Source organism: Passer domesticus, chromosome Z, assembly GCF_036417665.1.
Source record: "Passer domesticus isolate bPasDom1 chromosome Z, bPasDom1.hap1, whole genome shotgun sequence".
In the NCBI taxonomy this organism is placed as follows: Eukaryota; Metazoa; Chordata; class Aves; order Passeriformes; family Passeridae; genus Passer; species Passer domesticus.
The window spans coordinates 67,814,286-67,936,181 of NC_087512.1; the positions used below are offsets into that span (position 1 = coordinate 67,814,286).

The 121,896-nt window shown below is 38.2% G+C and overlaps 1 protein-coding gene and 1 long non-coding RNA gene across 5 annotated transcripts; one reads left to right on the forward strand and one right to left on the reverse strand.

The window, feature by feature from the left end:
* Window positions 1–37,222: 37,222 nt before the first annotated feature.
* LOC135290749 (uncharacterized) lies at window positions 37,223–68,244 on the reverse strand. The gene is made up of 3 exons (XR_010353532.1): window positions 68,009–68,244; window positions 66,276–66,362; window positions 37,223–37,308 (listed from the first exon to the last, which is right to left on the reverse strand). It is a non-coding gene; the product is annotated as an uncharacterized LOC135290749 (long non-coding RNA).
* An 11,509-nt stretch (window positions 68,245–79,753) lies between these two features.
* On the forward strand, window positions 79,754–121,401 carry GRAMD2B (GRAM domain containing 2B). Of its 4 annotated transcripts, none has more exons than XM_064405761.1 (14): window positions 79,754–79,978; window positions 104,053–104,175; window positions 106,151–106,232; window positions 106,547–106,613; window positions 107,540–107,643; window positions 111,050–111,145; window positions 111,853–111,924; window positions 112,042–112,122; window positions 112,751–112,862; window positions 114,536–114,658; window positions 114,848–114,935; window positions 115,411–115,512; window positions 117,024–117,117; window positions 120,133–121,401. In XM_064405761.1, the coding sequence occupies exons 1-14, from the start codon at window positions 79,854–79,856 to the stop codon at window positions 120,172–120,174; spliced, it is 1,311 nt and encodes a 436-aa protein (XP_064261831.1). In that variant the 5' UTR covers window positions 79,754–79,853; the 3' UTR covers window positions 120,175–121,401. The 4 variants fall into 4 exon arrangements, with proteins under 4 accessions (XP_064261831.1, XP_064261832.1, XP_064261834.1 ...); XM_064405762.1 differs by having other exon boundaries at window positions 120,139–121,401; XM_064405763.1 differs by lacking the exon at window positions 79,754–79,978 and adding an exon at window positions 91,482–91,637.
* Window positions 121,402–121,896: the final 495 nt, after the last annotated feature.

The window sequence follows — 121,896 nt, forward strand, 5'->3', positions numbered from 1 at the left end:
CAAACACAAAATCCACACAGTCCTCAACCCTTCTAGACTGACAGTGGATTAACACATTTCCCATAATGTAGCTTTGCTTTAAGAGGCAGAATGACCTGTTTCTGAAGTGGGTGGCGGGGGAAGAACCATTTAAGGTCTATCTGATTAATCAGATACTTTACAATGAATATTTTTCTCCAGCTGCAGAGATGGAGCGAAATTCAAAATTCCTTGCGGTACATTTTTTCTTCTGGAACTTCTCTGATTTCATCTCCAAACAGGTATACTTTAACTCTGCAAGGTGAATGTAAATTATTTTGATAATGTCACAGTAAAATAAAAGCTACATGCTTCAAAATCAGCTTGGTGAAAATAAAAAGAAGAGCCACATACAGCAGTGCCTGACATGTTGTGCTCATCACTCTATTAGTCCCAGGGAGACTCTCTTTAAATAGGACCTGTTTCAGTTTCAGTGCTTTGTCTGGTTCCTGTCTCCTTCCACATTCCTTATGTCAGCTCTGTAACTATTACTTGAACTAATCTAAAAGAAATAACCTACCTATTCAGGAGAAGTCTGAACATTTCATGTAAGATTACATTTCTTCCTTTCCATGTCAGGAGCGATAAGCAAAACTGAATACCCTGAGCAAAGAAATGATAATTCAAAGAGAAAGAAAATACCCTTGACATTTTAACAATAACAAGTTATTAATATAATTCACTTCAGTTGAAAGAAAGTAGAATACATTTACAATGCAACTGAATAAAGGTTAAGTGTATTTTGTGTTTTCCTCTGCATTAAATATAAATATCTGTCATATCAAATCCTAGACTAGTTGTAAGCACCCTCTTAAAATCCATGTTTCTAGAAGTAAAGAAAGCAATTTAAAACACCATTTTTACAAATGACAAAATCCAAATCAGGCAAACTCCATATGGCTCAAGAAATCTAACATAGCTATTCTGAGCAGAGTTCTCCACACACTGGGAACATCACAATCTCTAAGACAATTAGTGCTATTGAGATACAGTGCAGCATCTCACTTAGGACCAGTTTCCCAAAAAAAAGGAATATAAAGCAGACTTGTGTCTTCATTTTCCTTGTTTGTTTCCTGTTATCCCTTCCATACTCCCCTCTATGAAAATCATATATTTTTATATAAAATATTTAACCAAAAAAAAAACCACTGGAGATTTTTTCATAAGAATTGTTGAACGTACCTGGTATATTATAAAAGTACAAGACAAAATCCAAACATTACTAGTAACAAATCTAATGTCATTCTCTCTCTCTTGTTAATTTATAAGAGCAGTCAGACTATAGAAAAAATTGATTTCTGAACATAGCCTTGGCTTCTCTACATTTGGGATCAAAGACTGAAGCTGCCAGAATTGTCCGTTTTCACCAGTGGCATCTTTGTTCTTTCCTGGGACACTTTCAAGTCTGCATTTGAAATACCTTTTCTTTCCTGTAAAATTTAGGTCAAACACGCTCCCCCAAAGGTACAAATCTTTGAAATGTAAGGAAAGCTATGGGCTTTAGTCTGGCTTCCCACTACAGGTTTTTTGTTTTTTTTTTTTAATGGACCACTAGTGGTAGAATAGCTCTGTTCTAAAACTAGGAGATATGGCCTGTCATCACTAGGAAGAGTCTCACTCTTTTCAAACAAAACCCAAATGATGAAAAACAAATGCTCTAACTTTTGGAGATTTTATTCCATACAGCATTTGGGGATACAGTACCCACCCCACCTCCCTCCCCTCCTCCCCTTGGGATGCATACTACAGCCAGTAAAGTTCTTCACAGACAAGAACCAAATTCCACTTTTTAGTATTTGCTTTACAATGCCTAGAAATATATATAAGGTTGCCTACATAGATACCAGCTACTGAATTGACCTCTGTTCCATGTACCCTAATCAGCCACTGACAAATGAGCAGGTGTAACAGAATAAAGGATATTTGTCAGGAGCATTTCTGTTTTTCTAAGATATTTTCCTTCAAAGAAGGTAAAGCACTTGGCAGATGAGGTGTGCAAAAAATGCTTTACAGAAGGTGGGAACTCTCAGAGTCAGAAGAAGAAAGGACATATGAAAGATATTCATGTGCAGAAGTGGTCTCCATTTGAAGGGAATAAAACGGAGAAAGCTGAGAAAGGAAATAGACAACAAGGAGTAACACAAAAGGATGCAGAGGGTAAAGAAGAATTAAAAATTAAAAACAACCAGTTAATGAGAAGTTCAGCTGCAAATCAATGCAATATAAAATTATACAAAGGTAATTAGAAAAGCATGATTAGTTTGTGAATGGAGCACACAGCTTATCTGAAACTATGGATTTTGCATTAGAAAGACGATTCTAGCATCAATAACAGATACACATTTACTCTACTGCTGTGAGAAACCATATATTTACAATGAGGTGAAGGTTCTATTTAAGGCAAGGAGTGCAGCCAGATCTTGCAAAGGACATGTATATGAAGTGATGCAGCCCTAAGCAAAGTAGAAAATTGTAACACTGATGATATTTGCAAGGTTTCTAGCTCTGTTAAGAAAACACCTGCAGAAACCAGCTGCACAAGGACAATGCCAAAGAGTAAAGAGAAAACAAACCAGTAAAATTTTCCTTTTAAATCTGTGATGGCAAGCTCAAAGGCTGCTGAACAACCACTTTTTTCTGGGAAAAATACACATAAAACTTCTACAATGAGAGTAAAAATGGATAGTGGAAGGAATACAGAAGTCTAATGACATGAAAGAATACATATAAGAAAAGCAAGTTCAGTGAGGAATTCAACAAGTCAATTAAAATAGACACCAATTTAGAGGAATGATCTTGAGCTCCATGTCTGTCTCTACTGCTTCCTCTGAAGAAAAAAAACAAAGACTGAGAACAAATCCAGCTCACTTCTCTATCACAGAAGGAGGACAGGCTCCCTGTGAGTAGAGCAGCTTTACTGCATGGATGGCACAGGTGTAGTAGAGCAGCAGGAAGTTTGCAAGAGAAGGGAACGTGAAAAGCTCTGCTTAGATATTCCTCACTCTTCAGGACTCTTCCATAGGGAACGACCTCTGTACCTCAAAGCGGGCATTGAACTCGGCATTTGTTAAAAGTCCTATGACTAAACATAATGATCAAACACTAACACATGTTAAGCATATTTTCTTTCAGAAAATGAAGAGCATATTTTCTTTCAGAATTGCCTACAAAGAGAATTTAAATAATATACAGCAACGCGGCAGTTTAACTCTTGCCATGGAGATTAAGGGGATGACCTCAATTTCCCTCCCACTCATCTGAGACTGTGGTCTTTGGGCTAGTTAGTTCTGTCCCAGTCATGCTGTGAAGTTGCTTTCAACTCCATTGAGAGATTTTTGTTGAAAGAAAATATCTTGAGGAATAAAATAGTTCTTTTAAATTAGTAAATAAAAGGCTTTAAATAAAAATGCACATCTTTAGTTATTGCAAATCAATAGATAGAGCTTGACCATGACTTCACAAGGAACTTTGAGATCTAAGAAATTACTTATAAAACTGTCCTAAAATACTTTTTTCTTTAAAGAACCATCTACAAAAGAATTCCAAAAATCATATTAGTTATATTTACTATCACATAATCTCGCAGTGTATGTTCTTAATATACTCAAGAAAGACTTTCCTTCAAGTGTCTCACACTCAATACAAGAAAAATTTCATTTTTAGCAAAGCACAAGGGCACTCAAGCCCGAAATCTATTAAAGCTTGTGTTTTGTTGAGTGGGAGAAATGAAACGGCAGTCAGTGTGCACAACTGGTGACAGGAAAGACACTCAAGAAATATGTTTCTGACTTTGAAAATAGTTAAAAGTGCTACTGCTTCTTCATCAACTAAAGAGGTTAAATGTTGTGAAGTAAACTTAATGTACCAAAGCAGGTTCATAAGTACTTTGGAAGATACAACTAAAAGTGACAGTAGCAAAAAACCCCACCCCAATAACTAGAAAAAGAGCTACTACTACATAATTCTATGAGAATTATAAAGAAAAAAATTGGTTTCATCACAGTTTGGCCATTTTTCTTATACAGAAATAATGGGGGTAAGAGAACACAAAAAACCAATCAATATTAACATTTTCATAAACTACGATTATATTTAAAATTGTGTTTTCCTGTTTAGAACCTCTGTATATTTTGTTTAAGGCATAGAAAGAGATCCAGATGATGAAAACACATCTGAAGCTTGCAATGTCAAAACAAGGTATTTTCTTGAAAACATATTTATATGAAAATTGTAAAGCTAACATTCAAACTCAGATATATCAAAGTTATATAAAAGAGGACAGCATTTTTGCTACAAGTATTTCAATTGATCATTTGGTCTTTGTCAGCTCACAAATGCTGAACCATGTTAATGATGTTCTTCTAAGGTCACAAGAGAAATCCACCCAGCTGGCTGTGTTCTACATAAGGGTTGAATCAGTGTTACCAGATTATAGTGAAGAGAGTGGCCCAGACCTGAGCACAGAACAGGAATAGAATCTGTTTCTTATCGTAGTTCTTTGTAAACCGTTTGCTGACTTTTGTTTGACGAGTTACCTCTAAGGCATGAAAGAGCTAAACCATTAATACTACCAGCTTGTAATTTTTTTCTTGACTCTTCAAAAGCATAAACAATTATATTGAAAGCTTTTCATAATGCAGTAAAGATGTTCTACAAGAGTCACTATTATCAAAGACAACCCACTGCCATTCATGACTTTAACACTTGATGCTGCATGTAATTCTGTACCTGCATGCAAAAAGACTAAGCTACAAGGAGAAAAACAGATGATCATGGGTACACAATATCTGCGTAAGGGATTACTAGAAAAACAAGGTCTCTTTAGTCTGGGGAAGAGTGGAGAAGGGTTTGCTATAAGGGACCTACAAGGTCCTTCATGCCACTTGGAGAAATGGAAGAACTAACCTTTGAGATCCCAAGGACTGGCAAAGCAAATGACACGACCAACGTGGTGCATGTGTCCCCTGCTTACCCTCTCAAGTGGCCATTCATCACATCAGTCAAGCTTTGGAAATCCTTGCCATGGGGCACTGTGACTTACTGGCATCCCCGAAGCAACTGCACTACTTGACAGGAGAGTAAAAACCCACCAGGCTAATAAACAAAAAGGCAGGCATCCCTGAGACACAGGTTGCTGAAAACTGAGACCTTGTTTGGAGGAGTTGTACTTACTGTGCTGCAACACCATGGTGCCCTCCATGTCCTGCAGCACTTCCAGGCTTCTGCTCCCAAATCCTGGACTGACAGACTTTTGCCTTGCCTACGTAAACAATTCACATAATTTTACATAATGAACCAGTCATCTGCTGCATACCTTGAGGTGTTGATGCTGTTTATCGGGTATGATACAATTCTATTTACCCAACAGCTACAGTAACACTAATGGAGAGTACCAATGAACCAGGACAGGAGGTGTGATCAAAAATTTAATGCATTTCAATATATTTAATTAATTTAAGGGATTCCTTTAACATTTTTAAATGTACTGCATGAAAGAAAGTTGCAGTTGTAAGAGGACCACTGAAATGTCAAGATCCATAAGAAAGGAGAAAAGGAGAGAAAGGGACAAAAGGAGGAAGCAAAGTGGAGGAGGAAGGGGGTGTGAAGAGAGAGAATGATAGCTAGGTTAACTGAAAACCAAGCAAAAATCCAGAACATTTTATGAAATACATAGACCACCTGCAAGGTCTTCTGTTCAAGAGCACCAAATTTTTGATCCCTACCCAAACTCTTATTTTCTTGATATTTGATGAGTTGAACACCACAATTTATCAAAATTCTGAAGGATGTACTCCCCTAAATGCAAAGACTTAGTCTACAAGAATGAAAATAACTAGAACAGCCTCCACACTTATAAAAGAAAACTCTCTCTTATTCACAATTTATTAACTAGAAATAAAGTGTTCAAACCCTGGAAAAATCAGAAAATAACTGTTTTCCTGCTTTCCAAAACCAGCCCCAGTATTACAGAACTTCATATGTTCAAGTCACCAGTCAAAACAACTTTCTTAGCCAATTTTAGTCAAATTCCCGAGACATCTCATTTTTCTTTCTTTCTTTCTCCAAGACAGTCATTTTGGAATCTGTCAATGACAGATGTTGTAACTATCCTTCAGACCTAGTTAAGCACTGTTAGTTATATGGATTTAATATATAACCTATTCAAAAGCAATGTGTTGAAAACTTTCTTCCAAATCATTGGCTGCTAATGAAATATCAGCTCATCCACATTAAATTATATTATATTATGGTGCTGCTTCACCTCGTCACAATGTAATTCTCTGCTGAGAGATCAAGGATGTTGCCAATTCCGTGCCCTTTAATCAAATCCGAATGGTCAGATGTTTTATCTGGCTTCTACTTGTTAGTCTGGCCTTGCACACAGTCTTATTTAACTCCTGTGTGGTTTCTATAAAGTCTGACAGGATGTCTTGACATGATTACTATTCCTATATGTGCTGAAATTATTACTCTGTTATTAGAAAATGTGTTGTCAACCAGGAATTAACAAACCAGCTAAAATAAAATAACTGTAATCCTGCACCTTCGTTAAAACTGGATTCAAACTGTGATTATCAAAGAGAAGGAAATAGAGGTTTGTAGCTGATGCCACAGCTATATGCTGAAGGCTTCAATTCCTGGTACTCTGAAAGATTTTTCTCTTGATCTGGGGCTGTGCCTCTTGGAGCCATGAGACTGTAAGCATTTGTTAAAGCATCTAGTTATGTTTGCAGATCCTTCAAAAGGTCCTTGCATATCACTGACTTTCAATATTGTACAAGCCTGAAAGCTAGCATTTTTTAAAACTTCAACACATAGATATCTGCACCTCCAGAAGACTTAGAAACATTGAAAGCTGTATGTCTTCACCACTTTTCAGCTGTAAATTTGGGATATCTTTGATAAATACGTTTCACTGCAGTGCTAGAAATTAATTTTGTCTAATGATCAGAATCACTCTTTAAGTTCCTAAGATATGACTGCTCCACACACTCATCTTATAGCAAAAGTAATTTCCTTTGTTTAGCAAAAGAAAGGCTTCAAAAAAAGCGGAGTATAAAACAGTTAGCCGTGGAGGTAGATTTTAAAGAGTAATGAATGAAACAGGGAAAAATAATGATAGTATCACCTCTTAAAATGTCTGAAAGACACATCAAAGGCACCTTAACTGATGATGTGGATTGACTGAAAACCAGAATGGCCAACAGAGCTCCAAAGGCACTTTCAGTTTGGACCTATCCCTAGAGCTGTAAAAGAATTGAAGAAATAATAACAATAAGGAAAAAATAAGGAAAGAATGGATATTGAATGAAAGCAAAACGAGAAATAACTTTACTGAATTTGGTTTTCAAATTATTAAAGTGAAAACCTCATCAAGTTTTTTTTTGTGTTGGGCAAGTAGACACAACTACATTGTGTAACCAAATTCTACTGCATTCTTAGTAAAAACAATAGGTCTCAGTTTTCAGCAACCTGTGTCTCAGGGATGCCTGCCTTTTTTTTTATTAGCCTGGTGGGTTTTTACTCTCCTGTCAAGTAGTGCAGTTGCTTCGGGGATGCCAGTAAGTCACAGTGCCCCATGGCAAGGATTTCCAAAGCTTGACTGATGTGATGAATGGCCACTTGAGAGGGTAAGCAGGGGACACATGCACCACGTTGGTCGTGTCATTTGCTTTGCCAGTCCTTGGGATCTCAAAGGTTAGTTCTTCCATTTCTCCAAGTGGCATGAAGGACCTTGTAGGTCCCTTATAGCAAACCCTTCTCCACTCTTCCCCAGACTAAAGAGACCTTGTTTTTCCAGTAATCCCTTATGCAGATATTGTGTACCCATGATCATCTGTTTTTCTCCTTGTAGCTTAGTCTTTTTGCATGCAGGTACAGAATTACATGCAGCATCAAAACATTTCTGTCCTGTGGATTTGCACTGAGGCATATCATTCCTCCCTAGTTTTGGTCACCATCCTTTTTTCTTAAGCAACACAGTTTTATGAACTTAAGGCTTCTCGCCACCCTATAAATTATTGACCTGAGGTAAACGCAATAGGAACCCTGCTCTTTGTAACATCACATCTATCATACTGTCTTCCCACAGGCTGAGTATTAAATTGTTCTATGTTGCTACTTGTCATTATGTTGAGTCACGTAAATTGTCTAAAAATTAGTGAAGCTTCAGACATTGTACCTGTTTCTAACAGATATTGCAAAATTCTTCCTTAACATTTGTAAAAATAAGTGGCATTAGAATTACTAGTCTGATGAATGTTACCTAGCTACTTGAACATAAGTTGGGAAACTCTTTTGAAAAAATAAAAAAATATTAGTTATAATTTTATTACATAAATTCATTACTTCTATTACATGAAACACTAAAATTCTTAAAAAAACTGAGAAGAGTGTCAAAAAAGCATTTTTCCAAGAGAAAACTGCATTTCTGTAGTAAAACAACTCAATCAGTTCTCCTGTTTTATTTTGTACCCAGCGCACAGAGTTCAAGATTAAATTCAGCTTTTATTTCCACACCAGAAGTATAATGTACTGGATTCAGCTGGGGTAGAGTTAATTTTCTTCACAGTGGCCTGTATAGGGCTGTGGTACAGATTTGTGCTGAACACAAGGTTGATAATACAGAGATGTTTTTGTTATTGCTCAGCAGGGCTTACACAGAGCCAAGGCCTTTTCTGCTGTTTGTACTTCCACACTGCTGAGGAAGCTGGGGGTGCATGAGAGGTTGGGAGGAGACACAGCTGGGACAGGTGACCCAAAGTGACCAAAGGGATTTCCACACCATGTGACATTGTGCTCAGTACATAAAGGTGGGGAGAAGAAATAGAAAGGGGGAGTGTTTGGAGTCATGGCATTCGTCCATCCAAGTAAGCACTACACATGATGGGCCCTGCTCTCCTGGAGATGACTGAACACCTGCTTACACATGGGAAGTGGTGAAATAACTTCTTGTTGTGCTTTGGTAATGCACGTGGATACTGTCTTCCCTATTAAACTGTCTATATCTCAACTCAGGAGTTTTCCAGCTTTTTCCCCTCCCATTCTCTCCCAGCCACACTGGCAAGAGAGTGAGCAGGGGTCTTCCTGGGGCTTGGCTGCTGGCCGGGGTGAAACCACGACATGTGGTTTCCACTGGAAGTTCTCTCATCTCAGTAGTCAGAATCCAGTGAGCAGAAAGTAGAAACCTTGTAGACATTAGTTTGGAACAATTCTGGACTCCATTATAAAACCACATCCAGGAAAGATCCTAAATTCCAGCTCTTTTTGGATGATCATTCTCATAAGGAGGAAGATCCATTGCTTTCAGACGCAAAACCTTCCTGGTGTACTGAATAATATCTGAAGAGATTACAGAAGGCACCAAAGTGCTAACTGAAAATTGTTGAATGAGAGGTGAGCTGGATAACTTTTCTACAACATAAAAAAATGGCTGTTTTTGCCAGAGCTGAGTCCCTTAGGTTCAGAGCAGATTTTCCTAATGAAACAAAAAGCAAACACCACTCTGAATTTTCCTACTTAAAAGGCCTGTGAGATGAGTGCCTGCACACTGAGGGTGGGAGAGCACTGGAACTGCCCAGGGTGGTTATGGAGGCTCCCTCTGTGAAGACATTCAAAACTCAGCTGGATTCATTCACCTGCTGCAGGTGACCCTGTCTTGTTAGGGGGGTTGGACTGGATGATCTCCAGAAATTGCTTCTATACCTATGTACTGTTTTGGCAGGGCCCAGGTTGGGGTAGCAGGGGTGCTACAAAGATGACTCCTGTAAGAAGCTGCTGGAAGCTTCTACTATGTCCAGCAGAGCAAAACCCTGATGGCTCTAAAGATGGACATGCTGCTGGCCAAAACCGGGCCAATGAGAGAGGCTGATAATGCCTCTGTGATGACATATTTAAGAAGAGAATCAAAACAAAGTCACAGGTTTTTGCTTCTAGTCAGAGAAGAGGAGAAGGTGAGAACATGTGAGGGAAACAACATGGAGACAACAAGGTCACTGGAGAAGGAGAGGGAGGATGTGCCAAGAGTCCTCTGCAGGCCATGGAGAGACCTTAGTGAAGCAGTTGTGCCCCTGCAGGCCGTGGGGATCCACGGGGGATACAGAGATCCACCCACAGCCCGTGGGGATCCATGGGGGATGCAGAGATCCACCCACAGCCCGTGGGGATCCATGGGGGATGCAGAGATCCACCCACAGCCCGTGGGGATCCATGGGGGATGCAGAGATCCACCCACAGCCCGTGGGGGAGGTGCCCATGACCAGAGCAGGTGGAAGCCTGGAGGAGGCTGTGATCCGGCGGGAGAAAAGGGTCCCTGTTCCAGGCTGGAGCAGCCTGTCCTTGGAGGACTGCACCCCGTGGAAAAAGTGACCCATGTTGCAGCAGTTTTGGGAGGACTGCCTGCCCATGGGGGGAGCTCACATTGCAGCAGGTGTGGTATGGCTGCTGCTCGTGAGAGTGGACCCATGGTGGAGAAGTTCATGGAGAACTGTCTCCCATGGGAGGGACCCCACAGTCTCACAAGGGATGGACTCCTCTCCCAGAGAAGTGGAAGAAAATCTCAGTGATGAACTGCCCAAACCCCCATGCCCTGTCTCCCTGCACTGTCAGTGGGAAAGAGTGAGGGGCTGGGGGGAAAAAGGTGTTTTAAGGGCTTTTTTTACTTCTCATTATCATCCTCTGATTCTGTTAGTCTTAAATTCACTTTGCAACTCCAAGCTGAGCCAGTTGAGCCTGAAAATGCTTTTTCCTGGTCTTTATCTCAACTCAGGAATTCTTCGTTAACTTTTTTTTCCTTTTTCGTCCTCTGCCCAGCTGTGGCAGGGGAGCATGAGCAAGCAACTCCCATGGGTGCCTGGCACTGGGCCAGTGTCAAACCACGACACCCTGAAGATTCTGTGATTCTGCAATAACGTAAGAGTAAGTCTGATCCACATTTACAAACACTAAAAAATTGATATATAAATATTCAAAGAAAGTGTAGCAGATGGTTTTATCCACTGACAACCCATTTCTAAATTTTGCACTGAAAATCTGAGCTCCATATTACTTTAATGACTGCTTTGCTAGTATGTAATATTAAATTTTCATACTTTTAAAAAATCTTTCTGTCCATAATCAAGCACAAGCCTGTATTTGCTTTTTATTTAAAGAGGTAAGATCATATCTCTTGGTAAACTTATTATACTGTTTTAATTTTGTTAACTGTATATGAGTGTCTGTCCTACACAGTACCTTACAGGCTATGAATATTCAAGAGGTCTTCTGCCAAGCAATTTCAATTAATCTGTCATGTCACAATCAGAGAAACAGTTTGCATTTTTTACAGGAAATGGACAGAGTCCCAGATATACATTGCCTGCCAGAATTTATACTTCTCACCATTCAGAGAAGAAATTGTGCAGGATTTACTACCAATGTTACAATCAGGTTGCAATAAATGTTACTTTGAATGAGATGAGCTTTAATTTACCATGACTTTTGCATCTCTAAGCACCCTGTTGGAGTGCTGCTGTTAATATTAACCGAAGCACGTGGTTCTTTTGTTACTCATTAATGGCCCTATTCAACAGAAATTGAATTTCCACCATTTGCACTGCAAGCTAAGGCTGGGTACCCAAAGTGCCTAATCCTGGTGCAACTGATAGATTGTCCTTTGTAGAAGGTTACAGCTTTCTTCAGGGCTGCCATGCCGTCTCAAATGGCTTTCCACAGCCTTCTCATCTAGACCCAAGGAGAAGAACCATATCCAGGCAATGGATGGAACTGTTTCTGGAAGTGGTGACACACCTGTCCATTTTAAAAGGCATTCTCTGGACATTACAGGGCTTTCCAAGTATTTCAGGTCATAAGTGTGATACCAGCCTGGAATGAAAATATTGAACTCTATGAAACTTAATGAAAGCACACTTTTTATTGAGTGGCTGACAGGTAACAGGAAAGCACCACAAATTAAATGCTTTCACTCTTCCACTATGTCAAAGGCTATCAAAATTGATTCTTACTGTTTCCACAATATGTTTCTTAAGGTACAAGGTTCCTACTTAACTGAAAATTCTCCAAAATTCAGAAAAAGCTGAAGACCTTCTTACAGATACTTAATTTCCATAGCCATTTTACCACTTCATGTTTCATAGTTAATCTGGGGACATGGTACTTGTTTCTTCATGCTAATATTTCTAATAATTCAGGACATTTCTGCTAAATATAGGAGGTTAAGACAAATTAATTTGTGGTATTTGTTTCTCATGTAACCTGTCTTGACTAAAATTATCAGAACCTCAAAGAAAGTGCTTTGATATAGCACTTGTCAAAGCATATCTGTAGATATAGCTCTTCATATCTTTTACTTTGTCAATCAAGCAGCTTATGTTGGGGTTAGAGAAAGACATTGAATATCAGCTGATCATCATAATTTATGGAGATGGAATACTATGATAAAAGCAGCACCACCAAAAAAGGCTTTCCAGCCTCCCCAACCTGTTTTCTGTCTGTAAATATGTCTTGAGCTATCATAAAATCATTAAATCACAGAATGGTTTGGATTGGAAGAGACTTTAAACATCATCCTTCTTCAACCTCCCTGCCATGTGCAAGAACACCTTCCACTAGACCACACTTCCTAAAGGCCCATCCAACCTGGCCTTAAACACTTACAGGGATAGGACATCCACAGCTTTTCTGAGCCTATTCCAGTGCCTCACTACACTCCCAGATGAGGAATACATCTGAAGCATACAGCTTGTTCTGCAAGCTGCAAATTGAGATGAAGTTTGAGATGCAGATTGAGCTCTGGGTAGGAGCCTGAACAAGAGGCCAGGAACTGCCAACCCTTTGGTTAAAAGGGGAAATGAAGACTAGTGGTGCCAGCCACTGAATAGACATTGAGAGACACAGCAGGAGCCAAGAGGAAGAGCAAGACTTGGCTGTGGTAGACTGGGAAAGTATAAAAACCTGGGGGTTGCTCTGGGCATTCATCCTCAGAGACAACAGCTCAAGCTATTTCTGTGTCACTGTGTTGTGAACAAACTTCTCTGTGGAATGAGACATGTGAGACTTGGCTGTGAGGAAATGTGGCAAGCAAAGTAGGGGCTTGCCACTGGAGCCACTCACTGTGAAGAGGCTTTGGTCCCATTGATGAAAGTTGCTGGCCTTGGGAGTGTGACTGACAAGAGAGGCTCATGAATGGTCAGACTGGGAAGTTTTCTTAACATTGACGTTATAATATCTAAACTAATCCTGCTGTATTTTAGTTACCCCCTTGTTCTGTCACTACATGCTCTTGTAAAAAGCCCCTCTCCAGCTCTTCTGTTTGTTCCTTTCAGGTACAGGGAGGCTGCAACTAAGTACCTCAAAGCCTTCTCTTTTCCAGGCTGACCAGTCTCAGCTCAGCCTTTCCTATTGGAGACATGCTCCATGCCTCTTCTGAACTTGGAATCTTTCCTCTGGACTTGTTTCAACAGGTCGATGCCCTCCCTGTGCTGCTCCTTACCCACTCATATCCCTCAGAACTGTGAAATCCACCAGAGCAGGATCACTGCAGCCCAGAATACCTCAGTTTTTGATAGCCACAATTAACTCACCTGTGTTGGTGACCAACAGATGAGTAACACAACATCACCACTGGGCTTTGTATTAGCCGTTCCTGTGGGTCAAGAAGTTATTTTCCATGCATTCCAGTAGTTTCCTGGACTGCCTACAGTTTGCTATGGTATTTTTCCTTCAGATACTGGGGTGTCTGAAGTCTCCCAGCAGGACAAGAGCCTGTGAGTGTGATCCTTCCCGTAGCTGGAGCAAGAAGGTCTCATCAATAGGCTACTCTTGATCAGGGACCTGTAGTGTCACCAACCACAAGATTCCCCTTGTTACTTTAGTCTCTGCTTCTTATTCACAGGCTTTTACCTGCTCATTGTTGTTCTTCAGTTCACAGGCTGTTCTTCAGAGATAGCTCATCACACTCAATGCACTTCTTGATACCGAGGACACCCCCTCCATCCCTCCTTTCTCCCCTGTGCCTCCTGAACAGCCTCTAGCCTTTGAAAGCTGCACTCCAGTCAGGGGATTCATCCCAACCAGGCTTCAGTAAATGCAGCTAGGAGGTAGCTTTCCAGCAGCCTGGTGTCTTCCAGCTCCTCCTGTTTGTTGCCAACACTACAGGCACTGCTGTACGTGCACTTCAGTTGGGCAGCTGGCCATGTCGTCTTCCTGCAGGTACACCATGTATTGCTTCCTGTCAGATCATTCTCTGGTGTTTCTCTGCTGGCTCCTGTTACCTCAGAAGTCCCTGGCTTGTCTCGATAAGACTGGAAGTGTGTCTCAGTGTGGTCAGTGCTCTGTGACTTCAGAGTCAGCAGCAGAGAGACTCGCTAGCACCGTGTCCCTCTAACCTTTGCCTCTCATCCTGCAGCTGGCCAGGGATAAGTCTGATATTGCCCCTCTATCCCGACACATCTAGCTCTGCAACTGAGACACGAGTTTTACCAAGCAAAAAGACTCCTCCTTCACTGAGAAACATGAGATGCCAGCATGCCTGGTGGTGCATAAAGCCTTTCTGTTGTCAAAGAATCCAAACTATTTGCAGTGGAGCCATATATTAATGGACTCAATTCTGTCTGTTTCTTCCAATGTTGCTGTCTTCTGCTGGAAGAACAGAGGAGAATATAACTTGTGCCCCAGATTCCCTTACCCACTGCCCCAAGGCCCCTGAAGGCATTTTTGGTCACCCTTGCACCACATGCTGTCACTTTATCACCCCCACCGTGGAAGATCAGTAACAGTGGTCCAACACCCAGCAATTTTCAGCCTGTTGTCTGCAGGTGAGTTACAGACCCTGCCTACCTTAAGGAGAGAGAATCTGCAGCACAGAAATGTTTTATTTCCATACTAATAATTAGCAGAGAATAGTCCCTCCCCCCTTTATTTTTTCTCAGAATAGTAAGCTCTCAATATCTTCAGGATTGCATGCAGGGTTCCTATTTATCTCTGAGATAGAAATTGACTGGAATTACACAATTTTTGTCTGCTGCAACTTTGATTTTTCTCTTTTTTCCAGATATATACAGCATTCCAACAGTTTTGTAAATTCATGCCAAGAATGTATGTCCAGATAATTGCAGCATTATAATTTGTAGCTATAGATTAAAATCTTAAAGTTATAAAATGTAATAAAATAAACTAAATACATGCTAAATACAGCAGGGACTGTGATTCTTAGCCTGCATGAAAACTCATTATATTTAGTGTGACTGCTCATAAGCTCCAGGACTGATCTACAATATTTCCAGAATCTACACCAGTGTTAGTCTGCAGACCACAAAAAGCATTAATTACAGTCTTTGTAATTAATGGTTAGCAGCACTGGATATACACTTTTTTTTTTAAATTCAAATATAGCAAAAATCAATATAATTTAACAATATAATTTCATATTAATTCAATATGTAGGTGGTTTTTTTCCAAGTTTTGTTTTGATTTCCTTGGGTAATCCCTACATGTCATACTTATAGACTTTCACATTAAAAAGAGAACTTTAATTAAGACTAAATTCAGCTGTAAGAAAAAAAAGGCCCAATGTAGTCTCAATTGCATATGTACAGAAAGACATTAATATTGTTATTGGTAATATTTGTTAGTGCTTTTTTTTTCCACTCTCAGAAGGGTTTATACAACATACTGGATTATAGAATCACAAAATATCTCAAATTGGAAGAGACTCATAAGGGCCAGCAAGTCCAACTCCCTGCTCTTTACAGGGCTGCTTAAAATTAAACGATGAGACGACCATCCAGATGCTCCTTCAACTCAGTCAGACCTCTGACCACCCCCCTGGGTAGACTGATCTAGAGACTGACCACCCTTTGTGTTCAGAACCCTTCTGTCTACAAGATCTATCATCAAGGAAGTCCACATCTCCTCCTAATTCAGAATCAAAATCAAACTAACTTAAAGTACATTTGATTCCTGCATCCAGATAATTTATAAAATAATGAGCACTGGCCCTAAAATTGAGCCCTGTGGAATTACGATCACTTATTTTTTGATTTTTCCATGCATTTGAAGTTTTGCATGCTTCTCTAAGTAACCTCTATTTAGGTTACTGTCTTTCCAAATTAAAAACAAACTGACTGAAACATTTCCAAATTAAAGACAAACTCACATAGGATAATTTTAGTTCCACAGGATTTTTTTTTTTAGGATAAAATTTCAAGAAGAATAATTTAAATGCTCAGGTGGCCACTTCATCCCAAAATCCAGTTGAAATTAGTAGTCACTTGCTCTGCATGACAAGTATACAGACAAACTGTTCTGCAGAAAAATTTTAAAAACCAGAATAAAGAAGTTTTTATTCATTCTGCTGTGGATCAAACATACCAGAAAATGCATCTATCAAAATGAACCAGAAATGCAAAATCCATAATATCACCCAAGCCATGTACTCCAGTGTTTCAGTGGCATTACCACTGGAAATGTTTTTTGCTGATTTCTACCTTGACCTTTTTTCCATCTTGCAATCTGAGCTCATTAGAACTCTCCACAGAAGGGAGAATAAGCCATTCTCTTCCTTCTAGCAAGCACCCTTCTAATTATATCAGTAATTGGCTCTCAGTGCTTTCCTAACCTTTTCTTGAAGATAAACATTTACAGAACTCTCAGTTCTTTCTCACAGATTATACTTCCTCACACACTGTCCTTTTCTGGAATCACCTCAATTTATTTATGATCACATGCCCAAATCCAGAAGTTCCTTTGGTACAAGACCACACATGTTACTCAGGAAGCAATATTGTCACTCATCCATGTTTCTCTTCCATGAGATAATAATCAAATTTTCCTTAACAGCACCTACCTTGTACTTGTGGAGTTACTCTGTCAACATGTTAGCTTGTCTTCTCTTGAGTTTCACTTAATTTTTCCCCAGATCATTTTATAGTATTTTTCTCCTACAGTTAGTAATCTCTAAACATAAATAAGAGTTTTTAATTTCCATTAAAATCTGAAGAGCCTCAGACCCTTTAAGGAATCACAAAAGTTACATATACCTATTTCAACAGATTCTCTTAATCTTGCTATTAACCTCTGCAATATTTTCAATTAAGACAGTGTTTCATTTTTTAGCCCTTTTTTGCTACTATATTAACCAATGTCAAAAACTGGTGGTATGTACTGTATCTCCCCTATTCACATGTCTTTTCACCTCACTATAACTTGTTTAGTCTTACTTTGTTCTCAATAAATTCAGCCTAGTTATTACACTGTTCCTTGTTATTTCTGAAAATCTCAAAGTCTTGGAACTGAACTAGCTCATTAATTCACGTTTCCTGGGTCTCCCTTTTCTACATAAAAGTTAGTACCAGGCACTACACTTGCCATTTTTCTAGTGCTCCTGTTGCACAGTAGTCCTCCACCATTTCCCAAAGGCAAATTCCAACCATTTTGAAATTGCTTAGGCAACATCACTAAGCATACTATTATGAAGCTTATTGGACCAGACAATTTTAAAACATGTAATTTATCTAAGTGATCTCTTATCTGTCTTTTTCAGAGTTCAGCTTGAAACCTTTGTCATCAGTATTGTGTTAGCCATCTGTTCCTGACTGATCTTTTTGTGAAGACTAAATGTAACAAGGCTTATATATATCATGTGATGCTTGGAAAGGGTTTTCTTTTTCCTTCAATTTCCTTTTGCCAGTAATAGTTGTGTGGAACTTACAATTAACTAATTTTAAAATGCTATCATTTTACCCTCTACATTTTCTGCTACTTAACCTCATTTCATTCCTTGACTTTCAACTTTGTTACTACATATTCACATTATACTTTTCCATCAGACTGTCAACTAAATAACCAAGTTTGCATTTTGTGTTTAGTCACCCCTTGAAGTCAGTAAAGCTGCCATGACCTCAGCTTATTTAGTCTACCTAGCTGTGCTATTCTATCTAACTTTCTTCCTGTGCAGCCCTAAGTAACAATTCTGAGAACTAATTGAAGTCTGTTTTCTGGAAGTCCATAATGTTGTGGGGTTTTGTTTTCTTCTTCTTCTCTTCCTAAAGATCACAAAATCTCATTTTAGTTTCAGTTCAAAATCTCAGACAGTGTCATCCTTGATTTCCCTCTCCATTTGTTCTTTAGCAAAAGAAAGTTTCACCTGTCAGTTCTTGTATTCTGTTGGACAGTCTGGGTCTTGACTTGGATTTGTTACAATCTTCCACCAAGCACTGGTTTTTACATAACCAGTGAAATCTTTTTGACATAAATTGTCAAAATATTTCTACCATATACGTCTGCATTTTGTACCATAGACTTTGAACAAGTCTAACACCACATGTACTCAAAATCTCACGGCAAGCATGTTGTCTTCCTCCGTTCAAGATCACACTTTTTTATCTGCCTGAGCAAAATATACACAGGAATACTAGCATTCCAGTAATGAGTAATGCCACAAAACCTATTATATAACAGAAAATATGTTTCTGATTGTGTATTAAGATTTTCAGCTTCTTCTATTTGTAACCCACATTGTTTCACTTATGTGCTGACATGCAAGATTTTTTTTTTACTTTTATTAGCTTTCTTGAATGAATGTACTTAATTTTGCTGTCTTATCTGAAATCCATTTATGATCATCCACTGTTTCTTCTTACATCTTGCTTCTTGATCTTCACTTAATTAGTAGGTCAAAGTGCAGACTAAGTTTCTCCCTATGTTTAGGTAAATCCATTCTTGTCCCATAACCCATATGCATCACTGCAAGAAGTTTTATACCTATTTTGAAAAATTCCAGCATAATCAATGTTACTCAAACATCTGAGTTCAAATTATATTGGGTGTAAGGGGGAGGGGATTGTGCTTCATTTTTTAAATAAAGCCAGGAGAATGTAAAGGAATATCTCTGTTTACATTTCAAGTAAGCATAAGTGAACATTGAAACTTATTTCTGTATTCAGTTATAAGAAGGTGATCTAGAAGCTCTTTTTCTTTTTTTTTTATTAAATTCAGTGAAACCTGAGAGTAATCCTCTTCTTTGATTTGATTGATTCATAGTTGCCTATTTCACAATTTTCTAACCCTTCTTTTGTTTCTGAGATCTTTGGATACAGTGTGCTAGAGCAGCCAGAACCCTGATGCAGTAATTTGAAAAATTCTTTTCTGATCCTCTTTAGCATTTTTTGTCCATTTTTTCACTAGGGTCCCAGCTGTTACTCTTAAGGCTAGATACCAAGCAATTAATTATTATACATTTGTAATTTTTTAGACAGAATGCTGAAGAACTCAAGTAGTGAGCAGATGAGTATCTAGGCACTGTTCTTCTTCAGATGTGCAGACTGGAAGGAAGCTCCGCTGCACCAAAGATTGGCAGCCATGCCCCAGCAGAGCTGACAGCACTGCCCAGACCTGACAGGTACCCAAGCCCCTGTGACAGGAGGGGTAAGTGACAGGCGCTCCACAAACCAGCAGTGGAAAAGAAAGCAACACACTCACATGAAAAGCAGTTGAGACTGCAGGAAACACGGGTGAAAACATCAAGTACTGGATATGATTACCATTAATCACGTGAAAGTCTCATACCAAATGAAACAATATCTCAAGGCATTTCAGAGTCCCTAAAGCACAGGAAAAATGTCAACATCCACACTGCTAAAGTGATCAAAGTATTTGGTTAAGATGGCGGGGATGACAATAAAGAATAAGAACAAGAAGGAAACTGCTTCAGAGAACAACAAATCTCCACATGCTAACTGAAATTATGAAATCTCCACTTCTTTGACAGTTCTAGGGGAGCATATAAGAATTGTTTACCATGAATGTTATTATACTGCACATTAAACTAAAACCCAAACATAGAAATGCTTCCTGAAAATATTGAACATAAGTAACTTCTTAGTGTATACCTTTCTACCTTATCTTAAAAAAAATCTACAGTTCGAAATTTGTACCTATGACTCCTGCAATAAGTCTATTTGTTCTGAATTCCTCCTTTAACCTCATTTTCACATTGTGTTGGGCAAAACAGCACCTGAACAATAGAGGGTCAGTAGCTGAAAAATTTTAAAAACAAAAAGTTTGCTTTTCCTCATAAAATTCTGAAAGCCGGTACACTTCCAAGAACAAGCAGTAACAGATGTTACAGATGACGGGAAAAGAAGCCTTTTTCCAAGGAAGCACAGGAATAGTTCTGTGACAAAATCCAGCTCATATGTGTACCATCAAAACTAGACAATTAAGTTTTAAGAGAGTGTTTTCAGAAGTCTTTTATGCTGTTTTATGTATTGCTCCTCATGCTTTATGCCTTCCCCCCAGCCCAAGATTTTACCCCTAGATTGTCTGTGAGGGGAAAGAAAAGAAAACTTTTTTTTTTTTAAACACTGAATACCTTATCTATATTTATGTGCTATTATTTGTACTGCTAACTGGTTTCTCTGTTAAAAGAAACAAGGTGGTTCTAACTTAGAGCAGTAGCAGTGGCCAGTTTGCATGGGAAAAAATGTGGTGGAGTTGGCAAAGTGTAAATGAGGGAAGGAGGCATCTCCAGTAAAGGACCTAGTGGCAATTAATATCAGGTGTACCTGCCTGTGCTGAGGAGTGGACATGTGAGCTTCATCTGGACCTTACACAATTAACATAGCCAGTAAAATTGGTCTTATCTATGTTTTCAACAAATACAGAACATCAGGCTTCCCAGCATAAGCTGACTGAATAAGTATTACACTTTATGAACAGCAATTATCACATTAATTAAAAGATGTAATGGGCAGTGGCACATACCCTAGAGAATTCTAGGGAGAGAAAAGATTAGGGACTGGTGTTTTTCAGACACTGAAATTGAGTAAGAGACATTGTTTAACATCTAAGGAACTTGTATGTTCTTTGAATGGGACAAAGTTGTAACTTTCTAGACATGTAACTCAAAATTCTCAAATGAGCTGTACACATAAATTCTCGAAAGCTGGGGTTCTTAAACTCTTTATCTTAAAGGAATTATATCAGTAGCTGCAGCACATTTCATAAAATGTCTCCGGTAAATAAAACTCTTTTTTATTCTAAAAACAGGTTTTAGAGTATGCAGACACTCCTACCACAGCCCATAATTTGCATTACATGTCTTCTCATGTTGATGAGAAACAAATCAAGCCTGCAAGTTTCTCTTTCACTGCCAGTTATTGCTGAGAGACAAATTTTGTTCTACTTTTCTTAAACCAAAATTGTCCTTTAGTCTCCCAGTTTCTTAATTGCATCAGAGTTCAATGCAAATCACAGAATGAAAAAGAGAGACCAACAGGTAAGCCCTGTGTTGCAACTCAAAATAGAGAATGTCCACTGACCTCTTTGTGACCTGTATGAAATTCCTAGCTTGTGTTGATTATAAAATTGAGGGAGGAAAATAATAAAAAATGTAGGATTTTAGATGCTCATTTCTATAGGTGCAGCTTGACTGAGTCACACCTGAGCCATAGGAGGAAGTACAAATTGAGGCCAAATGTTCATTGGACTCCTAGGTGACCTTGAGGAAGAAGAGTTGTGGAATAGGTCTTTGAGTTTTTCATGATCTCTGTGTGGATTGCAATCATCATGCTTATTCTCTGTTAGTAACAGCTCCTACAGGCATCACTCAAGAAATGGCAATCATGACTTTTCCATCAGCTTTGTGATGCTAAATTAAATTAGTTCACATCATTGTTCAGAGCTTAAAATGCTGCCTTGTGACATTATTAACTCTTTTTTTTTAAACAATTAATTATATTTTTTAATCATTTTATGTCCCAGAGAAGCTGGGATCTATATTTATGAGAACTCTTTTATTAATTATAGCCAAACACACTTCAAAACTTGTTCAACTTTAAAAAAACCCCCAAACCAATACAGATGGTTGAACTCCATGGAGTTCAAACTGAGCAAGGTAAATCTTGATAAAATATCATTAGGAATTAATTTATCAGTGGGGAAAAATACATAATATGGTAGAGCCTAGGGGATTAGGAAGAAGAATGTTTCTCGCACTAGAGAATTTAAATCTAGAACATTGACACTTCAGAAAAGAGAAATTATTTCTTTGTTCTTACTATCTTACTTTGTATTTTCCTTCCAGGGGAAAAAAAAAATACAAGGTTTGCAATTTCCTTAGGTAAAAAAAAAAAAGTAGGAAGAAAAGAAAAGAAAAAACTTTTTAAAAGAGTGCATTGTGATAATAATCCTACTGAGAATTGCTGATTAAGAGGTTTTTTTGAAAGAGATTTTAATTTAGATATCTAGAGGAGATTTTGTGAAATCCACTTGAAGTCTGATATCCATACCTCAAAAAAGAAGCAACTTTGCTGAAGCCTGAAATTGCAAAGATTTTTGGTTCTTCCCATTAGACAATAATGCTATAATTTATCCTGTCATTCCAAATCTGTTTTTAGAGGCCTAATCTTCACATGTAGTCCTTCTTGTTCTGTCAAAATTACCAGTGTGAAATTAGAAGGAAAACTGTTGTCATGATCACAATAGTTTGACATCTTATTGTACAATGGTCTGGATAAGTGAGTCAGCCTGAGTGAGCAACACGATCCTAATGGAATATCTTGCCATGTTTGCACACATACGTTGCCTATCCAGCTCCAACACATAAACAAACCACTTTACAACAACGTGTCAAATAACACTTGCAATGACATGTTTCTTTCTAAAGAACTACCTCACCAAGAGCATAATAGAGAGGGAATAACACTCAAGCCCCAACTCTCCTGGTGATGTGTAATCAAAGCGGTCCATACACGCTTGAGCCCTCATTCCAGGCACAGTTGTAAGTTGTGTTCTCCCAAGCATCTCATCTGACATCAGTTTTCCCAGTATCTCAATCCTCCTTTTCTAGGCTGAATGATATCATGTGCTGCCAATGGACCCTTGAAATGTACCAATAGACATGGCAGTGAGGAGATTTCCTTTCTGAAAGAAACAAACCTTGCAAAGGATGCTGTGGCTCCAGCTGAACAGAAACCAGCAGAGATTTGGCTAAGCTCACTGGCACCTCACAGAGTATGCAAAACCAAGACAATCCCACCAGCACCCATCAGAAAAGTCCTGCTTGGGAAGAGCAAAGCAAGGGAACCACTGCAGTGTGTCTGACAATTTGCTTACCAACCTTACCTTATGGTTTTCACCCTGGGTGATAAATGTGAAGTTCAAGGTACAGACACATCCATCACCCCAAACTACCAGTGAGGGACCACTGGAAATATGGCTGATAACCAGCCTTTGCTCTCTTCCTGCTTTCCACAGATGGAGAAGGAAGAAAACAGTGTAGAACAAGAATGCTCAACTCTATAGGGTGGCTTTAGACCCAGATTCATTCTCTCTGTCTAAGTGCTTAATGAAGCCACTAAATCATCCTAGCTCCCCTCTGGAGTCAATATAGGAAAACAATGGGCAGAATTACCTGTTATATTAAAGGTGTACCCAAGGGCAACAAGACACCTATTGTCAGTGTCTTGGGGAAGCACAAATGATTGGGCCAAACCCCCCTACTATTTACTTCCAGAACATAATACTCTCTCTTCAGTTTATTGTTTAGTGATCTACACAATCTTCAAATTAAGCATACTCCTCAGGCTTTCTTCAACTCAGAAATAGCTAAAAAAACATGAAACTATTGACTAATACTATGAGTACTTCAGCTATATCTATGGGATGGACATAGATTAAAGTTACTGTAAAGACAAAGGAATGTTTTGTGCATTTGCAGGTATAGTTCAATTAAGTGTGCCTCTATGAAATTGTGTTTCTTACTATGAAAACCTTAGATTTTATCTTTGTGTTTCCAATTAGACTTCATCTAATATCTGTTCTCCTCTTTCAATAAATTAGATTTTCACTTTCACTATTACAATTTTAGAAGTAGGCTACTTGACCATAATCTTAACAGTAGATTCATTATGATTCATACATTAAGCAATCTGTGTTTGTTATGTGTAATACAAATAAACAGAACAGCTGTGAACTCAATGGAACATTCAATGCAAAATATGTTCTGACACTAGCATTTCCATTCAAATATTTTTTGGGGGGAAAATCCTCTGTAAGCAGAATTTCACTATAAATTAATTTCAGGAGAAAAAAATGAAAGCTTACTAAAACTATGCAATGCCACAACACATACGGTCACCTGGCACCTTAAAATAGGGAAAAAATGTAATTTTACACCCTCAGTAACCATTAACATGAAAAACAAAATCTCACTGTTACTTTCTGGGAACTGTGATTGGTAATATTCTTGTGTAAAGTTAGTGTAACCTTGGAAATGTCTCTGGGTGTTAATTATTATAAAGAGCAATCGCAAAAAAATAGGACAAAGAAGTGTAAGCACATATTTATTTAAGAAAGGTGTCCTTGATCTTTTTACTCAAGATGAATTTCATATGAACTTCCTTCCAGATTTTCTCTGTACTTGAAAAAGTGGGAAATTATCCTTTTTGACCTTCATTGTAGGTACTTTTAAAGGAGATGAAAGAGTTTTGACAATATGGCTGCTCATTCTCCCAAACAAATTGTACCACTTCCTCCCACCACTCCTGCTACACCCCTGTGAGGAGCTGGAGGGGTTAGGCTCATGCAACATTGCCATCTGGTGATGAAGCGCTTTCATTACTCTGTGAGCATCTTAGACATGCTTCACCAAAGGAAAACAAGACAAGATGGCTGCTTCACTCACCCATGACTGACCACCTTTGAATACTCAGTAGGGAAGATAAGGGATTACAGAAAAATGGGCAATGTCCCTTTAGAAAGTGTTTTCTTGTGTGTAGTTCTTATCATCCACTACAAAAAATTGCCCTATGGTCTCACTCTGTGAGAAGCTCCAGCCACATCTGTTGCATTGTGCATACAAGTGAAAAAAGTTCTGCTGGTTTTAAACTAATAAATTTATTTTGCATTAGTGTTTTAGCTACGTAGAGGAGAATGGAAAAGAGAAACCACTATCTCTAGAATCAGAATTGCAGTTAAAAGAAAAAGGAAGTAATTGTTGTTATTCCACTAAAACTATTGCAAGTGACCTGAAAAGCAAGAAATTGCTTTTGGGGATTTTTCCCCTAATCCTAAATGAATCAATGTTGGTATATTTCATAGCTTGACATTATTAGGCCATTGTACAGGGAAAAAAAACCAGCATGACATTAATTTTTCGGCCTCTACATAAGTCACTAGAAATGAGTGTCAATAATCCATATCAACAGCTTGTCAAGCCTTCAGCATCACTTGTTACAGCCACGGAACAGTAGACAAAAGTGATAACAACTATGAAGATGTATGCATGCAGTACAAAACACCCTTTTCAAAATAAGTGACAAAAATGTGTAAAGTCATGTAAAAAAGCATTTTATGTTGTAGTTCCCAAGGTAAGATTAAGGTTTAGGTTCATGTCTGCCAGTGTCACAGTAAGACTGGAGCAATTCCAACTAATTTTGATGGATGCCAGAATTCAGAAATAATCAAACTCATGCAAATTAAAATCTTCTGAAGGAAAGACATGGCTCTTTTACCAATTATATGTTGTTTTTTTCTGGAAAGACAACTAGCTAGGACACCAGCAGGGATCAGTTGTCTTTACCCTACACATTGAAAAGAGCAGGGGTGAATGTGGTGGAGGAAAGAAGAACAATTGTGGTCAGGATGAGCTTAGGAGAGAAATTCTCAGGTTGCTTCCAGCTGATCACAGCTGCAGAATACAGGAAAGAAATAACAAATTTGTTTACCAAATTCTATCTAAGGAACAAGAGTCATGCCTGAAGAAATGAATCAGTTGAAGCTACAGAACCTTCTAATTAGGGAAATGGAAAGCTTCTTTTATGGTCTGGTACAAAAAATCTATTTACACAAGACCATGTAAAAAAGCTTCCCTGGTGTAATTGCAAAGACTACCCTTATTCATTGTATATATTTAAAATCATATGAAAATGAATTTACTGAAAAACAAGGGGAGCCTTCTATGCACCCTCGTGATTCAAAGATATCACAAGCAGTTCTTAGAAGTTTGATATCTTATGTCAGAACTGTGGGGAATTTAAGTCAAGCCACTGCAGGAACACAAGTTGCTCTTGTTGCATTGCCATTTTACTGATTTTAGAATTATAACAGTATATTAAAAAAGTAACTCAAAATAATTAATTAGCATCCAGAGGCCACAGAACTGACACTGAGAACAAGCACTCTGCTGCTACATACTGGATTTGCCTGGACCACGTAACACTACAGACAGTTGATGCAGCACAACAAGGGGATAAAAAAACTGTCAGAGGGAAGTTCCTCAAAAGATTTCTAGTCTCCATTCTGCAGGATGCAATATGGGCCACACGTGGGTAACACAGCAGCTTTCTTATGAGCTGTAGGGCAATTTTGGGTACCACCAAACCTAAAGGGAAAGTATCCATTTGCTACTTCTTTGCCTATGACATCTATGGCAATACTTAGATGTTTTTCACCTCATTTTAGGGCCCAGGAAAAAGTGAGGAGATTTATGTTTGCTCTTTTCACTGCAACTGTAGATCTTTGCTAATCTGGCCACATTTTGACCCTCTATCTACAGTAGATTTTGTGTATGTCCAGGCATTGCTGTTTCTCCTGAAACAGAATCACTTATTGCCAGTTACTTAGTAAATTAACTTTAGATGGACACATTTCTGCTTTCTGATGAGCAGGGCTAAATAGTAAGTCACCATGGATATAATTCTCAATTCATTTGTATATACAGTTATTCCATTTGTTCAGGCATGTTCTGAATCAGCAATTTGTGGACTAAATCAAAAATCCAATTATGGTAAGAGCAAACTTTTTTGTTTGTGATGTTTGGAAGCAGTGATAACACTGGGGGATTAACATGGGCACGTGCCGAGCACAATACTTCTCATTTTTCTTCTCAGCTTTATTCTCCCAGCTTAAACCCCAAAAAAAGAGGAGGAATACAATGAAAAAAATCTCAAGCAGTGTGCTACATGAAAAAGTAGGGAAAAGAAATTGAGTATTGTTTTTTTGTTTTGGTTTTGGGGTTTTTTTGTGTTTTTTTTTTTTTTTTTTAAATATTATGACATTAAGATTCTCAGGGAATTCTCTGACTAAAGATTTCCTTTAAAAGTTAACACATTTCAGGTACACATCCCAGAAGAAGCGACATTTTTTCTCATGTTCAAGGTCACAAAAATCTTCTGAAAATAAATTATGAATGGGAGAGAGACTGATCACATAGCAAAGCGTAGAGCAAAATTAAACAAAAGTCTTGGTTGCTTGAACATGTTTTTATTCTCTTAAAGTAACACAAAGGCATTACACGGGGGCACCAGCAGGGCTCTGTAAGTGCCAATGCTCCTTGTGTTAGTAGAGGCCTTCCTGGAAGGAATGAAGAGGTCTATTATGTCATTGTTACCCTTGAATTCTTAATCATAGTTGTAATTTCCATAATTCCTAGATCCATGAAACATAATGGAAGGTGCTATGCACTGTCCTGCCACTCTCAGACAGGATAATGTCAGAAGGCAGCAACACAACCGTTTAAATTATTCTAGAACGAGCTTTCTATTTCTTAATTCTGTTCATGACTTTACAGCTTACTGATACAGTGTTTAAGCATTTTGAGATTTTAGAAAAAGAGGAAACCATTTAAAAACAAACTTTAAAACAGACAATAATGCAAAAATGAGCCTTTAAAATGGCAGATCCACCTTAAGGGGTGCAAGATCCCACTTCAAATGACACTGTAAGGAGTGCAACCAAGCATTTAAAAGGAACCTAATTAATAAAACTGACTGGCACTTGGTCTCATTGCTGGTCTTTTGGTGTAGGGAGAAATCAATCTAGCACAGAAGAGTTGACAGCTGTATTACATAAAGGGCAAACTACAAAGTGGTGACTAGGTCCAGACTAAAATCCATATTATGCTTTCAGAGAGGGCTCTGCCAGCATTAAAACAGAGAAACAGTCTGGGACTGTTACAGGGACTTTGACCCCACAGAGTAGTTGACTTTTGCAGACCCTAGACACAGCAGTTTGCCTTGTGTTTCACCTGCAAAAGAGAAGCAAGCTGTTGCTTTTTGCACAGTGCAAAACAAAGTATATTCTTCTCCAAAGCACAGGATTTTTCATGGGAAAACTGTGAGGGAGCAGTGAATTTTATTTCTCCAGCAGAGGCATCCATGTGTACAGTAGTATGGAGATATCTTAATTCCTCTCCCTTCCCTATCTATATGTGTCCATTTGAAAATCCAAGAGATTATTTACTGAAGATGAAGTAAAAAGGCATAGTCACATATGCAAATACAGAACAAATGCAAAAGCAACATAAAAACAAAGATGACTGGGTTCTCATCAAATAACCTGCAAGACAGTCACATCATAGGAGATGGAGTGGCAACACAGACACTTAAAAGAAATAAATATTCAGGATGAGGAAAAGCAGGGTTTTTAAAGAAAGAATTTTAAAAAATTTAACTTATGCCAAAGAAAAAACAGAGAAAGACACCTACTATATGTTTCTTCTATAGTGTCTTCCACCATCTCTTTAGAATACAGTTTTAGAAACCTTTGCAATATCTGGACCAGAATGTCATCTTCACATGACTGTAAGCAAGGGTCAGTGGTACAGAACATCACAGCTTCTAAAAAATCCTAAATGAGGTGTCATTCACATGCTTAGAAATTTATTTTTTCTAACCCAACAATACACCAAGCTGATACAACGATAAGTAGGGCCCCTGATACTAATGTCAACGAAAACTATTACAAAACATACATGACAATGTTCACTGGAGATATAGTAAAGGTCATGCAGCAAGTTAACTAAAACGGAAAAAAAAAAGACTCATGAGTATTTCATTACAGTTTTTTTGATCTGAAAAATATTAAATTCTGTCATTTTATGTCTTTACATTGCTACAAACAGATGGTGAAAAGTGCAGAGGAGAAGTCAGCAACTCTTTTTGTCCCACAGACTAAACCTGCAGTTGCTAGGGCTTTGTAGGAGGGCATATGCATATGACATTTAAATACAAATCATGTCTATATCAGCCTCTTTCCTAAAGAGTCATATTTTAAAAAAATAAAATTAACTCTCATATTTTAAAAAAATAAAATTAACTCATGCTCTGATGTATAACACACTTAAAGATCCACGTGAGAACTTTATTGTACCAGCGCTGTACAAATATAGTGAACAGATGCTTTCCTAAGAGCTTCTGTCACAAATTAACAGGAAATAAGTAAAAATCTAAATAATGCCTTTTTTATAGTCAGCAATTGAACTTACTAGCTATTGACACCTCAAAAACACGCAAGCCATTGAACTTCAATGTGCATTACCATCCCCAAGTATTTTGGGTCATCTTTGTTTGAAGATGACACTCAGTCTCTGAATGGTGGGAGTAGGAATTATTTAACATAGTCTTAAGGAAATAGTTGCAGCACTTAGTCCTAACTAAGAGACATGTAAACATGTCTTCTTTATTTTTGGCTACAACTTTATTGCTAGATGGTTTTTGTGCTTTTGTTTCCTTTAGCTATCCAGATTGCACTAAATTTACCTCTCAAGGACTGCTTTGTCAATCCAAGTCACATGGTGGCCTGAAGACTGCCCTACACAGTGTCCTGTGGCACAGACAAATGCCAGTGAGCAGCCCTGCACTGGCCAATGGCACAGTACATTTTGGCAAATATGAGTTAGCTAGGGGACAAAAGAAATGCAGCTACAGCCACACACTCTTTTAAACTGCCCATGGATGTGTACAAACACTGCACCTAGCTCTGGGAATGGCTCAGACACTGCCAGCTTCAGCAGAGGTGTGCATGTGGAAAGGGGGTCTGTGCCCATCACACTGTGTGCGACAGTCACACCATTTAAGAGATTCCCTTCCTCTGACAAGGTGACAAAAGCTGTTCATCATACAGCAGAACAACACAAATCCTTGGTCCAAAAAATTTAGTCCACCACGATTTCACATTGATTTCAGAACTCACCCACACACATACACCAAGCAAAGTCATATCTGCATGCTTAATTTTGTAGCGTTGGAAGGAGGTGGCAGAAGAAGAGATATTTTGAAGCCCTTCTATTCTCTTGACTCTCAAGCACACCACTTTGCTATTAGTTACAGTAAAAATTACCTTTCATTTTGACCTCTGACAAATAGACAAGTCTCCTGCTTCAAACAGACATCTTACCACTCAGTCTCCCCTTTAAGGATGCGTTGCAGAAACACTAACCAGCACCTACTCCAAAAGATCAGAAGCCTTGATGAATTGTGCAATGTCTTTTTAATCAAACAGACTCTCACAAAGGGACAGGGAGGAATCAGACAATGTGAAAAGCATTTCAAACGTCTTCTGACAGAAAAATTTGCAGATCAATGACAGTGGACAAAAGCTGAACTTAAAAAGACTTTTGATCATAATCCTTGACAGTTTCTATTAGAAATTAACTTGATATAATAAATTTAAATTTAGACAGCCTGAAGAACAGAAGCATATAAATTTGGGGGTGTGGTTTCACTCATTAAGATGGCAAAAGTTCATCTGAAAAAATTAAAAAATATACTTGGATTTTATGTTCACAGGTGGTCAAAGCTTGCATGTTTTAGTTCTGAGCAAAACAAGCTTGAGAGGCCCAAAAGAGGCAAAGGAGTGCAGAGGCAGTGACACCTCTATGTCATCATCTTCCTGTTCACCAAATTCTAACAGTTCAGGAGGCCAAAGCTACCACTTCCACCAGTCTCTTCCACCAGGACCAGTTTTCGTAATTTACTTTCCAGGAGCAATGCTATCACACAAGAACTGTGAATTACCACCTGAACATTGTGGGTAGGCAGCTATTCCAGGCAGATGCTGTCCTTGTACTGGGCACCAGTGCTATCCCTGTTCTTTTAAACAGCTTTTAACATTGTGTTTAATTAATGTCTAGGGCCCAACATATATAATCTTCTTGATTTTCTGCTAATTAAAATTCCTTGGTTCTTACTTCAAAATTCAAGAATATTCAACACAAACTATAATACTACAACTAAATTTCACATTATTCTAGAACAAGGAAGAGGTCTCTTTCAACACGTCTGTGACAGCTCTGTCCTGTTGACAATTTTAAGACCAGCAGCTTGGTATTTAATAGTGAACTGAGCTTTTCTATGAGCTCAAAATAATCCACTTAAGTTATCGGACCACTGCCCTTTGGGTAAAAACATTCAAAACTTTAAAATTAAAAATATTCAAAATTTAAAATTTTTACAGCTCTACTCATCATCTATGTTGCATACATTTTTGGTTTTCCTATATTTTTGGTTTTCAGCTCAATTGGATGTTCAGATACATATAAAAAAAAGTTTAAAAATTATGACCTTCCAGACTTACAAACACAAAAATTTGCTATGGAGCTTTGAATATGCTCCCCATACCAGCATCAAAATAGAAAGGTGGATGATAGTAGCCGTAAGTATCTCAAAAGGGATTTCTTTTAATTACTTAACTGTTTCTCTTGACCTGTATTAACACTATTTCTCTTCTCTCTGTGGCATCTAATAGAGGAATCTGCAGCTAATTTGTTGGAAATGAACAAGAGCAAGGAGTGCTGCATCCTTCTCCATATGGGGAGTTCTGAAGCAAACCAAGGTTGGATTGCACAGGCCCACCAACCTTGCCAAGCACATGTGGCCACCAGTAGTGAGGACTGAATCTTGCTGGTAGCAATATTTATATGGCTCAAGAGCCAAAGCTTTCCTAGCATGGCTTTGGAAACAGATAGGTGAGAGTTTGCCAGACAGCAATCTTCCTTCACTACCAAGTGATAAAATGCATTTGTCGCTGGCAGGCTGACACAGACGCAGCACAGCCTTCCGTCAGATCAGGGCCAGGATTGCTTCTGCTTGCAGAGACCATGCTACAGCATCAGCTGGAATCTGCTCTTACTTGGTTTTTAGTCAGGTGCATCTACTGTTAACCTGTCAGGGAGCACTAAAAAACACCCCAGACTTAACAAACCCTGTGGGTACCCACAAAACCATATAGTTACCATTGCATAAGGAATCTGATCTCTGAATATGCTCCCTAAGTCTTCACTCAGCAGTCAACCCACAGGAATACCCAGGAATGCTGTTATAGTTACAGTACTGACTATGGTGATGAATTTCAGGTGCAGGATTCCGTGTGGACTGCAGTAGAGGCATACCTGAAGGAGATCCTCCATCTCCAGTGCTGGCCCTTATGAATTTCTCATGTGCCTTTATTCTGAACAAATAGTACAGTGTCTTTCTTGGTGACCATTACTAAGTCAAAAAATAATTTATTTTCATACTTCTAGCCCATTTTCATAGTACTTTGTCATCTTTACAAAATTTTGGGCTCTTTTCCACAGAAATGACATTTTTTCACTTGACTTGTATGTTTTCCTACTGTGAGCAGCTGTAACAAAATGAAAAAAAGAGAGAAGCCTCCATCCCCCAAATTACTAAAAACCATGAACTAAAAGAAATAGAAAAGTGGTTAATTATTCTAGAGTGAAGTCAAGGCTGTATCTTCCTGAGGGCAACATCCTAGAACACTCTAAATTACACTCTGAAAATTTCTCTGGCTGCTTCTTTTCTGCTTCACAATTAATTATGTAATTACTCACTACAGAGAAAGAGACAAGCTGATCATCCAGATGAAAGTTCTCACCACTCAGCGAAGTATCACATGCTTTTCAATGGCTGTTTAAAAATTTTATACACAACAGAAAACCTTCACTGTATCTTTACCCCAAAATACACCATAGTAGACTTTCTGGATGGCAAAAAGTACATGAGTTACACTGGAAATATCTTGATACTGTTAAGCAAGATGAGAGAGGATCAACAGCTAGAGGAGAGAGCTCATCCCAGGCAACATCAACAGCCTACTAGAGGTGCTAAGTTAGATAACCCTCACTATTCTTTCTGGCAGAGAGGATCAAATTTCACATCCTTGGTCAGAAGACTGCCTCCCTCAAAGAACATAGCAGAGAGAAAATCATTGTAATGAATTTATCCCCAAAGTTACCCAAAGGTTCTGAGCACCATAAAAACTACACCTCTGGCTGGAGGTTGCTGCCTTCCTCAAGGGAGGCCAATTGTGGAAACTATGTAAACATTTATACTTCAATACAATGAAGTTTTACTGTTTACTTTTCATTTTAGGGGCCACTCTACTGGCCCCTAAAAACTTGCTGCCAGAATTCAGATCTCAACATAAAGTATAAACTTCACATCACTTTCCATATCTGATACTGCAATATCATTTCAAATAGGCAGACTTGGGAAAAGAACAAAAAACCAAACAGTAAAAAACTTTTCCATCCCACACCACCTTAATTCTTTTTTATCTTTCCTGTAAAAAATTATGAGTAAGAATCTAGAGCTGACTCAACAGCTGCAAATCTCTGTTCTATTCATTTAAATACAAGCTATTTCCAGAAATGTCCTGGTCAATGAGCAGAATTTTTTATGGACAAGATATCTGGTTCAAATTTGAAAAAATTCTTTTTAACTGCTGATGGAACCTACAATAGAAACTTACTAAATTATAGCTAGAATTCATGAAAACATTATTTTAAAGATTTTTCTACAATCATATTCCTCTAAATCTATGAAACAAACATAAAAAAAAAATCTCATAACAGTGACATTACATTAAGCACTTCATTATTGAAGGGAAAAATTAATGAAGTAGAGGAATGTTGTATATTTAATTTTAAGGCAGACATATTGCCCTCATTAAACAAAAAAATTTGCCAAACTTCAAGTACAAAGCTGCACAATGCTGGCAAGCTGCATCTCAGACTATGTTTCAGTCACATGGTTAACATCACTCAGAATTTCTTGATGCTTATAGTTAGCATTAAAGTTCAGAGTAAAGACCTTTCTTAAGGAGGACAAACACATTGTTTGTTTCTTGTTGGCATTGTTCAGAACTTCATTACAAAAAACCCCACCACACTAAAATGCATAATTACCATTGAACTTGCTCTTAGATACTCCCTAAAATGCAATTTCTCCAAAGTCAGTACATTCCATCACACACTTGTTCTCAAACACCCTGAAGGACTTTACAAAATAGCAGTGTATGATGGGTTTTGAATAGATGTTTTGAAAAAAATATGGCTTTCAGTTTAGCGTTCTTATCAGACAGACTTTCATGAATGCTGCTTGTAAATATCTGAGAATGAGCACTTAGGAGTGTTTAAAAACATACCACAGTAGGCTCTGCACAGATGATACGACAAAATAAGCTGGTCTGGCTGAAAATTAGTCTATACAACATAAATTAACTTTTAACCCTCTTTGGTTTTGGTTCTGAAGCTTGTCACCAAGGCACAGCCTTCTGTTTTAAATGAATATCAAAGAAATTATTTGAAAGAAACTCTAGTGTGGCAATCATTAGCACTACCTGCATTATATGAAAATACATATTATTCCAGCCAATGTCAGTAGCACACACATTCTAGAAAGGAAAGAACTAGTTAGAGAAAGATTGCAGGGAAAAGCTCCTGACAGACAGCTCTCTCACACACATACACCTCCCCTCATTTAAAATTTATGAAGATGAAGTGCTGCTTTTGTTTCCTATCTCCAAGATGAACTCTAATACTCTTGCCAAAAGCAAGCTAACACAGTGTAATTGTTTTACATATAAATTGCATGTCCAATCTGCTTAGTTTTCAAAGAACATTGATGAGGCTACTTTGATATCCCACTGTCAGATGACAAAGTGCAGGGCACAGAGGCAGATGGGCATGATGCGAATTTTTAATCATGTTTCTCAGTCATTTTACGGAGTGTGGAACAGCAGGGGAGGGACATAGGAGAGAAGAAAAATTAATTGTAAGAGCAAGATGGTTTTTATTTTCATTAAGAATAATTTAGAAAAAATAAATAAGAAAAGAAACAATTCAGCACAAAGATCCTCTGAGGCATTTTGAATCTGTTATACTCCATACAGCTAAAAGGGTTTTTTAAAAGGCAACCAAATGGACAGAGAGAACGGACAGAAAGAACAAAGGCAACTTCCTTTTGTTAATAAAGACACTAGTCTTCATTCTGAGAGAAAAGTAGTTTCCGAGTTTGATATTTACAGCAGACACTTGTAAATTGCTGACACCATAAATTAAAATATAAAGTTATTATCCTTTAGCTTTCTCAAGTTCATAGACATACCTTAACTGTTGGCACTCATCTCCTATTTTTCCTCTCCATCTTGTCATCTGTTTTCAGAAAGCAGAACCGCATGAAAATATATAAGGAAAGCCATGAGCAGTCAAATTCTCAAAATATATCCTCAATGATGGTCAGCCAGTGCAGAAAGATGTGCAGCTTTTACCTTTGATCCATACACTTCATTCTATTATCTGGAGACAGAACAAAAAATTTGATTCTGTTTATCATGCTTGTCTGGGTTAATTTAGTACCTTCCCAGGTTAAACTATTGTTCTCTAATTGTATTCTCTAAGCTTTACATTGCAGAGGTCAGGAAGTGCTTTGCTTTTCTTGTTGTGCATGTAAAGCACATGGCTTCAGCAGCTGCCTCAATCCTGCGGGCTTTCTGTAACCTTATCTTTATCACATCCAGCCACTGATGCTTCAAGGAGAAGCAGGGCATCCTGTAACACCTTTTTACATGTGAGTGAACACATGTGAAGAACAATACTGTATGTGGAAAAGAATGCAAGGAAAAGTCTGGCAGCACAAGATCATCACAATGTCAATCTATACCTCACTGTGAATTAAGGAAGGAAAGCAGAGGCGAGGTTCTTTTGCCAAGATTTTTTTTTCCTTTTTTTGGTTATTGCAGCTACTGCCATTCTTCTATTAAATGGAAGCACAAATATCAATTTCATATTTAATATATATCCTCTTCTACTCTCAAAACTAGTCAAGCGACATTAGCACTTTTGTTTCTTTCTTTTCACAGATGCTTTCCGTCCTCTTATGCACATATGTATACTCCTGGCTTAAAAGAGACAGACATTGAGAAAATAAGACCACTGACATTTCATGAAAACTATTGAAAGAGAAACTGGCTCAGGGCATACATGCTCAATTCTAAACTTACCATCATTTTGCCATCTGAATACCAGTTATGATTTCTGCTTGTGACACGTTTGTTACATCTGTGAAATAGGAACTATCACACATAATTTTTTTATGCAACACCAAAGCACATTGTGTTTTAATGTTATTTTGTCCAAGTGCTTAACATTTAACTGCCCAGATATTTTCACTCCCACTAAGGCATAGCTTTCCAGGTTGCTAGTGCACCAATTCTGAACCATTTAACCAAATGTTTAAACACATGCTTAACTTAGTCACATGTTTCTCTTTATATATTGCTCTTTCAGCTCTGACATCAGGATTAGCAAGGGCTATTGAGCAATGACTTAAAAATTACCAACTATGAAATTTTACTTGTATAAATAGCTGTTAACAAGGGCTTGCAGAAAGCCTGAGAAGAAAGCACAAAAAATGTCTTTATAATTTGATTTTTTTTTCTCTTGTGAAAGGAGAAATAGTAGCGTGATTAAAAAAAAAAATCAGTATGAAGTGTAAAATATTCTGCTTCAGAGTAACTGGTGTGCACAGAATGCATCCATCAAGAGAAGTCCCAAAGCCTATTAGCAGGAACATAGATTTTGCATTTACTAAAACCTGTCTGACCCTGTGAGACGAGAGCAAGGAGAAAGGGAGAGCAAACCAGCAGCAGCCATAGCCTGAACTTCACGTGAGTACTATTGATCTTATTGACTGGGGCACTGAAGTGCTGCTGTACATTTAGTAGGGAGAACAACAGAAGATTACATTAATTCAAACTGTTAAATCAATATGTAACAGTATAGTTAGTGGCAGTTGACCTTCAACGCACCTTTAATAAAACAATAGTGAACTAGAACTGCAAGAGTCATAGGCAAAATAGCAATCTGAATTAGTGCGAAATATGTGATTTAAGGGCCTGTAAAATGTAGACATTTCCACGTAAGTGTAGATATTCCTTGTAGCTGTTTTGTTTCTTGTTGCAAGTAAAAGGTTCCTGTCACCATGTTGTGTTACACTTTGTGTTAAATGGTCACTCAGATAACCACAGAAAAATCCTAATATTTCACTGCCTCACGTTTTTTCTGATGTATTTGTGGACCTTGAGAAGAAGGATAAAAACCAAAGAGTAACAATATTAAGGCAGGAGTGGGCCACTAACCAGCTTGTTTTAATATACAGGGCCTTCCTCTCCTAGATAAGTGATCTGCATCCTGATCTGAGCCTCAGGGGTTCCTTCTGTGGGATGATTCTGGTGAGAGAAAAAAATAAGTTGTAATAAGAACTTTTTGTCAAGCTAGCACTACAAAAACACACAGCTGCAAAACAAACAAAAATCAGATTTAGGTCACTGCACTTGAATCTCCTGATAACAGGTTCCCAGGATATATTTAAGCTGCTGTTGACTTGTCAAGTGCAATTCTTAAGGCAACCAGGATACCAGATCATAGTGTATGACAGATGATTCCAAGAAATGTGGTGTCATTAAAAGATTAATAGCATTGGACTAATTATCAAATTCATTAGACACACATTAATTCATGCAATGTAAAATCATTAGTAAAGCAAATCCTTTTCCCTGCCTAATAACTTAGATCCCTAAGATAACCAGAGATCTAAGTTTAAATCCTTCCTTTTTCATAGGCATCTTTCACTCCTAGCAAAGTACATCAGCTGTCTTGACTTATACTCGATTCTGCTTATCTAGCAAAATGTTAACAATACTAAAACAGTGACCAGATATTTCATAGGCATAAACACAATTTAGCCTATTCAAAGGGAGACTAAAAAACTTGTTAAGCTTAAAAGCCTTCATTATTCTGGGAACTTTGAGTAAAACTTGGGAGAAAAATTTCTTCCAGACTGAAAAATTCCCACAGACTGAAACCTGAACAGCTTTGTAACACTTCATGCGATATTATCCACTACACTTATTTAAGACAATTATCTTCACCATTTCCTTTTTTTTTTTTTGGTTTTTTTTTTGACTGGAGAGAGGAGGAGCTGAGGCCTTCTGGATGAGCTATGAAAGGCCACGACCACCTGCCTTTCTACTGCCTAATTATTCAGTACCACAAGGTTCCTGTGCAATCTTTTACAAGCAGCCTTCCTCCTTACCATGTTCAATGCAATTCAAACAAAAGGTAATACACTTTAAAAAAGCATATAGAGTGATAGTTATGAAGCTGACCGTTTCATGTTGTAAAAGATTATGTGATTAAATTAGATGGGTTTATGAAAATATCAGTCCAAAACCCAGTTCTGTGTCATGAACTAGGTGGATTTCACTCCAGGTGAAAGTATGCCAGAGGATACTTCCCATGCTGGAAGTCTACAATTAAAAAAAAAAAAAAAAAGTGGGGAAAAAACCCAAAAACTAACCCAAATAAACACAAGGAGAAAAAAAAAAAAAAAATATATATATATATATATATATATAAAGCCTGTAATATCCGCCCATCAGGAAATCATCAGGAAATATTTAAATTTAGATATACATTTCTTCTAGTTCACATAATTCTAGAATTATAAGTGTTAATGAATGCAGATTTTCTTAACACAGTTAACTTTAACTTAAGTCACACTACTACTAATAAAATTTTAGAAGTGACTGGTTAACTAAATATTATTTTTGCAAAACCTGGCACACAACTTAATGAGGATTTTTCTTTTACACTGGCATAGCTGCTAATATTTTGAAAGTATCCACTGTGGTCTAATTATTTGAATTCTAAATGCTTCCTAAGTCTTTCTTATTCATTATTTTTATCTGCACAGTTTGGGAAAATTTTACATCTCCTTTGAAGATTTAAGTCAAAAATTTAGCAAGTAATGGAGGCATCATGTTTTCATAATGCCTGGGTCCAGAAGACCCTTGATAGATGGAGTAACTGTGAATTAAGGAATAATAAGCTCCTCTGAAGTGAATTTTTAATTACTGCACTGCCTTAATGGAGTTCACTGGTGCCATGAATGTCATCCAGGATATATTTTCTAATAGTGCTTTTCCTTTAATGCACCTTTCTGTTAAAAACAGATGACATTTTGTCGTTACTAAAGCTGGGGTCGTGCAGGCATATCCATAGTGACTATAGTTAAATTATTATTTACTGTAAAACACCAGTAGGAGATTTAGACTTGGTGTATGTATTACTTAGGTGAATTTGTTCAGGTGTTACTTCTCTTCTGATAAATGGATTTTAGACACCAAATATTTATTTTCCTTTCATTTCGTCAATTAATAAACTTTGCTGCCAAAATAACATATTCTAGTCAATGAATATGTTTAAATAGCACTATGAAAATAGGCTACTCTTTTCCAAAAGGACATAGATCAACTAAATGCAATAGTAGAAAAAAGTAACATGATAGCTAGAAGTGTAATGCAGTGGTTTTGTTGGGTACAATGTACACCTTTGCTGGTTTACATTGATAAGAGAACTGCATTTGGAATTAAGTGTTATTTGGAGGGGAATGAGCTCTTTTCTTTTCAATTGTCATTAGAGTGCTGCACCAGGGCTTTGATTTGCATAAAACCTGGTTATATTTAGTATCTGCTCATGTATCCATGCTAAATCAGCATTGCTTCATCAGCACACAAAGATTATCTGTCTGCCTGTATTTCGTCTAAGATCTTCCTTAGACTTCTTATTATTGGATGTCTTATTATACTTTGGTTTAGAAATATGAATGAAATCATACCTACAATACTTGTGGGTCTCCAGACGTCTCCTATATATTCCATCTTTCTGTAGAATTTGTTCTTCAACCTGCAATAAATGTCTGAAACTGATATTCCATTTCTAAAGGACTCCTCACTGGAAGTTGTAATGACTTCTGAGGTGCACAGGATCATGGTAAATGTATGAAATTATGATCAAAACTATAGAATCACAGTTTGTCAAGTGATTGGAATGAACCTTAAAGACCATATAGTTTGGGATTGCTTGTGCATGTTGTCCCTCCAACAGACATTCCAGGTGATCGAAAACCTCCATGATGATCAGGGCCTGCAAATATGAAGCTGTTCCTGTCTGCCTGTAGAGCACTTCATCCACACCACCCCCAGATCAGGTGGTCTGCAGCAAATCCACATCATAATATCCCCTGTCCCTTCCTTCTCCTTAATCTTGACCCACAAGATCACCTCATGTTTCCTCAGGAAGACTTCCATACTCTCCAGCTAGTCATCCACCCCTCTCATTCCCCTAGCATGTCTTCCTAAAAAGCCTAAAACATTCCATTCCAATGCTCTAGTCATAGGAGCCTTCCAACCACATCTCCATGATGCCAATGATAAACCTCCACATCTCTAGCTCCTCCTGTGTGTTCCCCATAATATGTGTGCTCATACAAAGGTGTCTGAGCCAGGCCCTAGGCTCTGGTTATAGCCAGCTTGCTAGCTGGAGTATCTGGAATGCCTTTGTGCTTCTCTGGACATACATTACAGGTGTCAGCCCCTGACTGGCAGGATTGGGATGGACAGGTGCCCTCCCCTTATAAATCTAGTTTAAAGCCCCCTTCACTCATCAGATGACCAATCTGGTGGATGCAAGGAAAGCTGTGGATGTGTCTGCCTGGACTTCAGCAAGGCCTTTGACACCATCTCCCACAGCACACTCCTGGAGAAGCTGCAGCCCATGGCTTGGACAGGAGCACTCTTTGCTGGGTTAGGAACTGGCTGCATGGCCGGGCCCAGGGAGTGAATGGTGCTGCACCCAGGAGGTGGCTGCTCACCAGGGATGTTCCCCAGGGGTCTCTGCTGGGCCCAGTTTTGTTTATCATCGTCACTGATGATCTGGGTGAGAGGATGGAGTCCACCATCAGCAAATTTGCAGATGCCACCAAGCTGGGAGCATGTGTTGGTCTGATGGAGGGTAGGAGGGCTCTGCAGAGGGACCTGGACAGGCTGGAGAGATGGGCTGAGTCCAGCAATATGAAGTTCAAATGCCAAGTTCTACATTTTGGCCACAACAACCCCCTGCAGGTTACAGGCTGGGGACAGTGTGGCTGGACAGTGCCCAGGCCGAAAAGGACCTGCGGGTACTGGTTGACGGCTGGCTGAACATGAGCCAGCAGTGTGCCCAGGGGGCCAAGAAGGCCAAGGGCATCCTGGCCTGGATCAGGAATAGTGTGGCCAGCAGGAGCAGGGAGGTCATCCTTCCCCTGTGCTCGGCACTGGTGAGGCTGCACCTTGAGTGCTGTGTCCAGTTCTGGGCCCCTCAGTTTGGGAAGGACCTTGAGACACTCGAGGGCATCCGGAGAAGAGCAGCAAGGCTGGTGAGGGGCTTGGAATACAAGCCCTGTGAGGAACAACTGAGGGAGCTGAGGTTGTTTAGCCTGGAGAAAAGGAGACTCAGTGGAGACCTTATCACTCTCTACAACTCCCTGAAAGGTGGTTGTAGCCAGGTGTGGGTCAGTATCTTTGCCCAGGCAACAACAGACAGAACCAGAGGACACTGACTTGAGCTGTGCCGAAGGAAGTTTAGGTTAGACATTAGAAAAAAATTGTTCCCTGAAAGAGTAATTGCACCCTGAAACCATGTGCCCAGGGAGGTGATAGGTTCACCACATCTGGATGCGTTTAAAAAAAGACTAGATGTGGCACTCAGTGCCATGGTTTAGTTGATAAGGAACTGTAAGGTCTAGTGCTGGACTGGAATATCTTAGAGGTCTTTTCCAGCCTTGTTAATTCTGTGATTCTGTGATTCTGTAACCACCAAAGCACTGTTGGTCATTGAAATCTTGGCAGCATCAGCCTATGTATGTACTTGGGTTGCTTTCGTGTTTATACTCTGGACATCTGGGATCCTGCACTCAAGTATCACTCTGCACAAAAACCCATATCACCAAGTTCCTAATGTGTCTACCAAGCCCAGCTAGAAGGCAAATATCAGAAAGGCCCTTAGTAATAAAAAAACCCTAAACATTTAAACAGGTATTTACAGGGAAAAAATGTTTTATTTCTACTGAACACTTTTGCCAGAAACTCATTATACTTTCTGAGCATGCAAAACACATATCTCTGAGCTTACACTGTGTTCAATTGTCCTATCTTTTACACACAGCTGAGTTCTGCTTAAGTAGAACTGAGTTACACAAAATATTTAGGCACAAATTCTCCAAGTATAAGCACACATAACCCTGTTTGGTTCCAGTATGGCTGAGTATAAGCACAACTGTTTCCAAGATCTTTGTCATATCTAAATTACTAACACATACAACACATACAACCGCCTTAGTGTACATGTGGGGTGGTAAAATACACACACATATATATATATGCAGAGCAACTATTATTCTTGCTTCGTATGCAAGTGCCAGCCAGCAAGGAAGTAAAGATGGATTCATTTTATTAGACTTCAGGAGAAGAAATTGTCCAGCTCTGATGAAAATACAGGTTTTAGGTTTTAATTATTATTCAAATGGAGTCACTTTCATTAGCAATTATGCATTTCATTTTGCAATTTAATAAATCATCACAGTGGGAGATAAATCATCAGACATTCATGCTTCAGCCTGAAATTTCTAGTGTCATTTGCATAAAAGACAACATCTCAGAGAAAACACACTCCTGGTTACATTTTCATATCGTGGAAATGACTGCAAAAGCTAAAGAGATGCTGCAGGGACAGATTTATTTAAAAGAAAAGTTGCACTGTCAATATTTAATTATGGAAACTTCATGATAATAGTGTGATCTTATATAGCTCAGAAGGAGAATACCTTCTTATTGAAATTAATATTAAATGTTTTCTGTGATACATATCAACACAGCACTCTTTTTTCTTAAAAAAATCCCACACTCATTGAAGTCATCATTTTACTAACACTAATGCTAGGCACTCAGAAGAAAAATAACAGAAAAATTACAAGCTTAACTAACCAGAGTTATAATCACGCATAATAAGTGGGCCAAATGAACGAGCCACATTTTGTCAATGACCTAGAGAAAAGACATGTTTTTGTACATCTTCACTCTTATGAAAATAATTACTTACACAATTTCTATATTTTTGCTTCAAGATTTGATAATAGAGACACAGAAATAAAAATAACCTTGATGGCAGTGATACTCCTTCCAACTTTTAACTCTGGGCTGGAATCAAGCAATTAGTTGATGATATAATGTAACATACTATTAAAGGTTTATTGAGCTCCAGACAAAAATATGTTGACACTGTTTGACTTTACACTTCTTCCTGATCTTCATATACTTCCTCATCTTTATCTTAATTATACGTTAGAAAGCTTTGAAGTAAACTGTTTTTAAAAATGAATACATGCAAATAAATTCTCAGGAAAATGCATACTATTACTGGAACAGTCCTCTCGTTTCAGGAATTTAATACAGGAATTGAAACCTCTATCAGCTTCTTTCTCCATAATACTTGTTTTTCTACCTAAAAATAGCCCCCAAGAGCATCATTAAGCTGTATTGTTTCTTTGCTAGACATGCAAGTAAACCAGAAATGTTTCCAGTTTGGAGGAAGTTCGTGACATCTGAGGTCTCTAGCTTGACCCACAAAAACAATCCTAAGAATAATTTTAGTGCCTGTGATAGGAAAGGAAAAAACACCCAGTACTGCAATTTGCTGGTAGCATAAGTTCCACGTGTTAAAATTAGGAGCTTTGCAATTGGAAGAAAGAAGATGAGATTTTACAGGGGGAAACAAAAAGAGAGAGAAAAGTAATACGGTCTCAATTGTTACAATACCTTTGATGGTTTTTCATTTACATTTGAAGACTGAGCAAGATTTCACAAATTAGAGATGATCCTGCATATTTTTAAAACTAGGAGAGTATTGAGACAGGAAGCAAGAGGAGAACACAGCGGGGATGCAGAATCTTTTCACCAAGAAAACAAATTCAAAGGTCCTATGGATTAAACAGTTTGAAATCTGCAGATTAAAACAATGTGACTATTTCATTGAACCGGGGGGGAAAAATGAAAGCAAACTAAAAGATATTCATAAGTACAAGATCCGCTTCAGACATGGGATAAATACATAGACTATTAGACTACCAAGAACACTTTTTGTTCCAAAACAAGCTGAAAGCTATTTTTTTATAGCATGAAACACATCAGCAGAGGATATTCATTAATCATAGAGAAAAAGCAAAAATAAAGTAGAAACTATGTAAAAAACCCACACACAAATGCAAAATTAGAGAGATGAACAAAATTAATGTCTTGAGCTGGTGTAAAGAACATGAAAAATGCCCTGCCTACTGGACCACGTGGTAGCTGTGTCAGTGTGCTAAAGCTTGCAGTAAAAGAAAAAAAATCACATACTCTGAAGACAAAACAACATCTGATAGAAAAGTTTCTGCACTTTATGACTGTAATGCAATGTAAAATACCACAAAGAAATAGTTTTCAGAATCCAGACTAGTATCAGATGCAAAGACAAGGCATCAATAGGCAGAGTTAGCTGAATGCCAAGCAGTCAGTGGGGCATGAGTAAAACCAAGAAGCTAAAAAAATAGCTACAAAAGAGGAGAGAAAATATAAAATTACTCAGTATTACATATGCAGCATTAGCATAATGCAAATCCTTTGCAAAATTCTGGTGAGGATGCTAAAATTTTAGGCAGGACAAGGACACAAACCATAGGATACATGAACAGACATTCAGGCAAAGCCACCAGCACTCAGCTCATTCTGCCAGGTGGTACAGATTATTATGGCAGATTTACAGGACCAGAGCATCCTGCCAATAAGCACACTAAACCAGATAAAAACACTAAGCAATACAGCATCCAGACCACTGATTCCTTTCCTGATATGAGAGTAATGGAAAAAACCAAACGGAAAAAAGAAAGAATATGGGTAATTTCTGTTAAGTCATTTGTGTCAAAGAAATATTCAAAAAAGGAAAATGAGAGCCATGGACACACTAGACAGTGTTTGAAAGGTTAAGAACACACATTTTTAAGACAGATCCTAGTCACAAAAGAGTGCTCCAAAGAAACTTTCTGGTAATGGTCTGAAAATGTAATGTTCTCACTTCCCAAGGTTTGCGCAGTAAACAGTGCCAGAGATGAACATTACACTTTTTACATAAAACTATCATTTTAGATCTAAAATGGTTCTACAGCAGGCCAAGAGGATCAGCACCCCTGGGAAAACAGAAAATAAAGATAAAGCAAATGAACTGAACTAGTTCCATGACTTCAGAGAGAAAAAAACAAAGCAAAACCAAAATAAAGATGATTAAACACAAACTTATTTTCTATGACTATTTGCATCAAATATTCTAAGAAGGATCAGCTATTGAATGTTCTGAAGTATCTATCATCAAGTGCAAAATCTGTCACTACACATTAAAGCATTGAAGTCCTTGAGATACAGAATCCTTTGTGAAATTATTTTAAGCTGATTTGGGATAGCCAACCAGCTCTGGCTGGATTTGACTTTTAACTCAAGCCTACTACAGATATTTGCCAAACATAACCAAAGATATGCAGCATACAGTTGTGACACATTCCAGGAAACACAGCAAAAGCAGCAAAAGCCAAATATTTCTTGGAAATTGAGAGCATTCTCAGTTTCAGTGAGAGGGAAATGGAGTACTTCATTGACTGACAGACTTGTCAAGGCTCTGCATGCCAGAGTAGCGCAGCAAATGAGTAAAACAGAAATACAAATCTGCTTCTCAGCCATTAAACACATAACCCCTTTTTAACTTGCAACCTATTAAGTCAAAATATGAAGTCAGTAGGGATCTACCCAGCATGCTATGATAAAATACTGCTGATCTGACTTCAATAAGATTTGAAAGAGTGTAGGCACCCAGAGCATTCAGAAACTAATTCATGTTTACTCACTCTTGGGGCAGGAGCAGGGCAACACCAAGTGATGTGGCCCAGCCTTTGAGAAAACAAATTATATTAACCACATGCCACTACGTTAGCAGCAAAAGCTTAACTGAGATGAACATGTGTGCTCCCTGTTTTGTTTCTGCTGTGAGCGTAACACACACTCTCTGCCTGAGAGCAAGGCTGATCATGACCACCCTCACCACCACCACAGCAAAAGTATTCCAAACACTACAACAGAGGCTTCATTCAGATTTTGAGGAAGATGGTGACCTGCAGATGTTCTGCATAAACCCAAGACAAGTGTTTGCAATACTTTAGAAAGCAAGTGGTTTTGACAACAGATGGCTGCTTGCTAGCAGCATGTTTACACCCCATAGACAGGAATTCAGTCATTCACTCTATCACAGCACCACAGCCAGACAAAATCGAAAACTTTTGAGTCAGCAGCTAGAATTTTAACCTTTTAACACCTGCATGAAGCAAATAAATGTGTCAAGCCAGCCTTGAAAAAAATAACTACGCATGAAGTCTGATTTATGAAGTCTGATTTCAAGTCTCAATAAAACATTCAGTGCCAAGACACAAGCCTGGATAAGTGCAGAAGTACACAAAATCCAAGTTAGACACACCGCCCAGAGAGATTGTGGACTCCCTCTCACCAGAGAAATATAAGAACTGTCTGGACACAGTCCTGTGCCGCATGCCGTGGGGTGGTCCTGCTTGAGGAGGAGGTTGGACCACGTGACTCACTGTGGTCTCACACCCTGACCCATTCTGGGCTTCTGTAATACAGTGTAGACTGAAAAGGTGACAAAAAACCTTCCAGGGATCTCAGGAGGGGAAAAAAAATCGGAAGATAAATTATGTTCTGGAAAAGAGCTGCATATATGAAACAAAAAACTTTGTGGAGTTGGATTAGTTGAGGTTTCAGGTTAAGTGAATGGGTGCATATTATTTCTAAACCATAAATATATCCACTCATATGAACATATGCAGCCATGAAAAATACCAGCAACCCACATAAAACATCTGCACTAGTAAGTAGCCGACATCAATTCAGACATCCTCAAAAACACTAAATATCCACCTAAAAAACCCAAACAAACAAACCCAACTAAACAAATTCTTAAAAAACTATAAGGAAAAAAAGCTATCAAAAAAAGTCTAACTTCAAATAACCCACAAACCTCATTCAATGATAAGATAAAAGGAAAAGATTTATGTTACGATAAAAGGAAAAGATTTCAGATGCAGAGAAGAAAAGTTTAGTTGTTAAATAGAGGGGTGAGGTTTATCGCTGAGTTTAAAAGAATGAGGATGGCGATATCAACACAAATTGTACTATAATACAATACAAAGCTTTTAATACAATAAATGTAAGCAAGGTACAGTAGCTTCATCTAGCTGTGTTCCGTTGTGTTAAGAGAATAAAAGAGATAGTACAGTTATCAACAACCAGAAAATAAGGGCATGCAGTGTGCACATACAAAGGACCTTAAAATATTAGCACTTGAAGGATATATCAGAGCTGCTCAGTTAGGTTTTTGAACTTCAGAAGTGATTACATTTGCCTTAGGAGCTCTGCTGCTGAATCAGAGAATTAAAGAATCATAGAATAACATGAGGTGAAGGGACTCCTAAGGATCACCAGATCCAGCTCCTCCTTGAAGGCAAACATGTTTTGGCTTTCAACACAGCTGCTAAAAATAATTACATTATACCTTCTAAAACAGTCTACTTATAACCAGTCCAAAGCAAGGAGGGACGTTAAAATAAGTGAACTTTAAAAATGGTGGATATTACTGAAACAAAGGATCCAATGCTTTCAGCAGGATTTCAAAGCACTGAATAAGCACAGAGGCTTGCGCTGTTCTATGCACAGCATATGAAGACTCTGTTCTGTGGAGAAGATCATCCAGCAGCAGTTTTGCTCCTGTTTTAATACTTAAGTCCATGTTTTTTGTTTTATCTGAAGTATATAGTTAATACTATAAAAATGATGGCCCTGACTTGTGAAATACCAAATTAATTTTAGACATTTTGCTGGTGGAGCTTTTTATTTTACAAGTAAAAATGAATTAAGGCTTGGGTTCTTTAATAAATGCTTTGTCTCACTGAAAAAATGTTTTCCTTACATAGTCTGAACCTGAAACTCTATCAGTTTAAAACCATTACCCCTTGTCTTAATGCTACAGGCCCTATTAAAAAGTCTGTCCCCATCTTTATTATAAGTCCCCTTTACAGAAAGGTGGATGCCTTTGACCAAAAACCCACTTCCCTTCTTTCAAGAAATCATTTCAGTCATCTTTTCATGGTTTTCCCTAAATATTGACAACTAAAAATATTTTTAGATGACAGGTAAAAGCTACATGCAACCATGAATGCAGGAACATAAGCTGCCAGTCAAAGCAGTATTATGAAACTTCCATATTTGAGATCTGAGAAGGACAGGCAGATGTGTTACATTATTTGATTGTAATCTACATCCATGACACAATACTGGCATCACAGGGAGGATTTAATCTGCCTCAGGGTTGTTCAGTTTTTCCTGTCTGTTTGACATGCATGCACCATGTATTAAACCTACTCATTAGGCATCATCACATCATTACATTTTCAATTTCTTATGTAATCCAGTTGATTTTAAAAAATGAATTTTTATGTATGTTTATTTGAACTTTTGTTGTTAATCTCTGAGAAGATATGAGGGAATATATCTAGTACATATAGCTTTAGATAGTCTTGGTATTTTTTAAAACAAAATAAAATATCCCCACAATTTCTACCAATATACTTCTTTCCCTAGGAAGGGCATATGAATAAAAAAAAAAATTAAAAAAAACCAAAAACCACACATAAAAACCAAGGCCTTTGATTACACAAGAAAACACAGAATAAATATAATCAAATGTTACTGGATCTAAAATATTAAACAAACTATAAAATATTTCCGGGGATCAATAACCTAGAATACAGAAAGTTTGACAGTTCTGGTGCATGAGTCTAGGCATACAGAATACAGCACTGGTGTCTAAACAATTTATTTGAGCTTAATATGAAATGAGAGTAATTTGCTCCACATTCAATTAGTAGAAGCATTAAAAAAAAAAAAAAAAAAAAAAAACCACAAAAAAAACCACCAGAGTTCACAGTTTCATGTAATTTATTCCTCATTTACAATTCTAAGATTTCTAGTATACCTAGTATTCCTAGTAATAAAAATTTGAAGTGGATAAGATGGTAATTAGGTTTTGTATGGATTTTCTTTACCTAACAGTATCAGGAAGTTACACTGCCAGCGCATGGAATACTACAGATTACATCTAAGGTGCACAATGGGAATAAAGTGATCACTGTGGAAAGTGACCACATTTATTTGCTTCATGCCTGATTTAAACAAAAGATCCTTCTCATACTTTTCTAGAACACAATAGACTGCAGTACAGCAGGGCAGACTTTAGTCTGGCAGAGGAAGCAATCAATGAATCCAGGGGTTTTTTGTGTTAATAATTACTGGTTTCTAGCAACAGATTCCCTCAGACACCTCACTGCCAGTAATACTAAACTGTGCATTTAGTCCTTGTTTAGGTTTATGGCAGAATTTTAGCTTTAAAGCAATGTAAAAGAAAGAATATGCCTCATCACCTTAGTCTGTCTTGCTGTTTAACATCATCTGTAACAATCTTTTGAGAATCTGACTGAAAGCCTGGAGTTTCTCTACATGATGTCCCTTGGAAAACATCACAGAATTCCTGCCGTGTAAAATTAGGCCTAATCTTAATTATCTTGCTGTCTTTTTCCTGAGCTTAATTAACTTTTATGAGTGCTTTTCTACTGTGCAATGAGTACTAAACCCATTTCATCTTATTCAGCATTTCATAATTTCTTTTCCCTCAGTTCTAGGACAACAAAAAGCTCCTCACAGTCCTAATTGTTATGGCAGAAGCTAAGGTATGAAATCTGAAAGAGAGCTGTAGCAAAAAATTTAAGAACATTCAGCCATGCATACAAATAGAAGGGCAGAAATCTGCAAATGTTGAGAGATAATCCATCCTATCCTCTATTTAACTGACTTCAAATATTTAATTATCTTGTTAAGTAAATCCAGATTATAATATTCAAATTCTAGTCTTTGCAGGTCATGAGGCTGCTTTAGGTGAAGAACAAATTGTCTACAGTCCACACAGCTCAAATAATTTTAGAATAATATAGCAGCTAATTTGCATGGCCAAGCCTTGTCCCTTAGTGTTTATTCAAATTTTTGTATGATCTGAACCCTTTTATCATAAGAGAAAACAACACTGAGAAGACTGAACATGTATTGTAGCATGTCATGTTCTTACTGCTTGAATTTCACTTTATTTCTCTCAAATTATAAAAACAATCTATATTCTTCGGGGAAATAAAACACAAAGGCTGTTTACTTTTTTTTTTTTTTTTTGCTCATTCATGAGACAAAAGAGCAATTTTATTTAAACTGGTTGCCTAAAAATCCAATAGATTTATCTTAATTAAAAGAATACTTACTTCCAAGATCAGACAATGTCCATTAGCCCTTACAGGGCATTTACTACAGATTACTCACTTCACCTCTACCATGCCAGCAAGAAGCAGAGTGGCTTTGTCTGTTGGTACACTCAAATGAGGTACTCTGTGAATTACTGGCTGATATGCAGGTGTTCAAGTAAGCTGCTTTTTAATAATACCAAAGGCAGAACAGACAAGTGAAAATCTAGTAAGGGGACACCAGGCACCCTCTATTAAAGGTCAAAGGGCTACCAGATTTTACAGAATATTTGTTTGACTTTTCAGGATTTAATCCTGTCACTAGCTGACTCTCAGCATCAAAGACAGATTCAGATACTTGAAACAACAAATGCCAGAGAAAAAATATTGTCTATCCAGAAAACAGGGAAAATCTAAACTATGTTTTCCATTTCCCATGAAAGGCAGAAACAACAACAAAAAAGCTCAGCAATAACTTCATCAAAGTGAGGAAAAAAGCTTGATTATCATAAGTAACTAACTTAAAGTTACCTCATGATGGGGCAATCACTCTACACACTTGGTCATCTCTGCTGTTACCCTGGATACCAACAAAGTAACCTTTATATTAAACACTAATGCACTGCATGAAGAATGAAGAGGGCCAAAGTTCAGGACATTTCAGTTCACGAATTTGTTTCCATTTCTATTTCAGTCTCTTTCATAAATCAAAGCCTCCTGCTTTTCAGTATCTATGGAGCACTTGTAAGCACTGCTGTCCCAAGCTGTCCATGTTTTCCAAGTTTTTTAGTGGCAGGTTTCAGAAGGAAGACACAATAAGGGTATCTCAATGTTCTGAACAACTTGTACTCTCTCATTCGTCATCTGGGAGAGAAATTAAGCACAGACATTGTAACTTCACGCTGTAACACAGGATGCACACTAGATCATCAGTACAGCCCACAAGTGTGCAATTGCACAGCTGCAACATCTCACCTACTCCTTGAACTTCACGCTAATGCCTATCCTACACAGTAGCAGGTATTCTATCTTTCTTGATAAGAAAGTAGTAAACTGAGTTACCGACCAGAATGGTTGCAAAAGCAGGTTAAAAAAAGAGTCTTAATACAACCCATTATAATAAATGACAAAATAAAGAAAAAAAACACCTAGACCTCTACTAGAGTAGGTTTTACTTATATTTTCCACATCATTTTCTACTAACATCAATACTTAAACAATGGGTAACTTCAGTCTATATCATCACTAATTTCCCCATTTTACTCTCCCTCCTCCAAAACATGTCAAGATGAAAAGATGTCAGGAAGGCAAGGGCTACTCAGCAGTACCAAAGGGCAATCCCAGCTGGGCAAACACCCTCAGAAGCAAGAAAACTAGGTTCCCAGAACTAACACCCACCAGCACACACAACTCTGACACCTAGGCAGTATATGCAAGAGGAAGGCCCACCAGGAAAGGAAGCAACAATTGCTGTCTCACTCTTGTGAGGTGGCCCCAGAGCTGAAGCTAAAAACAGCTTTGAGCAACCTTTATGGCTGTGTCACTAGTCCATGGCAAATGGGCAGTTTTGACAAATGGCCTATAAATTTAGGAAGGTTGGCCATTTTACTTTTCAAGCTTCAAGCACAGTCTAAACTGGAACAGTTTAATCTGACTTCTTTGGAAATGGAAGTGCCTTTTTCTTCAAGGCAAACCCCTCTTAGGAACCAGAGCCCAGAGTGACTCACTGGTCACCAGTTCTAAAAGGTTCTGGGCTGCTCACACTGCTGTGACCTCTTTTGTGTCAATACAGAAACATCAAAACTTCAAAATTTAGGCAGCAGAAAGAATTTATTTCTATTTAAGTGACAAGCTGGAGCTGAAAGGTTGACCACATGAGGAAAAGCAACAATCTTCTCCTCAAGTGGTTTAAAATTTGACTCACAGTTTCATCAGCTTGTGGACTTGTAAATTTTTTTCAGCTCACAGAACAATTGTATTAATTTCCACTAAACCAGACAGCATTTTTATTAAAAGATCAAGCAATTTCTCATTTCCTAGCTTTCTAGCACTGGTGTAATGGTGTAAGAAACCACTGCCTTGGCAAAAGGTCCATAAACTGGACCTTAGTGTATCTATTGTCTTTTGAAGTGAGCAACCTGCTCTGTAATTCAGTTCTCATTGACAGATACAGACAAACACATCTATGGTGGTGTTCGAGAGTGCCAGGACAAGTGAAGAGATGAGAATCTTGACTCCATGTTTCAGAAGGCTGATTTATTATATTATGATATATATTATCTTAAATGCTATACTAAAACTATACTAAAGGAATAGAGAGATAAGATCCATCAGAAGGCTAGAAAAAAAAGGAGAGGGATGGAATGAGTAAGAAAAGCTCGTGACTCTCAAAGTCCAACGCAGATGTATCTTTGATTGGTTATTAAGTAAAAACAACTCACATGAACCAATCCAAGATGCATCTGTTGGTAAACAATGTCCAGTCCACATTCCACAGCCATCAGATAGTTAATTGTTCACATTTCTTTTCTGAGGCTTCTCAGCTAGAATAGGAGAAAAATCATAGCAAAAGACTTTTCATAAAATATCATGTGACCCACATCCCCATGCAAACAGTCTCAATGTCTATTTTAAAAATATGAGGGAGAGAAATTTGTATATACTTAGATATTTTGAAACAAAGGGTCTAAACAACCAGAAAAACTTGATGCGCATATTCATATCCTCCTTCAATTATGGAGAGCAATTGGCAAATAAATGAAGAGGAAGAAAGAATCATAGATGTTCAACAGGTTGCCTTTGCTCATAGACAAAAAGTGGCTGCATGTTAGAAGTGAGAATGTGGGTTTCACACCCATGCATGCTCATGTACAAAGCAGTATGTAATTTTCTGTTTCTCTGTATGAAGCAGGTGATTAAGAGTGAACAGATTGAGAGACAACTGTCATGTAGGCTAAGTGTTGAAAGAAAGCAAGCTCATGTTATCCCAGCTGCACCACCATAACACTTTCAACTACTACTTGCTTGCTAAAAAGAAGCAAAATGAACAACTAGAGAAACAAACAAGAACTGAAATAAACTCTCATAGGTAACCCTTGGTAACAGCAACTCAAAGATCTTTTAACTAAAAAACGTTCCTACTAAGTTAGAAAAAAATCTGCTTATGTCTCAAAATGCAGTGAGTTTCCAGGCATGCTTCATGATGACTAGAAAATATATTAGTTTTATTTGATCTGGATGAATGGGAAAAAAATAATCCCTACATCTGCTGAAGCCACTAACAGCTTATTGATAGGTTCAACTGAGCAACTTCCATATTTTCCTTACTTTGCTTAATATATATCTTGGCAGCCAGCAGACATGAAAAAAACACAGTATTAGAGAAGGCAGGGGAAAAGCCAATACACTGCTTAAGAAAAACACACATCAGCACTTCAGTCAACCTTTTTCCTGTGTTTTTGTTTCTTCCTCAGTGTGTGTCCTCACATTTTTTCTAGTTATGTCTTTACCAAAAGCCACCATTCAAATTAATATGAATTAAACATATCAACATATGTACACACTTCATTGCTCTAGAAATTCACAGATTTCTTCCTGTATTTTATGGGGGTTTGAGATTACAGTTCCCAGAAGCCACAGAAGCACTCCTTGACACAAACATGAATATAATGTACAAACACATCCATGCATAAAACACATAATACTCTAATGTCCATCCCTTGATTCTCCCTTCCCCCCTTGCCTTCATTGCTGCACAAGTGAATAACATTACAGATTTCAATATGGTTTTGCTTATAGCATTTTCATGTAAAGATATTCCTAAGGTTTCACAAGAAATTAAAAAATATTCAAACCAGGAAAGTTATTAGAAGTACATGTTTCTATAAAATAAGCATTCTCTCTGAATTGTAGCACCTGTGGGTTTTTTTAAGATGGCTTTGTATCCAGATCCTGTGCATAAAGAGCAAGTCACTGATACAAATCAAATGCAGGACCATTTTTTCATGTAGTCAAGATAAATACATATATATTTATATATGCATAAATATATTTATATATGTATATATCCTGATTGTATTAAAAGAGATAGTGTTGTCTTTAATTTATGTAGTAGATAGCAAGGTCAGAGGGGCTTCTGTGATTCATGTTTTAATCCTTTTTTTCTAGCCACTGTGACTTCCATGGCCATAGGGACAGGTTTACCATATCTTGGTCTGGCAGAGCACTAGGCTTTCCAAACTCTGCAAATTGCACTCTTGCACTTGATACCAGTAGCTGAATTCAAAATCACAAAGTGAAGAGCTGAATATTCCTTTATTTCTTTCTCATTGCTTGTGTGGAATTTGCAGGAAACAAGAATACCTGTTTTTCTGCCCTTCTTACTGCACAGTAATAACAAGATAAACACCCTTTAAACACTTTTTACAAAAACAAGGAAATAATTCAGTCATATATTTCTCCTTTTCCAATTCAATATTCTTTAGTACTCTGTTACAAACAGATTTGACATTGGGCCCTGAAAGAATGAAAGAACAATTATATTCATAATATGTGGAGAATAAGCACAATGGTATAGAATCTATACCTATAGCTACTATATAGATTAAGACTTGATATCTTCTGGATGTGAAATCTAGAATAATATATCTCTTTTTTTTAGAAAAAACACCAAACACCAATAAAAAGTGTAGCTTTATAATATCACAAATATGCATACTTGCTTTACATCCTAATTATGGAACAGGACAAGTAACCAAAAAGTGCTAAACAATACAAGCAAAAAACAAAAAAGATGATACTGAAAGAATTTAATATTAATTTGGCTGGCAAGGTCAGAGTTCACGGTGCTTTTTGTGAGCACTATCTGTGTCACCCAGGCACAAATATGACAATAATGTTTAATTTCCATGTTTAACTGTAGAACAGAGCAGGATATAGCAATGTTTTCCCAAACAAAGGGAGACCATTTAAATACAAATATGAGACAGAAACTCTGTTTGGAAGTGACAGAGAATAAAGGTGGGAAGATACTTAGATGAAGATAAAAATAAAAATAACATTTCTGGTTCTTCGGAAAGAAAGCATGTGAAAAAATCAATAGCCTTCAGGTAAGCAGACTTCTATAACTTTACAGCATGGTTGCTGAGCACTAGTGGGATGGATGTCTACATAAGAGAAGGGAATGAGTAGATCTGGTGACCTTTAAAGGGCATGAGTGCAAGTTATCACAGGTCAGTGGAAAGACAAGCAAGGCTTGGGAAACACTGACTTGGTTACTTCAGTTTTTCAGTGATTTCAAAAAGAGAACCCTGAGTAGAAATTAGCTTATATTATTCTTTATTACCAGTAGTAATTTTTTAAAAGATGATAAGAAAATACAGAAATGTCAATATTTGAAGAGTTAAGGATAAATTAAACTCATTTGGTAAGTAATTCAATACAAAGACAAGCACCAAAAGAGCTGGATTTACACACAGTGAAGAGGAAGCACTGCTTTGCATTTCTCAGTGACTGACATATTCAATACCAGTTTGCCTCCTTCCTCATTTGGAGAAGTGTTTAACATGACCAATTCAAGCGACAGAAAGGTAAAAATTCCAGCAGGGCAAAGAGCATGTTGGATGTTTTGAAGATGGAAGCACTGCTGAAATACTCCGTTGCCCAGACTGAGGCCAGTGCCTCTGTGAATGGTGGAGCCAGCCTGACAGTGCTCAGGCTGAGGGCAGAGGAGAGCTGCCTCCTTGCCAGCAGTGGCCAGCTTATTGTCCCACCTTTCAGTCCTAAAACAAGTGTTTGCAAAAGGCCAAAGGAAGCAATTCAAGAACAATTATGTTGGAAATTATGCTTCAGATTTCATAAAAAACCTGGAAAAGATCCAAAAATTAACAAGACAGAAAAAACACCTGGTGACAACTGTCAAACAGGGGGAAAGAAAGGGTAGAATTTAGGACTCTGAGCTCTATGAGTTTACCTCTGATTTCTGGAAAAAAAAACAAAGCTCAAGCCGACAGAGGTGCAAACAGCACCAAATTATTTGCACTTCTCCTTTCAGGGCATAGATCCTCCTGAGTGTGGGGTAAAGTAAGTGCTAACACCTTGACTTTAAGCTCTGATTACAAAACTGTTTCAAATTATTTTCTTGTAAGAATTAAGAAAGCTAGTTAAGAGAAAGCAACATGTAGGACAAGCTAAATAGCAGAAGTATCAGCAGGTTATTGACAAGCCAGATCAGGGTATGGACTGATATTTTACAAGAGTCTATCCCAAGCTGTCTATCTGTATTTCTTTACCAACCTGGATGAAAGAAACAATAAATTGGTAACTAAATTTATTAAAGTAATATCAATAAGAATCAGAGTTAGAATTCCAAATCAGAATTAACTGAATTCTTACTGAAACAGAAATTAGGCACTGCTCAATAATAGCAAATGCAAAGCTCTACCTTTAGAGGTAATCCATTCACAGACATAGGAAAACACATTACTCTGTGCATAGCTGGAGCTGCAGAAAGAGATCTAGGAGTTAACCAGTGTATTTTGTGATCCAGGAGGAAATGCATAATTCGAATAGGTTTTGTCAACTGTGTGAACTTTTTCATTCATTTAAGTGACTGAGTTGCCCTCAGCTAGAGAGTCATGCCCAGTTCTGGGCACTCATTCAAGAAAGATGTGAACCAGCTGGAAAGGCAATAAAAATAATCAAAGGCTTGGAATAGTCAGTCTAGAAGAACGAAGAAGAAAGCAGCCAAAAAACTCCAAATGTACATCAGAAGAAGCGGATGCCGTTGTCAACAGAAAATAGTGGTCTAGAGGTTTAAAGCTCTACTCACATGCCAACAAAAAAGTCTCAACATCCTAGACTTTTAGAAATGTAAGACAGCACCTAGAACTATTCCAATTTAACAGCAGACTGAGCAGTTCTCTATGGCAGAGAGGTAGTAAGAGGATCACATTTGTCCCCTAATTAAATCCAAAATAAAATAATCAAGTAAAAAGAGTTGGAATTGGGATAGAGGTGAGTACCTGTCCTACAGAAAGTGTTATGTGAATTGTTTTAATTACATTTTGTTTGGTTGACATGGCAAGGTTTTGGTAGCAGGACTGTACAGGGATGGTTTCTGTGAGAGGCTGTGTGAGGCTGCTAGGAGCTCCACACATGTCCAACAAAATTGGTTCCAGCTAGCTGTAAGACAACCACTGCCACTGCACCTCTGGCCAAGGCCAAGTCCAACAGCTGCAATGGTAACACCTCTACAATAATGTAGTGAAAAAGAGGTGAAAATGCTCCTCAATAGCAGCTGGGAAAGACAACTGAGAATATGTGAGAGAAACAATCTTGCAGCCACCGAGGTCAGTGCAGGAGTGGGAGCAGATGCTTCAGGGTTCAGAGCAGAGGTTCCCCAAGACTGTGGTGAGTCAGGCTGTGCCACTGCAGCCCGTGGAAGCTCATGGTGGAGCAGAGATCCACCTGCTGCCCCTGGAGGAGTCCAGGTCAGAGCAGTTAGCTGTCTAAAGAGGCTGTTACCCCATGGGAAACCTGCACTGGAGCACGGTCCTGGCAGCACCTGTGGTCCCATGGTGGAGCAGGTGTGCTGGCACGACTAGTCACTGGAGTCCTGCCTTGTCCACTGGACTGTCAGTGGAGCAGTCTGTTCCTGACGGACTGCAGCATGTGGAAAGGGACCCACACTGGAGTAACTCATGAAGAACTGCAGCCTGTGGGAAGGACTCTCATTGGAGAAGTTCACAGAGGTTCATAGGCCCTCGTGTGGGAGGGATCCCATACCACAGGAGGGGAAAAGTGTGAGGAGTACTCTCCTGCAGAGGAAGGAGCAGCAGAGACAACTGTGATGAACTGCAGTCTCCCCTTCTTATGCCTCTGCGCCACTGGAGGGAAAAAGGTAGATATAATTGAGATTAAAATTAAGACCAGGAAGAAGAGAGTATTGTGAGGGAGGTGTTTTACAATTTAGTTTTTATTTCTCATTACTCTACTGATTTGCTTGTCAGAAATCTATAATAATTTCTTCAAGTTAATTTTGCCTGTGATGGTAATTGCTGAGTGATATCTCCTTGTTCTTATCTGAACCCACAAGCCTTTTATTGCTTTCTCTCTGCCTTGTTCAACTGAGGAAGGGAGTGATAAAGCTGCTTGGTGGGAATCTGGTACCCAGTCAGGATCAAAGGAGCCACAACAGTCAAAATGTCTCAAACTGCAGGGACCCTCTTTTCCTTTCTGATTCTCAGTGACTTCTCCATCCAAACCGCGTTTTGCTAACCTTTAAATCTCAGTAGACCACCAATTTATGGCACATATTCTTTGCAAATTGGATATTACCTCTCTTTTCTGGAGCTGAATCATGAAAAGGAATAAAGACATGATGCCGTTCCATGTTAGCATTTGTGAACTTTGCCATTGGAGAACAGGATTAAAGAAACAGAAGACACCTGATCAGTGTTCAGTGTCTTGCTTAAAGCTACACATCACTTGAAGCACAACAATGCTGTCTCATGCCAAGCCATTATCTTTGCTAGAACACTATGTGTTGCCTGTGGTTGTATGTCTCACTTAGGCAGAATATTCAGATGTGATACCAGAAATGCAGCAGTAGATGGCATAATTACACAGTGATCTGGGGGAAATTTCAGATTCCCTCATCTCTTTGTCTAACTCAAGCAGGCCAAATATTAAAAAAATTTAAAATGCCCTATACCCAAAACATTTTGTTCTCCAGCTGAGGAATTATGAAGGTGGCTGATCAACTGTAAGAGCAGAAACAACACAGAACAAACTGGAACTGTGTTTTCTTGTAAGAAAGTTGAACTCTAGGCCTTAGTTCCTGTAATAGTGGTTAGAATCAAGTTGGAATTCAGTGTTTACATTCCTCTCTTTAAACTGAAAACAATAAAAGTTTCAGAAAATAAGTCCATTGAGCTCTTACGTAGTTATGTAGATAGAAGTACTCACTCTTGCTTTAAGACTATTTTCTTCCATATTTTGAGGGAAGGTTGGTTGGATGTTACAGCTTTGGTGTTTTTTAAGGAATCGTAAATCCATTGTGAATTAACTACATAATAGAATTTTTCCCTTGGACTGCACAGCTATCATAGATTTTCAAAAATTTCATGTGAAGCTATATTAAGTTACAGTAAAATCCCTCACTGCATTTCAGACCATGATTTCAAAGTGATAAGTAGATATTAAAGCATGTGAAAAATGACAACATAAACAACCTAATATAACAGCTTCTGAGCCACAGGCAGCAATAAAACTAAATTTCTGCTACCAGTACCCTAAATATAACTGAATTGCATGGTGCCGGTTTCCTTCATCCTTAAGAATGCTTCAAGGTGCTTGTGGTCTTGCAAAACACTTTAATTTTTCTATAGTGCAGAATAAACTGCCAAGTAGATATCAGCATTATCTTGCTCATATATGGTTCTCATTCACTGAATTGCAATCTCAGAAGGAATCAAAACATGTAAAGAAAATACCCTCAAAAAGCTGTAGCATCAGTGTAGCTAATGGTCCTAATACACGACATAGCACCTGAAGTTCTCCAAGAACAGCACCAATCTGTGTTAGAAACCCAGATTCCCTTGCCGGGATCACCATGTGTCCCCTTTCTTCAGCTATCTTTACTGCTGCTTTTCTTCATTCAGGGAAATAACACAGAAAGACGTATTGTCTAGAAACTTTTCTACAACTCCTATGTAAGTTTTGAACACTGTGGGCTAATATGACATTCTTACAGTCAGGTTAGGCAGAGAGAAATTTCAGCACCTCCTCCCTGTTTCACTATCAGTGAAGTCAGTACAATGTGATTTTTCAAGTCTTTGGGACAAAATTTCCATTTACTAAAGTTTAATGGTGAAGTCTCGACATGTATGTGAACTGGGATGCTCAGGGTTAGAAGTAAATGCAAATAATTAATTAGGGTTTTGGCTTAGAGCTCTGGGTTTTGGGTCATTCTGTTTGGTTTGTTTACAGGATTTTGAGTAACCTATAAAATTTCAGTAAAACATTGTGCAAAGAAATTCTCAAGGACAAGTTTCATCTGTCCTAGTTTTAAGACCTTTCTTTTCTACATGAGTCACCAAATACTCTTGTCCATATATCATTCAGTCTCCACAAGCCTTTGAAAGCTTTGATCTCCAAATGTTTATTACAATTTTCTTGTTCACATCACTGCTGTTCACTATACTGTACAAGTGTACCAACTGCTCAAAATACAGTAGGAAAAGCACCCTCTGAGAGACTGTCAATTTACTTACACATGAAGATGTGCTATATCTTGCTGGAAACTGCAGTATTCCCAAATCATCTTTTAAGAGTGCTTGGGAATAATTCACCTACCTCCTTATGCTACTTTACAGCATAAGCCTCTATGTTGCATGTTAGAAACGATGAAATTAACAGTTCCCCTGCATTTGTCTCCCAGCCTCAAACTATTTCAAATGCATATATGAAGACTAAATTTGTTAATTATACTCAAACATTTGAGGGCATGAACAAAGTGAACAGCACTACTGCTGCCACAGGAAAATATTTCAATGTGGCATGATTGCAAGGGACCCCAGACCTTGCAGATTCTATTCTTATGCTCAAGTCAAATCAATTGGCACCTTTCAAGGATTCAATTGTTTTTTAAACAAAGCAACCTGCTTTGGAAAAAAATGTTTCACAACAGAAATATGTTGTGTAATGGCTTCTGTCCTTTGTCCTCTAGCCCTATCGTTTATCCTGGAAGTTGAAAGACTTTTCTTAAATTAAAAAAATAATAATAATAATTAAGCTCTCTCACACAATTATTCCTCCTTTACAGGAAATGGAAACTGGACAAGTTTTATTCCATACATAATGAGGAGTCTATTGCCTTCTCCCATACTCTCACAGTAATTTTTCTTGGAGAATCCATTCCAGTTACTGGGATTTTCTACTGGTTTTTTGGGAGTTTGGTTTGGTTTGTGTTTTGGTTTTTTTAAAGAACTGAAGCCACCTAGCTTTTAGCTTTTGTGCTTTGATTTCTGATACTGCCCTGGCTGAGTTCTTCTTTACCTCAAGCAGACGTTCTCAGGCTGTGTCTTACAAGTGTTCTCTGAAAGTTGTCAGGCACATTTACATATTTATCTAGTAACAGGTTTTATCTTGCCTAGGGTTTTTTCATGTAACATCTGTCCCAATTCCCTACTTGATCATAAGAGTTAAGTCCTGCTTGCCTCACAGGATATAAAGTTGTTCTCTGGAAACAAATAGACTTTTCTTTTGTGTCAGTGGATTCCCATGGTATTCCTAAAACTACTGTTCTGTCAGGACACTGGACAATGCACAGCTGATATGAAAACAAAAACCAACCAACTAAAGCCCCAAACAAACAAACAAACAAACAAAAAAGTTAAAAACTCAGTACACTACACACTACATTAAGCCTGAGGAATTCTCGTTACATTTAAGAATAACTTTATGACAGTGGTATCAGAGTCCCTGATTTTTTTCCATACTAGGAAAACTCTGCTAAGGTTTGCAAACGTATGTACTGATGTAAGCTTTTTCCACCCTATAGGTAATGGTGTGTCTCTCTTTGGCTAATTGTAAGACCCAATACATTTTTTTCCTGGACAACAGCTTACATGTCCACAGGTTTATACACCACAGTTTCATGGACTGCAGTATTCTACATCCTCAAATCATCTCTACAGTTTCAGGTACTATCTACCTTCAAAAATGGACCAAGCCCACTATCTGCCAAATTGTAGCTGTTTTATGAAGGATACATGACTCTTCAGAGTTTTCATTCAGTATCTTTTCTTTTCTTGAATACACGTTGCGAATGAAATCAGCTGCTTAAGTCTCACTGCAGCTCCAACTGATCAGTAAAATCATATCCTCTAAATTTAAGTTTTGAAAAGAACACCAAATTCTTCAAGTTCCTATGTTTACATATAAAGCTGACTCTACTGAACAGATCCATTCCTGTTACTGAAAGCCACTGCAGAATACCAAGTCCCTCTGATATACCATGTCACCACAGCAAATGCTTCCTGAAAACCTGCCATACCACTTACTACTTATATTTGCAGGATCAAAATTATTTAATTTTTCTAATATATTATTATTGTTCTTGTTGTTACTGTTATTATTACATGTCTGCTGGGTGTGGTATGCAGTAATTATTCAGAAATAAGATGGTTCATGCAGTTCTGATTTCAGACACTTCTCAGGTACAAAAAGCAAGCTTTCACTCCTCAGTTGCCTATCTGCAGCTCTACTGAAGCAGCAGTCAAGGAATCAGCCTGCAAACACTCAAGAAGGGATACAAACTGCTCCTGAAGAGAGGACTGCCTCCCCAGAAAGCAAGACAGTGGAGCTACTACTATTTATGTCTTTCATTTTTCAGTAGCTGCTAATTGAGTATTGTGCTACTCGACAAAGAGATATAGCACGTGCTGTGAACATGACAGGCCTTTTTCTGTCTCAGGTTTTGTGGCACCTGCAGTTTTAAAAGCACTTGAATATCATGATCAAGATTAATTCAACTGGTGTTTCACAAATGCAAGGGAACAACTCCTTCATATTTTTGCAACAAACTGTAGCTCTCCCATTTTGGAACCCAACTTTTCATCTTCTCTTTCTTGTGATACTTTTAGACTCCATTCCAAAAAACTAGAATAACAATTAAGTTTTAAAGTCACTTTATGGATTGAAGAATCTGTTGTTACAGTACTAATTTGGGAAAAGTATTTGAAAATACTCTATAGCAAAACAGACACTGCACAGAATAATGAAATAACACACTACAGATGCAATATCATTGGCAGATCAGTTCAGAGCTACTGAGGCTTAATATGGTTATTAAAATTATATTATCATTATGAAGTAATAAGTTTTAATACAGCATTAGGACCTGTTCATGAAGTAGCAGCTGTCAGAAAAAATTTCAAGATTGTGGTAAAGAGTGTACAGGTGTGTTTCTGCATGTGTGAATAGTCCAAAATGATAACATTCACAAATTGAGTTCTCCTGTAGGGAATGCTTAATTTAGAATGTTTATAAGACATAACAGATTTTGTCAACTTGTTTTCTGAATTTTAAATATAAAATGAAATCATAGGATTGATCCCATGCAAAGAAATTGGAAGCAGACATTGCATTCCTCCCATTTGGATTGTTTGCAAAATGCACATAATGGTTTAATTCCACTTGCTCCTACAGAGCAGACATGGGGAGGCTGCTGAAATCTGGGAGCATCACAGGACTAAAGGAATGCTACAGGAAATCACAGAACTCTTGTAAGGCTCAAAGGAGAAGGAACTGGAGACATTGCACATCACAGCTGAGTCTTCACAACTTTCTACACCTGCTGTCAGGCACAGCAGCTCTGCATGCCTCTGGGGCTCTCCTGCCTCCCTTCGGGCACACATTGTTTCCCATGGTTGTCCATTCTGGCAGCAGTCCCTGCTCTGGCCGTGCCAGGGCCACTGCTTGCCAAATCCTAGATGCTCCTCCTAGCCTGACTTGCCTATACAGGATAAATTCCAATGTCCAGGCTGAGTCAACCCACAACTCCAGCAGGCTGGGCACTGGCTGAAGACGTGTCCATCACAACTCTGGCTCAGGAGGCTCTCAAGCAGGACCTTCAAAGCCACCACTTCAGCAAAAATTACAAGGACACTTCTACAGGGGGAAAAGGTGCCCAACTGGTTAACTTTCACAGTGGGGCACTTGAGACTCAATGCTGCAGTCTTCCTTCTTCATCCCTGGCCAGCATTTCTAACAGACAACACTGCACTGCCTTGATATGGCCTATAGCATTTCACAGCAGTTGGATTTACTGCTTGACTCCTCAGTCCAAACACCTGCAGCTCTGGAAATGAAAAGTGATATCTGCTATTTGTCATCTTCCCCTCTTGCTGCTGCAGCATGCCAGGACACAAGCTCCAGGCTGCAATGTCACCACTATGGAGCATCACGGTGACATTTGAGAACTTCTCTTTGGAACCTGCAGCCAGCCAGTGCCAGTTCCTTGGCATTTGCTGTCTGGCAGAACCAAGCCCAGCTGCCCAGGGAAATGCCCATGGCTAGGAATCACTCTGCTCTAATCCTGACAAGAGAGTTTGAACGGGAGCCATCTCCAGGAAAAGCATAATCTGCTTCTGCCCAGGATGAGTCCCTTCAGCTGAAAGACTCAGCTTTTCCTGTCCCTCCAGAATGAGACAAGAAAGTAGCTTGTAAAGCTGGTCTAGCATCCCTAAAGGAAGAAGAGCATTTCCAAACATGCACTGATAACCAAAGTACCAACAGAATCCATCCCCTTTATTAAAGAGGAATGGTCTGGTGAAGCTGATGACTTTACCTTTCCAAACAGACATACCTACACACAGACCCCCACTTCCCAGATTTATATGCATGCACACATCTGCGGATTCCCCGGGAACTAGCATGGACCCTCTTATCTCACATAGAGACTCACAGAATACTCTGAGTTGAAAGGGACCCTGCAAGGATCATCAAGTCCAGCTCATCAGTAAATATACAGGGATTGCACCCACAAACCTTGATGTTATTAACACCATGTTCTGACCAAATGAGCTGTCTCTCAATATCCCTTCATAGATGTCAGCCTTCTTTTAATCCTGCATCACGTGAGGTACATGGTGAAGTGTCTGGAAGTTGCAGTTCTGACGTGGCACAAGTGCAGCCCTATAACTGGTGCACAAGGTGGCCCCACCTCTTGTCCTCATGCTTTCCCAAGAGTGCAGCAAAGCATGGGGCCTAATAGACTTTTAGGATCTCAGCATCTTTTTGCAACAATTGTTTCCTCTGCATGTCTACAAGCACAGCCCCCCACCCTGTGACCTTAGCTAAAGCGACATGCTCAAAGTCACAGCACTTAGCCTTCTGATTAGGTCAACCTGGAAATTTTCAGATTGTTCCTGTGGTTTAGGGTATGCAGCTATATATGTGTTCTCCTTCTGTCTTCTTTTGTTGAAATCATATCCTAAAAATATGAAGACTCAAAATGAGAAGCTAGCTATTTTGCTAGCAAGCCTTTGCTGTTTGCACCCTAATTTCTAATAAAATGAAATCCCATTCCTGATCATCCAAGGTATAGAGCTATTTGACCAGGAAAGTAAATGTATTTCAGTTACACAATCCATACATTTTGGTAGACTACTGGAAAACCTTCTTTCTAATTCTTTACCTTTTCTTTGTCAGTATTAGCTGTATTTTCAGTTACAGAAACGTTTTACAGGTGTAGCTAGCCATTAGTTCAGTTTAGAATGACATTTCTAACTCTATATGTGAAATTGAAAATACTATTGCTGTGTTAGGTACAGCAAGAGCAAAGAACCAAAACAACCATACAGAGACTGAATGAGATATTGAGAATAAAAGCTGAAGCCTCACAGGGTAGGCATGCATTTTTGATACTGTATAGGCCAAAATCAAAAAGCAACACAGGACTCAGTGCAGCCTTTGCTGTGTACTCTCAATATAAGAAACACAGGCCAGGACAGCTTTGCTTTTTTCACTACATTTCTTGCACATTTCACCAACATACTCTTTAACCTTTTAAAGACTAGGTATTCTGAACCCTGGAATAACAGCAAGGCATCATGAATTTCACATACCAGACATAGCTCCTCTGAGGATAAGTGAACACAGGCATGTTCAGCTAGCAGTTTTATCTAGCTTTATAACAGGCCTTGGAGATTACACATCACCAACTGCACACTTTGGATTTCATTTCCATGGTTTAGGATGAGCTGAAAGGCCAATTTGCCAACAGCACACAATTGTCTGCATTTTGACTGACTGGCACATGAGGGAAGAGTTTTGTATTTACTACAATGAAGTACATTCAATAAGTAACATTGGTAGCATTACCAAAATTAATAGTTCCATCTTGCCAATGGTGCTCTTGCTGAACGAAGTGTGCTGACACCCTTCTGCCTTCCTGCACACAAAAGCTTCCTACAATAAAATCAAACATAATAGGAAATCAAAACACCTCCAAGTCCTTCTTAGCGCACACTACCTCATCCAGTTGTTACCATAACAACAACAACAACGAAAGATACAGTGGATGAGACTTTACATTTAACACTGAAATAGCTGAAGAACTACTTTCCACAGGAAAAAAAACAAGAGGATACTAGATAGTCTCTTCTTCAGCGGCAAAAGGACTGCAACCTCTCACAAGCCAAAAAGCTGCTTGAAGAAGGAAACCTACAAGATGCAATGTAACAGAGGAAAATAATATACTAGTAGTCAGATTTGGAAAATTTGAAGCAAACTTTATTCCAGCCTCAACACTCTAGTGTGTCAAAGTAACAGGAGCTGTGAGAGGACACATAATGTCCACTAAAAAGATACTTAGTCCAGCATTTATGAAACTAAATCGGGAAATTTAGCATATGATGAGACAGAGTTCAAGCACACTCAATCCTTGTTTTAATTTCTGCAATACTGTTTCTCAAGACCACAAAGCTTGTTTGTACAAGCAAAAGCACCAAATGTCTAGTTTAAATATGATGTAATTATATTACAGTGATTATAGGCAATCAGCTATTCTAGCACCCAGAACCCTGACTGTGGACCTTGTGATTAGCTGAAGGGAAGAGGCACAACTACTCATTCTGTAGAGAAATTGGGCAGAAAAATTCAGTCTCTGGATTAGAAAATAAAGTCAAACACTGCAGAAGTGTTCAAAAGTCATGAGTTCAGAAACAGATGTAGGTGAAAAGAAGGTAAAGTAGAACACTTTACACATTCATTCAGCACATTTCATGGAAAATTTGGTATTTCTATATCTTCTACCTTTTCTATCCATCTCCTTCAAAAAAGTGTAATTTATAAATTTTTTTTTCAGATTATTTTGGTCCTAAAGAATCTAAAGGTTTGGGGGTCTTTTCAGCCAAGGGGTGATGAGTTCTTTTGAAATTACAAAAGCCAAACAAGGAAATCACACAAACAGTTTTTTCCTCCCATAAAGAATTCTAATGAAGAGCTTGCCATGAATTTTCAGAATTTTTAGAAGTAGTCACGTCCACATACAATTTCAAATACCCAATGAGAAGCATTTCTCATTAATACCAACCAGCACTGTATGTACTTCTATGTCAGCCTTAGGACTGTGCTGGTTTCAGATGGGTTAAATTTCCTTTCCTTCACAGTGGCTGGTGTGAGGCTGTGTTTTGAATTTGGTCTGAAAACAGGGTTGATAATACAGAAATATTTTTGTTATTGCTGAGCAAGGCTTACACAAAAAGCCAAGGCCTTTTCTACTGTTTGTACTTCCACACTGGCAGCTGGGGGTGCATGGGGAGGTAGAAGGAGACACAGGTGGGACAGGTGACCCTGTCTAAAGGGACCAAAGGGATTTCCAAATCATGTGACATCTTGCTCAGTACATAAGGCTGGAGGGAAGACGCAGAAAGGGGGGAACATTTGTCTTCCCAAGCAAGTGTTACACATGACAGGGCCCTGCTCTCCCAGAGATGGCTGAACACCTGCCTGCCATGGGAAGCAGTGAAATACTTCTTTTTTGCTTTGTTTTTGTACATGGATTTTGTTTTCTCTATTAAACCATTTTTATCTCAACTCACAAGTTTTCTCACCTTTGTCTTTCTGATTCTCTCTCTGCTGGTGCAGGATGAGCAAGTGCCTGCTGGGGTGAAACTACAACACTCTTGACACTTCTCTTTCTCCAGCTTCAAGTGAGGTTTCACTTAGTTATGCAAGCTCTCTGTTTCCAGCCAAATATTGCCATAAGATTTTTATGCAGGTTTACATCCAGAGGTTCAGTCTGTCAACATGTTCTTCCAGTATCATACTCCTTCACCTTTAGTACTAAGGGGAGCTACAAAGGAAGGAAGCAATATCAAAACTAAGTGCATCTGTGCATGTGAAGAAATCTGAGACACACATTTAATGGGAAACAGGTTAAGAGCTTCACACTTTTAAGTATATTAATTCTTAAATAAGAAATTCTTTACTGTGAGGGTGGTGAGGCACTGGAACAGATTACCTAGAGAAATGTGCATGTCCCATCCCCAGAAGTGCTCAAGACCAGGTTGGAATGGGGATCTGAGCAATCTTATCTAGTGGAAGATGCCCTCGCCTGTGATGTTGGAAAGAGATGGTCTTTAAGGGCCCTTTCAACTCTTCTATGATTCTGATTCTATGAATTCTTCATCTTAACTTTTATAACCTCCCTCAAAAATAACAAATTACAAACATCCCAATCACAAAATAAGATACAGGCTATGTATCAGGATCTCACAAATACTCATAATTGGTGGGCACATATTATCTGTCATCCAATAATCTCAAATGTAGAAAATGCAAAATTGACACATAATGTAGACAACATTGAGTAAAAAGCCACATAATAAACATACTTTTTATAGAAAGGAAAAATTTATGAAACTTCTTTCTCTTTATATAAGTTTCTCGGTTTTGCACTAAAACTAACAAATGACACGCAAAAAGTAAATTATTAAGCATCTGTTTTGACATCTGCCTGTCTTTGGATATCAACTTTCTTGTTTGTTTCATCATTCTTGGCTCAACCACTTAAAGCAGCTTTAACTTAAATTCTTGCTAAAATAATCTACATTTAAGGCATTTTATGAGAGTGAGAAGGGTGAATGACTTACAGTGGAAAAAGACAGACCATTGGTGAAGAGTCCTCTTAATAGTCATAAATGAACTGCAGAGATAATCAAGAGCATTCTCAAATGGGGAACATTTGAAAAAGATGTTTTAACTGATATGTTATCAGAATAGTTTTTAGAAAAATTAAATTAATCAATGAATTCTTAAAGATCTTTAACTCACCCCAAGCTATAGAAAAGTCATGCATTAAACTTCTGCATAATGCTTTCCAAATTGACAGTAGGACCTGCAGCCTATCATTTGCATCAGGCCCCATCCCAGGCAAATGGGAACTGGTAGCTGCAGCACCAGCCAGAGAGGTGAGCGTGTGAGTCCATGACTGAAGCTCTGCGGAAAGAAAAACGCAAATGCCCCCGGCACAGGCCACCGGGGTGGTGGGACCCGCTAGATGGTGCTGTTCGCCCACATATTTGGTACTTTTGTCTTTGAAAAATTAACCAAAAAAAACCAAAAAAACAAACAAACCCAAAAAAAAAAAAAAAAAAAGACAAGAAAATAACCATTGAGGGGTACAATAAAAAAAAAAGTTTCAAATTATTTTTTTTTTAATCAGCTTTGTCCTCATCATTCGTGTGAATGGTACTGGTCTCCATCAAATCTCTTTCTTTAGGCAACATTAGATCAGAAAGCTAAATTTTGGCCTAGTGGGCTTAGAGACATGTTCTCTCTTTTTTAACTGTTGTTGTCTAAAATAATCAAATTCTTAGGCTGCTCTAGTGATAATGTGCATTATTCAACCATATATTAAATGATAGCCTGGAAACGACCTCTCATTTTATTAATTCAAAGAAATAATCAAGTTTGAAAATAATTTACATTGCAGATAAAATAAAAAGCAAAATCTACATTGTAGGAAACAGAACATGACCTTTTGTTTCCTGAACCTTTTCCAGTTTATTCACTGACAAATATCATAAGTTCACCGCACACAAAGAGAAAGTTTAGTTTTTCCAATTGGCTTATTCCACTTTGTCTACATTTCAAAATAACAGTCTATAACAGTCTAACAGTTCATAAACCTTGAGTGCCTCCCAGGAAGGGGGTAGGGCAGAATTATGTAATATCTTCAAGAAATTTGGGTGTAAAAATGGCAGCTAACCCACAAAGGATGGTAATTTTCCTTTGGAAAAAGAAAGTTACACACACACGCACAAATATTAGACATGTAGGATTGGGAGGCAAAAATAACGGGTTGAGCCAAAAGGAAATTTCATTAAAGGGGTCAGGGACAAAGTATAAAGCACTAAGCCATTAATATACAGCACACTGTAAAAGAAGAATAAAGGTGATAATGAAGGTGTAATCAGTAGCATATTCAATAGAATTTAGGAAATAGGTTGCTTATTGCTGGAGGCCTAAATAAAGTTCACAGAGAAGCATTCATGCCTGTAGAACCTAGTATAAAACAGTGACTTTTAGAGCATTTTTAAAGACAATGTTTTAGAGACAAGACAATAGGATGCAGCCTCAAGCTGAGCCAGGGGAGGTTCAGGATGGACATCAGGAAGTAGTTTTTCACTGAAAGGGTTTTTAAGCATTGGAACGGACTGACCAGGGAGGCAGTGGAGTGATTGTCCCTGGAGGTGTTCATGAAGAGACTGACACTCAGCACCGTGGTTTATTTGTCATGGTGATGTTCAGGCACAGGTTGGACCTGATGATCTTGGAGGTCTTTTCCACTGTCATGATTCTATCACATAGGATTGACATAGCCTTAGAATGGTGGGCAAAAAATACAAACTTCTTCAACTACACAACATTTGGTTATAAACCAAAATTGATTCCAAGTATGACTGCAGAGGTTTAATTTAGTCTTTCAGATATAAAGCTGACAATAATGTTAAAGGTTACCCAGAAAACTAGGAACTGAGAAAATAAAATATTTCTGATATTTTCTCTCATTAGCACAAATAACTTACTACCAGATTAGATTATTCAGCAAATTAATAGGCAATATTTATTATAATTTTTAATTACTAATAATTAAAAACAACATCAGTGAAGTTAAAGATGTTAAAAGACTTGAAGCATTGTTTCCAGTTTTACTGGAATACTGGGCTATGTCTTCTGTTTAGATATAAACAGCCTTTGTTCACTGCTATACTACCAATAACAAATTGATAGCTTGGCGTAGCAAACTGACCTACAAAACATAGGTTTCAACATAAAAGATTTTTCTGCACAAATCAACTTCTTATGCTATTAACTTATCTGGTAGCCTACCACATACTTTATTGTTCACTGGAGGATACAGTGAGTACAGAGAGTAATGAGCTGATGAAAATTTCAATTCCTCTAATTTTTAATAATAAACTATGCTAGCACAGAAAAGTAAAAATGGGTTGCTATATAATGATAGAATTAGTAAAGATTTTAAAAGTGCTCCCTTATATTTTCAAACATGTATCTGGATATACTAATTACTGATAAAAATTTCTAGGTGTACTAATACTGACACAAAGTTGTCGACTTTGCTGCACTAATCTGTTGGTCCTAACCCCCTCATTCAGGGGTTAGGAAAATTTGCTGTAATATTAAAACAGATTTGTAAAAAAGGTTTCTAAAAGCCTAAACTCAGTTACCATCATCTGAGGAATGCATGCAGGCATGCACAGACTAAAATTACCATGGTTCAGCTCCTTTAAGTGATACTATCTACTGCAAGCTGATCCAAAGCATAGCTTTATGTAATTCATCTAAAGTGGAATGGTTTTCAAGGACACAGTCCTGTATTGCTGGTCAAATTGAAGAGCTGAAGTTTTGAAGGCTTTCCCTACCCCACTTATTTGAATGACATGGGCTGCTTGAATAGGCTTTTTAAACACTCAGTATTAATTGGTAACAGAGACTAGATTGAAATCAGTCGAGTTCTTTTAACCTTTCCCAAATACCTTCACATCTTCAAGTTTCACTTAATGTAATTGTAAAAACAGGTCTACTGTTACTCAACTCTCAAGGGTGGCATTAACTTCATTAGGTGCTGTTTGTACAATGTGTTAAGCTCCTCATTAGAACATGCACAGAGGTATTTTAGACTAATGAGGCTCTATTGTTATAACCTATCCCTTCTTAATTGCAATTTCTTTATAAGTAGCTGATGTGGTGCAAACTCTCTTAAATGGCAAACACTGGTACAACAATCAGTTTTAATTGATGTGTACATTAAAATAAATCTTTCCATTAGGCTGTAGGCTGTATGCATATCAGCCTCAGAGAATAAAAAAATATTTTTAAAGAGGAAAGAAAAAATACATGTGTCCAACCATGGACCTCACCCATTTGCAGAAGGGTGCTGCAGACTCCTTCCTTCTCTACAGCCCTACACTGCACCACCAGATGGGCCCTACAGCTACCAGTGAGATAGAAACACGGAATCATTTAGACTGGAAAAGACACTAAGACCACTGAGGCCAGCACTGCCAACTCCACCACTAAACCATGTCCTCAAATGCCACATCTATGAGTCTTTTAAATACCTCCAGGAATGACAGATTTCAGCTCACCACATCTGTATTTTACAGCAGCAGCCTTCATCATCACCCTCAGTTCAGTTAATTCCCTGCCTTCTCTCACAGGACAGACACTCTCTCACAGGACCAAAGCTGTGGTATTGGAACAGTGCTTGTGGTAATAAAAGGGACAGATGAAATTACTCAGCTGGCAAAGGCCTCAAAAAATGCTCTACACAGGACAAGTATATACAACAAATCACTTGGAATTGGATAAATTAAGCAAATCAAGGCAAAACCAAAAGCAATATCAAATAAAGCAATATGCAGGCTGCAAGTATGAGTTTTGTTTCTGAACAATAGCAGTTCTGTGATCTTCCGTGCTTTTCATGCAAGAAGGATGTCAGGCCTATGTAAATTTAAATCATTACAAATATTAAACCTCCAAGGGAAAAGAAATGCACCTAAGCTTTAGTTCTTTTGCACTGGCAACGCTCCTTCAAATTATAATTCCTAGGCAAAAAAGTCTTTTGATCTTAACACAGGGAAAGACAGTAGATAAAGTGATGTCTGTGTATACAGGGATAGAAATTAACCTCTGAAAAGGCATTGAAAAGAAAAAAGTGTCTTTTAAAACAAAACATGTCTTTTTATTTCACTTTCAGGAAGCACTCTACTGTATAATCACATAAGATTAATCCTGTATCTCTAACCCTTCCTCCTATTGTTTGTGCTAAATTAAAATATATGGTAAGAGGTAGGAAGGGACAAATAAACAAGTGAGGGCAAATTCTGCTTGGGACTACATGAAGGCAGCAAACCACCACTTTTCTTATAGAGAACTGAAAAACAGGTTTGAAGTTCTTAAATTTCATGGATCTGTTTACTTTCCTCCTGGTCTAGTCTAATCACTTCCTGAGAAAATCAAAGCAACTAAATCTACGAGTTGTTCAGATCATCTTTATGATTACTGTAGGCAAGTTTCTATCCAGTGAGAGTTTTCCATGCTTCCTACCTGCAAATTAAGTTCAGTGTTGCAGCACAGGGTTGTCTGACAGTGGTTGAATCAGAATTCTGATGAAGCTTCCAGTCACCTAGGTGGTGTTTTGTATAATACCTATAACCATGTTGTTGTTGCTTTGTTTACAGCTGTATTGCCAGGTGCTATCTCTTTAATGTCATTATGGTCTTATGCATCTTCTTGGTGCTGCACCTCTACCAGAACATTATTGAAATTTCCTATTTTATTCACTGATGTCTTTGCCCATGCACCTCTTGAGAGGGGGTGTCACTATACAGTCAGCAATGATATTTTACATGGTACATACCAATACCTCATTTATCAAATGAAATGTTTAATAAAGCAAAGGTCTAGCCAGGAGCCAGTTAGCTCACCACAAAGATGACAATAGTATGGATAAGCAGAAATTTCCAACACTTCACAATGCTGTCCACCAAATTGATTTCCTCCTTTGATGTCAGCAGCCACCAGATTAGTAAAATATTCCTACTCCTGGAAAGTTACTTCTCACTCCTGGAAACATTTTACTCAAGGTCTGTCAGTAATCTTCAACATTAATACAGAAAATTTGAAAACATGACCTGGACAAACTCATCAGATTCAGTTGTGTAACTGAATATAAAAGATATTAACATTAGTACTATTATTATATAATTATTATTATTATATAATTATATAATTAAATAAATTATATAAATGATATAATGATATAAAGATATTAACATTATTATTATAGTACTGAAGAGAATAGATAAATTCACATTTTTTAGTGGACTGATAATACAGCAAGAGTCTAGATATCATTTAGAGAATGGGGAACACAGCCATTTACAAAGCTGAATTTATTTAACTTTTTAAAGCATATCCTACAAAGAGCCAGTCTTTATTAATAGTAATGGTATTTCAGTTAATCAGATTAACTGGTTTTTTTCCTTCTTAATAACAAACCCAAGTCTATCACACAGGGCAACAAACTCAGGTTTTTTGTCTCAGACAGTTCTTGTCTTACTTTGTCTTATCAGCCTCGAGAATTAAGGCTTGAATTTTTAGACTTCAGTGTTTCCTTTTGTTAAAAGAAAATTTTGCAAAGTCTCATCTTCTAAGGTAAAGTTGCCTTAGATAATCCCATCAGAAGCAGACTGTCTTCTCTACCCCAGAGGCTTTCTCCCATAATCATTGGGTGAGGGTTTGTTTCATTAAAAGGCTTTTGCTGCATGGAAGTAGAGGTTTCCAAACACAAATATGGACCTCCAAAAGTTGAGCATATGGGAGTTCCAGGATGAGGAAGGGAACTGGCTGTTCATACAGTGGAGTAACTGAAACAGCATCTACTAAGGTGACCACCAAGAGAGGAACCAGAAAACACAAGTTTAAAAAGCATGTCCTAACAACAAGATTACTGAAGAGTAAAACAATCACTGGCTTCCACAAATATGGACAGCACACCATTGATTTCATTCCTGTGTCCCTCTAGGAGTAATTCTTCTCATGTATGCTACATGTTCATCTATCACTCTCACAAACCTAACCAGTTTTCTGTCCCCTTGCTCCACAAACTTGTCTGTGATTCTACACATGAGTTCTGGTCCCATGCAGCATTCAGAGCATCACAGGAGGAGGCACAGCAATTCTACATATCTGCCTGTAGCATCCCACATACTCAACACAGCATTTGTGTAAGTTCAAGCAGGAACAGGCACAACTGAAAATTCACTACATACAAACTGAGAGTATCTCACTATTGCAAATAAAGCACAGATTAGAACATATTAAACTCCAGTTCAAGAGGGAAACCTTGAAGAAAGAAGAAAAAGAAAGAAGAAGAAAGCTAAGATCAAGACTTCTGATCTTAGAAATCTGAGATCAAAAAAAGGAATGGAATATTGGAAACTAGACATAAAACTTACCTAAAAATGTCCAAACTGATTTTAGAGTAACCAACATGGGGCCCATATTTCTTCTGCAATTATTTGTGGAAAGGTGCACTTTTCACATCTCCAGTTAAGAGGGAAAAAAAATATTAATTTTTGAATAGATGTGGTCCAAGCAGGGAAAAAAAATGAGACAATCCTAACCATGAAAGATAATGTTGGCTCCAAATGAGAGCAGCTGCTTCTGTATACACCCCAGAAAAAAAAATAATTATGAGACCTAAACCCATAAAGCAAGAACTCACCTCCCCATTATTCTAGGGATCATAACAGACTAATTATGCAGTCCAATTTAAGGGCCAGTAAATTCTGAGACTCAGAACAAACTGATAAAATGATCAGTCATTGATTCCTCTACTCCTTATGAAAAAATCGATAAGCTTTTGTGGCCACATTCCAGCCAAGACGTAAGCTCTTATAAGATCACACATAACATTCACTACCATCTCAAGTCATTAGTATAACCGTCAGCCACTCATTTGTTTCATTCCTGGATGGTAATAAAATTGAATGTTTTGTTCGAAATATACTTCCTGACATCTCCTTACAAACTCTGTCTACAGCATCTCCCTGTATGATCACTTCAACTTGCAATATTTAGGCAGTTTCTTAGCAGTCACCTATCACAAGGCACAAAGTCCCTCCTAGCATAAATGAAATCTCTCACTCTGAATACCCAGATTTCACCACTTTCTTCGTCCTATCCCATAACAGAAGACCATTTAGTAAAGACAAAAGTACTTAAATTGTGTGTAACACAATTGGAATTTTTATTATATTTCTGAATATCTCTATCTTGAGAAGAAATACTCCAGGGATTGAGAAAGCAAGAATAATCTACCATTTCTTTTCCTGAAGTAATTCACTTTATTTTGATGGAAACAAAAAAAAAAAAAAAAAAAGCCAAAAAAAAAAGCCAAAAAAAACCCCTACACAGTAGTCATGAGGAAAAAAAAAAGTGAAAAAAGCATACGTTTTTCCAGACAATTTCTAACCTTTTAGTGAAAACTGCTGCAGACTGAAAATAAAATTGCATGAGGTTCAAGGACATCAGCCACATTTTTTCCCTCTCTGCCTGCCTATCAGAAATAATTGCAACAGTCCTAGACTCCACAAGATATAGTCTAGCAGATAAGCGACAAGAGAGTGTCAGTGACAAAGGTCAGAATTAAAGGGCATAGTTTGATAATTGAGAAAAATAAGGATACACTTGGCCAAATATGAATATGGACTTCAAGAAAAGTAGATCAAATGAAGAGGAATCAAGAAATAATGGGAAAAAGTTGTTTTAATTGTATGAGACAGAAGGAGATAGAGTAAAAAAAATGTACTCAAGCTTACAAGCTACTGAGCTACCAGTTTCTTCAGAACATGAAGAACAATTCTCTAGGGAGAAGTCCATGTACAGCAGATAGCCACACCATCAGGAGTATCAACTTCTTCCCACACCTGATCCATCTCATCAGAAAGAGAAAAGATACTGGTGTCTGTTAACTACTGCTAAGAGATCTGAAGTGAGCAGCTACAAAAAGTAAGTTCTGTATCTGCCCCACATCTCTATCGGTGACATTTCTGTAGGTATCTAGACCTCCCCAAAAATATTTATGAATATCAGAAGGACATGGAGTGATCAACTGCTTTTAAATTTGCCTAGTGGTTATGAACTACATGGTTTTCATACCCTTGCATCAAAATAGGACAATCCCAAAGATTATAATACAGTGTAGATCCACATGGAATAAAAATTGCATTATCATTTATACAGGCACCATCAGGTCAGCCCTTCTGGCCTCCTAACTACAACCAACCATGTACTATTTTTCAGCCCTAAAACGATCTCCAAAACAGCTCAAGATCACAGTTGTGCAACTCACTAAAAATCAATAATAAACTCAGTTTGTTTCTCTCCTTATTCTCTCCTGATAATAAGGAGAGAAGATAATCTCTTGAGCATATGGTGACAGCAGTACCACCACTGTACCTTTCTGTTCCCACTAGAAATTAATCTTCTAGGCCTGCTCCTTTTCTTTTCATCAATCCAGGGAGTTACTGCTGCAACATTCAAGGCAGAAAAGACCTCTCAAGAAGCAAGAGCCATGAGAGTCTCAGGGCACTGTCACACAAACCTGTTTTTCTTCACATGTCCGTACATAACACTGATTGTCACTGCCACAAAGCTCCTGAGGTGGAATTGGCAGCATTAGACTTATGGATGGACTTGATTTACATGATTCTGTGATTCTGTCTAGTCAGGCTTAGCTGACCTAAACTAGCTCAGTAACACCAGCTGTGTAGGCAGGAGCATTTAACTCCCCAGCCTAGTCCTTGACCTGGTTAGCATTGCTCTAGCATGGCAAACCTAGAAGCCCTTCAGAACAGGCATATGCAAGTAGCCATATAATTGCAGGCTGGAAAACTTACCACTTACTATTGTAGTATAGGAAGGAAAACAGTAGTTTAGAAGTAGGCACAGTACCCTGTACGAAACTGCAAGACTTGACTGTTTTGTAGAGCAGCAAAGATGCCTAAAATTGGAGGAAGGAATCATGTAATAGTTTTTCCTTGCTAAGAATGTTCCTGCAATTACTCATTTAGGGAAAAATTCAATTGCCCTCTCACTGTACTTGCTCTTTAACATAGAGAAAGAACACAGTTGCCATTGTGACTCTTAATGAAGGGGTTTCATTACATTTTACTGCACAAATAGATTGCTTTCAAAGATAAATATGTCATATTAATGATTTACAAGCTCACTATGTCACTTAAGTTTTCTAAGCAGTTTTAAGAAAGTTTCTTTCTTTGAAAAAAATTAAGTGAATTGATATCCTAAATGAATAGATATGAACAACACAACAGAGCCAAAGCAAATTCTTCTTGTGATTAGAGAAGGAAAAAGCTTTTGGTTTTGTTGAAGGTTATACCACTTGTTTTATGGAAGAGTAATAAAGCACAGAGACTTTGCCTAGTTAGGCTGCCCTGTGTTTGTAGCCTATGATCACACAGGATCAAGTACAGAGTGACAAAAAGGCCTAGCAGGAAACCAAACATGTTCAGCATAGTGACTCAAGGAGACATTAATTCAGAATCCAAGTAGCATAAATACAGCTCCTTAAGTACAGGTTTCATGGGGAATATTTAAAGATGATGAAAAGCGTATTTTTTTTCTTTTCTACTTTTTTATTAAAAGTCTTCTCACATTTATTTGGAATTTTTGCTTCCAAGGAAATAGCTGTTTCATCTTTCCCTTTCTTAGCTATTATGCTAATCCTGTATTTCAATAGTTACTGTATCACAGATTTATAGATTTAATTGCAATTTGCTTAATACTGATCACAAGCAAATTTTATATTAAAAAAATAGTCTAGGTACTTAGTTATGCAAAGAAGCCAGAAACAAAAGAAATTTAAAAAGAGAAAAAGACATCAGTTTGCTTAGATGTCTTTGCATTTACAAATAAAACCTGTGAATAGTCCAAATGGATTTGTATTGTTTCACAAGCTGTTTATAGATGCTGAAAACAGAAAGAGTGTATTACATTAAACATCTTTGGTCAGCCTCATAGACAAATCTTCATTACCACGCAGGTCCAAGATGAAGTTTAACAGAATTTCTAAATGCTTTGGATGTTAAATCAGTATTATAAGAGGATCTACAATATAAAGACAAATTTGTGACTATTTCACTCACTAACCTAATCATTATAGTAATCTTCAACAAACAGAAAACGATATAAGTTTGTAGTTAATGTTTGCCAATTTATAGAAAACTGGTTAGACAAACTGGTTTTGTCCAGCTGGATTCCTGTGCATTGAGAATTAAATGACTACCTGTATTTAAATTGAAGTGCAAAGATTTGACTTTTATAGCAGCTACATGCACACATGTGGACCAACTTGTCACTGGAGAAGTGCAATATAATAATTTTGGCATGTTCAGAACAGGCGGATGTAGTCACTTCTTAAACATATACAAATTTGTTATTCAAACTTGGACACTTAGGTAGACAGATCACAAAGAAGAATTTATGACAGAACATGTTTCAGTTTTAGGTTCAAACCTGAAAACAAAACATAATTTAAAATAGGTTCATGTTTTACACTCCTCAATTCATCCAAATAAGTTATTGTTATCTATAATGAAGTTTCAAAAACACAGTTCACCTAGATTTGATTTTGTTCTCAAGTAAACTTCTGAAGTGCTGCAAATAAAAAAAAGAAAACTCCCTTATGATGTCACAACACTACGTTACTCATTAACTGATTTTTAAACCTAGCTTGAGCTGGAGTCATACCAAGACAGCACTTCCTACAGCAGAGAAAGGCTGTGTGTTTCACGGATCGGTCTAGAATTGAACTTACCTAAGTCTGCAGTTAGCTCCATTAAAATGCTGAAAAAAGGAAGCTCCTTGGAGGACTCCGTTTTTCTTTCTGAAAGTCAGAACAGCTTCCGAAAATCAAGTAATGACACCCCGACCAGTCCTACGGAGAGTGTTGGATCAGTATTTATAAGGTAAATCCCAATATATTTGAGTGTTTTGCACGTGATGGGGGAACAGGGCAGCAACACAGGAGGGCACTGGGACAAGTGCACTAAAGAAAATACCTAGATAAAGAAGCCTAATAGGAAAAGGAAATGCACACAGAGATGGTAATTTCTTGTATGCTACTGATTGCACTGGGAAAGAGCGTACTACTGTAAAGGAGAAACTTGTGATGGGGGACAGAAGGGTATTGTTTTCTCCTTCCTTATCTATTGACACTGAAACAGGGCTTTGAATGTGTATAACACTATACACTAATAGAACTCAAGTTTTAAAGCGACCTCTATAGGGTCACCCAAATATCTGTAATATTTGATCTCTGTACAAAGCAAAAGTAAACTTTGTTAGATCAGGGAGTTAAAAAAAATATTTTCATGTGTGTTTTGGCCTAAAGGAACTTCATAAAATTTATTAAACTAATTTTCACGTGCCACCTTATTAAAAAAAAATATTGAAGGAAGTAAAAAACATGCTAAATGAATACTGGTAAAGGGTTTCCTGATAGAACATTCCAAAAAAAAAAAAAAAAAAAAGGGAAAAATCTGTTTTCTTACTTTGGAAGGGTCAACTTGTTGAATTGCAAATTCCCTCTATGGTGGAATTCATTGCAATGCAGAGTTCTGGATAAATCATGCACATTTTAGACAGCACAAAAAAATGGGGGAAGGCAACATCAGAGGGCTACTGGCACTTGGTGCTTATCCTTCCTCATCTACTGCAGGAGCAAGACAAGTAAATACCCACAGTACTTATGTCAACCCATCATGAATAAAATAGCTTAAAAAGCTATTCAAAATACCATTAGACATTTATTGGTTCTAAATCTGCTTGAAAATTCTTTGCCAAGGGCTGGTCCTTAATTGTTGCGTGGTGCCAAACAACCCTGAAGAGTGATTTGGAACCTCTACATAGTCTTTGTGTGGCTGAATTACATTTCTTTGTGGCTGTGCACAAATTCTTTATATGGGGTGACAGATCTTACCACTAATTAGGTCACTACTATAAAAGAGTTTGTTGGCCTAATTTTTCTCTTTTGAAATATTATTAGGGCTTTTTAATATTATATCTGCATATCATCCTTTCTTCCAACTCAAATGTCAGAGAGATAATGTCCAACAGTTTGAATAGATAATAATCAGAAATTTTTAGTTTTAATTAGGGATTTCAAAGACTCTTATCTAGAACCAATCACTTTGAATTTGTTTTTTTTAAAAAAATTCACATGACTGTTCATATGCCTCTCAATCTCATTTTGCAATTAGGCATGGGACATAAGTAACATACAGAGGTATTCAGAGGGTGACAACAAAAGATGGTGATTTCTACCCACTTCCTAGTTTGGACAATATAAATTTTGTCCTCCTTTCTGTGTCCTGTTCAGAACACTGGTCAGACAGATTTACCTACTTTTTTATTTACCACTAAATAACCAGTACACAAAAAGCTGCCATATATGCTCTGACAGCAATGTGACCAGGCCTTACAAACAGGTCCTTTACCCCAGATTTCGCAATAATCAACCTGCCTGCCAAGTACTGAGTGGTAGGAGCAGGCCTTCTAGAAAACCAGTTTGCTCAGTTGCTGGTTCAGTAAGGATAATATGATTATAAAACCCTTCTGTGAAACCATACCTCTATCAATAGCAAAGATGGAGTAGCAGGCTGCAAATATAGACAACCTTATAAGGAGGATGCACAATAGCACACAATGAGCTAGATGGACTGAGCTCTCACCAAACTTGCTTTTCATATGTTTGTCACAGTCATGATATATTTATTGAAAATGAGCCACATGAAAAATCACGGAAAATGCTTTTGGAAAAAGTAAATGCAGGCTCTGAATTTTAAGGTACTATTTTAATACAGTCTTATTGATTTGGAGCATATTTTCTATATATGAAGATTCACCCACAGAGAAAATTTACTATATTAATGATCTTTCTTGTTCATTCTAATTATTCATGCCTGAGGAGAAAAACTGACTATACGCCTAAGTTTTTATATACATCTGTTTTCACCTCACTGTAATTGGCATGTGGATGAGCATGAATTTGGCAGAAACCAGGGAGTTATTAACATTTCATAAAGGGAAGCTCACAGTTTATCGCCACGGCAGCATGTTGTCCCTGACATAGAGCAAAACTGATTTCAGAAGGAAATTATGACTCTGGAGCTAAAGTGGAGGTGTCAGCCACACATTATCGATCAGAAATTTGTATTGATAAATGTACTGGCCACTTGTCTTTGCAGCATTTTATCAGCATGAATGTATAGAGTTGTTCTGACATCAGAACAAAATATGGGCTAAAAAACCAGGGATCTCAAGCTCCCATTTGGAGCTCATCCCTATAATATGAGTCAATACCCTGTATTGAGTTCTCCTAAAATTTAGGAAAATCTTAAGGCTTTTGGTTTTGAATAATCCCCTGAGTGACCCTAGAAAAAAAACCTCAAACATATTGAACACAAGAAAATTCGTTTTTTCAGCAATTTAGACCACAAGTTAAGTGAATACCATAATGCTATATGATGCCAATCTTAGTAATTATCACATTACAGGTTATATAATAAATGGTTTTAAAAAATCAGCATTTTTCAGTAGCATTGATATCAGGTGAGAATTATAAACAATTTTTTTAAATTACAGAACAATGTTTTTAAAATTGCAGAACATGGAGAGGTTTGTTTTCTAAATATCTCATCTAAAATGGAAATCAAAAGGGCTCTCGACTCCAGTCCTGACACAGCAGCTCATTAGATGCACTACAATACACAAATACAGTAAATACAGCACTCATTTTGCATCTGTGATCGAGCATTAATATTTACCTACCTTTTGCTTACAACAAAATAACAGAAAAACTCTGTAACAACCAACAACATAAACTTTAAAAATGGTTCTGTTATAGACAGGTTTTTGTTTGGACACAAAAAGGAACCCTACATCCAGATTTCCTCTATGAAGAGTTTTTGACAGAAAGCTTTTTTAAAGGAAATTCTGCATTGAAATTACACCCCCCATAATCTCCCAGTGTACCACTGTAAGACTGAGGCTTAGCTCAGACTAATTTAAGAAGTCATGTTAAAAAGATAGGCACACACCACCTTCTAAAAGGTGTGTTGTTTTTATAGCTCAGTTATGAGCACCTGAAACACTGGCAACCACCTTACAGCTCAATGGCTTTTATCTGGGCTTTGGCATTCACCCCTACTGGCCTGAATATGAAGACATATTTACACCTTTTTTGGTTTCTTTTTTCCCCAGAGTAATATAACTCCTAGTTCTAAATGAGACAGAACAGTAACTGTATAAGCACAGTCAAATAGCTTATTATTCACAACCCCATCTGATGTAAAGACTGTGAGAAAACTGATAGTATGATTAATTATTTCACATTATCTTGTGTTCCTCACTTTAACCTTCCTCTTCTAAAGGTAAGAACAAACTTTTCCTAAGCTTCTGGAAAGACTGGGCACTCTATTTTCTTGTGGAAGATTAAATTTGTCCTCAAACAAGACAGTTTTCATTTTTTTACATACTTAATGTACCACACTGTTGCACTTCAGAGACTGCCAGACAACTAAAGGTTTTTTCCAACAAAATTATTACCATATTTACACATATCATGAATGTTTGCATGTACTTGGGCATATGTGGTTCCAAAAAGGACCCACATGTATTAATGTATGACACACAAACTGTGTAATTATATACATATATGCACCTTATTCAGTAGATACATCATCAGTGTGTATCTAATGAATAATAACATACAGCTGTAGCTGGACTGAAATTTTTGTCCAAGTCATCTGTATATAGAGATGTCACACTTGGATATTGTCCAGGGTTTACTTGGACATTTATAATCAGAGGATGACAAACCAAGCTAATGTGACCCACCAGAGTAGAACAAGCAATACTTACATTTCTCTTTTTTAACACAGCTGGACAATATATTAAAAGAGAACATGTATCTCTTTTATTAAAAATAGAAACATATTTTTTAAATTATAAATTGAGAAAGCGGATTTTGCTGCCATGAGATTTCATACAATGATTTTAAATTACAAAATCTAGGAATCACAATATTCTAATGTCCTAATGTTAGCATTGACATTCATGAGGCATCCAGACCAACATACTGCATGAAAATATGCCATAACTGCTCTTTTTTTTTTTTTTTTTTTTCTTTTTTTTTTTTTTTTTTTATCATGAGCTAAGAGGAGACAGTGACATGTGTTTTTCAGCAAAATGCCAACTGATTGAGTACTTTCTCACAGCTGGCAGAACTGCTAACAAGTCTCAAGGTTGCATTTTTCCAGTATGTAAGAGAGCTGCCATGAACAATTTGGAGTGAGATGAACATTCCTTTATTTCAGTGGTTGTACTCTGTTTTACCATTAACCCTCCATCCCATACTGTTCTTTTGACCACCACAGCACAGTAAGACACAGTGGTGAGGCTCACAGCATGTAGTGTATCTTCTGTGACTCCACATGGGTCATTTTAAAGGTCATGGCAGTAAATGTGCTGAGTCGAGCTGACAAGTACCTGTGCAATGTGTTACATGTTCACTGAAATGTGGGCTGACATATTGCTGATGCCTCAGAAGTTTTGGGTGGCAGTCTCTCTCCTTTGTCCTGCTGGGTGTTACAGCATGAGCGTAGCACGGTCTCCAACAGTTCACCCACCTGTTTCAGCATGGAGCCACAAGGAGCAGCCCCGGCATGCTCCACCGTTTGTGATAAGCTCTCCAACTAGCTTTCAGACCAGCTTACTTCATTTGCCCCATGCACTGCCCTGTCCAAAGAGGGGTTCAACCAATACAGTAATCCAGGCCACTTGAAACAAGAAACAGGAAGGGATAATCAGATAAGACTTCCAGTAAACAGCTCAGAAGAAAAATATTATCTGATATGGGTATCTATGAAGTAATCTCAAACTTCTAAAAGCAAATAAATTATTAAATTCTTAATCCAGGAAAGGAACAGGACTCAACTGGCCAAAACCGCTTTTCACTCATTACAACATTGCACCATTCACAGTGTTCTGGCCCTAGTTATCTTCCACAGACTATTCTGGACCTTGATCCACCTATATTGAGCATACTTCAGGTATGCTGATTAACTGAGCGCTGTTTTTAAACATTCCTGCTTGAGTCAGGAGTCATCGTCAACACCAGCTTAGATCAGGTATGGCTTTGTCGCGCTGGGTCTTGTACCCTCCAAAGACAGAGTCTGTAGCCTTTCTGGGAAACTTCCTGCAATGCTGCACCACCTTTTTAGTCCAGTTGTTTTGTGGTTTTTTGTAGTGTGCATCTCATAAGCTGGCTTCACTCTGATTTGTGGATGACTTGCGCGTATTCTAGAAATTAGAATTTTTTTCCCTGTTTCAATATCTTTACAAATGTCTATTCATTTGTGTCTCGCACTATCAGAGCTCCTATTTTTATAGTATCTAACATAAGACTGCTTTACTATCACATTTCAACTATAAGGACTTAGCAGGTCTTTCAACACTTAATGGCTTCCAAGACATTTGCATAGCTTTCACAGAAGCCTACCAGTGCAGAATATCATAAAGGAAACTGAAGACAAGACATATACAAGGACCTATTAGGCAAAAGTACTTGTATTCAGGCACTATTGAGGCTGTAGCTCTTAATACATTTTCACACCTGTAAAGACATACAGAACTTTCTACTGAAATGTGCTCAAAGCACATAGAATGCTTGTAATCTTTACTCATTTTCTGCTTTGTTTCTTTACAAGGAAGTTTCCTCATATTCAGGCATGCTGATACTTGCCAGATAAACTGAAAAACACTTTATGAAAACAGCAGCAATGACTGCACTGACATAAACTTTGTTGATTAAGACAACCTCTAACACTGTCTATTTCCAGATAGATTGTCTTTTTCATCATTCAGTAGGCAATGTCCTAGCCATAAATCTTTAGGCATGGGTAGCAGTTCCACTGCTTTTTATACTGACTTCTCCAGTGTGTCTCATTAGGCTCTTTTACCGTTTCTTGCTTCATGTCCTTCAAGATATGATTCATAACTATTCTGATAAATTGAGGAAACAGATTGGAAAGGAAAAAAAAGAGCAAAATGCACAAAGGATATGTAGATGGTCATACTTAATCAAGTTTTACAATTTTCTGCCGATGTACTAGAGGATAGAATCTCAGCTGACATTTATAAAAGCTTCATTAGGTCATAGTGCTTGAATACTAAACCTGAGCCAGCCTCACCTGTTGTGAAACAAAAACAGTTTACCACAAAATATGACCAGTGTGTATAGGAAAGATGAAATAATCTTTTAAACTCTTCTTTATACAACTTTCATAAAACTATTGGTGTTGAGTCTGGGGGATTAGGCTTTAGAAAACACGTGAACATACAAGAGGCAGTTCATAGAAAAAAAAAAAAGGAAAAGAGGAAAAAAAGAAGTCCTAACCCACAATTTATGCAGGTTTTCACTGTTCTTCATATTTAATAAATTAAGAAGTAATGGCTTTAGATTTCAACTACAAGGATTCAAGACCATATTGCAGATTGAGGACATCCCCTGGATGATAGCAAACACTGGAATGGATGGCCTGGACATACTGATGACTTTTAAGAACAACTTAGACAGAAGTCTTGTCAGGAGCGACAAAGGAATAGCAGGCCTTAACTCAGGACAGGAAACTAACTCAGTGACTCAGTGAGTCTCTCCCCATTCTGCTTTTCTGTGATTTCATATGTGTCTTAAATATTTTTATTTTGCAATGAAAGTTCTTACTACTGTTCCATCCCTAATTTTTTATCCTTTGCTGTGTTACACATAATGTCAAAGGTACTAATTACTGAAAACCCTGAATCCTCTTTAAGGTTTAATATACTCTGCAGAGCAGGAACATGTGAATTTTAGTCTATACAGCATCACTAGTACTGCAGGCATTAAAAAGTAATCAGTAACTTTATAGCACACTTTCTCTCCCCAGTCTGCCCTTCAGCAATTACATAAAAACACAGCCCAGATTTTCTCATGAGTCTGTTGGTGACAGCTTGCTCTTCAAATACTTGCTTTACTGTATCTGTATATATGAGCAATTATTACATTACAGTAAAAGGACCTTTGTGCTTTTTTTATTATGTAAGACTTGACCATAATAAAAACATATAGTTTTCAAGTATATTCCACTCACATGAGCAGTTGCACATTTGCTTGTTTAATACAAAACACTCCTTTCTGAATATTCCTGAGAATCCTAGTATTCAGAGCTTTTATCACTCAGGAGAGTCCCCTCTCACTCTGCAGTTGCTACAACATGTAGTTTGACAGAGCTTGGTCACATAGTTTCTTTTTCAAATCCTAAAAAAAACCTCACAAGCTACAGTCCTGGTTCATTGCTTATTACTTCCACTGTCATTATCAGCTAAGAGCAAACTGGACTAAAGACACATGTATTGCCAATCTGCCAGAACCAAGTCTCTGACAAGAGTTAAGATATCATGATATGGAAGAAATAATTAAGCAAGGATTCCCTTTTTAGTGTCGAGGCTTTAGGCATCAATTTATGTGAATGTAAGTTTCTTTTGCACTAAATTACTAGACAGATGGATTTAAATCAGAGAGCTGTGCACATCTTGAGAATGGAGCCAGATGAAACTACAAGAGAGACTGAGCTCCAGGACCAAGCAACTCCTTTCTAGTTCTTGCACCATTGGCGTGAAGACAGAAACCTCTGGCAATGAATGAACAGAACAGTCAGTGGCAGTGCTCATTTCCTAAAGAGGTGGTTACACCTGACAGACTGAAAATCTAAGCACTCAAAAGAAAACAAATTTTAATTATTCAAATATCTAGAAGTCACATTCTCACCTACTAAAACCATAACTTCTGCTGAACTGCATACAGTTACACAGGAATTATTCAACCACAAGTCTGCCTCAAAATTAGGACTAAATTATCAAATACATTTTTAGTGCAATGAAAAGCCTCCAGAAACAAGATGAGGGGTAGGCAGTCACTTTTCCCAATGATTCCAATCCTCCTGTGCATGCCTTGTTAGTGCACACTTACACAAGAAGAAGCCCCAGGGTACCTAGAACCTCACACAGGTTTCTGCACCCAAGAAAAGGGCCTGAACAGACACATGATGCCTTCCCCAGCCCTTTCAGTTCAGCTCTAGTCATAGTCTAGGCAGCTGAAATGGCTCCTATTCTTTTATGGTTGGATAAACAAGATGCTGTTTTACTGCCACAGGTTGTATCTGATGTTAGGAGGTGGGAGAAACTCCGCAAAGCAGTGCCAAGTGCACTCAGGGGCTCCACAAGGAACACCAGCAGCAATCAGTGTTTCACAGGAACAGGGCCTAACAGGCTGAATAATCTCCCTTGTAAATTAAATCTCATTTCTTTTCCACATGTACCTTGACATTTATGTTAAATACTACATGAATATTGGTAAATGGTGTCTCCCAGAAATACAGACATTTTAAATGTCTTAGGTTCTATGCATCCTAGCACATACTCTTTAAATTTTCCTGTACTGGAGCCAATTAAATCCACATGGTCTAGCAAAAATCATACAGCAATCTCACATTTTTTGTAGGATCTGTGTGCTCAAGCAGCTATGGCAGTCTTGAGGTATTTCACCATTAACACCTCTTTCTTATCATTGATTTCCTGAAAGTATTGCAACAATACCTAAAACTTATTTCTCTTTTCAATCTGAAATGCACATTAGTGTCTATCTCCTACAGAAAAATTCACTAAAAGAAACCACTCTACGGTACATCTTCTCCCTTTAGCTCATGTGAATAGTCAGCTGTTAGGAAGTTATTCTATTAATAATTTTATTAAAACATGAAAATAGACTTTACCTAGACATGTTATTTGAACACTCATCCCCAGATTTTCTCTCCTTTGATTGTGTACTTACAACCACAGAGTCCATTTAAGCTTTATTAAAACATAATTTCACCTAACTGGGGTATTAACCAAGTAGTAAAAACATTTTTCATATGTATATTCAGAGTTAGTGCCTTCCATGCAAGATTACTTGTGCCAAGTGCTGCCTTAAATCTAACCTTCCTGAGGGCCCTCAATCTTCCCCTGCCAGCACAGCTCTGCCAGCACAGGCCCAAGGAAGGCCAGGGGTAAGCCAGCTTGCTGGTTTTTACACTGTATTTGATCATTTTGTCAGAGTTAGTAGAAGTGAGACAAGGGCAAGGCCCATCTGGAATTAAATTTGGACAAGGATGTCAAAAACAACATGAAGAATGTCTTTAAATACATCAGTAACAAAAGGAAAAGTAAGAAGATGCAGAGAAGGCAAAGCTACTAAACACCACCTTTCCATTGGTCTTCACTGGCAAGACCAGCCCTCAGGAATCTCTGACCCAGGAGACCACGGTAAAGGAATGCTGGAACCAAGACTTCTCCTTGGTCAAGAAGGACTGGGTTAGAGAATACCTAGGCAAATTCAACATCTACAAGTCCATGGGCTTGACGTACCCAAAAGTGCTGAGAGAGCTGATGGACATCACAGCTACGGTCATCTTTGAAATGTCATGGAGATCAGGACTACTGCCTGAGGACTGAAGAAAGCAAATGTCACTCCAGTTTTCAAACAGGGCAAGAAGGAGGATGCAGGGAACTATCAGCCAGTCAGCTCACCTCAGTCTCTGGAAAGGTGATGGAGCACCTCATTCTGGAGGCCACCTCTATCCACAAGGAGGACAAGAAGGTGATCAGGAATAGTCAGCATGTATTCATTAAAGGTCAGTCTTGCTTGACCAACCTGATTGACTTCCATGATGAAACAACTACCTGGATGGATGAAGGGAGAGCAGCAGAGGTTTTGTCTACCTCAACTTCAAGGCTTTTGGCACTGTCTTTAACAGGCAAACTCAGGAAGAGTGGACTGAATAGGAGGACAGGGAGGTGGATTGAGAACTGGATGAACACATCACAGAGTCATAATCAGTGTCACAGGCTCTAGCTGGAGGTCTGTTTGTGGTGGTGTCTCCCAAGGTTCAATACTGGGCCCAGCCTTGTTTCAATCAATGACTTGGATGAAGGGGCAGAGGCCTGCTCAGCAATTTCCTGACAACACAAAGCTGGGAGGAGTGGCCAATAGCCCAGGGGGCTGAGCAGCCCTTCAGAAGGGCCTCAGCAGCCTGGAGCGATGGGCACAGAGGAACCTTCTGAAATTCAGCAAAGGCAAGTGCAGGGTCCTGCAGCTGGGGAGGGAAAAAAATCCAGTGCAGTAGCATAGGCTGGAGGCTGACCTGCTGGGAAGCAGCTCTGAGGAGAAGGACCTGGGAGTCCTTGTGGACAGCAAGCTCTTCAGAGCCAGTAGTGAGTCCTTGCAGCCAAGCAGGCTGATGGTATCCTGGGCTGCATTAAGAGGAGCAGTGCCAGCAGGCTGGAGGATGTGATCCTTCCCCTCCTCCTCTGTTTGGCCCTAGTGAGGCATCACCTGGAGTGCTCTGTCCAGTACAGGGCTCCTCAATGCAAGACTAGGAACTCCTGAAGATGTCCAGCAGGAAGGACTAAATTGATCAAAAGTCTGGAGCATGTCTTGTCTGAGGAATAGCTGAGGGAGCTAGGCACCTTCAGCCTCAAGAAGGGACAACTGAGTGAGGACCTCATCAATGCCAAGGGGACAGGAGCTAGGCTCTTTTCAGTGGTGCTCAGCAATAGCAAAGGCAATGGGCAGAAACTGATGCCAAGTTCCACCTGAACATGGGAAAGAATTTTTTCACTCTGCAGGTGAACACACACTGGAACAGGTTGTCCAAAGAGGTTGTGGCATCGCCCTTGCTGGAAATATTCAAGAACCACCTGGACACAATCCTGTGCTATAAATTCTCGGATAGTCTCGCCTGAGCCAGCATGCTGGACCCACTGGTCTCTTCCAACATTATTCAGTGGTTTTGTGATTTTTCTGTGCAAAGCAGCATGGAGTGCTGCCATTGAGAAAGGAAGCATAACCACCTACTTGTCTGCTCAAGATGTAAAGTCGCAGATGGAAATACCAGCTAATCATTTCAGAAGTTCAACTTAGTTGAGCAGTCCTGAGGCCAGTATCAGTACTTGGACTACTGCCTGCTTCCACGAGTCGCCAGGAAAGTGCACTGACAGAAAGCAGGGCCCCGGCCACCGCCACCTTCCTCCCGGGGCTGCGTCAGTGTCAAGCCGCGTATCTCCTGTACCCCCGTATAAAACATTAAGGATGCCTTTTGTTGGAGCCGGCGAGAGCCGGCGTCTCACGCGACAGCGTCCCGACTGAATAATTTAAAGCTCGTAAGGGATCGGCCTCATGGGGAGCGAGGCGCCGCATCCCTCACAAGTTCGGCGGCGCCCAGCCCGGCCGGGCGGGCTCAACCGGTTTGTGGCGGCTCCGGCTCCCGCCGACCCGAACGGCGGCGGGTCCGCCCCGGGGCGGGGCGGCGAGGGCGGAGCGGGCGGCCCGGCCGGGCCCGGCCCGCCGGCGGAGGAGTGCCTTGCGGCGGCGGGGTGAGCCGTGCTGCCCGTGCCGATGGTGCTCATGACCGAGCCGCGGTGCGATGCGGAGGAGCCGAGGGCAGCGCGGGCCGCCGGCCGGCGGGAGAGCAGGGGCGCTGCGCGGCTGTGAGTAGTGCCCGCGCCGGGAGAGGGGCTCCGCGCGGGGCTGTGCCCGGGCCGCCCGCCGCGCAGCGCCGGGGCCGCGGGGAGCTGCGGGCGGGGGCGGCGGGGGAGCCCCCAGCGCCGGGGCCGCGCTGCTGGGGGCGTCGGCCTGGGAGTTCCCGGGGAAGAGTCACCAAGGGGGCTCCGCCTCCAGGCTTAAATCGAGCGCCAACACCCCCGCTCAGCCAAGACCCGCGCTCGAGTTCAGTGTTGAACTCCCAAGTTACAGTTTTAGGAGCAAGGCGTATAAATACTGCTTCTAGTACTTACCCAACGGCCTGAAAATCTTTCTGAGCTGTAGCACAGTAATTGTGCTTTATCGCTTATGTTAAAGTGTACGAGCTCCTGTGGGAAGCTGTGATCCTTTCCTCTGGGTGCCAGGAAAACCCAGAGCTTTGTCGAAAGTTCACAAAGTCTTCAAGAGACATTAAAGTGGGAGTTCATTCTGATGTCCCAGAAAGCGGAGGATGTCCCTTCTCAGGAGAAGGATGGTGGTCACTTGCCGGTCCTGGCATGGTTCCCCGCTGGGCGAGCCCAGCGTGGCCATACCCGTACTACACTTCTGCTTCTTAACCTGAGAAATATCGTAAAAATTGAGCAGGTGAGGAGGTCAGAAATATTCTTCATGGGGAAGAGGAGGCCCTGCTGGCTGGTAAGGGCTGCTTGGACTAACTGGTGGAAGGTAGGGAAGTCAGAGTGCTCAGAAGGGTGGGAGAATTCCCCTGAGGCTGCTGATCTTCCCAGCCTCTGATGATGACTGGGAACGTCCAGAGTTAAAGGTTCACTCCTGCATTGGTCTCTTGCTTCTGCAGAGATCTCAAGTTGTTTAGGTGCTTGTGAGCTATGGCATTGCCCATCACGTGAAAACGTTGCTGAAATCAAGCAGCTGCCTGCTTCCATATCAGGCTCCCAATCCACATGGGTCTGGGCAGTCCCAAGGACAGTTTTTGAGAAGTTAAGCATCTGTGAAACAAGAAACAAAAATATGTGGGGTTTTCTCCTCAAAAGAAATTAAGAAGAGTTCACTTTCTCCTCAACTGGGATGATTCCTCTTCCCAGAGAACTTTTTTTCACAAATATTTAATCTTAAACATCTTCCAGGAGAAAGGGGAATAAGTTACCAGCAGCTAACTCTTTCTCTTGAAGCAAATTCTGAGAAAGTCTGTGCTGGATTGTGGGTTTTTCCCACAGCTGTTGCATGCGTGATGTCTAAGCAGGTGTATTCCTAAGGTATGTATCACAGTGAAATCTGTTACCAGAAATAACTTGCTTGTTAGAGAGCACTGGGAATCAAAGTGTCTTCTAAGTGTCCTTTATCCTGTATGGTGTAATCACATCAGTGACTTCACACTACAAATGAAACATAATTCCCAGACCTTCTCTAGAGTCTTCTGACTTCAAGCCTTGGATCCTTATCCCTGCGCAGAATTATGCCAGTGAACATAATGAAATTATTCAGGTATGACAGATCGGTATCTGATTTTTTTCTTGAAAACAGAGCTAGGAGTCCAAGGTAGTATATGGAGGCATTGAACATGCACAGGTAACTGACCATCTGTTTTGCCCGCAGGTGTTTAGTCTTTCAGTCCTTCATCAGTTAACAGTTTTAGAGGCAAGGTCAGTCTTAACCAGTGTGATAAACAAAGAAGTCTTACTCACTATGACTCTCGAGCTTTTTTTAGCTATCAATTTTTGCTGTTCAGTAGGTGTCATGCAGGGAAGAGCTAGGCAGTCTGTTACACTTTAAGATACAGTGTTCAGCAATAGTAGCCTGACAGCAGGAGGGTGAAAAGACTGGGAGAGAAAAAAAAACAAACAAAAAACTTGAAAAGGTTTGTCTTAAACTAGAAGTTGTTGAAGCATTTGCTCTTTGGAAACAAATTTGGAATTTCTTTTCCAGCCCCATTTTACTGAGAAACTTGTCTGAGAAGCTCTTGTGTTCATTTGATTGGAACCTCACAAGCCAGGTATCTTTGCTTTGACTAATGCGAAGTTACAGAGGAGATTGTTCAGCTCAAGAACAGAAGCATGGCTTTAATTCAACTAGAAATGAGATTACTAGAAGCTGAATTGTTGAAGATTTGGTATTAGAAGATGTTGTACATAAGTGTATGTGGATTTGGTGGAGTTTCATTGCCCTCATGCACTTCCAGGGAACAGCATGCAATCAACAGAGCTCATGATGACCTCCATTTGAAAAAAATATTAGCGGTGTTTATGGAATCTTTAGTGTTTTCCAAAGCTCAGCGGGGAGAGAAATTCATGTGTGTAAAAAGATTTATGTTTATACCATAACCTGTACTTCCTGGAGGTATGCTTACAATGTTATTCAGTTTAGAGATGAACTTCATAGCTTAATATGCAGCTAGTGCCATAAAGGCTCTCTGGGGGATAGATGCATCTGAAGGACTGAAGCTGTAAAGGTATTTTGGGATGTTTTGGGTTTTTTTCAGGGTTTTCTTGGATTAGGTTTTCTTAAGTGTTTCAAGATTAGAAACTTTGAAGTTCATATTTATCCAACAGTGATTCAGAAGAGTTAAGTACTTTCATACTGATTCAGAAAATAGGCTCGCCTGGCATGTTTCGTGATACTTATATATTTGCCAAGTTTCCAGTAGAGCTCTGTGGGTTGTAACCCCAGCGAAAATACTATGTGGAAGATGGGCACTGCTATTATGCAGACCCAAAATAGTGATGTGCCAAAAGTTTGTCATTATGTGGAGCTCCTTCCAAGCAAATAAAAAATTTGTGGACAGAAAAAACCTTCCAAGTGGAGCTCCCTAACTATTACCTCCTAATGTGGCCTTGGACCAAAAAGGAGTTAACCCTTGCACTGTATTTAGAGAATATTTATTTTCATGACTGGGAAGTGGGATGTGTTTTATTTGTGGTGGCACTGGACCTCCCCCAGAAGTGGTCAGCCTTACTTCAGGGACAGCAGGTGGAAAAGATATTTGTAAATTGTGCAGTGAAAATAAGAGTGTGGCACATTAAGGAGAAATGGCAGAGGAGTAATATAATAGCAAGTAGTTCACATGCTTTGTCAGCATCCTTCTGCTTTTACCCATGCTTGCTTCTGACAAAGTCCATGTAGCACTTTCTGGTGCCACTGGTAATATTTGTTCATAAAATTTGTATGATTCAGTCTGTCTGTATAAGTGTAATGTGATGGGTTACAGTATGGCAAGATTCTGCTAACATTAAGTGGCACATTCTGGCCCCTTACAGTTTGCAGAATCAGGTAATGTCCAATTACCGAGTAAAACTTAAAGAAATGAAGCGACTGGGACTTAAGAATCTGAAATATGTGGAAGGTTTTAAATATTTATCTTTTTTTTTAGCAAAAATGCATTGCAGGTACTGGGGAAAATATACTACTACAAGCAATGGAAAATGCTTGCAAGCAAATTGGGTACTTCTGAGTAGAGAGAATGTGATTTTTATGGTTTGTTTGTCTGGCATATTATTCTGTTGTAACAGATGTTTCTTAATAACTGTTTATCAGTTGATAAATTAAAACAGAATTAAGTGACTTGTGCTTAATCAAAATTCACATTTTTTTAAAGTCTCTTACTTGAGAAAAACACAAAGTGCTGAGAAAAAAGAGGAAGTAATTTATTACCAACTTAAAGTTTTATTTCAACTTTGATCTAGATTGACTCCTTTCCAGCAGCCAAACTTCTGCTGTGGTTTTTTGGTGGGTTTTGTTTTGGTTTGGGTTTTTTGGGGTTTTTTTTGTTTTTTATTTGCAAAGAGGAAAAGTGTAAGTATGTACTTTCAGGGGATGAAAATACTAACACATACAAAGTATCATATTTTTTAATTCTTCTCTAGTAGTTCTTCCTTACTTTTTATAACAAAAGTTGTAACACATGATCTCCAAAGAAGGAGAGGCTTGCAAATGAAACATTTAAATTTTGGTGTGAGAGACAAGAGTTTTTCAGTTTAGGTTTGAACCTTCTTTTGTTCATTATGATGGTTTTTGATCACTTCTGTTTTTTTCCTTTTTTCTTCCTGCCATTCCTATTGTGTTCACTTTATGTGCATGCCTAAGTTATAAAACCAGCTTTTTAAAAATAATTTTTCCATGTGTAAATGCATGGTATGGATCTGAAGAGTTTTGTCCTTCTACCCAGTGCCTCATGTGGCTAATGTATTTATTAGTAAGATGCAATCTGTGAGAAGTGCTAGTTAGACAACATAATAGCTACAGCTTTGGGCAGCAGGATTCATTGCTGGTATTTGACAGGTGATACATAGACATCCCATCACAGTACTGTGTTCTTATTTCCTTCTCCATAACTGTTGCATTCATGTGGTTAGAAATTATGTGCTTATCTAATGAGGCCGCTGCTGAGACTAATGATGTGTGTGCTCTGTGCATAGCTGTTTCCAAGTTCAAGTATATACTTTCCAATGAATCTTTTCAGAGCTGTGTTACTTTAACTAAACTTCTACTTGGCACTGACTGTCTCTGTCCTTGAAAAATAGCACACTAAGGTTAGGGAGATTAATAAGCTCCAGAAAGAGTGACAGGAAATAATATGTAGGCTGCAGATAGGCAGCAGACAATTTCAGCGGAACAGAGAACATAGAGGCAGACTGAAGCCTTCACCCTCTGTGGGTAGACGAGGGAAACCTAGTTATCTGACTATGAAACAGCAGTTCTGTACATCCCCCATAAAACCAGCCATACCCTGGCGTGTTCTGCATGTGCCTCAGTTTAGCCCTTTGGCTATAGCTGCAGTCTGTTTGTGAAAGACGGACCACCTAGGCAAAAGACTCTTGATGAACCTTTGTAGCTGCCATCTATGCTATACTAGTTCAAGAAGAGCTATTTAGATTTGCTCAGCCTTTTTCTCAACAGGAAGGAAGTTTATCTTATAACAGGATTGTAGATATTCCTATTTGGTTGTGAGAAATTTTAATGCATGTAAACGTGCTATGGCCAGCATAAGAGTGAGTGTGTTTTGCCGTGGAGGACAGCTTGTGGCCAGTGGAAAAGCTCAGACTGAAGAAGTGGGCTTTGAGAGCATTCAGATGCAGTGTTGTGGTGACATAGAAAAGTAAAAAAAAAGGTAAAAATAGAAAATCCAGTTGTCCTTAACAGGGTGTCTGGCTACCATGAGTCACATCTGATCCTAATAAGACTACCTTTTTCCAGGACTCTGGAAGGGAAATGGTTCCTTATATTCGGTGTCACAGTTAAAAGCACTGTTGTGACTGGTGTTGGTTAGACCCATTGTTGGGAGCTAGTATTTCCTAGTGTGAAATTGTAGCTTTTGTATTCAATTATCCACATTGTTCTGGTCTTTTCCATGAACACATGAGCAGGTCTGTAAGAATAGTCATAGGTTGAAAAGATAATAATGGGAAATTCAGCATTGTCAGACCCTTAGTGAATGGTTCACTTCTGTCCTTGGTGAAATGCATGATGAAATATCAAAAATGTACTCAGGTATGCCTTGAAACATCTAATTTTATCTCCTTGATTAGTTGTGTTTTTAACTAGGAAAGTGTGATAAAGCGCAGCAGATGGAAGCAATAAGAAGTTCATTTTCATCTCATTGTTTTTCATTTGGCTTTGTTGTGCACTATTCTTGCTGGGAATCCTCACAGAAAATGTAAATAAGATATTTAGGAGCACAATCTAACACACTTTAAACAGGGAAATCTTATCAATGATTTTGGATTATCTTTTATCAGTGCCAGTTTTCAAAGACACTGCTTTATGAGAAAATCCAATCCTCCTTCTCTTTGTATATAACCTGTCAGAATAATTTTTTTTCTCATGTACATTGATTAAAACACTTCTTGTGCAGCAGAGTCATTATTTCTAAACCTGCCATAGAACAGAAGCAGCTGGTCAAGGGTTTCATGGCAGCTTCACTTTTTAACAGCAGAGAATGGAATAAAAGTGTTGATAAGATTGTTCCTCTGCTTTCTAACTACATTCTTAATAACAGTTGTTAATATTATTGCAGGTTTCTGATTTTTTTTTTGCATTTTGGTTTTTGTGGGGTTTTTAGCAGTTTTTGGGTTTTTTGTTTTGTTTTTTAAGAATTTGAGTCTGATGTAACTACTTAGTTTTTTTCAAAAGCACAATTAATGCTGAAAAGCTGGCATCCAAGTCTTGCAGTGTGCTGAGGTATGTTTGTCTGGAGTTGTTCCAGAAACCAGAGGTGCAGCTTCCAGCAGTGAGGCCAAATCTTTATGATTATTCTATGGTGATAAGGCCTTATTTGTAAAGATGCTTTTATTTTTTCAGATAGGTACATATTGCTTGTGCCTGCGTTAAGGAAAAGCTCTTATTGATATATGTTTATATGGTGGTGTTGAACATAGAAATTGTATAAAAATTAAGTACTTATCTTTCTAATTAAATTTGGTATTGAACAATTGGTAGATCTGGCACTTAAGTGCCTTTTTTTCTCTTTCTTGCACCCTGAACAAGTCATAAATCAGTAAATTTGTTCTTTTCCCTTTCCCCTGCCACCTCTGAAAGCTAAAATAAAAATGTGAATTAAGACTGTACACTGCCTTTTCATTATGAATTGTGATTCTATTTTTGTTTTGCTTTGGGTTAGAAGATTAGGTGGGCTAGAACTAAAGGAGATATGAAAACATTTTCTCCTAAAGGATGCCAGCAGGTTGAAGAATGAGAAAAACACATGCTCCTGACCAAAGTAGAGGTAAATGAGTGTATTTTGCTTAATTTTCTTTTTTTTCTCCCCCAGAAATGTGTCTGTCAAAGATTTATGTTGGGTGCTAGATTTGACTATGCCTGTGTTCAGATAAATAGTTGTTGGTCATCCTACTGAAACTCCCATGGAAGCTGCATGACGGAATCTTGTGGAATTGAGTGAAGATACATATGAAAGAGCTTTTGGTTTTTGAAGTAGATATATGAAATGGAAACTCTTGAGAAGACAAGAGAGCTAAATGGCTTGTGTTCCTGTTCTAGTGTTAACTTAGTAAAATATCTTGTTATAGTGTCTCTGGTTTCAGAGCACAGGGAATTCTTCTGTGGTTTTGTTTGTTTGTTTTTTTTTTCTAGGGAACTTGATAGCAGTCTGGTTTTGATTAGACAGGGAATACAGACAGTTAATAATAGATGGTATTTAGAGCAGAGAATTTGCATACTTGCTAATGACGTCTGCGGTGTCACAGTGATCTTGCTGATGTCCAAGTGGTAAGGCAGTGTGAAACTTGATCTAGTTATTATGTGAAATGTCTATTCAGTTGAGGAGAAAAACCTGGCTTTCTCTGTCCTGAACAGTGTTGGAGGGTTTTCTGTTCAGTACTAACTCCAAAATTTCATTTGTGTTTTTAATAAAAACATTGCAAGACAGACATATGAAACTATTCACAGGTTCCTAACTGTTTTCTAAGAGATATATGGAGTATAGAACACAGTAAGCATTTCTGCAATTAATTAGCTTGATATATAAAATTAGTTTCAGATTTTGAGGAAGTCCTAAACAATTGCTTTCATTTCTCTTTTGGTGCCATCAAGATTCCAGCTGTGCCTACAGGTGTGTTTCATCCTAGGAACACCTAGAGAAGCATGTGGTGTGTTTGCAAGTGTGCGTATCCATATGCACGTTTTACATAGGTAATGTGCAGCTGTGGAACTCTGCCTCCTTTATGCTGTATTTGACTCTGATCTCATGAGAAGAGAATTAGCCTGCTCCTTGAACAACCTGAGGAAGTTTAAATCTCAGTCTGGTTCATACCTATTCATATTGGCAGACTGACCTTCTCTGTCATGCAGGGTTTCACATCTCCAGATCATCATTAATGCCTTGCTGCTCTCCTTATTTGGTATAAATACATCTGCTGGCTGTAGGTAACTATACGAAAGACGTACAAAATCATGCACTTCACAATCAGCTGCTTTCTTACCTTCAGATTTCAGCATTAAGTACAAGCTGTGTACTAAGTATATGGAATTATGCAAATACCAAATGGATACATAATGTCAATCTAACATCTCTTATAGCAGTTGTTAAGCAGCTTTCTGCCCCTTTGTGATTAGAGTAGCTGTGGCTTGTTTTCTGCCTGTTTTGATAGTTTGGGAGTCTTAGTGATAGTCAACATTTGGCTATCCATTTGCACGGGAAGAATGGTATGTGGTCTTTAAAGTAGATTAAATCACAACATTTAGAGAAATTGTTTCTGGGAGATGTGTTATCCTACATAAACAGTGCTGTGTGCCACATAACACAAGCATGGCTGTAGAGCTGCAGGAGGCATTTTGCTTCTGAGTGACCACACTCTACAGACAACACCTAAGTCCTCAATTTGAGCACTGTTGCTAGTTTTTCCAGTATGGAAAGGACAGCAGGAGAATTTACAGCGGGTAGGTATTTGCTTCAGTCCAGGTGTGAAGTAATTGAACTGTGTACAGTATGAATGCAAGCTCATCAGATAAAGCACTTTGGAATCTGATTACACATGCAAAAAAAAGTTTGGTCAGACTGTTGTACAATAGAAAAAATATGTAGTAGAATGATGGAACATCTCTTCTGAGAGAAAACTTCAAGACTTTAATCCTAGTAAAAGCTAGTTGCAGATGACTTCTTCGCTAGCACATGATAGGTCAAGGAAACTAAGTGCTTAGGAGGAGACCTGTGACATGCAGCATGCTGAACAATGTCCTTCCAAGCATTGGTACATTCCATCTTACCCTCTTGTAGTCATCTCTGCTTGAAGCACGTTGCTGGTATGTCTTTTGGATAAAGCCTAGATAAATCTCTTCATCCTGCTCCATATTCTCTGCTTTTAAAAACCTGCCAAAGTCTGTCATCTTTATTTGGGATCCTTGAACATTTGGAGTCTCTCCCTTTGACTTTAAGTTTCTGTAAAAGCGACACAGTCCTTTAGCTGCACAGGCTCATGTGAGGGAGTAAGAATAGCTTGAATAACACTATCTCTTAGCATTAGGACTGTTCACACTACTTTGATTCCTTTGACAAATCCTGTCAGTCTGCCCAATTAATCAAACCAAAAGATACCGAATGCCGTTGTATTTATGATGGATATTTTCTCATGGGTTGTACCAAGCATGGTTGGTACATTTGGGGTGAAATTATTCCCCCAAATAATTGGGTTGATTATTTGCAGTACTACAGCAATCTAACTGCTGGTGCAAAATTAATCCTTTTTGTATGTACAAACACAAGTGAAACTGGACCAACAGGGCTTCTAAGGTAACTTGGTGATCTAATATGTATGCTTCATCCCCAGCAGGAACGTTGCACCAATGGTGAGTCACATTAAACCCTTGGGAAATATGCTTTGACTCCAGTTTTGCGAACAAATTAAGACATACCTAACATCTCTGATTGTTCAACAGGTCTTTTTTCCTTCCTACATAACTGATCTGCTATTTGTGTACTGGCAGACTGGTTTGTCACAACTTATTGTGGTTTCTGCACTTCTAGAGCAGTTATCAAGGAGACCAAGTAGCATGAGTAGGAGGAAGCTTTGTAGTAGGATTCATGTGGTTGCAGGGAATTGAAGACAGTGACAGTTCTGGAATTTTGGCCTTTCTTGTGTATGCCTGAGAAGTGTTTGTGTCTGGTTCAGTACTGAGGTTGTCAAAGACAGCAGTTGTTCCTTGAGGTTCACTTTCCAAACTCTGGCCTATTACCATTTCTCTCTCTCATTGTTTTTGTTCAATGCTTCATACTCAAACTATATTTGAAGGGAACGGAGAAAAAGTTGCTATTTTAGATTAATGTATTTGATCTTTTTTCTCTTGAAAAATTCGTATTAATGTGGTACAGTAATGTGGTAATTTACACAGGGAGTCTGCATTTTTCAAGTTCTGGTGAAGGTTAATGCCAAACAAGAAAGTTTGAAGTTCAGTGAGTTTTATGCAATATAAGGAACTTGACATATGTCTGCCACAAAGTTTTGTTTTCCCAGAAACTGTTCAGATCAGAAGAGATGAAGTTCCTCTAGTTTTCAAAACTTATTGATGAATAATATGTTTCTGAACTACATTAGAATGGGACTTAGCCCACTGCCTTGGTTTATGTATTTCATAGCACTTTCCCTTAAACACAACTAATGTTTACATTAACTAGCTTAGATGCAATGTATGATTTCACTGTAAGTGTAGGATTTGGCTTTGAAAATACTCCCTATGACAGCTGTTCTTTATTTGGAACAGTTTATATGGAAAGTAGAGACAACTTCTTTTCTTTTAGCGATTATTTTAATAGGCTTGATGGTATTACCAAATATCTGAGGTTTGGGTTTGGATTTTTTTTTTTTTTCATTTCAATGGTTGCAATGTCACAAAGTTCTTTTGCTTTGTCCTGACATTTGCAAATCCAGGTTGGTTTTGTTTTTTTTTTAATGTTCATCTACTCCCAACAGTTGTAGTGAGAATCACTACAGAGATTTTAAAGTGTTCTTAATCTAATTTGTTGTTGTTGTTCCTGACTTTTGTCCCTTTTTACAAAGCATTTATGAGTACTGACTCATGAGAATGTGAGGAGTGCTTTAATTTACCTGTGATGAAGGAAAGGGGAAGGAACGTTAGTTTCCATGCTAAGCTGCTTTTTTTGAACCTGGCAATTTTGCTGTACCCTGTTCCTTATTCCACTAATTTCTGGTATTCTCTGGCCACTCTTGGAGCCCAAGAATTTGGGTAATAGAAATATAGCAAGACTGTGAATAAGACGTTTGCAGGATTTGCAGACTTGGAATACAAACTCCCCTATGCTTGCAGGGAGCTGTTTGAGTAGGTGGTCTGCTTCTGTCTAGAATCTCAAACAGCATAAAGCTGCTTATTTGAGTTTTTCAGGCACATTGGGTTCCGCTTGAATCTCATTAATTTCCTTTCCAATTATTTAATTGTCATTAATGTTGACTGAAAATAAAAACTGATGATGTGTAGTTAAAGCAGAGCTGATCCAAGAGTGAAGTTATGGGGAAATAATAAGTTTTTTTCCTTATTTGCTTTATGTATAATTGAAAGGATTGAAAGTCACAGTAATAATGTGTGACTTAGGGAGTAGGAATTCAGTGCCCCTGTGATGGGGAGTGTTAAGGGTGCTGAGGAAGTCTTAGATGTAATACTTGGAAATAACTGCTCTATGTGAATATGAGATGTTTTGAGAATCCTGGCATTTGTCCTGTGGCATAAGTTCTAGTTTGGTTGTGAGGCAGGATAACACCTCATTAGACCTCAATTAAGGTGAGGCATGTCTTCTGATATCTCACTCATCAGAGTGTAATAAAAGCAAAAGATCTTTTTGTGCCCTTCCTAAAAGAAGATTAAATTAGTTTGAGAACCTCTGTTAATAAAACTTTTGCCTTAGTAAGAAAAAAAACTGTTCATAGTAACGACAATGTCACATGATGGCTGTAAACTGGCTGTAAAATAGCAGAAATTAATTATAATGGAAAACTTCTGTAAATGTAGTCATTCAGGCCAGGCATTAAATTAGTGGGCGGCATGGTTTGGCTTTCCTCTTTAATCCTAAGAGCATCGTATAGTTTCTTGTGAAGCTTCAGGTTTCTGCAGGCAAGTGTATGTAGGTATTTGTCATATCATTTTAAAGTATCATCATTCTTCACACCCTGCTATTAATAACAGCTCTTTTTCTCCAAGTTTTCTGGGTTGTCATTTTGTTGGAAAGTTATGGAAAGGGAAGCCAGGGGGATTCCCTTTGGAAGGTATATTGCTCTAATGGTACATTGCTTAGCCTTCAGACTCTGGATCCACAACACACATTTCTGAAGCAGTGGCATGTGCTGTGAAAAGACAATGCACTGTGGTGGCAATGCTGCTTTTTAAAATAAAACCAATACTTTTTGTACTTGGAGAGAGACCTTTATTGTGAAGATCCTGCATGTGGATTCTCACAGAAGATGACAAGTGAGAGGCAAAATAGGACCCATCTTCCTCTTGCAATATTGAGCCACAAATAATCTGCAAAGCACCAAGTTCTGTCATGCAAGATGTTTTTCTTGTGGCTTGCCAATCAAATTCATTTCCATTAGTCATCGGAGTCTGAGTACTGGACATGGAATGCATTTTTCCTAAACGAGATATTTTCTTCAGAAGGGAAGCTAGAGCTACAAATTTTATGAGCGCCTAAATACCCATGGCAGTCTTTCAATTTTCCGCTTTTCATTGCTGAAATTCCAGTACTAGAGCTCAGATGTGTAGTACTGTTGAGTCAGTAGACACAGATTTTTTTTCAGGATCTCAAAATAAATATAAGTTACAATTTTGTTCTTTAATATATGCTGTATTGTCAACATGTTGCAGTGGCATTCAACATTACTGTCAATCTTGTAATACACACTTTCTTTTTTGGTTCTTTGTTTGTTTATTTTTATTTTTTTCCCCCTGCAGTTCAGATGGAGAAAATGGAACTGATGAAAAAAGAAAGGCTGGAAAATCACCCACTGTGTCACTTCAGACCCCTACCAGTGAAATTGAGTATTTTGATGACCGGAAAAAAGTTGATGTTGATAGGTAATGTCAGAAATACTGTCAGTTTTCTTCTAGTAAAATAATTTAAATGGCTGCAACCCACTTCAAAAGGTAGAATGAGTAGCAATATTTATCAGATAACCTAGTGTTAGCTTGCACACTATGCAAGTAAATTGGAATCTAGACACCTTCCTTAGTTGTCGTGTTACTCATTGCAAGCAGTAACAATAGAATTTAGACTCTGAGCTGGCTTAGTTCCCCTATTCTAGGAAAAAATAGATTGCACTGTTTGGTGCCACTGCTAGTTACATTCCTTTCATAATCAATTTGACAGGCAGTCAAACAGAGCTGCAGTTTTAGTCCTGGCCTGTTTCCAGAACACTTTCATGCTGGAATATTGATTGTCCATGGTAAAACTATGACATAAGTTTCAGTTTTGGACTCTGTGCTGTATATTGCATCAGATTTTTCTAATGTCCCTACAAAGATACTCATTCTTCTTTTGTTGGAGAACTGAAATGCATTTTAAGTGCTTCTAAAAGCTGAAATACCATGAGGATGGCTTGAACCTTTTGCATCCCTTTCACTTTGTCAACTGAACAACAACTGTTGTTTTGGTCACAAGGCAAATATTTAAAAAAATATAATTTAATTTAATGAGGCATATTTGAGGAAGAGGTATTTGAAGGAATATGTTATCACTTTTTTTTCCCCCAAACATTGCAGTCTTACCTCTTATATGCTGTAATTGACTACTTTTGGTGAAGGCTAAATATAATATTTTTGTCAGGCTCGCAGTTTGTTTCGGTTTGACCTGTACTTTACATAAGATCACAAATACATGTACTCACATATTTTAGAGTTTTCTTCTACAAGGGCCTGAGATATGCAGCCAGTTTCTTTGCTTCTAAGTCAGTGTTTAAGTGAGATTGCTATAAAATCACTTTCCTGCTGTGTTTCCTAAGACTCAGGGTTTTTCTTCCTCACACTCATATGGTGCAGTAATGGAAACTTTTGTAGCACCTTCATTTCCCTACTGTATCTTTAGCACAACATATTTTTCAGGTCATTCAGTATGAGTCATGTGATGTGTTTTTTTCTTCTGCTGTTCAGTTTGCATCTGAGGGCCTCTGAAAAAGAGCTACTGGATTTTTATAGTATGTCAATATGCATTTATTCTGTGGCACCTAGATTTCAGAGAGAGTGCTCTACTCGTTCTGATTTATTAAACAGTTGTCCCACTTCTCTGTTTTTCTGAAGAATACCTGCCATTAATTCCTCCTGTATAAAACAGCAAAATTGATTTTCCCAGCCATCCACAGAGAATTTGATCTGTACTTGTTTTTTTTTTTTTTTTTGAGTTGTTTGAGGTTTTGTCTGGATTCCCACTATAAATGGCTGGAGCTGTAAAAGTACCGCTACCTGTACAACTGGCACTCAGAATTCCATTTCATTTCCTGTAGAGTTGCTGGTTGTCTTAATGATTTCGTTACACTACACTACCCACTTCAGAGCCATCCTCTGACTTTTGCACCTATTCTTCTTTGTTGCACTTTTCAAATGAGCTCGCAGCTTGTGTCACAAGTTCATAGCTTTCTATACACTGCCTTCTACCTCAACTACTAAGCTTTGTATCATTTTAACTTGAATTACTAAGGAATGTGCTTGCTTAGTATTAGTATTTCACATGTTGCCCAGAAACAAAGATGAAGCTAAGCAATGTGATAATTCATTACGCTTGAAAAATGTTTTGAAGTTTTTGTATTTCCTTACCAACTAGTCGGTTATTTAGAGTACCCCTTCTAAATTTAAAGGAGACCTTCATCAGACTGTCATAGTCAGCAGACTGATTTAGTTTAAGAAAAGACACACTCCTCTTTATCTCTGCATAATTCTTGATTATTTAGATAAGTTATCTAAAGGATTATTATGTTCCATGGAAAAGCACATCCTGTTGGTAACTTACCAAGACCGATGAACTGGGGCCAGGCTTACATCAAATGCTTTAAATCTTCAGGACCAAGAGCAGCACAGATAGTCCAGTCCTGACAATCAAGAGTGACTCCAAGATTGAAAGGAAAAAACGTGCCTCAAATCAGGTAAGGCAGAAACTGTACTTGTTTGCTTACATAGAGTAAAAGTAAACATGTAACTATCATGACAGGGCTTTAGTTTAGCAACACTGTAGTTCACGGTTGTATAAGGACACAGGTTCCTTTGTCATCAGTGTGTTAGAGCCTGGGTAAAGCACAATATAGCATCAATAGCCACATAGAAAAAAATAGGATTTCTTGTAAAACAAGTGGGCAGAATGGGAAGGTGTGTGGAGGACAGGAAGTGGAGCAGGTCGCTTAGTTGTCAGACTGTCTAATAAAGTGTGTGTGGTTTTGTTGTCGGGCTTTTTGTTTTTTAGCTGAAGGCAAACGCACACTTTCATAAGCTGTTCCTAGATGTTCCCATTGATGAGCCACTGAAACAAAGTAAGTATTAACCCCTGTGTTGTTGTTGGCTGTGGATCCTAGATGATGTTGTTACCCAACAAATGTGGTGATGTACAAGAGGAGCTACCTAAATTTTAAAAACTTTTAACCCCAGTTACTTAGAGCTACAGGGCCTTGATCCACGTGCAATGGGCATTTTGTTGTAATCTTAGAAAACTTAAAACTCTGCATGTTTGGTATATTTGGAAATTTTAGCCCACTTTGCCATTTCTGGAGAGTAGCCTTATCTAATGCACTATTTTTTGGTACTGAATCTTCCTTAATAAAGACAGTACTTGAGACAGCATTGGTCAAGTGAGTAGCTTGAGTTTTTGCTGTTGATAATGTTTTAATGATATAGTACTTATAAGAAGGGAATTGTACACAGACTTGTATAGCAAATGTTTCTTGAAAGGAATGCAGGGGAGGTGGTTCATGAGTGAGAAATGGTTTTCTCAATGTCTGTGAAGTAAAAGTAGTATTACTTTACATGTGTTGTATCTCTATTGGACATTATTTTAGACAACAGCTGTACAGCTGGAAGTTTAAAGACAAATCCTTTCATTAAATTCTTCACATTTAAGTAATACAGTTACCTAGAAGTTAGTAAAAAGTGTATAGAAAGATAGGTCATATCCTCTCAGAAAGGATTTTTGACCTTTGGAGGCCAGTTGCATGTAGCTATTCATTTTATTCATTTCATTTGTTGTCCTTCAAATACTTTGAGTCTAAACTTAGGCCTGTGACATCTTCTGAGCTTGTCAGTATCAGTTAAACTTACTGAAAATTTTGAGGTTTGATGATGTTAATCAAAAGGTGTAAATCTAAACATATCATAGCTTCGTAAAAAGAACAAAACAGAAGCCAAATTGACTTGGCTTGAGTTGTGATTACATTCAATATTATAGAATTTCCATTTGTTTCAGGCTTTACCTGTGCTCTGCAGAAAGAAATTCTGTACCAAGGAAAGTTATTCCTTTCTGAAAACTGGATTTGCTTCCATTCCAAGGTTTTTGGTAAAGACACGAAGGTTAGTAAAATGTTTATATATAGAATGGTAATGCTATTCTTAACAATTTGTTCATCACCAGAAGTTCAGATTATTGTCAAGGCTAGTAGGAGGTACTACTTCCAAGTTTTATTGAATACAATCACTATTTATAAGTGATGTTTGAAACACAGTCTAGAACTGAACACTATTATTATTAGAGATTGAATCTTTTGTTTAAGGACTTCATGTCTGAAAGAAACAGATGAGAGGAAAGGATCTAACAAGCAGCAGTGAGGGCATTGTCAAACCCTTGTAACACAAATTACAAAAACGTTTCTCTTGGGATAAGTACTTAAAAGAGGAGGAGGAGCTGGAGGAACGAAGGCTGAAAAATATTAAGGGCTTCAAGGCTATAGCTGGGTTACTGAAGAGAGGGATCAAGCATACTAAGGCTTTTAGAAAGGAAGAACTAAAACTGGCTTCTGCTTGAGTAGCAAAGCTCTCTGAAGGATTCTTCTAGCAGTCCCGTTTTGCATAAACAAAGAACAGGATAAAAGAAAAACAAGCTGGCAAGGTGTTTACTTGTGAGCACAGTGTGCAGATCAGAACTGAGATGTGAACTGTTGGGAAGATCATAAATTAGTCTTTCTTGGTGATCCACCTAAAGCTTAGTACCCTTGAGGTGAATTATATGCATACAGAAAAAACAAAGACTTGGATCTGTTGATTTGGAGATTTTGGAGTGTGCTTTGTTTACATAAACTGCTTTGGTTTTGACTGCTTTTGGGGAAACAGATCAAAATGCTTCAAGGATTTCTTTGGCTTCTTTCTTTCAGGTACACCCTTGAACAAAGCTCCTGGTTAGATCCAGTGGTCTAGGTGTTGATTAGGGGTTGAGATTATCTCATTTCTCTGGGGTCAGCTGTTTTGATGGTATACCATCTGTTGTTAAAGGGCTTTTTATAAAGTGTAATAGGTTTAAAGAATGTTTAGTATTCTTGACAGCACATTGTCCATAGCGACCTTATGGGTTATTGTGTTCCACCACTTGGCCCAGGACTATTGTTGATTTCTAGTTAAGGGATTCAACTAGTCATAGACAGTGGATGGTGTGTATGTTGGTGAAAACTGTATGATACAAAGTGAAAAACAGCTGGTTGGCTACTGTCATTCAATATTAGTAACACAGCTATCTTTGCAATTTATTAAAATTTTACTGCTGTACTAGCAATCTTTGGTTCACCATGAACAATTGGAATTATTTCAAACTGTGGAACAGCTTTCTAATGTCAACTAAGCTAAATGTGTGCAAGAATATGATAGAACTTTACTGAGTAGAAAAACTGAGAAAAAATATGCAGAGTGATGATGATGATGTAGTACTAGAAAATTATTTGTCAACAAGGTTTTAAATTCAGGGATATATACATGCTTACACGTATGCTGAAAAGTGAAAACATCTTACAAGATAGGGTGGAATAAACTCTGGATATGTAATTATAACAATATTGCAAATTACTCAATTTTGGGTCTTATTTTCAGAAAATATTGTGGGGAAAATTAAGAGTGAAGGAGATAGTCCTTATCATTTATTTACAGCTTCATTCTGCTTTTAGGAATTCCATCAAGAAAAAAGCTTGAAAATGAGGGATACAGTAAAAAATGATGTCGTGGGAAAGGAAGGAGGAAATCAAGCTGGACAGGAAGAGGAACGTTCTTAGCAGTCAGATACACTGACAAAGTTTTCAGGACACAAAGCTTCTGTCAATATAAGCTTAGGGATAAAGTGTTTTATTGTGAGAAACAGCAGATCTACACATTCCAGTTAATTTTTGATAGTTCTACCTGCAGGGTTTGGGGTTTTTTTAACTGAAAGCTTTCATGCAGGGAACAGCTATGCAATTCAGGACTTTTGAGTATGCAGTAAAGACACTGTATATATTCAAAGGTAAAATATTGCTCTGCCGGATTAAATGGGCATTGAAACACATTTTTTCCAGGTAGCACTCATTTGGCTGTATATATTTTATCTTGAGTCTTTCTTGGGTTTAGACATTCTTTTACCCTTTAAAATTACTTTCTATGTTGCCTGCAGGTTTTAAACTTTTTATTCTGCAATAATTATTGTTCCAGATAAAAGTATTTGTGATCAAAAAATGATTCCACCCTTCCAATCTAATGCTGTGGGAACAGTGCAGTAAGCAAGTGCTGAATGGAGACATTAGTTTTGATTACAGTAATGTTATCCATCTAAACTACACACAGTAGAATGCTGTTTACATCTCTGATTTAAAGTTCTTTAACGTGAATTATGAACTGAACCAACTAGAAAAATTGTAAGCTGCTTTCTTATAGCATGTAGCAGGATTTCTGTTCAAGCAATGTTTGGCAGTCTTGCAACCAAACTGTTATCCACAAAGATTTTTTTACCTGGTACAATTTTTCATTTCATGATTTTGTGTTGCTGTTCTGCACAAAAGTTAAAAAGAAACTGCACAGAGTAACTTCATTCTCCTCCAATGGCATATTTTAATTCAGTGCTGTGATTGCTAACTGAACAAATTATGGACACTTTTAACCTTGCTTCCAAATTTCTCAGATAGTTCTGAGAGCCTGTGCCAAAGATATTTTTAACAGGATCTGTTTCTTAATCATGGTTGTTATTATCCCTTATTATTGTATTATATACATATCCAGGATTATTATATTTGCCTAACTCACTAAATCTCTGGACTTTTCAACTCACTGTCTCCAACCAGGTTTTTTTACCTTTGTAAATTGGGATTTACAGGAAGAATATTCCCATGCAGAATATTTGAAGTTAAATACTTTGAAACTTAGCAGATGTTATGCTAATGGTGTAGGATGTAAACAAAGGAGGATGGAAAATTGAGAACTTTTCAATGTAAATGTAGACTGCCTCCTTGGCACACACAGGAATCAGTTGAAGTCAGCGGGTGTGTCAGTATTGGGTCTTTCAACCTTGCTGAAGGACAAGCTGTTTACTCACCTGCTTGTTGCAGATCTGTAAATGGTAAGAAGAGTTTTATGCTCATTATTCAACAAGCTTTTCTTGTCTGATATGTTCTGAAATATTTGGTTTCTAAACAAGGAAGCATAGCTTTTAGATTGGTTCATTTTGCTGATCTGCAGTGCACGAAGCCCCTAGGCTTGTAAGAGCCAGAAAGGATCAGGAAAGGAAGGCACAAACAAATGCCTGGATTAGCATTTTTTAAAAGCAGAGGTAAAAGTAGTTAGGTATGGTTTCAGATTATTACCATTTCTTATTTTACATGAAATAATAGTAATCAGAGGGGCAGTGGAGACATCTTTAAATGGTGAGTGTTGAAGGTCTGGCTTGTCCCAGTAGCTGGGCTGGCCCTCGGGAGAGAGTGTGATGCTGATTTGTATGCGGGATTCCAATGCTACGTTGATCTTGTTTCAGATTAGTATACCTGTGCTGTCAGTGACACTTCTGAAGAAAACCAAAACTGCCCTCCTTGTGCCAAATGCTCTGATCATAGCGACAGTGACAGATAGGGTAAGTACTGGTAGAGGACAAGGTATTTCAGTGGGAAAATAAAGAATAGAATCTCTGTTTGCCACATGCTCTCTGTAATCATTCATTCCCTGTTTTCCAAGGATTCATAGCACCAGAGGAACTGAAAAAGCTGAGTCAGGGGGTGCATGCACAGAGGATTACCTTCTTTGTTAGCAGCTCTGTCAGTGTCCTTTCATTTACTTGTATCTCTTTTACCTAACAGTCATACCTTAGACACACAAAAAACTGTTGCTTACAGTGATATTCAGGAATTATAATTAATTGTATCAATCAGTAGAAAATGTGATTATCCTGTGAACAGCTTCAGAAACAACACATTTTCATTGCACAAATATTTTGTGGGTGCAGGTGACAGTACATAAAAGCAAGTTTGGGGTTTTGTTTGTTTGGAGTTTTTTAAGGTAGGTAAAACATAGCATGAAAAGTGTTTTTAAAAGAAAGAACAGATCTGGATTATGCTCTTGTTCCTACAGCAGAACATGGTAACTTTTATGTGCCTGTTCTGTATTCATGTAATAAATATCAAGTCATAGGCTTAGAAGGACCGCAGGCTTTTCCTGCCATACTGAGGTTCATGAAAAGTGTTACTTGATCAGCAAAATCACCTGTCAAGTTTTATTTAGATAAGAGAAAGTCTGTATGTCTTTGTGTCTTTTGCAAGCAGTCATGGAACTTTTATTTTGCAGTACATGTTTGTATCACTACTCTCCAGAGATACCACTTACAAGCTATTAAAGTCTATCTGTACACATCTTGACGTAAGTACTAGTGGCAGTGAAAATGGTATGTAGCTTTGTGTTCATTATTACTGCTCTCTTGCTGTGAAATGGTACTGTCTGCTTGTGTTCCTTGTTGACAGTGCTGCTTTTTTTCAGGATACAAGCATGGGCAACAGTCCAAATCCCTCTTCTGCAGAAAACAGCTTCAGGGCTGATCGCCCTAGAACTCTGCCCCTGGTAAATGGCTTAGAAGTTTGTTCTTTTGTTGCATGGCATCTTTCATTGCAAGTACTATTTATAATGCCTGAAGAAAGGAAACTGAAGAAAATCATGACATCTGTATCTAAAATTTACATGAGTCTTTAACGCTGGAAAACAGAATAATTAGCATAATTATCCATGACATGCAGTTTATATACATGCGTACACTTTGGATTTATTCAAGTCCATATGTTCTCCATATCTCTGTCTAGCAATCAGATTTCACTGTACTGACATAAAGTCTGCCATGGACAGTTTTTGCAGTGTTTCTAGTAGCAAACCTTCCTCTGGAAAACAGTCCACTCATCTGAAAGAGCTGTAAAGCCACATGTGATGACCAGAGTCTAAGTCTATGGATTTATCCCGGACTTCACAACCTATCTAACTTAACAGTCTTTCTTATAGACAAAGAAGGAGATGAAGCTTGAATTCTGGTGATCTTATGGAGCTTATTTTTTAGTTTGAGCTCAACATGTTGATATCAGAGATTGTTCCCGGTTAAACAGTTCTAAAGCTTGGATCTTTGGTTCAGATTCTAGAGGGAATTAGATTGTTTTGATTTAGAACAGGGCTGAGCCTTTGTGTGATATGTTCTCACCATCAGGATTTCAATGAAGATTATTCTGATCTGGATGGAATAGTGCAACAGCGAAGACAAGAAATGGAAGAGTCCAGCAGCACAGGCTCACAGACTCCAGAGCTGGAGTGCTTCCAAGGTGAGTGGGATCATGGAGCCCCAAGAGAAGAAGAATGGACTAGCTCTCAGTTTTTCTTCTGTATCCCCTTCTGATGTGGAATCTAGATTCTCCGCAGTCCTGGAGAATTATGTGGATTTTGAGATCTTCCTCAAAGCCCCAGTATCTACATTTCTGTTACTATGGCCCTCTGAAACCCAGCCTCAGAAAATGACTTGGTCATCAGCAGATCTAAATTGTCCCTGCTGGTTCCAGTTGCTTAGCCATGTGAACACAAATAGAATGTGGGAGCCATTCGTGCTTTAAAACACGAAGGAAAAACAAACAAACAAAACCCATTCTAAAGTACTTCAAGTCACAGTTCAACTTCTGATCTATACAAATAACACTTTTGTACCATGATGGCTTTTGGTCATCAAGGTTATTTTTTGTGTTTTTTGTGGGTTTTTTTAAGCACTCATTTTATTCTTTACAGCTATTAAGATATTTGAAGATACCAGCCAAAGTTGTTCTTTCTTTACCACACTCTTTGTAATCTCAAGTTCTTCACCTAACTAGCAGCTGTTCTGATTGAAACTCACTTCATAACTCATACTTCATGACTTCATAAGTACAGCAATACTTGTTTTGTAAAGCTCATGCTGAATGTTATTATGAAAACATAGAGCATTCTCTTGTACAATTAATATATATTAAGATATTAATTTGTTAATGCTATTAGTACTCTGGGTTCCATCTTGACTATAATTTGTATAAGAAACTGTCGAAAGACACTGTCATTTTTTATAGCAGTTCTCTGTCATGTTATTTTTTATTTACTCTCCTTTTTGCTCTGTGTCTTTTGTTCAGCAGAATGAATTGGAGTTATTTGCTTTCATTGGTATTTTATATTTACTGTGCCTTTAATTGTGTGGTTCTGTCCATTAAATTGTGGTGTCATCACATGCCACAGAAGTGCTTCTAAATAATGTTCTAACTTGCTGTCTTACTTCCTGATGGCCAGTAACTACTTCAAACCATTTCTTTTTCCACAAATGAAAACCAATATCCAGTCAAAGAACCATCCTAGGAAAAGGAATTGAAAGCAGAGGTGAAAGGTAGCATGTCTGTCACTTATGGCTGTTTTCTTTGCATCATTACAGCAAGTCCAGGGTAAACTGGTAGAGCATACAGCTGAGTGTGATTAGATTTTTTTGTCCCATTTCTTTCAAGATACCACTGGCATTTTTAAAGACAGTCAGGAAAGGGAGTTTTAATGTCCTTTTTAAAGTAACAATGCATTATCCCCATTTGGTGTTGCTATTAAAGTAATTTGGAATCATTACTCTAGCAAATTCAGGCTTTTTCAGAGATTACTTTTGTGACTATAATCTTCTGCCTGTAAATTCAGTAGTAGCTTTCAAGATTTTCATGGGTTGCCATATTTTAAAAGATCTGGAATATAAATACAACACATATCATCTTCTTTCAATCCAGGTGCTTCTTTTTATTTTGTATTGATGTGGAATTAGTACATAAACTGTTTCAAGGATACTAAATCAACTTCTGCGTTTTACCCAAAAGTACAGAAATGCACCTTTTAAAATTCTCCTCTTCCTCTATTTCTTGACCTATAAGCTATCCTTGACAAATAAGCTATCAACAATTTCCTTTGACTTCTATTTCACCTCTGTTAAAATTCTTCCCTTTGACAGATTATCACGTTGTTGAAACAGAGACTCATTTGAAAATTTCCAAGCCTGAGGCCAAGTCTGTTCGTTCAGATGCACATAGTAAACGTGGGCCTGATGGAAAAGCCCGAAACAGTCCTCGAAATGGTAAGAAATCAAGGACAGATCTTCAGCTGGAATAACTTGAGACAAGTCTGCATAAGTATGTCAGTTCACATAACATGGAAGATCTCTTTCTTGTTTCTCCCTCTGCTTTATCTGTTGCATTCTTCAAAACACTGTTTATATTCCATCGCTTGCTCTGCTCAAAGTAAGACTTGGTTCTTTCCCTTGCAGGCCATTCTGAAGCCTTCAGGTTCCTCCACAAAGTGAAGTCCCAGAAGCTCTTATCTCTGAACCACGTACTTGTATTTTATGCAATTCTGTAAGTTAGCAATTAGAAGATTGTTAAAAACTAGGATTTTCTTGATTGATACAATGTAAGCATGATTGATATAATCTAAGCTTTACTTGAGAAAAGGAAATTACTGGGAGTTGTCGCCTTTGCACTTCCCAGAAATGTGTATATACATACATGTATATATATGTATATACATATATAAGCCTGCTGCAACAGGCTTATACTTAACTGGCCATTTACTTTTAAAAGCAAAGGGTGTTAAAAGTGTTTAAGTACTTGCAGAGGTTTCTTTTGCATGTCACTTAGCAAACACATATTCAGGTTTGAGATTTTCATAACTGTCTGAATGCCATTGATGCTATTCCTGAAATGTTTCTGAGAACAATACCTTTATTCTTGAACACATGCAAGTAACAATTTAAATGATTTTTAACAACAAATTTGTCAGGTACTGCTGAAGTTTCTTTAAATTGATATGCTTTATTTTTCTCTCTTACAGGGTTTGTGTTTTAATACTTTCTACCTTCTACATGAGATATAAAATCAGTGTCCTGGAGGAACGCCTTATGTCCATGACAGCCTTTGATTCGCATATTAAGGAGTAAGATAAACTCTGGAAAAGTATTGGGGATTTAAAATCTTTATCCAGAGCAATGACTCCATGAAAAAGATGTAACTTCTGTCTTCAGTCTTACTGTAATTTGATTAGTATGTTAGAAACAGGCTTCATGCTCTTTGTGCTAATACACCTCTTTTGCTTGTATAAAGCTTTGTGTTATATATATACCATTTAGAAATTGATATCCTGTCTTTCTGAAATAAAAAGCACCACACGGCAAAACCAAACCAAAGCAAAATCCAAACACACCAAGGGACAGATGTCTGTGTATTTGAAGAGAAAATAGGGAAAGGGACCATAGTTACATAAATAATTCCTTTCTCTAGCTGGAGTCATGGCTGTCATATGCCCCTGCAGTTAGGTTTTTTTGGTTTTTTTTTTGTATCCACGTTGCATAGATAGAAAATATGCAAACATTAAGTGGAGAGGCAGTGAAGAGGCATGTGGGTTTTTTTCCACAGTATTTTGCCTCTGTAAGTTGTATTAGCTCCCTGTTCTTGTCTTAGGAATTTAAACAGGATACTGCCGAGAATACTAATCAGTTTATTGAGCATTAGATTTTGCATTAACTCTTCTCCCCTTCTTGGAACAGATTTTTTTCCCTGAGCTACTCTGAAAAATATGGCTTCAAAAGTCTTTTGTAAACTCAGTTCAAAACCTACAGCCACATGCAACGTGAATGGAAATGATGAGAGCTGTAGAAGCACCACATGAAAAAGAGAAGGGAAAAATAAAATTCAAGACAGAGCTGACTCAGGCATGGTGGAGCTGTTTGCAAAGTGGTTCACATTTAGCAAGCTCTTACATAAGTATGCTTTTAAATTCAGCTTTCTCTGATTACCCATCCATGGCAAAACAGGTCACTCTGACATTGCACTCGTGGTCATAGCAAACAATGACTGTGCTGTTTATGATCCAACTGGTCTCAGCTGTCATCTGTGGAAAGCAGTAGGACTTGTATGCATGTATGGGAAGGAAATGGTGCTCTATCTATGCAGCCTTGCATTTATATTTTACCATTTTATAATGCAAGAATTGGGGTAAACTTGTCGCACATAGTAAGGAGTGTCAAAAGCCTTTTTTCTCACTTCTGGCATATTTTTTTTGCCTGGATACTGTGTCCCTCTTCAAAAACACTAACACAAGAAAGTTCTGTTTCTGTTGCTCTGATCCCAAAGAGTACAAGATACAGGAAGGAAGATCTAATGTGCACTTCTGCAGTGTCAAGGGCTTGGGCTTTCTGATTTCCTCCAAATCACAGGATGTGGAATTTATAGAACTTTTCAGGGGAAATAGCTGTAAAGTGCTCTGTCCAAACTTCTGGAGAATGAGATCACGTAGAAAATGTAGTCAAGAAGTGACTTATCGCTTTTTTCTTTCTGTGAACTACTACAGTTTGCAATTTCGGCACTGTTGCCATCTACATATGTATTCAGTTCTGTTTTCCTCATTTTTCGAGTCTGTCATACTTACTTTTCCATTCTATTTGACAGACATCAAGTGCACCAAGATTTGGGATCTCACCTGCAAATTAATGCTGATGCCCTTTGTGATGAGTTAACTGCTAACCTTAGAAAATTGGAAAAGGTAACATAGTATGATACAATGCAAATGCTCGTAGACCAGTCAGGTTCTTGCTGTGTTTCTATGATCTTTTATCTTGAAAAGTGTAGAGTTACCCCCAGTTTCGATACCAAAAGGTGGCATGCTTTCCTAGACAAAGGACTAGTTTTCGGACTGTAAATTAACCCTAGTATAAACATTGGTATGTGTAAAAGTTTTGCCTTGAGCTGAAGCTTACAACCAGGCCAAGTGTCCTTGAGGCAGGCACTTCAGTGGTTATTACTGCATTATGTAGTGATCTCAATTTTTTTTTCTTTTAAGCCACCAGAGCTAAGGATTTTGAACTCAACCTTTACTGGTATTTGGTTAATCTTTCTGTTTGGGGCTTTTGTTGGAGTTTTGGTGTTTTGATTAAGAAAAATGGTGCTTGCTTATATATGTAGTCGGCTTGTTCACACAGAGTGGCTGAGATCTGCTTGTTTTACTTCAGTGACACAAATAGTGCTGCACCAGTTGTGCAATTCCCTATACCTGACTCTTGCTTTTTACCATTCTCTAATTGGAAAGCTAAACATATTTGGTGACTTAAATTGGAAGCCTGTGAGAAACAAGTGGGTGTGCAGACCTTATTTCCTTATTTGGTGTTTTTCCACTTTCTGTAACACTTTATCAGAGACTCCACTGCTCTCATGGCTGTGCCCTGTGGTGGGTCTGCTGGATGCTGCTGGAATGGCTGTGTCCAGCACAGGGCAGTCCTTGGCCCTGGCACACTGCTGCTGCCCCTACAGACCTTGCCTCACCTGCCCCCAAACCTTGTCAAATGCACCCAGTACAGGTGGGTGAAATGCTGTGTGTTGGGTACACATACACAGGCTGAGCCTGACAAAAGCACTAGTGGAACAAAACCAAAAGTTACTTGAATTCCTTTGTGTTTAAGTCACATGGGGATATTTTTGCCTCTGTTTCTAAAACTGAGTCTGTGCCAAGGTCTTTCAACACCTTTTTTCCCCCAAACCAAATTTCTCAAATAGCATAAAGCTAAGACTATGTATTATCACTGCTTACATGTGTGGCATAGGTTTTAGAAATACTGCCAAAAAGGAGTACATCTTCACCCTCTTGGCTATAGAAATCCAGAGTTTGCTGGCTTAACCCCTTTGTGTTTTCTGGACAATAACAGTGTGAATACAAAGCGAAAATGCTTACCAGATGGTTACCAGATACAGTCTTCAGCCAAATTAGGTCATTTAGGAGGTTATTGCTTTCTGGCTGTCTGGGACAGGCTGGCAAGGTGGTTCACAGGAGACCTGATTTCAGTGGGAAACCAGACAGCCCTTTGCAGCAAGGCTAGGCACTGTCCCACTCCCTTATATAGTCTCTTCTTGGAGACAGTAATGGACAGCTGGATGGTTAGGTCATTCATCTGTTCCCAGAGAAGTGATCTTCTGTCCTGAATTAGAGTCTTATGTGGTGCACATTTTTTTGTTTAGTGTCTTGCTTTCTTTGTTTAATGTCTACAGGATTGGAGCTTCAAAGACTTACCTTTATCTGCCAGATATTCAGGGCAATGAAGCTCTGCATACGAGCTAAATCAGAATTGCCTGTAGCTGCATATTGCCACATCCTGTTCTAATCTAGATGAGCAGTGGTTAGAAATCTAATAAACAGCTTTTTTATTCTCTGAGTGAAGTTACTGCAGTTGTTTAACAGTTTCATATGCCTTAGTGAAAAGTGCTGGTAACTGTCTGCAGCAGCAAAAGTAGCATACATGTTCCAGTATAACTTGTCTTGTCTCCCCTTACTTTCCCTGTGACCACAGCACTGTAAACTGGAGCACTGAGATTAACTAGATGAAAAACTAAAAATTACTCTGGAGTTAAAAATTGGTTAGAGCACAAATATGTTGCAATAACATTTTCAGTGTGACCCTGTGATTTTTCCAAGTTCTCCTTCATACTTTGAGTCGAGGAACTGCCATTGTTTAGCAAAATTCTGCTAACTTGGCTTTTAATTTAGCAGTTTGTTAAAATGCACTGTCTATCAAAGGACAAAGCATTAGATTGTGGGAAGGAAAATGTGGCCTAATACTACTCTTTCCCTTACACTAACTTACCAAGCTAAAAGGAAATTCCTGTTTACATGTTAAGCAACTCTCATAAAATTAGGTGCTTCTTACTGTTTCCCTTTCCTCAAAATGTCCTTCTTGTAAAGGTGTGTATCTGCGATAGAAACCATGACGTAGGACTGAAGAGTGGTATCTTTGATCAGGAAGTACAGTGGCTCCTCAAATTAAAGCCTGAAAATAGCTCTGACTAAATCTGTAACCAGTGCCAGCAAGTTACTAAGATACAGAGATATTGAGAACATGTGTATCTGGGGATGTGACCCACTCTATTCCCTCCTCTCTGCTTTTAAGGACAAGGAGATGAAAAGCAGATAAATAGGCTGTGTAAAAATAGATTTGTTCAAATTATTCTTGAGGATGCAACTGGCTGACATTACTTTCATTGTAGCTAAAGGAAGATAGCCCACAATCAATTCACTAAATCTGGTAAATGGGACATGTCTGCTAATGGTTAGAAGACTACTTTGCTGTGCACATATCATGGCTGAAGCTGTTACAAAACTATTTGAATTATCCATTTAGCCATAGAGCTATGACTTGGAAGTTTGAGGCTTTTACTAGATTTTAATCAAGGTGAAAATAATACAGTTTCTTGTCCCATTGTTTCTAGCTCTGATTTTTAGTTCTGTCTTATTTTCTTATGACTAATGAAGGAGACAATCTATAGGAGAAAATTTCAGGGGATATTAATTATGTGAAACTTGCTAGCTGATTGGCTAGGTGTTCCATTTGATGCATTTCTATTACACTTATAATAAGGGAAGCATTTAACAGGACTACCATAGGTGTGAAAAGGTGTGACAGAATTAACATGCAGACAGGGTATATTGAAGAGTATGTCTTGATTTTATTTTTTATTTAAAATGCAGCATAACACTTCTTGCCTCACAACTCTTTCCCTCTCTTTTTCTAAGATACAGAACAATTTACAAAAACTGCTTGAAGATGGTGAATGAAACATCAATGTTCTTGGACTCTTCAGACCTCATTCTTCCATCTTGACAAACTGTTCCAAAGGAGCTCTGCTGGCCAGAGTTCAAGCTTCTTTATTTTCAGTCCAAGCCAAGCTAAACTACTGTAATGCTCATGTCATAATGCAAAAAAGTCAGTTGATTCTTCAGCATGTATCTATATATTTTGCAAACATATATGGTTTGGTCTATATATATCTATGTTTTAAAAATATGGGGATTTTTCTTTCTCTCTTGAGTGTGAATTAACGGATTTTATAGCTTGCTTGATTTTAGAGTTGCTTTCACCAGTGCAAACCTGGTGCATATCATTTTACCTCAACATTTGCTTTATGCCTATTGTCATACAAGTATATACATGAAGAATGTCAGTCATGATTAATGTACTGAAGTGTTGTGTGAATGAGCAGGTATCTGTTTTAGCTATGAATATGGATTGGTGCTGTGCTCTTCATTTGTATTTACTTCTCTGCACCCTGACATCCCAAAGATCAGAAAACAGACGTCTCTGTGTTTGCGTATGCAAAGTCATGAATGTTTGAGGCCTGCTCAGTTCTCCAGTGCTGTAAAAAGGCTCAATTCCACTTTCTGTGACACTGTATCAGCACTGAGGCTAAGGTCTGTTTCTGCTGGGCATTCAGGTTCCATCAAAAGTCAAACCTGAAATGTGTATGGATTTGCCAATTTGCAATCAAGTTGCTTATGAATAGCAATATGGGTGTGACACACCTGCACCACTTAGGAAAACTTCTTGTTTTCTATCAACTCATATGGTCTCTGTTCTTTCAAGTTAATCAGAATGAAGATCCTCACTCAGCTTTCCTTAGAGTTGCTTGGGGTTTTGGTTGGCTGAGCAAGTGCAATTTGTAGTCCACTAAATGGAAATCTAGTCGTGGTATGTGACTCCAAGGACTGGATATTTCCACATAATGAGAACTGGCAAATTAATGGTGCAGCAATACAAACAATCAGTAGAGTGAATGAAAAAGTGGACACCTGCTTTGTTATATCACATACTGGTTTTTTCCCAGAGTGCCTAAGGGGATTTCAGCTTTTTGATTCACCAAGCAGGCTCATTAGTTTTTAAAAAGCAATATTTAGGATAATAACTACTATCTGTGAAGTAACAGTATTGTTTATAATATGCTATGCATTTTATAACCATTTCTGTGAAATGTACCTACTTTGTTTAAATAAACTTTTTTAAAACCAGTGACTCAATACTATAATTTTGATGAAGCCAAGTCCATCCACTAGTTTTAGTCAAGTGTGATATTCATGAGGCTTATATCTCATGGTACAGTTTGTGCAAAACCCAGAAAGCAACACAAGGGGTTAGGACCTGCATCCTGCCACAGTCCTTCCTCTGACTCTGTTGTGTGTGATTTCTTTCTGGATCTCAATGACAACAGTAAGAACAAACTTGGTCCCCAGAGTTTTGGGGACACGTTAATAGTTTTCTCAAGTTCCCCAGGTTTCTCAGGTTTCCTCCTTGGAGGATATTGGATGGGTATCAGAATGCTGAGGCAGCTTGGAGGGCTCTGAGGGCTCTAACATGCCTGCCTGGCTCAAGATTCCACATGAGCACGGTATGTAAGAAATTTGTGAGATTTGACTGTTCTCCCTATTGAAGTCTCTGCCTTTGCTTCCTCAGCTATTGTGATTTTATTGGAAAATTCAGCTTCACAAAAAAACTGTTGAAATAAG

Excerpts from the sequence above, each read along its gene's own strand:
- GRAMD2B (XM_064405761.1), top strand. The coding sequence starts at position 79,854 with ATGCTGAAAAAAGGAAGCTCCTTGGAGGACTCCGTTTTTCTTTCTGAA. Across the intron at positions 107,644-111,049 it reads TTTTTGGTAAAGACACGAAG|ATTAGTATACCTGTGCTGTC; the intron begins GTTAGTAAAATG and ends ATCTTGTTTCAG. Across the intron at positions 115,513-117,023 it reads TTTGATTCGCATATTAAGGA|ACATCAAGTGCACCAAGATT; the intron begins GTAAGATAAACT and ends TCTATTTGACAG.